At 37.9% G+C, this 144,179-nt stretch overlaps 12 protein-coding genes across 13 annotated transcripts in view; 5 read left to right on the forward strand and 7 right to left on the reverse strand.

The window, feature by feature from the left end:
• Nucleotides 1-2,670: 2,670 nt before the first annotated feature.
• On the reverse strand, nt 2,671-4,619 carry LOC139708059 (muscarinic acetylcholine receptor M2-like). Its single transcript, XM_071620045.1, has 2 exons — nt 3,720-4,619; nt 2,671-2,946 (listed from the first exon to the last, which is right to left on the reverse strand). Exons 1-2 carry the CDS (start codon nt 4,617-4,619, stop codon nt 2,671-2,673), a joined length of 1,176 nt encoding a protein of 391 aa, XP_071476146.1.
• A 12,308-nt stretch (nt 4,620-16,927) lies between these two features.
• Nucleotides 16,928-18,914, reverse strand: LOC139708069 (muscarinic acetylcholine receptor M2-like). The gene is made up of 2 exons (XM_071620056.1): nt 18,018-18,914; nt 16,928-17,203 (listed from the first exon to the last, which is right to left on the reverse strand). Exons 1-2 carry the CDS (start codon nt 18,912-18,914, stop codon nt 16,928-16,930), a joined length of 1,173 nt encoding a protein of 390 aa, XP_071476157.1.
• Nucleotides 18,915-24,193: 5,279 nt separating this feature from the next.
• Nucleotides 24,194-26,196, reverse strand: LOC139708080 (muscarinic acetylcholine receptor M2-like). The gene is made up of 2 exons (XM_071620066.1): nt 25,297-26,196; nt 24,194-24,469 (listed from the first exon to the last, which is right to left on the reverse strand). Exons 1-2 carry the CDS (start codon nt 26,194-26,196, stop codon nt 24,194-24,196), a joined length of 1,176 nt encoding a protein of 391 aa, XP_071476167.1.
• A 5,334-nt stretch (nt 26,197-31,530) lies between these two features.
• Nucleotides 31,531-33,535, reverse strand: LOC139708090 (muscarinic acetylcholine receptor M2-like). The gene is made up of 2 exons (XM_071620072.1): nt 32,630-33,535; nt 31,531-31,806 (listed from the first exon to the last, which is right to left on the reverse strand). Exons 1-2 carry the CDS (start codon nt 33,533-33,535, stop codon nt 31,531-31,533), a joined length of 1,182 nt encoding a protein of 393 aa, XP_071476173.1.
• An 8,205-nt stretch (nt 33,536-41,740) lies between these two features.
• LOC139708101 (beta-1,3-galactosyltransferase 1-like) lies at nt 41,741-47,144 on the forward strand. Its single transcript, XM_071620082.1, has 2 exons — nt 41,741-42,509; nt 46,969-47,144. The coding sequence occupies exons 1-2, from the start codon at nt 41,741-41,743 to the stop codon at nt 47,142-47,144; spliced, it is 945 nt and encodes a 314-aa protein (XP_071476183.1).
• A 3,305-nt stretch (nt 47,145-50,449) lies between these two features.
• Nucleotides 50,450-51,685, forward strand: LOC139708112 (beta-1,3-galactosyltransferase 1-like). The gene has a single exon (XM_071620093.1). The coding sequence runs from the start codon at nt 50,450-50,452 to the stop codon at nt 51,683-51,685; it is 1,236 nt and encodes a 411-aa protein (XP_071476194.1).
• Nucleotides 51,686-61,417: 9,732 nt separating this feature from the next.
• LOC139708122 (beta-1,3-galactosyltransferase 1-like) lies at nt 61,418-62,506 on the forward strand. Its single transcript, XM_071620103.1, has one exon. The coding sequence runs from the start codon at nt 61,418-61,420 to the stop codon at nt 62,504-62,506; it is 1,089 nt and encodes a 362-aa protein (XP_071476204.1).
• Nucleotides 62,507-68,687: 6,181 nt separating this feature from the next.
• On the forward strand, nt 68,688-80,915 carry LOC139745033 (maleylacetoacetate isomerase-like). Of its 2 annotated transcripts, none has more exons than XM_071655445.1 (8): nt 68,688-68,867; nt 69,523-69,574; nt 70,294-70,355; nt 71,757-71,837; nt 72,830-72,907; nt 74,539-74,592; nt 76,845-77,026; nt 79,320-80,915. In XM_071655445.1, exons 1-8 carry the CDS (start codon nt 68,853-68,855, stop codon nt 79,444-79,446), a joined length of 651 nt encoding a protein of 216 aa, XP_071511546.1. In that variant the 5' UTR covers nt 68,688-68,852; the 3' UTR covers nt 79,447-80,915. The 2 variants fall into 2 exon arrangements, with proteins under 2 accessions (XP_071511546.1, XP_071511552.1); XM_071655451.1 differs by having other exon boundaries at nt 74,539-74,586.
• A 4,823-nt stretch (nt 80,916-85,738) lies between these two features.
• LOC139745043 (uncharacterized) lies at nt 85,739-93,465 on the reverse strand. Its single transcript, XM_071655462.1, has 2 exons — nt 92,376-93,465; nt 85,739-86,806 (listed from the first exon to the last, which is right to left on the reverse strand). The coding sequence occupies exons 1-2, from the start codon at nt 93,049-93,051 to the stop codon at nt 86,157-86,159; spliced, it is 1,326 nt and encodes a 441-aa protein (XP_071511563.1). The 5' UTR covers nt 93,052-93,465; the 3' UTR covers nt 85,739-86,156.
• An 11,231-nt stretch (nt 93,466-104,696) lies between these two features.
• LOC139745054 (left-right determination factor 2-like) lies at nt 104,697-107,067 on the reverse strand. The gene is made up of 4 exons (XM_071655472.1): nt 106,800-107,067; nt 106,215-106,503; nt 105,566-105,799; nt 104,697-105,090 (listed from the first exon to the last, which is right to left on the reverse strand). Exons 1-4 carry the CDS (start codon nt 107,065-107,067, stop codon nt 104,697-104,699), a joined length of 1,185 nt encoding a protein of 394 aa, XP_071511573.1.
• Nucleotides 107,068-137,688: 30,621 nt separating this feature from the next.
• LOC139708132 (splicing regulator SDE2-like) lies at nt 137,689-142,382 on the reverse strand. The gene is made up of 7 exons (XM_071620112.1): nt 142,264-142,382; nt 141,406-141,523; nt 140,789-140,900; nt 140,254-140,423; nt 139,502-139,619; nt 138,596-138,917; nt 137,689-137,916 (listed from the first exon to the last, which is right to left on the reverse strand). The coding sequence occupies exons 1-7, from the start codon at nt 142,366-142,368 to the stop codon at nt 137,689-137,691; spliced, it is 1,173 nt and encodes a 390-aa protein (XP_071476213.1). The 5' UTR covers nt 142,369-142,382.
• An 825-nt stretch (nt 142,383-143,207) lies between these two features.
• Nucleotides 143,208-144,179, forward strand: part of LOC139745063 (uncharacterized) — a 20,752-nt gene continuing 19,780 nt past the window's right edge. Inside the window, exon 1 of the mRNA XM_071655480.1 lies at nt 143,208-143,412. Coding sequence (XP_071511581.1) covers nt 143,251-143,412 — 162 coding nt within the window. The 5' untranslated portion in view covers nt 143,208-143,250. The remainder of the gene's footprint in view (nt 143,413-144,179) is intronic.

The following is a 144,179-nucleotide window of genomic DNA, read 5'->3' on the forward strand; positions in this document are numbered from 1 at the left end:
TTTTTGAGAATATGTTTAATAAGAATAAAAATATTCATAAATACCCCACTCGTCAAACAGATGAATATCATTTGCCCCTTACCCGAACTCTATTTACAAAATCCACGTTTATCTACAGTGGCCCAAAATTTTGGAATTCCCTTGAGAAAAATATAAAAGATTCCATTAGTTTGAAATCATTCTCTAGTAATTTAAAGAAATATTTGATTAGCTCATATGTACCCCATGATTAGTTTGACTGTTTGGAATTGTTGTTCTTTTTCTTCACCCTGTATCGAGAATGTTGACCTGCCCTTCGCTCTCTCTACTCCCCCTCTCCCCCTTCCGCCCTCTCTTTCCCTACTCTCTTCTGTGTGTGCACAATGTATGTGGATGCATACATGTGTGTGTACGTGCGTGTGTGTGCGTATGTGTATGTGGGTACGTGTGTGTGCTTGTGTGTATGTGTATGTGTATGTGTGTGTGTATGTGTATGTGTATGTGTATGTCTATGTCTATGTCTATGTCTATGTCTATGTGTATGTGTATACATGTGAAAGCGTATACACTGTACTTCATGTAACCATCCGATTTGATTGAATGAAAACTGTATACTTTCAATGATTAGCTTGTACGGTACATGTATCGTTGTATTGTGTTATAAAGTCATATATAATTAATGTATTGTAGTAATGTAACGTAAGTGAGGGGACTGCAATCTACAAGTTCGCTTTTTAGCAGCCCCTCAATTTCCATTTCCATGAAGTTCTTTGAAGAACCAATATGTATTATTATGTTCCAATATATGTAATCATGTCAAAGTGTATTACCTGTGTTTGATTGGAAATGAAAATAAAAAAACATGCATGTGAACATGCATGTGTGAAATGAAATGAATGAATAATGAGGCTTCACATACAACGATTGCATGTATGTATGTGTGTAAGTGTTTGATTGTGAAATATGTTTAACCAGGGGCTTGAAATAAACGTTCAACATTAATACCGCATAGCCTTTGCTATTTCCCGCGTCAGGGGGAAATATTGAACAAATGATGACTAGGGAATTTTGATAAAACGAAATGAAGATTTCGCCCGACATTTCAAATAGGAGTTCTTCTACAATATTCATCTATTGTTCTATATGTCTTTATTTTGTCTTAAACTTATGTAAAAAACAAAAATCGACTTCATTTGAAAGTAATAATGTTTCTACATCATGATATATACGAGAAAAAAATTAAAAAGAAATAGCAAAAGCTATATTCCCTTTATGATAACAATAATGATAACAATAATAATAATAGTAATAATGATAATAATAATAATAACAATAGCATCAATGACAACATTTCGTCGATGAAGTGACTGATTTCGTAATGAAATAGGTCATGCCCACACTTGGAGCTCCATACAAATTGTCCATGGTTTAAACCATGGTTTCATTATACCACCTTCGTGAATTCGGGCAGTGAAATTGGACAACCTTAACTCATTTTAAACAACTGCCTAAACCCCTTAAACCAGTAAAATATGTTTCTCCTTAGTTCGGTTCCATTAGGTATAGACACTGGTTTTAATGTATTTACATAGATTCCTTCTGTATTTCTGCGTTTCTCGATTTGCTCGCATCACACATACACGGCTCTTCATAAATTTGATAGAAGGATAAAGCCTGAATATTTTATGATTATTGAAATGACGAAAATATTTGATCATAAGGAATAAAACGTTAGCTCTACCTGACCCGATCATCACTTAAAAAATCATATGATAAACAACTTTCCATAATGTCAGACAACTATGTGTTCTTAGTTTACCTTTTTGTGGATCGTCATCAGGATTTGTTTAATGTAACAACAACACTCTTTACACATTTCCCTCAACATCGAAATAGGACTTAAAACTCACGAGTGAGAGAGATGTGAAGATTCTTTTATTAGAAGTGTGTTTTACATAATTATCAAGCGCAGTTTTTTTTTTTTTTAACCATAGTCTTACAAAATGACATTTTAAGGCGAGGTTATTTTCAATACAAAATGTAAGTAAGGTGAAGGGTACTAGATTACCCTTCTGCATACTAGAGAAAGCGTTTCTACGATTTTGGAAAACTCACTGTGTGTTTCAAAGCACCTCATTTTATATTGTTGTTGACTTTAGGCAACAGGAACAATGTCTTCTTCACCTTACTATCAGATGCTGCTGAATCACCTCGTTGGACATTTGATTCAGGAAGCTGCATCCGGGATTAGGCCGTCGGAGAAAATGGAATATGTTAAGCCCCTGTCACACTTTGGAGGATAGGCCCAGGTAATTGTCATGTGGGTATGCCGTGGGTGTGCGTTCAATGTGCTGTACTTGGTCGTTCTAGCCGTTCCATATCTTGCACCGACGGACTTTACAGGAGGCCTGGCGGGTCGGAACGGGTGGAATACTACAAATTCCAGGAACGATACAGGAGAAAACGTGCAATAAGGACAAGGGTCGGATTGCGCTATCTGTTTTGATGTAAAACTTACAAACACTATTTTATATGTATTTACTTTTCATCTTTTATTTCGTGCACAACATCATGTTGATAGTGTGCAAGAGAGATAATGGGTTAAAGATGTGTGTTTATTTATTTATTTTATTTTTTTTTGGGGGGGGGGGAGGGTTGTTACACCTCGGAGAGAATTTTAATCACTGAAACTTATCTGCCACGGCAGGTTATCATATTTCTGAGTGTAGCCCGTAGCAATGGCTGGGTGATCGCATAGGAGATGGGGTTCAGGAGACTGTTGCAGAACGTCATCCAGCTGAAGAATAGCCTTACTGAACGGGGTAGGCCGGGTACGATGAGGACCGGTTCGATGGCATAGATGAGTCGGATGATGCTGTTTGGCATCCACGAAATCACAAAGGACAGGACAATGAAAAGAAGCGTACGTTGTGCCTTTCTCGTCTCGGCTGCCGATTCACTCTTCACCTATACGGTAATATGGAAGAGATAGAGCAAGAACGGTAATAATCTGTAAAAAATGTTATAAAGTTTTCATTTTACATGATTACGTGCCATTAAGAGAAATGATTATTTTTCCTTCATTGTGGTGACTCCATGATCATTGGTAAATTACTATTTTTCAACTATTATTTTTTATTATCGTGGATGCGGCAATAACATGTGCAGAAGGATGTGCGTGCAATTTTGCCGGAACCTCGACAACTTGTCCTCTAGAACCAGGGTAAGTGAGTTACGAGCACTGTTATTACTTGCATATATTATGTTTAAAAGTGCAATCATGACATGTGCATTACATGAAGCTATGCTGTTGATACATAGGTACTATAAAGATGGATTTTAATTGACGAAGGCTAGTAACGGGATGATTAAATTTATAGGTTATCATAATGTTGCTTTTGTGTTAGTTATCTGCGTCTTTACGTATTAGCATGTGGCACCCTATGCTTGTTTACACCATGACTTTTCAGAGATTTGTTTTGTAATGGATAAGCAGAAATGCAGATGCGTGTCTTCTTCACAAACATACAAATATGTCATTCCTTATTATGTAATTTCTTTCCCTGCATGTTTGCCATTTCACCTTTATCTTGGATCGAAAGATCAGGCCTCTTTTAACCAAAAAAGAAAAAATAGAAGAATAAAACGAATGGCTTTTACTCTTTTACTCCTTTATTTCTTACTGTTTTTGTGGGTGACGTGTTCAAATAGGAAGATTTTTATATTGTATGATATCTTACCGCATGTCCAGAGTCATTCAGAAATTTGCTGTGTCCGCGCATCTTTGGCAAGCTCATAGAAACATCGCGTTTCTTTTTGACAGACTCAACATGAATGTCATTTGGAGATGAAATTGACGAAGTCGAGAATTCTCTCATATTACCATTCATTGCTGAAGTATTCATAATTGTACTGGCGTGATCGTTTCCTTGAGATGTTTTCCTGACATTCTTGCCACCGACCGTCTTTTGAATCTTCCTAAAGATTCGAAGGTAAAGAACAACAACAAAAACTAATGGCAGGTAAAACAAGACAGTAATGTTGACGACGTATGCCCAAGGATTGTGAGTAAATCGACGAACGCAATGGCGTCCATTGTCGAAGTCGTCAATGAACTCCCAGACTGTGACAAACGGCATCCAAAAAGCAAGAGCAGCAATCCACGGCAGGGAGTTAACGAAAATTGCTTTACGTTTACTGCGAGTCATATAGTGGTTGATTGGGTCGTAGGTCGCACGATGACGGTCGGCGCAGATGATCACGACGACAAAATTAGAAGAACTGGTGACCGCCTGACCGAGTCCACCAAGGACCTTACAAAACACTTGGTTCAAAGGATAGTAGCCAAAGTAGGTATGGACAACGCCAGTGGTGAGACTTAGACCAACGAGGAGATCGAGAATAGACAGGTTGATGATAAAGTAGTTGTTGTAGGTGCGCAGTCGTTTTTCCATGCCAAATGCTGCAAGGGACAGACAGTTTGCGGCAATGATTAATGTTGTAAACAACATCGGCCAAAATAGTCCACTGATGTTAACAACTTTGGAAAGGACTACAGGAACGTCATTTTGTGTCTCGTTTCCAGTATTATTTTCAAATTCGATCTCAGGGGGTAACGTAAAAGACGGAGTCCATGCCATGGTCGACATACTGCACCCAGTGCTATCGTTGTCATTAATGAAATATTTTTTTTATAGTTCAGTTGTCTCGTTAGATGGGATATTTCTTGATCGTGCTCCTTGACGTGATGTTTTCGATATCTCTGAGCAAGTGGTTTATATATATATATATATATATATATATATATCAGTATACAGGTTTGTAGTCAAGCACTGTCAAGTGTATAAGAATTGTATAATACTTCGTACTGAGAATCTATATATCTAAGAATCTTTCCTCTATCGTTTATGATTAACATTGTTGAGAGTATGAATGTTGTCTTTCCTTTCTCTTTATTTTTCAAATTGTTTGCTGAAAAAGAGTTTTCAGAAACAAACTCTTTTGAGTGATTTGAGGAAGAGAGGAATTGATCAATGCAAGTGCCATTTTATCTTATTTGCCTGAACTAATTCATGAGTGGACTAAGTTCATAGTCTAAAGAATCTACACGAATCTTAGCACAATAGAACAGGAATCAATCGGATTTTCTTTTTTGGTTTATGTGTGTGTGTGTGTGTGTGTGTGTGTGTGTGAGTGGTCAGAAATGCAGGAACCTGGTTGGCTATCAAATATCAAACAAAATTTTCTTTTTGAACAAAATAACTTACGTATAGTGTTCAATCCTGACGAGAATTCTTAGCCCGCTCTTGAGTGCTCTTATTCAGGAAACCTCCGAATCACAAAGGATATGGATGCATAAGGATTTAACTGAGTGGAAATCAATAGTCAGCGAGTCACGATTCAATCTTTTCTGCCATTTCTGTTTGAAAGAACGTCCTTCAATAGAGAAAAATAGGGTTAAAAGATGATGGTATGGTATTTTGCAGACTATAATGTATATATTGCATTTTTCTGATAACCTCAAATCCCTGGGCCTGAATGGTTGAAGAATTCTATTCAGTGATAGAATCCTCTATTCCCACTTTACGTGAGAGATTTGTCCACGTGGAATAAGAGGTATTTCCCGTCCATATGGCATCAACAAACAAACCTGGGTGATAAGTTCGTTTATGCTCGTAAGGGATAAATGGTGAGAGGGTAAACTATAATGTTGCGTACTTCTTTGAATATTAACACAAAAATACGTACTAACTAAAGTACTGCATCCTCCCACGAGTGTTTGTTATGTATATGTGTGAAAAATAGTTGTATTATTTTTATTATTATCATTATCATTATCAGTATTATTATCATTATCAATGGATTACAAAAAGTGACGGTTGTCAATGTATTAACTCGTTCTAATATGTGGAGAGAGAAAAAAATCAGGGAAGTTGTATTCAAAACGACACTACATTTGAATAGGGATATGCGTGGTAGTAATAACCTGCTCACTTGAATGGTGCTTACTCGATTATCCCTTTATTTTGTCTGATTGTGTAAATGGGACCATTATTATCCTCGTCAAATGTTTTCTTAAGATAATGTCTTCTGCATTTCTATCATGTGTATTATATTTAGATAAGCACATTTTTTTATCTCTTAATCCACAGGTGCACAATATTCTTCAGCTTGAATATGCATATAATGACACCTGCATGTCTTAACATAAATTATCATGAAAATGTTGTACATTACATTTAATTATTTGCCTGTTTCCAAGTGTTTTCACTTATTCAAATATTACTTAATAACTTTGTATAATGACCTTTGTGCTACATTGTATATTACAAAATGCGTGGAAAAATTGAAAAAGGAGAAAAACGAATGGAAAAACTATTTAAAAAAAAAACAACAACCATATGGATTCCACCTGTACCTTTACGTTTCTGGATTTGGGCGTATTAGACACTAACTAGATCCCCCTGAATGATTTGAACAAATAGAATGATTACGCTAAGATTCATCGCAATTTTTGTTTAATATTATAGTAAAATGATACATGGAACGAGCCTGGACATTTTAGAAACGTAAAATGTAATTGATACGCTTATTACTTGTAATAATCACGGGCAAATCTCCCGTAAACCCAAAGACGAATCATGTTCAAAGTCAATCTTTTCACGAAACGTCATTATATTATTATTTCAAACTATAGCACGACTTACACTAGTGAGAGATAGAGGGAAATGTGTAAAGATGATTTCGTAAGTTTCCCAAGTTTAAATAGACATAAAACCCAGACAATCCGGTATAGGTCCGGATAAACGTGGGCCTGACCGATGGCGTAGAGGAGTAGGACGATGATTTGAAGTAGCCAGGCGATCACAAACCGGGCAAAGAGACTTGTATACATGTACGGAGGAGATAAACTTGACTATGATTGTTTCAGATTGCGTTTATAAATGAAACATACTTTTCGTTCCTATTTTGATCTCAATTTGTACGTCTAATTTCAACGATTCATATTGAATCACACATAATGAGCTTAAGCAAAGTTTGAAAATGATTGACATATTTCGAGAGTAATGAAAATTAATCAAAAGTAATGTGTCATTGATAGATTAAAGTGCAATGAATAACAATAAAATAAATATGTATACAGTGCGTATCAAAAAAAAAGTTAATGAAATTTTGGAGGGCTACTTTTTTATAATTGTCAGCTATGGAGAGCGCAATATTAGTTGTGAGGAAAGGGGAACTCTTCCTCTTTCCATTGATACCTAATTATGTTGACAATTGTCATACGTGACTGAGCACATAGACTTTAAAGACAACAATGACAAATTGCACTTTTTCCAAGTTTGTGTGCTATTGTAAATGTCTCACTGCATGGATGAGATCTGTCAATGAAAGTGGTCAAATCATCAGGCCAGCCTGCATGACTGCAAATTCATGTTTAGGAGTTCTTCTTAAGCCTTATGGTTCATAACCTTCAACATGACCGCGTTGTCTATAGCTTGGTCCTTCCCATTAAGGCAAAACCATTATCCATTTTACTCTCTTCATATTCAAGACATGGTTTGTCACTGGGATTTATATGTTGAATATGAACACAGAAAAATGGACTGTGTAGGTTTGTCTCTGTGGGAGCTACCAAATTATCAAACAAAAGGCCACATGTTAAAGGTTATGGACCATTCAATGCTAGGAGAATACCTAAGCACAATCCCTACACACAAGCCTGCATTTGTACAGGCTGGCCTATTTGGCCACTTTCGTTGACAGATCTCATCCATGTAGTGAGACATGCATTGTTCCTTCACAATAACATGCAAACTTGGAAAAAGTGCAATTTGTCATTGTTGTCTTTAAAGTCCATGTGCTCAGTCAGTATGACAATTGTCGACATAATTAGGTATCAATGGAAAGAGGAAGCCCCTTTCCTCACAACCAACATTGTGCTGTTCATAGCTAACCATTATAAAATGGTAGCCCTCCAAAGTTGGATTACATTTTTTTTATACGCTCTGTATTGAACAATGGAAGGACCATCTCGATCTCTTGTATTAGATTACATTTCAAAAGGGTCTGAAAGTCAAGAACTTTGACCAATCAGTAACGTTGACGCGCAACAAACTTTATTTCATCCCAATCACGTGCTATTTCTACAAACCTTTAGTGGTGCCATTGCCTGTTGTACCGCCTCTCAAGAGATTGGTAACACACTGCCAGACGTTACTTTCATCTGCTGATGTCGCTCGCTTAATATCATTGCCTTACTTACAACGTCGGAGGAAATAAAATATTTTACGTTATTACACTATCATTTTTTTTCAGCACATCGTTGGAATAAAGATATCCATGTGTTTTACGGTCATGGTGTAGTTTAACGGGAAAGCAGTAAACATTTATTTTGAAAAGACAGTCTGGCTCTCACAGGGTTTATGAAGAAAAGAACAAAACTGAATCTGAAAAAAAATATGAATACAAAACAAAATATTAAAAGTGTGACGTTTAGAAAATCTAGACTTAGAAACGCTATTTCATGTTACATTTCATCTGTGATTTCATTTTATCATCGAGCGGTGTTTGTCACCACGCATCGCAGATGTTGAGGAATAAAGGGTAGAAGGCACTGGACACTGGCTGACCAATCCAGCATGGAATTCAGAGGAAAACTGGCGATAGGGATATGGACTAACATTCCGGTAAGACACAAACGACGAGGAGATAAAAAAGTTAATGATATAGAAGGTGAATGCTCGAAGTCGTTTTTTTTTCAAAAATAAGCGATAGGGTTTAAGGTCTAATTCATTAGTACGTGCATGCAGTAGGTGGTAAATGAGAAGATATTAACTGATGCGGGTTTTGATCAAGCCCATGACGAGATGAAAACATTGCAAAGAGTCCTGGAGATCTAGATTTGGCAAGTTAAGGTGTAATTCGAACTCGTTTGTTACATGAAACGCTGTCAGAGTCATAAGATTGCACAAGGGTTGGCGATCTTGGAACACAGCCGGCCAAAAAAGCCTCAAATATTGCTATGATATGAGGAGATCGGTTATGAAGGAAGTGTTCATGTATATCTAATGACATTCAAAATAAAATCATAACAAGTTTCTGTTGATCATTTATCAACTACATTTCTTATTCAACCGTATTTCCATAACATTTTATTCTTACAAAATACGTTGTGGCTTGACATTTCTGGTACTAGTAATCTTATGCAGATAACAATCAGACTTAATCTTCTGTAATACATGTAAAGATTGTGTGAGTTTACACTATAAGCAGCAAGCTTTAGCAATTTTGAGAAGCTTTTAGCAATCATTTTACTATATGTACGTCAACTTGCACACTCAATAAAGCAAAGTATGATGACTGTTTGGAATTTCTAATCACTGGCGTTATTTTATGGTTCAATTATACTGTGGTCTTGAGTGTGTAGCACGCTTTTGTCATCCTATCATCATTTTGCCATATTCCTATTCGCTTAGTTTCGCTTAGCTCATAACATTACTTTGCTGAACGAAAGTCGCTATATTACTGTGCAGCGTCCCAAAAGTAGTGATTACGTAAAGTCTGTTACATGTTCTTACATGTACACACCTTTCAAATAGGGAAATGGAAAGGTCAAAAATATGATCTCAATGAATTAATCAATCAAACCTACAAATAAAGTAAAAAAGAATAGAAGATAAACATAAATAAAACTTTTCTAACCTTTGTGCATTCGTGCGCAACAGGATCAAAATAGTGTACAAGAGTGATAATGGGTTATATATATATATATATATATATATATATATATATAGGTTACAACACAGAGAGAATTTTAATCACTGAAGCCTATCTGCCACGGCAGGTCATCATATTTCTGAGTGTAGCCCGTAGCAGTGGCTGGGTGATAGCGTAGGAGATGGGGTTCAGGAGACTGTTGCAGAACGTCATCCAGCTGAAGAATAGCGTTACTGAACGGGGCAGGCCGGGTACGATGAGGACCGGTTCGATGGCATAGATGAGTCGGATGATGCTGTTTGGCATCCATGAAATCACAAAAGACAGGACAATGAAGAGAAGCGTACGTTGTGCCTTTCTCGTCTCGGCTGCCGATTCACTCTTCACCTATATGTAATATGGAAGAGATAGAGCAAGAACGGTAATAATCTATCAGCGTGGCCTCCTTGTTCTTCCTGAAGAAGCGGCTATTGGTAGAAGTAAAATGTTATTAAGTTTTCATTTTACATGATTACGTGCCATTAAGAGAAATGATTATTTTTCCTTCATTCTGGTGACTCCATGATCATTGTTAAATCACTATTTTTCAACTATTATTTTTTATTATCGTGGATACGGCAATAATATGTGCAGAAGGATGTGCGTGCAATTTTGCCGGAACCTCGACAACTTGTCCTCTAGAACCAGGGTAAGTGAGTTACGAGCACTGCTATTACTTGCATATAAATTATTATGTTTAAAAGTGCAATCATGACATGTGCATTGTATGAAGCTATGCTGTTGATACATAGTCACTATAAAGATGGATTTTAATTGACGAAGGCGAGTACCGCAATGATTAAATTATAAGTTATCATAATGTTGCTTTTGTGTTAGTTATCTGCGTCTTGACGTATTGGCATGTGGCACCCTACGCTTGTTTACACCTTGACTTTTCAGAGATTTGTTTTGTTAATGGATAAACAGAAATGCAGATGCGTGTCTTCTTCACAAACATACAAATATGTCATTCTTTATTATGTAATTTCTTTCCCTGCATGTTTGCCATTTCGCCTCTAACTATCTTGGATCGAAAGATCAGGCCTCTTTTGACCAAAAAAGAACAAAAAATAGAAAAATAAAACGAATGGCTTTTACTCTTTTACTCCTTTATTTCTTACTGTTTTTGTGGGTGACGTGTTCTAATAGGAAGATTTTTATATTGTATGATATCTTACCGCATGTCCAGAGTCATTCAGAAATTTGCTGTGTCCGCGCATCTTTGGCAAGCTCATAGAAACATCGCGTTTCTTTTTGACAGACTCAACATGAATGTCATTTGGAGATGTAATTGACGAAGTCGAGAATTCTCTCATATTACCACCCATTGCTGAAGTATTCATAATTGTACTGGCGTGATCGTTTCCTTGAGATGTTTTCCTGACATTCTTGCCACCGACCGTCTTTTGAATCTTCCTAAAGATTCGAAGGTAAAGAACAACAACCAAAACTAATGGCAGGTAAAACAAGACAGTAATGTTGACGACGTATGCCCAAGGATTGTGAGTAAATCGACGAACGCAATGGCGTCCATTGTCGAAGTCGTCAATGAACTCCCAGACTGTAACAAACGGCATCCAAAAAGCAAGAGCAGCGATCCACGGCAGGGAGTTGACGAAAAGTGCTTTACGTTTACTGTGAGTCATATAGTGGTTGATTGGGTCGTAGGTCGCACGATGGCGGTCGGCGCAGATGATCACGACGACAAAATTAGAAGAACTGGTGACCGCCTGACCGAGTCCACCAAGGATCTTACAAAATACTTGGTTCAAAGGATAGTAGCCAAAGTAGGTATGGACAACGCCAGTGGTGAGAATTAGACCAACGAGGAGATCGAGAATAGACAGGTTGATGATAAAGTAGTTGTTGTAGATGCGCAGTCGTTTTTCCACGCCAAATGCTGCAAGGGACAGACAGTTTGCGGCAATGATTACAACTTTGGAAAGGACTACAGGAACGTCATTTTGTGTCTCGTTTCCAGTATTATTTTCAAATTCGATCTCAGGGGGTAACGTAAAAGACGGAGTCCATGCCATGGTCGACATACTGTACCCTATGCTATCGTCGTCATTAATGAAATATTTTTTATAGTTCAGTTGTCTCGTTAGATGGGATATTTCTTGATCGTGCTCCTTGACGTGATGTTTTCGATATCTCTGAGCAAGTGGTTTATATATATATATGTATATATACAATATATACATATATGTATATATATATATATATATATATATATATATATATATTATTTCAGTATACAGGTTTGTAGTCAAGCACTGTCAAGCGTATAAGAATTGTATGATATAATACTTCGTACTGACAATCTATATATCTAAGAATCTTTCCTCTATCGTTTATGGTTAACATTGTTGAGAGTATGAATGTTGTCTTTCCTTTCTCTTTATTTTTCAAATTGTTTGCTGGAAAAGAATTTTCAGAAACAAACTCTTTTGAGTGATTTGAGGAAAAGAGGAATTGATCAATACAAGTGCCACTTTATGTTATTTGCCTGAATTAATTCATCAGTGGACTAAGTTCATAGTCTAAAGAATCTACACGAATCTTAGCACAATAGAACAGGAATCAATCGGATTTTCTTTTTTGGTTTATGTGTGTGTGTGTGTGTGTGTGTGTGTGTGTGTATGTGTGAGTGGTCAGAAATGCAGGAACCTGATTGGTTATCAAATATCAAACAAAATTTTCTTTTTGAACAAAATAACTTACGTATAGTGTTCAATCCTGAAAAGAATTTCTTTGCCCGCTCTTGAGTGCTCTTATTCAGGAAACCTCCGAATCAGAAAGGATATGGATGCATAAGGATTACTGAGTGGAAATCAATAGTCACCGAGTCACGATTCAATCTTTTCTGCCATTTCTGTTTGAAAGAACGTCCTTCAATAGAGAAAAATAGGGTTAAAAAGATGATGGTATGGTATTTTGCAGACTATAATGTATATATTGCATTTTTCTGATAACTTCAAATCCCTGGGCCTGAATGGTTGAAGAATTCTATTCAGTGATAGAATCCTCTATTCCCACTTTAGGTGAGAGATTTGTCCACGTGGAATAAGCGGTATTTCCCGTCCATATGGCAACAACAAACAAACCTGGGTGATAAGTTCGTTTATGCTCGTAAGGGATAAATGGTGAGAGTGTAAACTATAATGTTGCGTACTTTTGGAATACTAACACAAAAATACGTACAAACTAAAGTACTGCATGCTCGCACGAGTGTTTGTGCATGTTTATGTGTGAAAAATAGTTTTATTATTATTATTACTATCATTATTATCATCATTATTGTTGTTATTATTATTATTATCAATGGATTACAAAAAGTGACGGTTGTCAATGTATTAACTCGTACTAATATGTGGAGAGAGAAAAAAAATCAGGGAAGTTGCATTCAAAACGACACTACATTTGAATAGGGATATGCGTGGTAGTAATAACCTGCTCACTTATATGGTGCCTACTCGATTATCCCTTTATTTTGTCTGATTGTGTAAATGGGACCATCATTATCCTCGTCAAATGTTTTCTTATGATAGTGTCTCCTGCATTTCTATCATGTCTATTATATTTAGATTAACACATTTTTTCTCTTAATCCACAGGTACACAATATTCTCTAGCTTGAATATGCATGTAAAGACACCTGCATGTCTTAACATAAATTATCATGAAAATGTTGTACATTACATTTAATTATTTGCCTTTTTCCAAGTGTTTTCACTTATTCAAATTTTACTCAATAACTTTGTATAATGACCTTTGTGCTACATTGTATATTAAAAAAAGCGTGGAAAATTGAAAAAGGAGAAAAACGAATGGAAAAACTAAAACAACAACAACAACAACAACCATATGGATTCCACCTGTACCTTTGCGTTTCAGGATTTGGGCGTATTAGACACTAACTAGATCCCCCTGAATAATTTGAACAAATAGAATTATTACGCTAAAATTCATCATAACTTTTGTTTTATACTATAGTAAAATGATACCTTGAACGAGCCTGGAAATTTTAGAAACGTAAAATGTACTTGATACGCTTATTACTTGAAATAATCACGCGCAAATCTCCCGTCAACCCAAAGACGTATCATGTTCAAAGTCAATCTTTTCACGAAACGTCATTATATTATTATTTCAAACTATAGCACGACTTACACTAGTGAGAGATAGAGGGAAATGTGTAAAGATGATTTCGTAAGTTTCCCAAGTTTAAATAGACATAAAACCCAGACAATCCGGTATAGGTCCGGATAAACGTGGGCCTGATCGATGGCGTAGAGGAGTAGGACGATGATTTGAAGTAGCCAGGCGATCACGAACCGGGCAAAGAGACTTGTATACATGTACGGAGGAGATAAACTTGACTGATTGTTTCAGATTGTGTTAATAAATAAAGCATACTTTTCGTTCTTATTTTGATCTAATTTGTACGTCTGTAAATCACACATAATGAGCTGAAGCAAAGTTTGAAAATGATTGACATATTTTGAGCGTAATGAAAATTAATTAAAAGGAATGTGTCATCGATAGATTAAAATGCAATGAATAACAATAAAATAAATATGTATACAGTGCGTATCAAAAAAAAAAGTTAATGAAATTTTGGAGGGCTACTTTTTTATAATTGTCAGCTATGGAGAGCGCAATATTGGTTGTGAGGAAAGGGGAACTCCTCCTCTTTCCATTGATACCTAATTATGTTGACAAATGTCATACGTGACTGAGCACATAGACTTTAAAGACAACAATGACAAATTGCACTTTTTCCAAGTTTGGGTGCTATTGTAAATGTCTCACTGCATGGATGAGATCTGTCAATGAAAGTGGTCAAATCATCAGGCCAGCCTGTATGACTGCAGATTCGTGTTTAGGGGTTTTTCTTAAGCTTTATGGTTCATAACCTTCAACATGACCGCGTTGTCGATAGCTTGGTCCTTCCCATTAAGGCAAAACCATTATCCATTTTACTCTCTTCATATTCAAGACATGGTTTGTCACTGGGATATATGTGTTGAATATGAACACAGAAGATGGACTGTGTACGTTGGCCTCTGTGGGAGCTACCAAATTGTCAAACAAAAGGCCACATGTTAAAGGTTATGGACCATTCAATGCTAGGAGAATACCTAAGCACAAACCCTACACACAAACCTGCATTTGCACAGGCTGGCCTATTTTGCAACTTTCATTGACAGATCTCATCCATGGAGTGAGACATGCATTGTTCCTTTACAATAACACCCAAACTTGTCATTGTTGTCTTTATCATGTTTATAGTTCATGTGCTCAGTCATACATGACAATTGTCGCCATAATTAGGTATCAATGGAAAGAGAAAGCCCCTTTCCTCACAACCAACATTGTGCTCTTCATAGCTAACAATCATAAAATGGTAGCCCTCCAAAGTTGGATTACTTTTTTTACGCTCTGCATGTATTGAACAATGGAAGGACCATCTCGATCTCTTGTATTAGATTACATTTCAAAAGGGTCTGAAAGTCAAGAACTTTGACCAATCAGTTGACGCGCAGTAAACTTTATCATCCCAATCACGTGCTATTTCAATCAAACCTTTAGTGATACCATTGCCTGTTGTACCGCCTCTCAAGAGATTGGTAACACACTGCCAGACGTTACTTTCATCTGCTGATGTCGCTCGCTTACTATCATTGCCTTACTTACAACGTCGGAGGAAATAAAATATCTTAAGTTATTACACTATCATTCTTTTTCAGCACCGCGTTGGAATAAAGATATTCATGTGTGTTACGGTCATGGTGTAGTTTAACGGAAAAAGCATTAAACATTTATTTTGAAAAGACAGTCTGGCTCTCACAGGGTTTATGAAGAAAAGAACAAAATTGAATCTGAAAAAAAGATATGAATACAAAACAAAATATTCAAAGTGTGACGTTTAGAAAATCTAAACTTAGAAACGCTATTTCATGTCACATTTCATCTTTTATTTCATTTTATCATTGAGCGGTGTTTGTCATCGCAGATGTTGAGGAATAAAGGGTAGAAGGCACTGGTAACTGGCTGACCAATCCAGCATGAAATTCAGAGGAAAACTGGCGATAGGGATATGGACTAACATTCCGGTAAGACACAACCGACGAGGAGATAAAAAAGTTAATGATATACAAATGTAGAAGGTGAATGCTCGAAGTCGGGTTTTTTTTTTCAAAACTAAGCGATAGGGTTTAAGGTCTAATTCTTTAGTACGTTGCAGTAGGTGGTGAATGAGAAGATATTAACTGATGCGGGTTTTGATCACTCCCATGACGAGATGCAAACATTGCAAAGAGTCCTGGAGATCTAGATTTGGCAAGTTAAGGTGTAATTCGAACTCGTTTGTTACATCAAACGCTGTCAGAGTCATAAGATTGCACAAAGGTTGACGATCTTGGAACACAGCCGGCCAAAAACGCCTCAATTAATTGCTATGATATGAGGAGATCGGTTATGAAGGAAGTGTTCATGTTATCTAATGACATTTAAAATAAAATCATAACAAGTTTCTGTTGATCATTTATCAACTACATTTCTTATTCAACCGTATTTCCATAACATTTTATTTTTACAAAATACGTTGTGGCTTGACATTTCTGGTACTAGTAATCTTATGCAGATAACAATCAGACTTAATCTTCTGTAATACATGTAAAGATTGTGTGAGTTTATACACTATAAGCAGGAAGCTTTAGCAATTTTGAGGAGCTTTTAGCAATCATTATCACTGGCGTTATTTTATAGTTCAATTATACTGTGGTCTTGAGTGTGTAGCACACTTTTGTCATCCTATCATCATTTTGCCATATTCCTATTCGCTTAGCTTTTCATATAACTCATACCATATACTTTGCTGAACGAAAGTCGCTATATTACTGTGCAGCGTCCAAAAAGTAGTGATTACGTAAAGTATGTTACATGTTCTTACATGTACACACCTTTCAAATAGGGAAATGGAAAGGTCAAAAATATGATCTCAATGAATTAATCAATCAAAACTACAAATAAAGTTCTAAGTAAAAATGAAATAGCAGATAAACATAAATAAAATTTTTCTAACCTTGATGCATTCGTGCGCAACAGGATCAAAATAGTGTATAGTGATAATGGGTTATTTTATATATATGTTACAACACAGAGAGAATTTTAATCACTGAAACCTATCTGCCACGGCAGCTCATCATATTTCTGAGTGTAGCCCTTAACAGTGGCTGGGTGATCGCGTAGGAGATGGGGTTCAGGAGGCTGTTGCCGAACGCCATCCAGTTGAAGAATAGCCATGCTGAACGGGGTAGGCCGGGTACGATGAGGACCGGTTCGATGGCATAGATGAGTTGGATGATGCTGTATGGCATCCACGAAATCACGAAAGACAGGACAATGAAGAGAAGCGTACGTTGTGCCTTTCTCGTCTCGGCTGCCGACTCACGCTTCACCTACATGTATGGAAAAGATAGAGCATGGACGGCAATTATCTGGAGCTGTCCGCTAGACCTCGTGGTTCTTCCCGAAGAAATGGCTATTGGTAGAAATAAAATGTTATAAAATTTTCATTTTACATGATTACGTGCCATAAAGAGAAATGATTTCGTTTTCCTTCATTCTAATGACTCCATGATCACTGGTAAATTGTTTATTTCTTTTCCAACCATTATTTAATGGAAATCATGGATATGGGAATGATATGTGCAATCTTACAGGGACTTCGACAACTTGCCCTCTAGAACCAAGGTAGGTCAGTTACGAACACTGCTATTGCTTGCATGTTCGTGTTTACAAGTACAATCATGACATGTGCATTGTATAAAGCTACGATTTTGTTACATAGGTACTAAGATAGATTTTAATTGACGAAGGCTAGTAACGCAATGATTACAATAATTATAGGTTATTATAATGTTGCTTTTGTGTTGATTATCTGTGTCTTGACGTATCGGCATAATTATGATGTGGCACCCTACGCTAGTTTAGACCTTGAATTTTCAGAGATTTGTTTGTTTAATGGATAAACAGACGCACACACACACACACACAAAATGTCATTCCTTATTATGTGATTGCTTCTCTACATGTCTGTCATTTTGCCTCTGACGAAGACTCTGCTATAGGATCGAAAGCTCAGGCGTCTTTTGACTAAAAGAAGAAGAAGAAGAAACAGATGAAAATGGGCTTTACATTTAATCCTGTCTTTTTTACGTATTTGTGGGTGATGTGTTTAAATAGGAAGAAAATAATTGCATGATATCTTACCGCATGTCGAAAGTCTTTCAGAAATTTGTTGTGTCCGTGCATCTTAGACAAGCTCATTGAATCACGTTTCATTTTGACAGACTCAGCATGAATATCATTTGGAGCTGCAATTGACGAAGTCGAGAATTCTCTCATATTACCACCCATTGCTGAATTAGTTCCAATTGTACTGGCAGCATCGTTTCCTTGAGATGTTTTCCTGACATTCTTGGCACCAACCGTCTTTTGAATCTTCCTGAAGATTCGAAAATTAAGCACAAAAATTAGAACTAACGGCAGGTAAAATATGACAGTAATGTTGACGACGTATGCCCAAGGATTGTGAGTAAATCGACGAACGCAATGACGTCCATTGTCGAAGTCGTCAATGAACTCCCAGACTGTAACAAACGGCATCCAAAAAGCAAGAGCAGCGATCCACGCCAGGGAGTTGACGAAAATTGCTTTACGTTTGTTGCGAGTCATATAGTGGTTGATTGGGTCGTAGGTCGCACGATGACGGTCGGCGCAGATGATCACGACGACAAAATTAGAAGAACTGGTGACCGCCTGACCGAGTCCACCAAGGATCTTACAAAACACTTGGTTCAAAGGATAGTAGCCGATGTGGGTATGGACAACGCTGATGATGAGATTTAGACCAACGAGGAGATCGAGAATCGAGAGGTTGATGATGAAGTAGTTGTTGTAGGTGCGAAGTCGTTTTTCCACACCAAATGCTGCAAGGGACAGGCAGTTTGCGGCAATGATTAATGCTGTGAACAACACCGGCCAAACTAGTCCATTGATGTTCACGAATTTGGAAAGGACTACAGGAATGTCAGTTTGTGTCTCGTTTCCAGTATTATTTTCAAATTCGATCGCAGGGGGTAACGTAAAAGACGGAGTCCATGCCATGGTCGACATACTGCACCCAGTGCTATCGTTGTCATTAATGAAATATTTTTGATATTGTTGTCGTGCTCCTTGACGCGATGTTTTCGATATCTCTGAGCAAGTGGTCTATATATATATATATATATATATATATATATATATATATACAGGTTTAAAAAAATGATTTGTCGTATGCTCAGGTGCTCAAGCATATAAGAATTCTATGATATAATACTTCGCTCTGAGAATCTATATACCTAAGAATCTTTCCTCTATCGTTTATGGTTAACATTGTTAAGAGTATGAATGTTGTCTTTCCTTTCTCTTTATTTTTCAAATTGTTTGCTGGAAAAGAATTTTCAGAAACAAACTCTTTTGAGTGATTTGAGGAAGAGAGGAATTGATCAATACAAGTGCCACTTTTTTGCCTGAACTAATTCATGAGTGGACTAAGTTCATAGTCTAAAGAATCTACACGAATCTTAGCACAATAGAACAGGAATCAATCGGATTTTCTTTTTTGGTTTATGTGTGTGTGTGTGTGTGTGTGTGTGTGTATGTGTGAGTGGTCAGAAATGCAAGAACCTGATTGGCTATCAAATATCAAACAAAATTTTCTTTTTGAACAAAATAACTTACGTATAGTGTTCAATCCTGAAAAGAATTCTTTGCCCTCTCTTGAGTGCTCTTATTCAGGAAACCTCCGAATCAGAAAGGATATGGATGCATAAGGATTTAACTGAGTGGAAATCAATAGTCAGCGAGTCACGATTCAATCTTTTCTGCCATTTCTGTTTGAAAGAACGTCCTTCAATAGAGAAAAATAGGGTTAAAAGATGATGGTATGGTATTTTGCAGACTATAACGTATAAATTGCATTTTTCTGATAACTTCAAATCCCTGGGTCTGAATGGTTGAAGAATTCTATTCAGTAATAGAATCCTCTATTCCCACTTTACGTGAGAGATTTGTCCACGTGAAATAAGAAGTATTTCCCGTCCATATGGCATCAACAAACAAACCTGGGTGATAAGTTCGTTTATGCTCGTAAGGGATAAATGGTGAGAGGGTAAACTATAATGTTGCGTACTTCTTTGAATATTAACACAAAAATACGTACTAACTAAAGTGCCGCTGCATCCTCCCACGAGTGTTTGTTATGTATATGTGTGAAAAATAGTTGTATTATTTTTATTATTATTATTATCATTATCAGTATTATTATCATTATCAATGGATTACAAAAAGTGACGGTTGTCAATGTATTAACTCGTTCTAATATGTGGAGAGAGAAAAAAATCAGGGAAGTTGCATTCAAAACGACACTACATTTGAATAGGGATATGCGTGGTAGTAATAACCTGCTCGCTTGAATGGTGCTTACTCGATTATCCCTTTATTTTGTCTGATTGTGTAAATGGGACCATTATTATCCTCGTCAAATGTTTTCTTAAGATAATGTCTTCTGCATTTCTATCATGTGTATTATGTTTAGATAAGCACATTTTTTTTCTCTTAATCCACAGGTGCACAATATTCTTCAGCTTGAATATGCATATAATGACACCTGCATGTCTTAACATAAATTATCATGAAAATGTTGTACATTACATTTAATTATTTGCCTGTTTCCAAGTGTTTTCACTTATTCAAATATTACTCAATAACTTTGTATAATGACCTTTGTGCTACATTGTATATTACAAAAAGCGTGGAAAAATTGAAAAAGGAGAAAAACGAATGGAAAAACTATATAAAAAAAACAACAACCATATGGATTCCACCTGTACCTTTACGTTTCTGGATTTGGGCGTATTAGACACCAACTAGATCCCCCTGAATGATTTGAACAAATAGAATGATTACGCTAAGATTCATCGCAATTTTTGTTTAATATTATAGTAAAATGATACATGGAACGAGCCTGGAAATTTTAGAAACGTAAAATGTACTTGATACGCTTATTACTTGTAATAATCACGCGCAAATCTCCCGTAAACCCAAAGACGTATCATGTTCGAAGTCAATCTTTTCACGAAACGTCATTATATTACTACATTGTATTTCAAACTATAGCACGACTTACACTAGTGAGAGATAGAGGGAAATGTGTAAAGATGATTTCGTAAGAAGTTGTGAATTGCTCTTTGACAATATTCTTGTGTCCCCGTAATCTTACAAAATACTGAATGAGATATACAATAGCAAAAAAAAACAACAACAACAACAAGTTTAAATAGACATAAAACCCAGACAATCCGGTATAGGTCCGGATTGACGTGGTCCTGATCGATGGCGTAGAGGAGTAGGACGATGATTTGAAGTAGCCAGGCGATCACAAACCGGGCAAAGAGACTTGTATACATGTACGGAGGAGATAAACTTGACTATGATTGTTTCAGATTGTGTTTAAAAATAAAACATACTTTTCGTTCCTATTTTGATCTCAATTTGTACGTCTAATTTCAACGATTCATATTGAATCACACATAATGAGCTTAAGCAAAGTTTGAAAATGATTGACATATTTCGAGAGTAATGAAAATTAATCAAAAGTAATGTGTCATTGATAGATTAAAGTGCAATGAATAACAATAAAATAAATATGTATACAGTGCGTATCAAAAAAAAAAAGTTAATGAAATTTTGGAGGGCTACTTTTTTATAATTGTCAGCTATGGAGAGCGCAATATTAGTTGTGAGGAAAGGGGAACTCTTCCTCTTTCCATTGATACCTAATTATGTTGACAATTGTCATACGTGACTGAGCACATGGACTTTAAAGACAACAATGACAAATTGCACTTTTTCCAAGTTTGTGTGCTATTGTAAATGTCTCACTGCATGGATGAGATCTGTCAATGAAAGTGGTCAAATCATCAGGCCACCCTGCATGACTGCAGATTCATGTTTAGGAGTTCTTCTTAAGCCTTATGGTTCATAACCTTCAACATGACCGCGTTGTCTATAGCTTGGTCCTTCCCATTAAGGCAAAACCATTATCCATTTTACTCTCTTCATATTCAAGACATGGTTTGTCACTGGGATTTATATGTTGAATATGAACACAGAAAAATGGACTGTGTAGGTTTGTCTCTGTGGGAGCTACCAAATTATCAAACAAAAGGCCACATGTTAAAGGTTATGGACCATTCAATGCTAGGAGAATACCTAAGCACAATCCCTACACACAAGCCTGCATTTGTACAGGCTGGCCTATTTGGCCACTTTCGTTGACAGATCTCATCCATGTAGTGAGACATGCATTGTTCCTTCACAATAACATGCAAACTTGGAAAAAGTGCAATTTGTCATTGTTGTCTTTAAAGTCCATGTGCTCAGTCAGTATGACAATTGTCGACATAATTAGGTATCAATGGAAAGAGGAAGCCCCTTTCCTCACAACCAACATTGTGCTGTTCATAGCTAACCATTATAAAATGGTAGCCCTCCAAAGTTGGATTACATTTTTTTTACGCTCTGTATTGAACAATGGAAGGACCATCTCGATCTCTTGTATTAGATTACATTTCAAAAGGGTCTGAAAGTCAAGAACTTTGACCAATCAGTAACGTTGACGCGCAACAAACTTTATTTCATCCCAATCACGTGCTTTTTCTACAAACCTTTAGTGGTGCCATTGCCTGTTGTACCGCCTCTCAAGAGATTGGTAACACACTGCCAGACGTTACTTTCATCTGCTGATGTCGCTCGCTTAATATCATTGCCTTACTTACAACGTCGGAGGAAATAAAATATTTTACGTTATTACACTATCATTTTTTTCAGCACATCGTTGGAATAAAGATATCCATGTGTTTTACGGTCATGGTGTAGTTTAACGGGAAAAGCAGTAAACATTTATTTTGAAAAGACAGTCTGGCTCTCACAGGGTTTATGAAGAAAAGAACAAAACTGAATCTGAAAAAAAAAATATGAATACAAAACAAAATATTAAAAGTGTGACGTTTAGAAAATCTAGACTTAGAAACGCTATTTCATGTTACATTTCATCTGTGATTTCATTTTATCATCGAGCGGTGTTTGTCACCACGCATCGCAGATGTTGAGGAATAAAGGGTAGAAGGCACTGGTCACTGGCTGACCAATCCAGCATGGAATTCAGAGGAAAACTGGCGATAGGGATATGGACTAACATTCCGGTAAGACACAACCAACGAGGAGATAAAAAAAGTTAATGATATAGAAGGTGAATGTTCGAAGTCGTTTTTTTTTTTCAAAAATAAGCGATAGGGTTTAAGGTCTAATTCATTAGTACGTTGCAGTAGGTGGTAAATGAGAAGATATTAACTGATGCGGGTTTTGATCACGCCCATGACGAGATGAAAACATTGCAAAGAGTCCTGGAGATCTAGATTTGGCAAGTTAAGGTGTAATTCGAACTCGTTTGTTACATGAAACGCTGTCAGAGTCATAAGATTGCACAAGGGTTGGCGATCTTGGAACACAGCCGGCCAAAAACGCCTCAAATATTGCTATGATATGAGGAGATCGGTTATGAAGGAAGTGTTCATGTATATCTAATGACATTCAAAATAAAATCATAACAAGTTTCTGTTGATCATTTATCAACTACATTTCTTATTCAACCGTATTTCCATAACATTTTATTCTTACAAAATACGTTATGGCTTGACATTTCTGGTACTAGTAATCTTATGCAGATAACAATCAGACTTAATCTTCTGTAATACATGTAAAGATTGTGTGAGTTTACACTATAAGCAGCAAGCTTTAGCAATTTTGAGAAGCTTTTAGCAATCATTTTACTATATGTACGTCAACTTGCACACTCAATAAAGCAAAGTATGATGACTGTTTGGAATTTCTAATCAATGGCGTTATTTTATGGTTCAATTATACTGTGGTCTTGAGTGTGTAGCACGCTTTTGTCATCCTATCATCATTTTGCCATATTCCTATTCGCTTAGTTTCGCTTAGCTCATAACATTACTTTGCTGAACGAAAGTCGCTATATTACTGTGCAGCGTCCCAAAAGTAGTGATTACGTAAAGTCTGTTACATGTTGTTACATGTACACACCTTTCAAATAGGGAAATGGAAAGGTCAAAAATATGATCTCAATGAATTAATCAATCAAACCTACAAATAAAGTTTAAAAAAATAGAAGATAAACATAAATAAAACTTTTCTAACCTTTGTGCATTCGTGCGCAACAGGATCAAAATAGTGTACAAGAGTGATAATGGGTTATATATATATATATATATATATATATATATAGGTTACAACACAGAGAGAATTTTAATCACTGAAGCCTATCTGCCACGGCAGGTCATCATATTTCTGAGTGTAGCCCGTAGCAGTGGCTGGGTGATAGCGTAGGAGATGGGGTTCAGGAGACTGTTGCAGAACGTCATCCAGCTGAAGAATAGCGTTACTGAACGGGGCAGGCCGGGTACGATGAGGACCGGTTCGATGGCATAGATGAGTCGGATGATGCTGTTTGGCATCCATGAAATCACAAAAGACAAGACAATGAAGAGAAGCGTACGTTGTGCCTTTCTCGTCTCGGCTGCCGATTCACTCTTCACCTATATGTAATATGGAAGAGATAGAGCAAGAACGGCAATAATCTATCAGCGTGGCCTCCTTGTTCTTCCTGAAGAAGCGGCTATTGGTAGAAGTAAAATGTTATTAAGTTTTAATTTTACATGATTACGTGCCATTAAGAGAAATGATTATTTTTCCTTCATTCTGGTGACTCCATGATCATTGTTAAATCACTATTTTTCAACTATTATTTTTTATTATCGTGGATACGGCAATATGTGCAGAAGGATGTGCGTGCAATTTTGCCGGAACCTCGACAACTTGTCCTCTAGAACCAGGGTAAGTGAGTTACGAGCACTGCTATTACTTGCATATAAATTATTATGTTTAAAAGTGCAATCATGACATGTGCATTGTATGAAGCTATGCTGTTGATACATAGTTACTATAAAGATGGATTTTAATTGACGAAGGCGAGTACCGCAATGATTAAATTATAAGTTATCATAATGTTGCTTTTGTGTTAGTTATCTGCGTCTTGACGTATTGGCATGTGGCACCCTACGCTTGTTTACACCTTGACTTTTCAGAGATTTGTTTTGTTAATGGATAAACAGAAATGCAGATGCGTGTCTTCTTCACAAACATACAAATATGTCATTCTTTATTATGTAATTTCTTTCCCTGCATGTTTGCCATTTCGCCTCTAACTATCTTGGATCGAAAGATCAGGCCTCTTTTGACCAAAAAAGAACAAAAAATAGAAGAATAAAACGAATGGCTTTTACTCTTTTACTCCTTTATTTCTTACTGTTTTTGTGGGTGACGTGTTCTAATAGGAAGATTTTTATATTGTATGATATCTTACCGCATGTCCAGAGTCATTCAGAAATTTGCTGTGTCCGCGCATCTTTGGCAAGCTCATAGAAACATCGCGTTTCTTTTTGACAGACTCAACATGAATGTCATTTGGAGATGTAATTGACGAAGTCGAGAATTCTCTCATATTACCACCCATTGCTGAAGTATTCATAATTGTACTGGCGTGATCGTTTCCTTGAGATGTTTTCCTGACATTCTTGCCACCGACCGTCTTTTGAATCTTCCTAAAGATTCGAAGGTAAAGAACAACAACCAAAACTAATGGCAGGTAAAACAAGACAGTAATGTTGACGACGTATGCCCAAGGATTGTGAGTAAATCGACGAACGCAATGGCGTCCATTGTCGAAGTCGTCAATGAACTCCCAGACTGTAACAAACGGCATCCAAAAAGCAAGAGCAGCGATCCACGGCAGGGAGTTAACGAAAAGTGCTTTACGTTTACTGCGAGTCATATAGTGGTTGATCGGGTCGTAGGTAGCACGATGACGGTCGGCGCAGATGATCACGACGACAAAATTAGAAGAACTGGTGACCGCCTGACCGAGTCCACCAAGGATCTTACAAAACACTTGGTTCAAAGGATAGTAGCCAAAGTAGGTATGGACAACGCCAGTGGTGAGACTTAGACCAACGAGGAGATCGAGAATAGACAGGTTGATGATAAAGTAGTTGTTGTAGGTGCGCAGTCGTTTTTCCACGCCAAATGCTGCAAGGGACAGACAGTTTGCGGCAATGATTAATGTTGTAAACAACATCGGCCAAAATAGTCCATTGATGTTAACAACTTTAGAAAGGACTACAGGAACGTCATTTTGTGTCTCGTTTCCAGTATTATTTTCAAATTCGATCTCAGGGGGTAACGTAAAAGACGAAGTCCATGCCATGGTCGACATACTGTACCCTATGCTATCGTTGTCATTAATGAAATATTTTTTATAGTTCAGTTGTCTCGTTAGATGGGATATTTCTTGATCGTGCTCCTTGACGTGATGTTTTCGATATCTCTGAGCAAGTGGTTTATATATATATGTATATATACAATATATACATACATATATATATATATATATATATATATATATATATATTATATCAGTATACAGGTTTGTAGTCAAGCACTGTCAAGCGTATAAGAATTGTATGATAAATAACACTTCGTACTGAGAATCTATATATCTAAGAATCTTTCCTCTATCGTTTATGATTAACATTGTTGAGAGTATGAATGTTGTCTTTCCTTTCTCTTTATTTTTCAAATTGTTTGCTGGAAAAGAGTTTTCAGAAACAAACTCTTTTGAGTGATTTGAGGAAAAGAGGAATTGATCGATGCAAGTGCCACTTTATGTTATTTACCTGAACTAATTCATCAGTGGACTAAGTTCATAGTCTAAAGAATCTACACGAATCTTAGCACAATAGAACAGGAATCAATAGGATTTTCTTTTTTGGTTTATGTGTGTGTGTGTGTGTGTGTGTGTGTGTGTGTGTGTGTGTATGTGTGAGTGGTCAGAAATGCAGGAACCTGATTGGCTATCAAATATCAAACAAAATTTTCTTTTTGAACAAAATAACTTACGTATAGTGTTCAATCCTGAAAAGAATTCTTTGCCCGCTCTTGAGTGCTCTTATTCAGGAAACCTCCGAATCAGAAAGGATATGGATGCATAAGGATTACTGAGTGGAAATCAATAGTCAGCGAGTCACGATTCAATCTTTTCTGCCATTTCTGTTTGAAAGAACGTCCTTCAATAGAGAAAAATAGGGTTAAAAAAGATGATGGTATGGTATTTTGCAGACTATAATGTATATATTGCATTTTTCTGATAACTTCAAATCCCTGGGCCTGAATGGTTGAAGAATTCTATTCAGTGATAGAATCCTCTATTCCCACTTTAGGTGAGAGATTTGTCCACGTGGAATAAGCGGTATTTCCCGTCCATATGGCATCAACAAACAAACCTGGGTGATAAGTTCGTTTATGCTCGTAAGGGATAAATGGTGAGAGGGTAAACTATAATGTTGCGTACTTTTGGAATACTAACACAAAAATACGTACAAACTAAAGTACTTCATGCTCGCACGAGTGTTTGTGTATGTTTATGTGTAAAAAATAGTTTTATTATTATTATTGTTTTCATTATTATTATGATTATTGTTGTTATTATTATTATTATCAATGGATTACAAAAAGTGACGGTTGTCAATGTATTAACTCGTTCTAATATGTGGAGAGAGAAAAAAAAATCAGGGAAGTTGCATTCAAAACGACACTACATTTGAATAGGGATATGCGTGGTAGTAATAACCTGCTCACTTATATGGTGCTTACTCGATTATCCCTTTATTTTGTCTGATTGTATAAATGGGACCATCATTATCCTCGTCAAATGTTTTCTTATGATAATGTCTCCTGCATTTCTATCATGTCTATTATATTTAGATTAGCACATTTTTTCTCTTAATCCACAGGTACACAATATTCTTCAGCTTGAATATGCATGTAAAGACACCTGCATGTCTTAACATAAATTATCATGAAAATGTTGTACATTACATTTAATTATTTGCCTTTTTCCAAGTGTTTTCACTTATTCAAATTTTACTCAATAACTTTGTATAATGACCTTTGTGCTACATTGTATATTACAAAAAGCGTGGAAATTGAAAAAGGAGAAAAACGAATGGAAAAACTAAAGAAACAACAACAACCATATGGATTCCACCTGTACCTTTGCGTTTCTGGATTTGGGCGTATTAGACACTAACTAGATCCCCCTGAATGATTTGAACAAATAGAATGATTACGCTAAGATTCATCGCAATTTTTGTTTTATATTATAGTAAAATGATACATGGAACGAGCCTGGAAATTTTAGAAACGTAAAATGTACTTGATACGCTTATTACTTGTAATAATCACGCGCAAATCTCCCGTAAACCCAAGGACGTATCATGTTCAAAGTCAATCTTTTCACGAAACGTCATTATATTATTATTTCAAACTATAGCACGACTTACACTAGTGAGAGATAGAGGGAAATGTGTAAAGATGATTTCGTGAGAAGTTGTGAATTGCTCTTTGACAATATTCTTGTGTCCCCGTAGTCTTACAAAATACTGAATGAGATATACAATAGCAAAAAAAAAAAAAAACAACAACAACAACAACAAGTTTAAATAGACATAAAACCCAGACAATCCGGCATAGGTCCGGATTAACGTGGTCCTGATCGATGGCGTAGAGGAGTAGGACGATGATTTGAAGTAGCCAGGCGATCACAAACCGGGCAAAGAGACTTGTATACATGTACGGAGGAGATAAACTTGACTATGATTGTTTCAGATTGTGTTTATAAATAAAGCATACTTTTCGTTCCTATTTTGATCTCAATTTGTACGTCTAATTTCAACGATTCACATTAAATCACATATAATGAGCTTAAGCAAAGTTTGAAAATGATTGACATATTTCGAGAGTAATGAAAATTAATCAAAAGTAATGTGTCATTGATAGATTAAAGTGCAATGAATAACAATAAAATAAATATGTATACAGTGCGTATCAAAAAAAAAAGTTAATGAAATTTTGGAGGGCTACTTTTTTATAATTGTCAGCTATGGAGAGCGCAATATTGGTTGTGAGGAAAGGGGAACTCTTCCTCTTTCCATTGATACCTAATTATGTTGACAATTGTCATACTTGACTGAGCACATGGACTTTAAAGACAACAATGACAAATTGCACTTTCTCCAAGTTTGTGTGCTATTGTAAATGTCTCACTGCATGGATGAGATCTGTCAATGAAAGTGGTCAAATCATCAGGCCAGCCTGCATGACTGCAGATTCGTGTTTAGGGGTTCTTCTTAAGCTTTATGGTTCATAACCTTCAACATGACCGCGTTGTCGATAGCTTGGTCCTTCCCATTAAGGCAAAACCATTATCCATTTTACTCTCTTCATATTCAAGACATGGTTTGTCACTGGGATATATGTGTTGAATATGAACACAGAAAATGGACTGTGTAGGTTGGCCTCTGTGGGAGCTACCAAATTATCAAACAAAAGGCCACATGTTAAAGGTTATGGACCATTCAATGCTAGGAGAATACCTAAGCACAAACCCTACACACAAACCTGCATTTGTACAGGCTGGCCTATTTGGCAACATTTTATTGACAGATCTCATCCATGGAGTGAGACAAGCATTGTTCCTTCACAATAACACCCAAACTTGTCATTGTTGTCTTTATCATGTTTATAGTTCATGTGCTCAGTCATACATGACAATTGTCGACATTATTAGGTATCAATGGAAAGAGGAAGTCCCTTTCCTCACAACCAACATTGTGCTCTTCATAGCTAACAATTATAAAATGGTGGCCCTCCAAAGTTGGATTACTTTTTTTTTTACGCTCTGTATTGAACAATGGAAGGACCATCTCGATCTCTTGTATTAGATTACATTTCAAAAGGGGCTGAAAGTCAAGAACTTTGACCAATCAGTTGACGCGCAGCAAACTTTATTTCATCCCAATCACGTGCTATTTCAATCAAACCTTTAGTGATACCATCGCCTGTTGTACCGCCTCTCAAGAGATTGGTAACACACTGCCAGACGTTACTTTCATCTGCTGATCTCGCTCGCTTACTATCATTGCCTTATTTACAACGTCGGAGGAAATAAAATATTTTAAGTTATTACACTATCATTTTTCAGCACATCGTTGGAATAAAGATATCCATGTGTTTTACGGTCATGGTGTAGTTTAACGGGAAAAGCATTGAACATTTATTTTGAAAAGACAATCTGGCTCTCACAGGATTTATGAAGAAAAGAACAAAATTGAATCTAAAAAAAATGAATACAAAACAAAATATTCAAAGTGTGACGTTTGGAAAATCTTAACTTAGAAACGCTATTTCATGTTACATTTCATCTTTGATTTCATTTTATCATTGAGCGGTCTTTGTCATCGCAGATGTTGAGGAATAAAGGGTAGTTCGAAGGCACTGCTATGGACACTGGCTGACCAATCCAGCATGGAATTCAGAGGAAAACTGGCGATAGGGATATGGACTAACATTCCGGTAAGACACAACCAACGAGGAGATAAAAACATTTAATGATAAAGAAGCTGAATGCTCGAAGTCGGTTTTTTTTTTCAAAACTAAGCGATAGGGTTTAAGGTCTAATTCATTAGTACGTTGCAGTAGGTGGGGAATGAGAAGACATTAAGTGATGCGGGTTTTGATCACGCCCATGACGAGATGCAAACATTGCAAAGAGTCCTGGAGATCTAGATTTGGCAAGTTAAGGTGTAATTCGAACTCGTTTGTTACATGAAACGCTGTCAGAGCCATAAGATTGCACAAGGGTTGGCGATCTTGGAACACAGCCGGCCAAAAACGCCTCAAATATTGCTATGATATTGGGAGATCGGTTATGAAGGAAGTGTTCATGTTATCTAATGACATTCAAAATAAAATCACAACAAGTTTCTGTTCATCATTTATCAACTACACTTCTTATTCAACCGTATTTCCATAATATTTTATTTTTACAAAATTCTTTGCGGCTTGACATTACTTGTAACCTTATGCAGATAACAATCAGACTTAATCTTCTGTAATACATGTAAAGATTGTATGAGTTTACACTATTAGCAGCAAGCTTTAGCAATTTTGAGGAGCTTTTAGCAATTATTTTACTATATGTACGTCAACTTGCACACTCAATAAAGCAAAGTCTGATGACTGTTTGGTATTTCTAATCACTGGCGTTATTTTATAGTTCAATTATACTGTAGTCTTGAGTGTGTAGCACACTTTTGTCATCATATCATCATTTTGCCATATTCCTATTCGCGTAGCTTTTCATATAACTCAAAACATTACTTTACTGGACGAAAGTCGCTATATTGCTGTGCAGCGTCCAATCAACACTGGCAGAAAGTAGCGATTTTGTCTATAACATGTTCTTACAAGTACACACCTTTCAAATAGGGAAAAGGACAAGTCAAAAATATGATCTCAATGCATTAATCAATCAAACCTACAAATAAAGATCTAAGTTAAAAAAAGATGAACAGAAATAAAAATGTTGTAACGTTGGTGCATTCGAGCGCAACAGGATTAAGATAGTGTACAAGAGTGATAATAGGTTATACATAGGGGTTTTTTTTCGGTTATACCACAGAGAAAATTTGATCACTGAAATCTATCTGCAACGGCGGCTCATCATATTTCTGAGAGTAGTCCTCAGAAGTGGTTGGGTGATCGCGTAGGAGATGGGATTCAGGAGGCTGTTGCCGAACGTCATCCAGCTGAAGAATAGTCGTGCTGAACGGGGCAGGCCGGGCACGATGAGGACCGGTTCGATGGCGTAGATGAGTCGGATGATGCTGTGAGGTAACCACGAAATCACAAAAGACAGGACAATGAAGAGAAGCGTACGTTGTGCCTTTCTCGTCTCGGCTGCCGACTCACGCTTCACCTATATGTAATATGCAAGAGATAGAGATACAGCTTGACCTCATTGTTCTTCCTGAAGAAGCGGCTATTGGTAGAAGTAAAATGTTATAAGATTTTCAATTTACATGAATACGTGCCATAAAGAGAAATTGTTTAGTTTTCCTTCATTCTAATGACTCCATGATCACAGGTAAATTGTTATTTCTTTTCCAACCATTATTTTATGGAAATCATGAATATGGGAGTGATATTTGTAGAAGGGTGTGCTTGCAATTTTGTCGGGACCTCGACAGCTTGCCCTCTAGAACCAATGTAGGTCAGTTACGAGCACTGCTATTGCTTGCATGTTCATGTCTACAAGAGTACAATCATGACATGTGCATTGTATAAAGCTACGATTTTGTTAAATAGGTACTAAGATAGATTTTAATTGACGAAAGCTAGTAACGCAATGATTACAATATTTATAAGTTGTTATTATTATGTTGCTTTTTTGTTAATTATCTGTGTCTTGACGTATCGGCATATAATGTGGCGCCCTACGCTAGTTTAGACCTTGAATTTTCAGAGATTTGTTTGTTTAATGGAAAAACAGACAGACACACACACACACACACACACACACAAGATGTCATTCCTTATCATGTGATTGCTTTCTCTACATGTCTGTCATTTTGCCTCTGACGAAGACTCTGCTATAGGATCGAAAGCTCAGGCGTCTTTTGACTAAAAGAAGAAGAAGAAGAAACATATGAAAATGGGCTTTACACATTTAATCCTGTCTTTTTTACATATTTGTGGGTGATGTGTTCAAATAGGAAGAAAATAATCGTATGATATCTTACCGCATGTTCAAAGTCTTTCAGAAATTTGTTGTGTCCGTGCATCTTAGACAAGCTCATTGAAACACGTTTCATTTTGACAGAGTCAACATGAATATCATTTGGAGCTGTAATTGACGAAGTCGAGAACTCTCTCATATTACCACCCATTGCTGAAGTATTCCCAATTGTATTGGCAACATCGTTTCCTTGAAATGTTTTCCTGACATTCTTGCCACCAACCGTCTTTTGAATCTTCCTGAAGATTCGAAGATTAAGCACAAAAATTAGAACTAATGGCAGGTAAAACATGACAGTAATGTTGACGACGTATGCCCAAGGATTGTGGGTAAATCGACGAACGCAATGACGTCCATTGTCGAAGTGGTCAATGAATTCCCAGACTGTAACAAACGGCATCCAAAAAGCAAGAGCAGCGATCCACGCCAGGGAGTTGACGAAAATGGCTTTACGTTTGCTGCGAGTCATATAGTGGTTGATTGGGTCGTAAGTCGCACGATGACGGTCGGCGCAAATGATCACGACGACAAAATTAGAAGAACTGGTGACGGCCTGACCGAGTCCACCAAGGATCTTACAAAACACTTGGCTCAAAGGATAGTAGCCGATGTGTGTATGGACAACGCTGATAATGAGATTTAGACCAACGAGGAAATCGAGGATCGACAGGTTGATGATAAAGTAGTTGTTGTAGGTGCGCAGTCGTTTTTCCATGCCAAATGCTGCAAGGGACAGACAGTTTGTGACAATGATTAATGTTGTAAACAACGTCGGCCAAAATAGTCGATTGATGTTAACAACTTTAGAAAGGACTACAGGAATGTCAGTTTGGGTCTCGTTTTCAGTGTTATTTTCAAATTCGATCGCAGGGGGTAACGTAAAAGACGGAGTCCATGCTACTGTCGACATACTGCACTCAGTGCTATCGTTGTCATTAATGAAATAGTTTTGATAGTTCATGTTGTCCCGTTAGATGGGATATTTCTTAATCGTGCTTCTTGACGTGATGTTTTCGAAATCTCTGAGCAAGTGGTCTATATATGTATATCCATATAAGTATACAGGTTTAAAAAAAAATGATTTGTCGTGCTCAGGTGCTGAAGCATATAAGAATTCTATGATATAATACGCCGTATTGAGAATCTATATACCTAAGAATCTTTCCTCCTATCGTTTTTGATTAACGTTATTATGAGTATGAATGTTGTCTTTCATTTCTCTTTATTTTTCAAATTGTTGGCTGAAAACGAGTTTTCAGAAACAAACTTTTTGAGTGATGTGAGGAAGAGAGGAATTGATCAATACAAGTGCCACTTTTTTTATTTGCCTGAACTAATTCGTCAGTGGGCTAACTTCATAGTCTAAAGAATCTACACGAATCTTAGCACAATAGAACAGGAATCAATCGGATTTTCTTTTTTGGTTTATGTGTGTGTGTGTGTGTGTGTGTGTGTGTGTGTGTGTGTATGTGTGAGTGGTCAGAAATGCAGGAACCTGATTGGCTATCAAATATCAAACAAAATTTTCTTTTTGAACAAAATAACTTACGTATAGTGTTCAATGCTGAAAAGAATTCTTTGCCCGCTCTTGAGTGCTCTTATTCAGGAAACCTCCGAATCAGAAAGGATATGGATGCATAAGGATTACTGAGTGGAAATCAATAGTCAGCGAGTCACGAGTCAATTTTTTCTATCATTTATCTTTGAAAGAACGTCTGTCAATAAAGAAAAAATATGATAAAAAAGATCATTGTATCGATCTATTTTGCACACGAAAATGTATATATTGCATTTTTCTGATAATTTCAATTCCCTGGGCCTGAATGGTTGAAGAATATTCCATTCAGTGATAGATTCCTCTATTCCCACTTAAGGTGAGAGATTTGTTCACGTGGAATAAGAGGTATTTCCCGTCCATACGGCATCAACAAACAAACCTGGATGAATAGTTCTTTTATGCACGTAAAAGATAAATGGTGAGAGGGTAAAATAAAATGCTGCGTATCTTTAAATACACAAAAATATGTACTTACTAAAAGTACTGCGTGCGCGAGAGAGCGTTTGTGTGTGTATTTGTGTGTAAAATAATTTTATTCGAATGGATGAAAAAGAAGTGACGGTTGTCAAATGTATTAACTCGTTCTAATATGTGGAGAGAGAAAAAAAATCAGGGAAGTTGCATTCAAAACGGCAGTAGATTTGAATACTGATATGCGAGGTAGTTAACCTACTCACGTATGGTGGCAGGTTAAAGCAATGAATCCAGTTAATTTGAATGTTTGCTGTTCTATAACTGAACCATCAACTTGATTTTCTTTTTTATCTTTGCTACTAAGGATTTCACAGGTAGAACTGACGTATGTAACATAGATGAGATATATGATATATATATATATATATATATGTATATATATATATATATATATATATATATATATATACATATATATATAATTATATTGATAGATCCTGAGGAAGGCCTAATGACGGGCCGAAAGCTTGACAAATAAAAGGGAGACTAAGATCGAGAGCAACGTCCCGCCTCAGTCCAATTTCTTTCAACATATATAACTATATATATATGATAAACATACACCAAATTGAGCTGAAAATACAAAGGCGCAGGCTGGAGTACGCGTTACGTATTTTCCTCCTTTGTAAAAAAAAAAGTGAATGTCACCAGACAAGTAGCTATTTTTAAGACGCATGGAGCCAAAGTGGATCACAACATACAAGCTTGCTTTTTTTTGGACCTCCCAATTCTTTTTTTTTTCTCAACTGAAGCATAACTTCATATTTTTGCCAGCATACGTTCTTTTGTTTATCTTTATTATTTATCCTTTGCAAAGTCGAATGCATTATGTTTATGATACAACTCCTTATTTATTCTATGTAATGTTTTGTTGGAAAAAGAAGAATGAAAATAAATGAATGGAATTGAATTGAATTGAATTGAATTGAATTGAATTGAATTGAATAGAATTGAAAAGTCACATAGACTTATGTTTGCCTCAAGTCCACACGGATTAGTTATACCTTATGTCACGAGATCCTGGTCAATAAATTCGGAATGAATCATGCAGACGGTATCATGATACGACTGTGAGTATATATGTGCTGTTCCTTGTTTACTTTGTGTGAATTTATGACACTGTCGATAAACGCTAGAGTCGTGTCAATGTTTGCATTCGATTTGTGGCACTGATGGGATAGTTAATAAAAGTATCTATACGAATGAAAATTTGCCAGAACCGGGCACTCGATTGCTGCTCATGCTATCAGCTTGTCTCTGCAGCTTTTCACCTTTTGTTGTCATCCACACTACCGACATTAATTCTTTGAATAAGAATCGCAACGTGCCTTCACATGTATGAAATGATTTTCATTTCATTTCGCTTTGAATTATTGTATGAAGTGCTGTCTAAATGTGTCTGCCATTATTCGTCATCATTCAAAATCAGCATAGGCGTCATTTTGTCACCACTGTAAAGGGAAATTTGCACAATCTCCCTCCCCTGAGTACAGACGACACAATCTCACATATACAAGACGCATATCTACACCGGTGCACTGAGGTTTACCTTGTGAAAGAAAAAAAAATGAAATTTTGATTTTGTACAGAGTTACAAATTCTGTAGCTGAGCCTCTTGCCCTCATATTTAATCTGTCGCAAAGCTCTGCTATCGTTCTAGACATGATGGAAATTGCAAAAGTTATACCCGATTTCAGAAGCGCCACCCTGAAGAATTAAAATCACAGACCAGTCTCTCTTCTCCCTACATTCTCAAAAAAAAAATGGAAAAGGTGGTTAATTCTCGTGTTGCTTTTCATTTTTATGATATGTGTATCTCAGTTTGGCTTTCGAAAGAAACATACAACTTCCCATGTCATTCAAAGTCGCTGAACACGATAGCTCAATCCACAGATAAATTTCCTCTTACAGCTGGGGTGTTTTTAAAGGATTTTTCAAAAACCTCCGATACTGTTAATCATGATATTTTATTATAATAAGTTATCTCAATTCGGAATAAGACGCAAATTATTAGATTAGTCCAGTAATTATTTGCATAAGAGGAGACATTTGATCGTTGTTAATGGCCACAAATCTTACCTAAAGTCTATCACGTGTGTTGTACCTCAGGGGTCACCCCTTGGTACACTGTTGTTCTTGCTGTTTGTAAATGATTTTTCCAGGATCGAGTAATTTGCTTTCCTTTACTCTTTTTGCTGATGACACAAGTGTATCTTATTCTGACCCGACCTTTACTGCACTTTTGAATACTTTGAATTCTGATTTGACAAAATAAATGTTCTGAAATGAGTAAAAGTAAACAAAATGTCACTAAATATTTCCAAGTGTGATTATATGTCTTTCAGTAAATGCGGCATCAATCTACCTTCTCCTGGAAGTATTGATGGGACTGAACTAACCATGGTTGATTCTACCAAATTTCGTGGAATAATCATTGATAAGAATTTGTCCTGGAAGACACACACACATATCTTGGCAAAGTTATTATCCAGGAACGCTGGTATTATTCATAAATTGAAGTCTTTCATGCCATCCAATATCTTATTTTTGCTTTATGATACGTTGATAATGTTACATTTAAATAATTATCATTATTATTATCAAGGCATCTGTCACTTTTTCTTACACGTATGTGTCTTCACTTTGTATCAGGTATATGGAGCTGCATTAGTGCTCACCGGAAATGACATAATGACGGCAGTGCATAAAGTGGATAACAAAATGCGAGCAATGTAATAAACACGAAGAACAAAAAAAAACCCAAAACAAACAAACAAACAAAATGGCCACCTATCCAATATCTTGGTCTCTCGCACAAAGGCCAACCCACATAGTCCATTTTTCTGTTCATATTCGACACATAGCTCGCAGCGACAAACCGTGTCTTGAATATGAACAGAGAAAATGAATAATGGTTACCCTTTGTGGGAGTGACCAAGTTATTATCAACGTGCGTGGCCATGTTGAAGGTTATAAGGACCATAAAAGATTAGAAGAAATCCTAAAGACACAAGCCTGCCGTCGTGCAGGCTGGCCTGTTCATTTGACCACTTTCATTGACAGATCTCATCATTCAGTGAGACAGTTATCGTTCCTTGACCTTCACGATAACACTCAAACTTGGAAAAAGTGCAAATTGTCATTCTTTTCTTTAAAGTTCACGTGCACCTCAGTCATGCATGACATTTATCAACATAATATTAGGTATCAATGGAAAGAGAACGTTTCCCTTTCCTCAGAACCAATATTGCACTCTCCCTAGCTAACAATTATGAAATAATAGCCCCCCAAAGTTGGATTAGCTGTTTAGTTTAGTTTACTTTTGTTTTGTTTTTTGCACACTGCATGCGGTATTGCCTCTCGACTGATCTGTAGCCAAGTGTGAGACGTTGATAGATAACGCTGACGTAACACTCGATAGCTTTATCACGTTTTGCCTAATTGGAACTTGGTAATCAGCATCAGAGGAAGGATGAATATGTTCTGGGATAACCCCGTATTTTCACACTATGCATGCTTTAATAGAAAGAGGTTATATTCGGTAACGGTGTATTTTCACTCTCAAAGTACATGTATTTGACGTTTATGGTGAAAAAAAAATCCTGTTTATTCTCTCAAGATTTATGACTAAATGAAAACAAAACTGCGAAGAATGCAAAAAGAAAAAAATCTCGACACAAAAACCCAACTAAAAGTGTTACGTTTGAAACTTGGGAAACGCCAATGCCATGTCACATTTAATCTCGAATTTCATCAGAAGATATAGAACAATGTTGGTCATCGCAGATACTGAGGAAAACGAAGTCAACTGCCTGACCAATGCAACATAGGATTATCAACAGGACTAAAAACAACGACAAACAAACAAACAAAAACAAACAAACAAGAAGTATGAATTACTCCCGCAGCCTCGTCCAGTATGAATCGGAAGTAATCCAATTAACACGGAAATTGAAGTGGGTTTGTGCGGAGCCCAGCTTTCTGGCTCAAATTCGTTCTAGTGCATCTCTTGGATTTGAGGTCACTGTTTACACGTTTACATTAGTGAGACATGGATGACTCATTAGAGACAAAAGTGTGCAGTTATCGTGCAGGGAAACTTTCTAGAACTTGTATCTAACATGGTGAAGGTAACAACGTATGTTTGCTTGGGATCTTCCATGTTTTGGATTAGTTGTCTTTTTAGCGTTGTAATGTGTCCTTTAAGATATAATTATACTAAATTACTATGGAGAGGGCCAATCTGCAGGGATATACTGTATTGGTGGGGAAAGGTTAGGAAAGGCTTCTAAGGGGCCTTTAATGATTACATTGTGAAGTTTTCCTATCCCACTTCTTGACATCTTCGATGACATCGAGTTTTATTTCTGAAAAGTGAGAATTTATGATGATTATCCAATTTCAATTTGAAAACAACAGCTTGCATTAATCTATCTTTTCTGTCGAAGAGGTCACAAATAATCAATATTATATATTGTAATGATAACTGAAACGAGGATGACGCTATTGCAAGAGTCACAGCTACATACTGTGCAATATTTTTGTCCCCTGTGCCCGTTGTTAAAACTGCTGATGGTACGATATGTGTTTATCAAGTATGCATATAATATAAATGTCATACTGACAAGCGTTAGGGTTTCGAGGAGAGCACTGTGAAGTTCGTAATGTCAGTAAAAAACCGGTTTCTTACAAAATTGATTATATGAGCGGGACTACTTAGTGAATCTGAAATGAAATTAACACTTAATGCATGACTATTTCAGAAGTAAAATGCTACAAATCCCTATATTTGGCTGTTCCAAGTCTCTAGAGCTCTCTACCAATGAAGTTTCGAAATTGTAACAACCTTGATACCTTAACATTTTATCTAAATACCTATCTTTTCCAGCAATTCTGTGAATAATGTGTGACATAATATTGTTTATAGTCTTTGAATGTTTTGACAGATAAATGGCGCCATGTAACTGCTGTTCATCATCATCATCAGAGTTGCCAAGCATTATCCATTATATTGATCAGTCATTACACTAGCAACAAAATTAGTTCGGAAAGAATCCCAAGGCTCCATGTAGTTGTGGATCACAATGATTCAATACACAGATTAAAGAACAGGTAACAGCTATGAAAGTGCTATTTAACATTAACATCATCATCATAACTGCCAAACATTATCCATTATTTCGGTCAGTCATTACAATGGCAACAAAATTAGTTCGGAAAGAATTGCAAGGTTCCACGAAGTTGTGGATCACAATGATTCAATAGAAAAATAAAGATTGAAACACAGGTAACAGCTATGCAAGAGTGCTACTCATCATTATCACCATTATAACTAACAAAACATTATCCATCACTTTGGTCAGTCATTACACTGGCAATAAGATTTGTTCGGAAAGAATCGTAAGGTTCCATGAAGTTGTGGATCACAATGATTCAATGGAAAATTAAAGATTGAACCAAAGGTAACACTATACCGTGGCTCCTATCCAAGCAAAGTATAATATACGTACCTTAAAGAAATAAAATGCTCAGGAAACTCACAAAATAATATACGAGGGCCAACTTTTTTGTTTTGCAGCATTGCTTGGATGAACGCCAACGTACATGACATCGTTAAATCAGATACATGTAGATATTATGTTTAAACATTCACAGACATATATGAACAAATGCATATACGGTATACAAACAACCAAATACACGCACACACTAGTGATATTAATAACAACGGTAGCCCGGTGGCCCAGAGCCACTAAAAATTTATGTCAGGCCCCCAAATTTCCAAAAATTTCATTCACTGTTTCTGTTTATTTCGGGCCGCCATAATTTCAAATTCAAAGATTTTAGAAGCCCATTAATCGGCGGTCAACCAGACCAAAAAAAAAAAAAAAAGAAGAAGTTAGTGTCGAGTCTGTTTCAATATAAATAAATAAATAAATAAATATATATATATATATATATATATATATATATATATATAATATATATGTGTGTGTGTGTGTGTGTGTGTGTGTGTAAATATACGTATATATTACATATATATATATATGTATGTAAATATAATGTAATATATAATATACATACATATATATGTGTGTGTGTGTGTGTGTGAGTAAGTGGGTGAATTTCGAATGCTACGTGTAGGCCACATTGATGGCAGTGCGCACAGGTGGCAACACTACTTTAACACCAACTGTGGTACATATTGTAATATCTACAACTGTAGACGTACATCTGAGTACCTGAATATAAGAACGACCCAAGTCCAAATTTGGCTATCGCGTTTGAAAGCCATTTAGATAGTCATGCAAATACAGATAATCATTCAAGTGACTGTTTTATATTCAAATTTGAATTAATAACACCCCAATAACCGAAAACACTTAAGGGAGTAGGGAATTTTTTATTAATTTCCATTTTTCCTAAATTTTCTCTAATGGACTTGGGTCGTTCTTATATTCATATACTCATTTGTCTCAAAAGTCACTTCGTCAGGTAGATATCAATGGACGGAAGATTACAGAAACAATATCACTTCCGATTACGAAATGACCACCTCGAACAGCCAGATACCCATGGCATTATTCGTAAATGGAATCTTGACGGATACAAGCAACTCCCTCTGCGTTTGCAAATAATAAGGATGAGTCATCTGTCAATTTCATACGCAGGAAGCAGCGGTGATGACTGAGACAACGATGCCTCATAGTCATGTTTGTATTGGCTCAGGAAAGTGCTTTTCAACTCACTCTTCGACCTCTGTTGTTCAACGAGATGTGTATATCTGAGAGTTCCACGCTGGGATTTACACACACTGCTGGTTGACTGCCCTCGTATTCTTTCCTCGTTGAATGTCGCCTCGAAGGTCTCCTCTCGAGACCAGGGCCCACCTCCGGTCAAATCATGCATAGCATGGTATGCTTTCGGCGGACCCTCTGTTTCTTGATTGTGGGACTATGCGCAGTCTACTGCCTGATCACCTGGAGAGTAGTGGGAAAGAGTCGTTTTTCTGCGACCGGAAAGTTTCGTTCAGATGAAATCACATTAAATCAACCAGTGACTCAGAAGGTGAGGCCTACACCAATGCAAGATGAGATTATACCAAGAAACGTTTCAACAACCAAAAACGTTCCAGGGTATCTTCTGGAGCCCGTTGATATCCAGGAGGTGGCTTACATTCACAACCCAGTAGACGCATGCAACAATCGACGAGATAACAAGAGTGAAGTTTTCATGATTATGTTCGTCATATCTTCTCCGCATAACTTTAAGCGTCGGGAACTTATTCGCAATTCGTACGGAAATGCGAATGTGTGGAAGTCAGCAGCGTCCAGGGAAACGGAAGTGAAAACAGTTTTCATGTTGGGATCGACTGCCAACGCTTCTGTGCAATCCATGATTGATCGCGAATCTGTTTTACACCAAGATATCGTCCAAGAAGATATGATCGACGATTACAAAAAACTAACACGGAAGACGATAATGGGTCTGAAGTGGGTGACGAATTACTGTCCACAAGCAAAATTCACCATGAAATTGGACGACGATGTAGTTGTTAACGTTGAACGAATTCTCAACATGTTATGGAAAGCGCCAAGGCAGAATTTTACTGCCGGGCAAGCTCTATTTGCCTCCCCAGTGGTTCGGGACAAAAACAGTGAGTTCGGGAAATTTTACCTTCCCGCAGAGTACTATCCGGAATCGATCTACCCACCTTACCTTACGGGTCAGGCATACATCATGTCTAAAGACCTGGTAGAGGCAACCTATAGGACCGCTTTGACCACCCCGCTCTTTCCTTGGGAAGATGTCTTCATTGGTATCTGCCTACAGAAGCTTGGGGTGAAACTAAGTAGAGACGCGTATTTTGTGTGTTTACATGGAAAGAACAACGTGTGCAATGATAAGAAAGAAAACTGGAAATCTTACGGGGTATTCTATGATTTGTCTGAAGAACATATGACAAACGTGTGGTCTGTGTTTAATACGGTTGCACAGGGGTGACACCCTGATTTAGGGATTTCCCCAGACGCGATGAGTCATGAGGCCCGAATAACCGTGGAGCTAAAGTTTACGTAGCTCCGTGGATAACCATGCCGCCTCAAGCACTTTTGTGTGAACTGGTAGGTCAAAATAATCAAAGCTTGCTATGCAAATTCGCATGTGTGTTGCAATTATGATGGTAACATTCCATTCTCACCTACCTTGATGATTATAACCTCCGAACTTACTGAAATTAGTGATCTAGCACACAAAGTGAGTATCAAAAGTGTTGGCAATCATTCTGTTGATACAGTTACGTACATATAGCAGGTTTATGTCACGTCCTTTCGTTATTTTAGATATATAGGCCTATCCCGGCAAGGAAATGTAAAATTACCCAACCATCCTGATCCAACAGTCATGCAAAAGAAGAATGATTCGGTATGCATTCGTTCAAGTGTATAAAGACTTGTTTGTAAGATGAACGCTACATGGGAGCATTTCAGGTTGTGGTAACATTTCAAATGATGGACTACGATATTCATTTCTGACATTGCAAAGTAATGTAGGTCTATATTACAGCAATCTTGACATACTCTATTGTAACAGCCATTCTATATCTTTTCTTAAAGACCTCAGATTTGCATTTCCAATCTTCAAATACTTTGATAATGATATATATATTGCTTCACTCGAATTAACCAATAGTCTGCTTGTACACATTTATGTTCCCTTCAAATACAATAACTATCTGATTGGCCACATAAGATGTAGTCACCGACGTTTCTCTTTCATTTCAATGTCGTCATATGGGGCTGCCGTTATTTTAGCCTCAACCTTTAATGAAGACACAAGAATTCTGAGGAATAGAAGCGCCTGCCTGCAGTAATTTCTTTTTCCTGGCTGGGCAAGTAGAGCGGAAGGGGAAGGTCATGGGATTAATGACTAAGTACGGCATTTTATTCACTGAAGGAGGAAAGCCTTCGTTGATCACGGATTTATTGTATTCATTTTCACGTGTACACGTACAAAACTGCGTTTATACCTGTGCGCTCTTATTCTATGTATGTATGTATGTATACAGTATGTAATGGTGTATGTATATTATGTATGTATGTAATCAGCATAATCTCTATCAACACACGTCCTCTATCCACACACGACACCCAACCACGTACTCAGTCAAACCAACCACACGCCACCGGAGGGCGTAATGACCAACACACAACTCATCATCAACATGTATGTATAACTTTTTGTATTCTTATAAAGCCTAGGCGATTTTCAATGGTCAATCCAGTTGGAAATAAGAGAGAAGTAGAACAAGCCGTAATGTCCAGAAGTCGTTATCCAACTCAGGCGAACTACTTATCGAAAACGGTATACACCACCTGTATACTTTAAGCTTTGCCAGGAATACTTATGTATATAAAGTTATAACTACTAGACATAATCATAATGCATAACATACATAATCACAATGCATATTAGTAACAAGTTCTCTCTTGTTTATATTTCCATGTGAAATGCTTCTATTTTGTCATACTAATTTCTGTCACGCAAGTTGATGAATAAAAACAAACTGAAAGTGAAAGTGATCTGTACTCATCCGATTATATCACGTTTCTAACAACTCCGCGTGATGTATTCATTTATTATGATTGTATCACGTGTATATACCATGGATGTATTACTGATACCCTGTATACATTCATTGCTGTGTCTCTGTAGTGGTACACTTCATTTACATCGAAGTCCTCGGGACCGGCGGATTTCTTTCGTTATATCGAAATTTCGTGAAAGCCGAACAGTAGAAGTGTACGAAGATTTTTGGTTGTAGGTTGGGATCTGAATCACTGCTTCGTTGGAACGAGAATTTCGTTATAACCGTGTTCGTTATAACGGGAGTGCACTGTACAGACAATGTTATTGTCACCAGGGTACTTGTTCTGCGTTTTATCAATCCTGATGATGGCCTTATGTAAGGCCGAAAGCTCGAATTAAAAGAAAAAAAAAGAAAAAAAAGAAAGGAGAAGCTAAGTCGTGGTAGAAAATTATTTGTTATATGCCTATATGTATATATTATATATATGTGTGTGTTTTGTGTGTGTGTGTGTGTGTGTGTGTGTGTGTGTGTGTGTGTGTGTTGAGTAAGTTGTCCACGTGTTGGCGTAATAATATCATCAAAAACGAAATCGCTCGAAACTTTGTGTGCCGAAATAACCTGTTGGTGAATACAGCATGAACTTTGATTCAGATTTGTTTTTGGTAATATGTATGTCTATATATATATATATATATATACAGGGCTCCACATTAACTTTTTTTTTGGTGGCCCGATGGGGCCACCAAAATTTTTTTTTTTTTTTTTCAAATTTTTGGTGGCCCGAGAGAAAAATTTGGTGGCCCGAAAAAAAAAGATAAAATAAAGTCCTTTTTTTTTAAATGAGTCAAATATTTAAGTTTTATCATAGTAAGAATTGGAAGCTGGACATAGTATCTACTCATAAATAAACCTCAACAAACTCGCAACACTCATTCTCAGGCATTCATTCAGTCCTTTTCATCCATCATTTAAATAGATTTAACTGCTAATTTCCGGCGCAAAAAGTTACGAATTTATTGACATACTTTTCAAACATTTTTGGTGGCCCGAGGCGGGCCACCAAATTTGCCCTTTTTTGAAATTTGGTGGCCCGACTTTCATTTTTGGTGGCCCCGGGCCACCGGGCCACCGTTAGTGTCGAGCCCTGATATATATATATATATATATATATATATATATATATATATATTATCACAGTGTTTGTGTGTCTGTGTTTGCTATATGCATTTACGCATGCACACTACAGCTTTGATCAATCAAAGGGTACCAAATATCCAACACAAAAATCGGCATAAATAATCACTTGACATTACAATCAATATGAGGCTATTAATGTGCAGCAATACGAGGGAATTAAACGAAATGGGAATGAAAGTATCAATCTAATGACAAAGATATCACGATGAATAATCATGAGCAATGTTACGAGACAAGACAGCACTTTACAAAACTCACAATACTTGACAAATTGGAGAGGAGGCTATGACGCGAACACCTCACAGCGCTTTCGCTGGAGGGTTTAGAAATGATTATAAGTTAACCCACATTTTCATCACCTGTCCATGGATTTGTGTGTGAGATTCGTGCACATTTCACTCATTGGCACAGAAAAGGTTAAGATACATTTTCTTGATTAGGGATCAACTAAACGTACAATTCTTTTCCTTTTCTATCTCTCATTATCATCTTGGCATATTCTGACAAGAAAGAAAAATTGATTTAATAAGATTTTATTTCTATTAGAAATGGCCGGTCCATGGGAGACTTGTTACGACAGTAAATCATCACCCCCCCCCCCCCCCCCCCATTGATTTCCATGTGGGCATTTCCACAGTAAAAGGGTACTTTTCAGATATGTCTCTGTTTCCAATGTCCACTTCTCCCCTCCCAATGCATTCTGATCATCTAGAACAATTTAATGAGATAAGTTTGCCCCAGAATTGCTTCAGACAAGCAACCTATCAAAATTTATGCCAAAATGAAAAAAAAAAAAATTGAGTGAACGCGTGTAACGCTGGACACAAATCTAGGGGCCTACATAGCAAGCATAAAGTCAAATTATGAATGCTCATTGAAACATTGTTTATTTTTTCAATTAAATGGCTTAATTTTGATGGGAGAAGATATTTACAGCTGCAAAAGTATATTGAACATTGTGTTCTTTACCATTTCCAGACCAACTTGTCACATTTTGGTCTGTCCATGTTATGAGCGTTCACCATTTAGTCTATAAAAAAATGCATATTACGCTGTTACGAAAATGATCTTTCAAGAGGTTGACCATGACTAATATTTTGTTTTTATACCTACTGTGACAGCCTATTCCTTGCATGCACCTGTCTTCTGTCCTGTTGTATAATTAGTTGCGTAAGCAGACATTGGGTTCACGCCTCTCTGTGCCACTATTATAGAGCTATTTATGATGCATAGTAGTTATTTTCGTACGGAAACCCATACAAGAGGCGCGAAGGCAGCATCCTGTGAAAGTCCTCCGAGGTGCCTCATTTAATGCAAGGAAACCCTGTTATCAGTCATTCACACTTCGCTTGGTCATGACCCTTTTCAACAAACAAGCTGAAAACCGAATGCATGGCGTACGTGTAATAACCCATCCTACATAATTTCAATGTTGCTGGTTGTGCCCTTGGAGAAGGCTCTGTCTTGATACAGTCTCCGGGATCACACCCCGATTCTCGTGATTCTCGGCTGCTCCTATTTATAGGAGCCAGGTTAAACCATCAACCACGGACATCCTCCCATGTCATCACAGCGTGCGGGCAGACGTTCACAGAGGGCTCAAGGGTTCGTATACGCGCCTTCATAGAGGGCGGTATAGCTCGCAAACCGAAGACATTTTCACATCACTACTCCAAATCAGGAGATCGATGGGCCCTGTGAACTATTGACAGCTGAGAATGAGCAGCAACAGCACCTGAATCCATGCAGCAAATGTTACTCAATAGAGGGTTTTATAGCAGCAGCGCCTGACGCACTGCTGCCAACGTTCGTTCAAGACACTTGCTCTTGTTCTGTGTGGTGTAATGTTATTGCGAGGCTCTGCACACTAAATAGTGAAAGCACTGTTACATATGCACGACTATGGAACTCACCATATAAAACGTCGGCGCCTAGGTATACCTCTAAAGGTAAGCGACAATATTCCATTCGATCTTATAGGCAAAAAATTCATACAAATTAATTGGTATGGAAACTGATTTTGTTTATATGTACGAAAACTTAAGTTGTGTATCAATATTCATTTTCATTGTTATTGTTTAATGAACGTAATGCAGACTTAAACGAGATCAAAACACAAACATAAATGTGTATTGACTGAAAGTGGCAATAAAGATAGAAAAATAATCTATTCAAAAGTTTCGGTGCTGTGATATTCATAACGTCGCCGTATAAAGCAAATATAGATAAAACTCAAAGTATTTCTACTCTTCTAGCGAAATAAAAGAGCACTTCACTTACCTCTTTCAGAAAGCAGGTGCATAGAATAATGCTACCCTAAATACAGTAATACGTCGATAAGAATTTTGTGGAATTTTCATGTTTTCTTGATGATTGTTTGTCACTAATGACGTCATGAACTACAGTCTTATTATCAAGCGACAACGGCACAACTTTAAAATCCATCATTTTTTAATCGATTGTCCGATTTTCTTCAAATTTCCACAAATTGGTAACATTCATATTGCTGCTTTCAGTCAATCCACTTCTAAATTTTTCGGTTTTGACTTCCTATCAACGTGTAGTGTGGTTAAATGATAATATCAGAACTCTTAAAGAACTTAATTAATGTGATTTTGCTTTATGATAATTGGAAGAGCTACTTTATGTCAGTATATGCCGTTTATGATGCCTCAGAGTTTTCACACGTGATAGCTGCTTTACCCTTGCAAAAATGAATTCAGACAAATTTGTGCACTTCTGGGTAAAATTGGGGAAGCAAAATATTTCTCTAATACAGCGTTGAAATATTCGTTTTCCACCTGATTTTCAATTAGATAGTCGATGACTTGTGGAATCGACTCCGCATTCAACAAATAAACAAAACATTTTGGTGTGCCATTGTTTGATATTTAACATATCATTAAATAGTTGTGGGTTCCTTAATCAGTTGGGGAAAAATCAGTTGAAAAAAAGATTAACTTTCACCATATACACGTGTGATTTTTCTCTCACGGCCGTTTATTTTTGCTCTTCAATACCCATAGATGGCAATCAAGTCTCACCTGGACTGTTATTTCCTTTTACCTTGTCATGTTACATTTCCAATTCATTCGCGTCTTGCAAGCGTTAAATAGTTGGATGCTTATATTTTCCACGGTTTTTGTATCACGATTCGTAACCAAAAGACTTGTAAAAAAAGCAACAACTTCTGGGATCACTCTCTAGAGAGAGATAGTTATTCGGTGTCAAAACGACGGATTTTAAGGCCTAATTGAATTCACCAGTACTTGAGCCAGAAATCGTCGATGTCAAGTGAGGTATAAACAATGATGTTTATCTGGCACTATTTCCACGAAAGTCAGCCTTGATTATATCACACGTGAGGCTCAGCCATACCCTGGACACAATCCAGAAAAGCATCTCATTGAGGAAAGATTCATCACATTCGTACTGCATGTATAAAATAATACAAAGGAGATGCATGTGAATGGCGATTCTTTTTTTCAATTTTATTAGTCCCACGTAGTGCATACATTTTTGATAATATTTTTCTTCATCAAATGGAATGAAGAGGTTATCTTATCACATCTGATTTGAAGAAGCCTTTCATATTGATATACTTAATGACATGATATTTTATTATCATTTTTAAAGGAGAAGCGTAGAATATTGTTTTAATCGAATTTAACTACATGAATCGTATATTATTATCATTATTATTATCATCATCATTATCATCAGCATCATCATACATCATCGTTATTGTTATCATTTTTACTATATTATCATCATTACATTTACCAGAATATCTATCTATCTAGTAACAAAAAGGCCTTTCAAGCACCCATTCTTGGTAAAAATGTGAGATTTGAAATGCGCCTTCTTGATACGACTAATACGGCAACATTTTCATTCGTCATCATGCTGAGAAAGCTGCATTGAAAACATCACTTCCGCCGTACCAGTCAAGATAGCTTTCCACATAAACCGACCTGCTTTATTAGTCACTCAGCAGTGGACGCGTAGTCACCAATACATGTAATAGAAAGGACTGCAAAGCCTTGGTTTAGTGTTCTTTGTGGTCACCAACACGCTCATGACATCATGTTATGTTCAATCTAGCTCATCTCCTGCCTACATTATCCATCCAGATATTTTCCTCGGAAATGAACAATCAGTACGTGATCATTATGAGCGTCCCAATTCTGACCCGGCGAGGTGCCTGTGCAACGATGAACAGGGCAATTAGTATGCAAATAAATAGGAGGCATAGGAGGGAAAAACAAAAGAATTACTTTGATACGCAATATATGTTTCATTTCACTTTTTGTATGTCGACAATGTTCATGAATTCATTTCTGCTAACAACTCACCATATCTCCTCTCTTTTCTCTTGTCGTCATAAGAAGTTTGTTGTACTTTCTTCGACAAAATTACTAATCGTATTTGCTGTGAAGTTGATTGAAATGGAGAGATAGGCTGTGTTTCTTTTTTGACATTACAGAAATTTATAATCCTTTTCAATTTCCATTTCAGATCGTCGGCTCCCCATCTTTTATGGAGGATTCGTTCCATCCAGACAATCGGAGTAGGTAGCCAGCGTTGGCGAAGACTGTATCGGATTACTACTCTAAAGATCTTAGAAAAGGCATCACCAAACTGATCGTCATCCAACTGGGATTGCAAAAACAACAGAATGAAATTTACTCAACTTCCGTCGTATTCTCTCCTTCTTTATTGACTGCAAATTAACACTCTTGATAAGCACGAGACGAATCTCAAAGTAAGACGTCAGGTTTCCGCCGCGGTTGACGCTTTACAATATCTTTATACATTTTGAGTCCTGCAAGCATCGACTTCCAAGAGTGTTATCAACATGGCGCTTTTGATGTGCAGTCAAATTGTACATCACTATGCTTTGGAGGTCATGGAATGATGCATTATTCCCTGGAAATTCATAGCCGGCAGGGTAAAATGATAGCTTGTTCTTTTCATCGTGCAACGGCTGAACCAAGTGAGCAGAGATGAGACTACGACTAAGGCTGAGAAAATGGAAGCCCAAAACATCGCAAGTCGCCTTTATCTCCCTCTTCACTTGCATTGTATTGTATGGGTCGACGAGAGTGCGAGAAGTAGCTCAATCAAAGCGGACTCAATCCGACCCGCTAAGCCGGCGGGTTAGCCGTTACCTCATCCTGTCTTCCGACTCACAAGGAACTCAAAGCGAACTCCACAGGAATTCGTATAATGGTCGTGTGCACGAAAGGAAGGACCGCACAGACAACTTCTTTCTGAAATACACAAAATCAGTTAAGACAGTAAGGGGCAATGGCTCTCAAAAGCGTAAAGGCAAATACCTTTCGGAACGAATAGATCCACATGAATATACATATCTGAATAGCCCGTCAAATGTATGCAGTGATGAGTTAGGGAATGCAATCCATGTGCAATTACTGATATTTGTGATATCATCCCCAGATCACTTGAAACGGCGAGATTACATTCGTGTGACGTATGGAAATGCCGAGACGTGGGAATTTGGCAACCGTAGTATAGCACGGACGGTGTTCATGCTTGGAGCCACCTCGGACCCACTGCTACAGGCAAAGATTGATGACGAGGCCCGCATGTACAAAGACATCGTTCAAGAGAGTTTTGTTGATTCTTACCTAAATCTTACACGGAAAACTGTGATGGGGTTAAAATGGGTGAGCACATATTGTCGACATGCTCGTTTCACCATCAAAGTTGATGACGATTCCATGATCAACAAAGCTCGCATCTTAGATTTCATATTCAATGCTCCTTCAACCGACTTCATGGTCGGAAACGTCAATATAAACATGCCCGTAATGAGAAAGAAGAGTGGCGAGTTTGCAAAGTACTACTTGTCTGAGGATTTTTACCCTGAAGCAATTTATCCGCCCTACATCTCGGGCAACGCATACATGATGTCCACTGATTTGGCGGAAGCTATCTACCGCACGGCGCTCGTCACCCCGCTCTTCCCGTGGGAGGACGTGTTTGTCGGCATGTGTCTTCAAAAGATGGGAACCAGACTAGTGCATGATGAATACTTCCTGTGTTCGCTCCTAGGGCCAAGGCCTGCCGGTTGCTCCGACAACCAGTGGATCAGATATGCAGTGTTCATGGACCTAGACACTGATCACATGATGCGAGTTTGGGTGGAGAGCAGTATCTACGCAGACAAACTATTAACTTCACTGCCTGCCTTAGAAAACTTAGAAAACATCTATTAGCCAGTGAACAGTGAAAAGCACCTTTTGATATCTATGGTCCTACATATCCGCACTGATAAACTGATGTCACCTCAAGTTCATTGCTTGTTTGTCTGTTTTGTTTTGCTTTGTTTTGTTTTGTTTTTATAAAGTGAATGAATTTGCAAGTACCAGTTTACTGCCTGGGAAGGGCAATGATCAGATTCCGCAAATGAGCCATAATGAATTATTCCTTCTTTTTGGCACGGTGGTGGGTGGTGAAGTCAGTAATATGTGACAGGGAAGCATAAAGTTAGTCGTCTTGTTCCCGATTTAGGAGACGTTGATGACTAATCCTGAAGCGAATTCCCACGGCGTCTATAAATGGCGAGTCGGGAGCATGACGTGTACTGTCAAACTGGTGACTAGGAAATCGCTGGGGATAAATCCAGGGCGACGGAAAATCCTGATTTTTGTGCGATTTCGGTCAATCATACACTGTAAGAAGACTGGTTCAATTTTGCACCTTTACGTGCGGCACCTATTGTAGCAACTCTCTACGGGTGCAATTTTGCATCTTTCAAACCAGACAGTGTGCGATGCTAGTATACACTATTCTGACCAGAAAGGTGTAAAGTTGCACCTTTAGAGGTGCTCAATGTTTTAAAAGGTGCCAAGTTACACCCGAAAAGGTGCTACAATTGTGTCACACGTGAATGTGCAAAGTTGAACATATTTTCTTAGAGCGTAATATCATTAAGGTTAAGAGTTAAGCCGCTCTAAGTCGAGCTTCTACGGTGTATGGACCAATTTTCATTGTTGCCTCTGCTTTGTCTTTTCTTTTTCAGTTCGAACTTCGTGTAAAATTATACATTACTGTGTATGAATGAGTACCATACAACTTGCTGCAATTTTCCTTTAACTACTGAAATACGCCATGCTTAAGTATATATTTTGGAATAGTCTACATGTATCATGTAAAGTTTGTGGTAATTTCCACGCAACATACGCAATATTTTGTAATAAACTGATTGCAGTTTTATAGCAAAATGTTTCTGACATTTAACCTTGTTTTCCTTTGTTCTCTATCTTTTTATCTCATGCTTCATTATGTCCATAACTTTTTCAAGTTGCATTGCTTTTGTTTTGAGTGTTTTATTGTACCAGTCAGATCATATCTCTTTGGGTATCATTGCTTCAATGTTGTTCAATGTTGCAGATTACTCGTAAACTCGTGGAATGGCTCCTATGAAATCAAGAGTAAATTTTGTATATCATTGTGAATGTTCGTCAAAGGAAAGGAAAGAACTGTGGTAAGGCCAGAGGTTACTTTCTGCAACCCATCAAAGTCGTGCTGCAAGCTTCATCATCAAAATGATTGCAGCTTTTAAAACAAATCTCTTCAGAGAGACGAAGTAACAGGAAAATTTCAACTGAAACGGGTAGCAAATGGTTGATATAACTTAATTTTGCCGCTAATCTGCCTCCAAAAAAAAATCACCTTTGGTCTTGACATTCGTTGATTTGATTTTTTTTTTATAAATGATGTAACTTGAGATTCAAATAAATAGGGAATATTTCAATTGATAGCAATTTTTCATTGATACTAATATCAACACAATTTTTAGCAGGTAAAAAAATACCAGTGCATATAAATCATTGGCATCTATACACGTGAATAAGATAAAAAAGAACTCTTTTTTTTTGGGGGGGGGGGAGCAAAGCATTTCATTACAAACCATTGTGAGCATGATTATATTACTTGAATGTTACAAGTCGTATGGATGACTTTGCCAATTTTGAGCTTTCCTTTTACTGGATTATATACGGTTATATATGATCACATTGAGTATTTCTGATTGGCATGGAATAAGGATAAACATTTTGCTAACAGTAACAACAAAACAGATAAACGAACACAAGCACTGACAAGGTAGGCGGTTTTTGTTTTTCTTTTCTCTCGTGTAAATTAGCAATTTTCGAATATGTTTCCCCAAATTTACATTTCGAAACGCAGACCTTCTCATGTTACCCTCATCTTCAGGGATAGGATAAAAATGGCAATGACAAAACACAATGGCACTACAAATATGCACCTACGACCAACTGACGAACTTGCCGTCATGACAAATAAAAGAAAGATAAAGCCGGTGCTCATATCAAAGCCATGTAAACGTTACGAATGCCCAACGGAAAGAATCACATCGCAGTACAACATTAAGAAGTTTGGGTAACTCTTCGTCGTTGATTTCTGCACAGAGTATAAGTACGCCCAGTCATTTCCCCTTACTTCCACTATTGCAGTAGCATGCACAAACAAGCTTGCACAGTGCGGCGCAATAGCTACAACGTTCTCAGAATGCGTATCGGCATCTTTCTTGACAACGCTAGACATCATGACATCTAAATTCTCTTGGGTCTGCACATTTATCATTGGCAAAGATAGCATCACGGAACAAGTAGACAGGAAAGAGGATAATTGCAATGCGGGTGCGATGACTTTTATTTTTTAACCCCGTGCACCGGAAATACTGCAACATTTTGATACAGTTCTGAATTCGAGAGGGGCTAGTAGCTCGCCGTGAAGTAGGGATGTGTCTCAAGTTTCTGAAAGTGTTCCCATAGCAACCGAGGAAGTACGCACGCGATAGCCAATTTTCTCATGACAGTTCGCACCAGCAGTTTGAAAAAGAATTATGTATATGAAGACAGTACTAGCATTTAGGATCCGAATGAGGTGTTTGAAACTCTGTTCAAATTAAAACAGACACACAGAGCTTGAAAATAGCAAAAACAAAATGGCTTTCGAATGTTTTTCGGTAAAAGCCAGATATTTAAAAAGTATCACCAGTTTTCAGACATATTATTGTACTGAAGTTTTCAGATTTTGAATCAAATATTGTAAACTTTTATCAAGTGGGAACCTTTCAGGATACCTGGCAAGTGGAAGCCTATTAACTAACCACATCCATAGTTTGCAAACTGCAATCTGTCATGGTAGATCTGAGTTTATAGCAAGTGTTAAGGTATTCATTGTAGCTTATTCTTCTCCTTGATATTATCAGTATTAACTTGTAATTATTTTAGAAATCAGCATATATGAATACCGATGATAAAATAATCAACAACAGTTTACAGTTTGTATAGCATATCATGATTCAATATAATGTCATTTATGCAAGTTATGATAGTATCTAAACATTCATACAATCTTCACCTCATGTGCAAATGATGACGTAGCATTCAATTCATTTCGATTTACTGATTCATCGTAAATTACGAAAGAAAAAGGTGCACATACATACAGAGAGCATGCAGGGTAAAGAATGAACCAGAGAAGTGTTAGAGACAGCAAGGAAATACAAGAGAAGCAGTGTCTACATAGTAAGATTTTTGACGCTTCTCTGCAGACGGCAGAGGGATAGCTGACTGCTGCCTCTAGCGAAGACTGTCATCAACCAGCGGATGTGGCGGGGAGGGTCTCTTGCTCATGCCGACGTGACAGCGAGTAAACCACTGCGCGTGACACTGAACTTGAGCTTGTGGTCTCGAATTATCATTGCTGGATTATTCCAGGGTATACATTACAAGCTTCGCCCCTGCGCTCATGGAAACCGCGTTACTATTGGGTGAGGAATTTTGATATCATGATTGTGAATCATGTTATCTGATTAACGGTCTTGATCTAAAGGGCTTTTTACACTTGTGTTTCTTAACCCCGGACTTTCTCTGACCCAGGACTATCGTTAGTCCCGTACCAATTTTTTCAGCTTTTTACACTCGCCAATTAGTCCCGTACTATCTCTTGTCCGGGGCTAAGGAGAAGACTGACCTTTTTACACTCGTATTTCTTAGCCCAGGACTTTCCAAACCACATGAATATTCATAATTACGCTGTGTACTGTACACGTACACGCACGCACCGGCAGCACTTCCCATGATGACCTCGTTTCTGATTGGTCAGTGAGGGTCGGACTTCGTCTCCGTCGCTTAGCCCAGGATTATTTTTTCGTTCTGTTTACACTCACTTGCTTGGCACCGCAATTGCGGTGCTAGCACCGCAATTGCGGTGCTAACCCCTGCTATTTTGCAGGGCCAGATAGTACCGTACTATCGGTGGGGCTAGCCCACTTTGGCAAAAACGAGTGTAAACAGAAAGTGGGCTAAGGATAGTCCCGTACCAACGGTGGGGCTAAGGCCCCCCCTTAGCCCCACCGTTGGTCCGGGGCTAAGCAAAATTTTACAAGTGTAAAAAGCCCTTTAGTGGTCCTTTTACACTTCTCCCATTTCGATCCCGAAAATAGAGTTCATGAGGTACATTTCTCAAAACTGCCCATTACTGATGAATGTCGGCAGCTTTCAGGGTCTGTTTAATGAATATGTTGATGACGTAATCTCAGAGCACTTGTCGGCTAATACGATGCTTATTTCCCTGGCTACATAGTGCGGTTCCATGACATCTGATCCGTCAACAAATGCTCCGCCGATAATTACTCCGAAAATTGCGATAAATGCTCCATCGACAATACCCTATTGCTCCGCCGACAATTGACGGAGCATTTTGTCAGCAAAGCATAATATTGTGTCAGCGGCTAAAGCACTATATGCCTATGAAATATGAAACAATTTATTTACATAGTGAGTCAGCTTTACAATGTTAGCACAGAACTTTACCATAAGCTTTCATACGAAAATAACACATTGGCATTAAGATTACAAATCGAATTGAATTCCATCGTAGATTCTATAATCAAGCAAATAATTAAACTCCAGTGAAGAAATAGAAATCAAGGGTGTTGATGGTGGGTGGGGGAGAATAGTTCGTCACAGAAAATGAACCTGTGGGATCTGCGTTGATTGTGATTACAGACTCTTACGTAGATTTTTCACTAACAAAATGTAAGATTACTTAAAGACAAAGCCGAAACCCTGTCGTGGTCAGCACTTTGAAAGAAAATGAAAAAGGAAAATAGATATTTCAGTGTATCTAATGAGCAGGGTGCAGTATTTTGAAAGCAAATTCTGAAACCCCTATAGTTATATCCAATGTCCGTGTACAGAGATTTCCATGGTTAGAAGCGGGCTTAAATGGTATAGTACAGTCCCTTGTATTACATCACATTCTCTTGACGAGGAGAATAGGAACGAGCTCACGTAGATATCATGGAGTCCCTGAGTCCCAGAGTCCCGCAGTCCCGCAGTCCTGTATGGAGTCCGGAAAATGTTTAGGCTTGTTCAACTTGACAGTTTGCTGACACGATATTAAGGTGGAATCATCTAGGCCGGATTTTTCTAGCCTATCTTTCAAGTCATTTTCATTGCAATCGTAAATTAAAGACCATATTTTGCCATCGACAAAGAATTTGTAAAATTCCAGTTCATAATACATTCTCACCGGTTTCGGCTCTGAAATTATACAAGTACATATATCGGTATTCATACCAATGTGTCTGTCCAATTTTTCTGAATGAGTCGAGCATACATTATTACCCACATTACAATATCATGTTACAGTTTTACCATTGATGGATTGTCACCATGCACGTGTTACTACTGTATGGATTATCATTCCAAGCAGCACATAACAAAACATCTTTCACACCCACTCCACCCCATCACAAGTTGTAAAAATAGGTTCCCTTATCTACAGATTAAATGAATACAAAATGAGCTGCTAATGAAAAGTCAAATATTCATGACAACAGGTGACTCCTGGATTTGAATTTGTTATAAGATTTACGTAATGCCGATCCACGCTTTTCTTTAAATCTTCAAATCAATATTTTTTCTAGATTACATGCAAAATTATTTAAATCATTTCTTTTATCACGTGCCTGTTGTACATAAGAGCAAGTTGACTTTCGTAGAACCTGTTGCTGAGTAGTGCAAGCCTTCTACGAAGCTTTATTTCTTCTTCAGTTGGCAAAAAAAAATGACGAAAAAAAATCTGTGCTTAGCAAACAAAATAAAAAAAATCCTGGATTTCGAACCACCGAAACAGTCACATTTTGAGACAATACTTCTTCATTAGAACTTTGAAATTTGAAATGCTAAAGCTTTTTACCATAGGAGGGGGAAGGAATACCCCCCTTCTCCACACCCTCTCTCTACGTCGATCCCTCGGGCAGCAGCGGCGCTAAGGTGCCTCGAAATCTCTGCCCTTGGCATCTCTGAGTTGTCCGGGTATTGCAATGACATGAAGAGGTCATACAGTACTTGAAGAGTAGAATAACTCTGCTGCAGTGGACGTAGAGGTCGCTGCTACAACACGGCATAACTGATGAATTGGATGATAGTTTTTGTTTTTGCGAATTCCGCTTGTTAACTTATATTCACGAGATTGGCCGCTTGTGAAAATGTTGCCGCCGATATGGCAGAAGTAAAATATTCATTGTCTTCAACTCAGGAAAGCACTGACTTTTCTCTTGAACAAAGGATAATAAAATTAATTCAACCACTCTCAAAATCGTTTTACACGGGTCGCAAAATATTATGTAATGTGCGCAGTATGAGAGTGTCCCTCTAGTCCTGATTATGTTGCATATAGGCTTAATGCCACCAGGGAGGTGAATCACCTCCCTACTGCCACGTAAAATAGCAGAGGTTATTAAGCCAAAGTTGTTTGACACTTGTGCCTGCACGACAGGTTAGTTATTTTGATAGACCAGTAGGGGTAGTTATGGTTTGTCTTGTTTCCATGTGGTTATCAAAATATTGTTAATTACTATATTCAAAAAGTTGCATAGCATTGCTTCGTAGTACAGTTTAGGGCATATCAGTCTCGTGAAATAACTTGCAGATGAAAAATACGAAGGGGGTGGGACGGATACTGTCTGCGCGGACACGCTACTAGAGAGTTGCCATGCAGGGAGCTTGGACTGGTCGTCGGGTTGTCAGCTAGCTGTAAAAGGAGGTCAACAACGCTACCGACGAGGGCTAAAGCTATATGGCGCTATAGTAATAGTCGCGAGGACGGTGGGCCTATAGTCAGGTGGCGCGGTCACGATGGAAACGTTACAAGCAGCTTAGCAGCCGAGCTGGGCGATGGTTTTAGCGGGTACAACCAGCTATACTCAGGGGGTCAGGGGACTGGTCTCACCTCCCTGCTTAAACCAGGCGCCAAGTGTATTGCAGGCCTTATTTTGTTATTTGTGTCTAAACTACATTTACGGGTTAGTGGATATATAATGGTCAAGACTTAGTTTAGGCCCTTACTGGCCTTGCATTGGCATATATTACTCGATGAGGAATTTGTCATCACACCTGAGTACAGCAATACTCTAAACACAAATGCTCAGACGATATTCTATGTTCATGCCCTTTATAATGTCTCGGAGTTCCTTATACAATGGTTAAAAAAATATCAACGCCACATAGATTTTATCGTATCAACGCCACATAGATTTTATCGTGAGACATATACATAGTTAGGTAACAGGTGCATTGATGACGTGTGTTGATAAAAGCGTTCATCAGAAACCAAGTTTTGCGTAGACTGAGATGATAGCAAAAGTAAGCACAAGCATAACAGACATTAGGAAACGTGATGTAGTAGTTCAGAATTGGATGAGCCAGTTGTCGAAACGATCTTTCATTTCTTTCTGTTTCTATGAATTTTACCTATTTATAGAAGACCAGAGAAGATTTTAAAAAAAAAATGTTGTTTTTTTTTATTTTCATAAAAATAGATAACTTAATTAATGACAAGCATTTTTTAGATTATTAAGAGTTTGAGTTTTAAGACAAATTTGTATAGAATTTTAAGTTCTTACTCATGCCTTGGTGACCTTTCCAGATAACTGAATGTAAACATTGTCTTGTTTTGTTTCTCTCCCTTTCTTTGTCATGCCTAGCTTTAGTTTTATTTTCTGTCTGTTCCGGGAGGTTATTTCCTGATTATTTCGCCTGACATCAGGATATCACACTTTTCATGCTTGGAGTCCTTGACAGATCTTGAGATGCCCTCACCTTCTAAAGTAATTCACAAATTTTACTAGCTATATAATACAGTAGTATGCTTTTCTTATGAATTCCTCTTTTCCATAGAGTTACAAATTAAGATTGTATTGCTTACTTGTTTATTTATCCAAACCAAAGTTGATATCATTATAATATTGTATTCACGTTTCGTTGAAACTTACGTGATTCAAAGTTCCTTTGAATATTATGTACTCATGTAGATATTATGTATATTACTTTGTATTACTTTATATGGAAATAAAATCATTTTGAATTGAATTTTGAATTGAAGGCAATTATTTTGGAATGGAAATTCTGGTAAAGATGATTTTTATTCATTGGTGTATTCATCTATATAGTCATCTATCCATTCGGGGGGGGGGGTTAAACTAGAAATGAAATAAGACGCAAGACTAACTCAAACCAATGGAATAGTACAACCGACGTGCTTGAATGCTTCACTACATTTCCGGATAAAGAATCCTAGACATCCATTGTAGGCCTATTCAATCTTGTATAGATGTCTATCTTTCATTCTCCACTGAATTGCTATTTTGTCTGTCTGAACCAGGCTAAGAAGCTTACTAGGCCTACTATAATGAAAGACAAGATTGAAACCAATATGATATACACACAAGGAGAACACCACTATTATGATTATAACGAAAAAGCATGGGGGAGCGGGATGGGATGGCGCAATCAAGCAGTTCGATATATTGGTAGTGGGCACAGGGCCCGAGACGATCTGCGAGCTAGTAAGATTATATCGCAATTCAAAAAATTGAGCACACAGTGTACATAGGCCTACACCGAGACGATGGACTAGCGGTGCTATAAGGATGGCATGTTACTAGCAGCACGAAAAACACGAACAAAGCGGGAGAGATATTCTTCTATTTAATACATGATATATTAATGAAACATGCAAATCTCTGGTCGTTCTTATCGAAAGTCCTATATCATCTGATGACTTTGTAATCATTTTTTTTTTTGTGGTAATCTTTTCTGCTAGGATGTGTAGGGTATTGGTAAAGATTTAATAGGTCTACATAGAGTTAGACTGTCCATCCGATGCTACCCCAGAAGGTAATCTCATGTTAGTTAAAACTTGCTGTAGAGCAGAAAACCAAGGTCTCCTTCTCCACAAACTTCTTTTGTATATCGAGAGATGCGAGAGAATTGATTGAACTTCCACAATGATAATATATTATGACCAGCAGAAATGCATGAATGATATACCTATAGTTTAGAACAGCTCAGTTGAGGAAGGAACTCAGTTAATCGGCCTTGATGCACTGTAAGTTTTGTTTTTGTTTTGTTTTGGTTTTTTTTTGGGGGGGGGGGGGCTGTTTGTTTTGTTTTGTTTTGTTTTGTTTTGTTTTGTTTTGTTTTGTTTTTTGCCAATGTTCATACAATGCGGGGGGGGGGGAAGGGGAGAAAGTAGGAGGACAAACAGCAAACATTCCAACCACAAAATCACAAGCTTTAATGCATTATTTGGTAGGAAATATAATGCTGCAGTTACAATAGAGCTGGTAGGATTGTCCCTGAAAGAAAAATACGTAATGTTTGCGTTTCTATAACCGATCAGTGTGAGAATGTTTTTTGTTAGATGACGGAAACTTTTGATTGGTTGCGGTGTATCTACGTGGGTAAATGTGTGTGTAAAATCACTTTCCGCACTGGTGAGGATTACGTTGTGTTATATTTACGTTAGTTTAGTTTTAGGTATTCATCTAATTAACTCAATTGTGCAACTACAGTCAACACCATAATCCTGGATAACAAAATCTACCAATATACACTCGTTTGAACATGCATGCACGCAAGCCGAGATGTTGGCGTCTAGTCTTCTTGATCATTGTTGGAATATGCATCGTTTCCTTTCTACTGAAAAGCCAGAAACGAACACAGAGGTATACTTCCTCCTTAATCAGTCCTCTTCATCTCAAATCGTCGACGGTGGCCACTGGAGGACGGTCTAATGTCTCGTCAGCCACGAGAGAGCAAGCGGATAAGAACGTCTCGAAGCCATTACCCAAGTATATGCTAGAGCCGATCGACAGTCACGATTTCCTATACTTACACAATCCAAGAAATCTGTGTAGCACAAGTGATCATCGTGGAGAGCATCAAAGGGTGGATATTGTTATTTTCGTGTCATCTGCTCCTGCCAATTTCAATCGACGATATATCATACGAACTACTTTTGGACATGAAAAACAATGGTTGTCATTTAAGAAGACCGTAGTACGAACAGTGTTCATGTTGGGCATGACATCTGACGATGCTGTGCAATCGAAAATTGACCAGGAATATGAGTTGTACAGGGATATTGTGCAGGAGGACATGATCGACAGCTACCAGAACCTGACACGAAAGACGATCATGGGTTTGAAGTGGGTGACGAACCATTGTCGACAGGCCAAATTCGCAATTAGAATTGATGACGATGTAATATTGAATGTACCCCGGATTGTCGACATGCTCTCTAAAGCTCCATTACACAACTATACCGCTGGAAACGCTCTTTTCACGTCTCCCGCCATTCGAGACAAGAACAGCAAATTTTACATTTCAAAAGAGTTCTATCCGGAATCGATCTACCCGCCTTACCTGACAGGGCAGGCTTATATTATGTCTACAGACCTCGTAGAGGCAACTTACAGGACCGCTCTGACCACCCGGCTCTTTCCTTGGGAAGATGTCTTCGTTGGTCTGTGCTTTCAGAAGATGGGAATTAAGATCACGAGAGATGACTATTTCGTGTGTTTTCACGCAGCCAAAAACTTCTGCAATGCCGCCAAAGACAAATGGAAATTATATGCCGTATATTTTGATCTGTCCGAAAATCTCATGCGTCAGGCGTGGCAAAGTCTGTCGCCATACATGTTCACCAAGTAGATAAATGTTGCTATAAAAGTTTGCTCCATGTGAATATTGAAATGTATGTTTGTGGTATCATTGTACATTGTGTTATATGGGTGATTTTTTTAATGAATTTACAGGGGAAATTGTTATAGTTCGTTCTGCTGAAGTTCTTAATCCAAATATGAAATGAGGTTCGTTATTCCGAAGGTTCATTAATTTGACAATCTAAAGAAAAAGTTCGTGATTCCGAAGGTTCATTAATTTGAAAATTTAAAAAAAAAAGTTCATCAATTCCAAACGTTCGCTATTGTGAATAGAAACAAGGTTCGCAATTCCGAAGATTCAATACGTACATTTTTTTTTCATTTTATTCAATATGTACTTCGATTTTAAAGCCCTCTCAGCAGACATTGAGAAGAAGAATACGAGCAAATCGCCAATTACCTCCAAAATACAAAAGCTAGCTAAGATCGTGTTTATTTGTTTATTCATTTGTTGATCCATATATTTAACACGTAATTCTCCCTCATTCAATAGTCTTGCTGTTTAAACATTCGTCAATAGTTACATTGAATTTTAGTTGTTCAATTGTCTATCTATACAGTCCTTGTATTTGATATTTCATTGTGTTCAGTACAAATTACACCTCTCATCCAATAGAATCAGAACAACACTCAACACCGCATCAAAACAGTCACAAGATTCATCTCCTGAAAGAAGTAATGCATGGGATGGATGGGTTTATAATGATTGATTTCAGGTAATAGACGAAGACGCATTCTAGGGCATGGTCCAATCATGCACCAGGCACCTACTTTATGACCTCACATATAATTATGTTGAACATAGGTAGGTTAGATAGGTTATGACGTCATGCAGCACTCTCGAAACCTCCCGTAGGAGGTAAGTCAAGTGCTCTTTCGATTGCCTTGAGAATAAAATTTTGATCATCTGTTCCACATAGTATATTGAAAGTGTTTGAGGGCATTTCCTGTAGTTATTGTAAATTCACCTTTTTCGACCTCTATTTTGAGTTTCCGGTGTTGACCTACATAAATAAAGGCTACCAGCTGCGACAAGAATGATTACAGAAATGTTTGATTAATATTTTGCATAGTGATTTATATTTAGATATAATCGTATCAAATATATTTAGATATTTTTTCTATTGTGATGGTTTGGCAACGAATTTCATTCTTTTCTTTTTTCGTCAGTGACTTCTTCCTACCAGTGCCCATGTGTATTGGTGTTGAGCTGAAGCTTGCTTCAGAGAATACGGCACTACTGTATTTATGCTGTGCTGTAGTCATTATACATGATGAAGTGAGCTGCGGCAAAAAGAAATTTGGACGTGTAACACGTATCAGTGGCACTTGCATTGTTCAACCTTTGACCTTATAAAAACTTTTCATGTGAATGTAATTTTCCATGACTACAGTATCAGGGTCCAGATTGGTTGCTGAAAGATACAGGAGTACAGACGGCCATGGAAAATTGTCGAAGGTAATTTTCTTGCGGTAGATTACTTTGTCCTTACAGCGTGCTCTGTGTGACAAACAAGCGTTCTTTTTAAGGCGTGCTTCATTCGCTTCAAATGACAGTAATCCATGCGGTGTTCATTCAAGCCCATCGCAATGTTCACATTGTCCCTAGCACAGGAAGGCCATCCACTTCTTGCCTATAGGAAAGAGTAAAATGTATGTGTCAGATATTATATAGAATATATTATATATATGTATATATATATATATATATATACATATGTATGTATATGTATATGTAATATGTATATGTATATGTATATGATATGTATATGTATATGTATATGTATATGTATATGTATATGTATATGTATATGTATATGTGTATGTATGTTTGTGTATATGTATAAGATAACCGACTGGACACGTCTAGTCAGTGTTAACCGACAATAGCTTAAAATGAAAATTAATCACCTGGTTTGGGGTTTGTTTTAGAGAAGACTAGGAAAAAGAAGGAATGTTAAAAAATGATTCTCTATATTTCCTTTACGAAAAAAAAAGTGTCTTTGTCATCTGGCCTTGTTGTAGTACATATTTCAATTTAGCCAAAATCAATACAAATGCAAAGGAATTTTAGCATCAAATGTAACTCAAACGCTATAACTGAAGACATACTGTAGAAACGTTAATTAAAGCAAACAAGTAAACAAGCATGCAATGCAACGACGATAATATAATGTACGTGCAACACGATAGAACAAAAATGTAACACAATCTGCATCGCAATTACAGAACAACGCAACATTATCTGCAACGCGATAAAGCAACGCAACAATATCTACAACGCGGCAAGTGTTAATGGCCATCTTGATTATTATACAAAGATAGAGAAGGGATCAAGATAATAGTGTAAGACACGCAGAAAAGATAGAGAAAATAGAAAAAAAAAACCTGGAGTACTACTTGAGAGTGTCTGTAAATCACTGTGATCACGGTTCCCGTGTGATCGTTTTTAATCCAAAGGCACTAAATGCGCCCAACATAGGAGGTCCATGCAGTCAGGACCTGATGGTTCCAGGTATCGGTGAGTAATTGCCTGTTTTTGTTTTTGTTTCTGTTTTTTTTTTTCATTTTAGATTTTCGTAGATCGCGATTCCCTTTTCTCATCCCAATTTGCGTCTTTCGACGATATTGTTTTCTTTGTTGGTTAGGATACTATGTTTTCTTTTGCTCTTTCTCTCCCATTTCTCTTATTCGTATTCTGATGTGTCTTCGTTTGTTCTTTTATTCCGCCGTCCTTCGTTCCAACTCAATGACCTCGATTTATCTATGATCTCTGTATAAATCTGCAACTTTCTCTTTCGCGACTTTTGACAAATCTGTAGTGTGTTTTCTTGCCCACTGTCAGTTGATTGTCTCCGGTATGCCGAGGAAGGATACTAGTAAGCAGTGAGTATTGTCTAGGGTCATAAAATGCCTGTTGTACAGGTGGATGATCTCTTAATTCCTCCTCTCCAGCTTTCAGGACGAGATAGCATATCATTCGATGATCTTTTCAATATTTTTTTTTCTAAATCTAATCACGCAGCTCTCTTGTCGTTCGATCACAAAACCAACAAATAGTTGCCAGACATGCAGACGTAGACTTTAAGCTTTAAAATTATGTATGATTCAATTCAAATGGACTCTTCTAACCTGTCTTAATACTGAAAAGAAAGCAGTGCACTCCAGAAAGTGTACAGGGTTTGTTCAAGAGCTTTTGCCACGCTGTGCTAGCTGTGCGATTAAGGGAATAAAAAACAGGATCTAAACCATCGGAGCAACAACAATGAAGGGATTATCATATTAAGCTGAAATTAAACTGCTGAATCAACACATTCTATAGATTATAAATGCCCACTTTCAAAGCAGTAGTATCATCCTTTCCAAAGTTTTTATAGAGTTGAAAGTGAAGTGTGCGGACGGGGTTTTTAAGAAATGAAAAGAGGACGCTATAAGACACACCTAATCACACTATTCAACCAAGAAGTGTTCAAGAAAAACTGTTAAAAGGCAAATTTCCTGTTCGTTTTATGCTACTTCAAACTTCAGTGTAATGCAGAAGACCTGCTTTTTCAGGAAATATGAAAAAGTCAAAATTGGCTGGGCTGACCAATTTGACCTTATTTTCAGCCCAAACACAAAATCAGTGCTTGCGACTTTCTGTTGGTTTTGTGATGCACGGTCACAATTAATGTCTCATACAATATTTCAAGTTCACTCCTTGCAGCTTCTTTCACTTAAATCCCGAAAGTACGCTAGGAACACATTGTTTGTGCTCACCTCCGTAGCCATCAGGTCGACCAAAGACTTCGTTGATGGTCGGTGGCGGCTTCTCCCTCGTGGGAGGCGCCAGTTGGTAGAAATTACTAGAGTACGGTACTCTAGAAATGACAAACGCACGAACAAACCCTTTTCAGTAGAGATTTGTGTCAATTTGTGATGACATAAGACTTCAATTCCATGCGACTTAGAATAAAAGTTGGATATTAATGTATATAATTATATATATATATATATATATATATATATATATAATCACACATATACATGTACAGTGTATACATAAATATATATATATATATATATATATACATATATATATATATATATATATGTGTGTGTGTGTGTGTGATAATATCATCAAAAATAAAACTGAAACGAAGTTCATGCTGTATTCACCAACAGTTTATTTCGGCACACAAATTTTCGAGCGATTCGCTCTTTCTCAAGTGTTGATCCTAAGAGAACAAGAGGTTCCAGGTATCTTTTGAACTATGAAACTATTCCTCGAACACCCAATAAATCTGTTGTGAGTGTTTAGGTTTACTTAAGGCATAATTTACCATTTACAAAAGAAACAAAAGCCCAGCTGTAGTGCTTTGAAATAGTTTTAAAATATGAGTTAGGGATAGAAACAACCAATGTAAAAAATTTTAATCAGTATAATAATGTTTAGTGTTGTTTAATATACAAAATGTAAACAATAGTTATAATAAAAATGAAGAGTTTGTTTGCAAAAACCGATAAGTCCATTTTGGAAGATTTTGAAGTACAGTATCTGTCATAAAGTAAAAAAAATACCTTTTAAATGATATATTGGTCACTACACAGAAATGTACATTTTTGAAGTTATGGTCAAAAGAAGCAAAAAAATATTCTTTTCATTCTTCTTGACCTTCAATCGCAAATATCTCCATTTGACAAATATGGACTTATCGCTTTTTGCAAACAAACTCTTCAAATGTTTCTTGACTAAACAGTTATGATCTACTGAGAAGGATAGTGATATCTCCCTATGTTTTAGGCTTTATTGCAAAATTTTTACATGGTAGGATGTTCTGTGATTCAACTGACCTACATATCTGCATCATGTGTTTTATGTCTCAAACATTTTATAATCACTGCTCCTAAAGGTAAACTATACCTTTAATTTGTGCTCAGTGGTGCAAATGTCATTGACAAAATAAGGAGTTCAATATGAAAATACACAAATCTAAAAAAAAATATACCAAGGCAGCGTATTGCCACCGTCAACATATTATCATTAGGAGTTTACCTAATATTTCAAAATACATTCAAGTCATATAAAACTAGATAGGAAAGTAGCTTTTAACATAAATTAAATTGTTATACATAGGCCTAGATTACATTATTGAAATATAGGCCTCCAATCAGGAAAACATTTCGTCTTTTTTATAAACTTTTTTTAATCTTCGAAAATAATGGGCAACAAAGCAATTGATCTGTCTGTAATTTTCAAAGCATCTTTTGATTATCGTTCTTTTTATATGACTGTAACCAATTTGGCTACTTTATTTTGTTCAAGTTACCTTTAATTGAGACAAAGACTTATTAAAGACATCACACACTGATCACCCATGGTATACTATGCAGTCTAAAATAATCACAGGAAAAAAAATATCGTCAGAGGCAGGTGACTTTAAAGGTTTTAAGGCTCAATGCTGAAAGAAAATCTTTTATCTACTGAATATACGTTTGTCTGAATAATAAAAATTGATACTCTGACCCAAAGGTGCATTATTGTGTTGATTTTGCATAACGATATGCCAAACATAATTCTGCTGAATCAAGTCATGTAATGGTACAAGTCAGGGTGTAAACGCGAATTATTTACATTATTTCTGGGAAGTTTGTGAACCTGTATCTCACTTTTTTCTTTTTGTTCTTGTTCTTCTTCTTATTCGTCTCTTTCTTCTTCTCCTTCCTCTTCTCCTTTCTTTTTGCGTGTCATTTTCTGGTGAGGGCTATTATTCAAACTTACTTCTTATGTAAGGGCATCCCTACACAAATTCAAAACAATTTCCTGGGGTACGTTCTTCATCAGATCACTGTTTGTAAATCATCACATATGACCTAATCTGTGTAAATGTTTTCCAGTAGTTTGACAGATCCGACTGGAATAAATCCAGATCCGATTGCTTAGATTCCAACGGCGTAATATTACGAAAACACCACTCGCAAGCGAGGAAGAACACCCGTTTGCAAGATGTCGAAGGAGTACTTGAGTACGTGGTGTGACTGCAAGCGGTCGAAAGAGGGCACTCTTTCACAAATCCACAGTGAAGAGATGAATTGGGGAAAATCTCTTTGGTGGTACATGTACTATATCACACACGTGTGGTACGGAAGTTCAGTTTCCCAGGCATCACCATTATTGCACAGGGGCCAGCTAAATCTTGTTGAAGCAGCACAGTCGCCCGATTATAAACGACACAGCAACTGTACAAAAAAAAAAAACCGGGAACCGTTCAACGGCCTTTACTGTACGCTAGAAACAAATATTTCTTACCTGCCTTCAGTAACAGCAACTCAAGAGGATATCAACGTCAGCAGCCATGGCTTCGTCAAAGGTTAGTAAATCTTCGATCCATAAAAACACACGTAAGAATGTATGCAGCCTCTTCTCTTGATCTTGTTCGGTGGCGTATTGTGAGTCAATGTGACTGCCTACGTATTTACTCACTGTACAAATGTACTACAATTCACTGATCATGCTGAGCGAGCTAAGTCTTAGACTTAAGTTCGACCATATCTTGTCTGATGACAGTGATGTAACTTACTCTTAGTTTCTACTATTCTTGTCTGGAACTGTACCGGTACCAAGGCCAAGGGGTTGATATTCTTACACGGTGTGGCCCGGGGGCTCGGGGCGTCAGTCATTTCTGTTGAAATGTTGAATGTTGAAATGTTGAATTCTAACTTACTAGAACATAGACCTAGTTCGCAGAGTTTGGCAAGTCTTTTTCACTCAGTGTATAACTAGTATCATTCTTATTTGCTAGTAAGTTGAAAATTCACACTTTCTTTGCCACTTCATATTTTCTCTGGTCCCCCAATCGCGAATTTAACTACTCGCGAAAATGTGTGACAGCGACAATTCGCGAAAATTTATGTACCCGGTACGCGAAAATTATACTAGCGTATACAGTACAAAACCTATCCTAGGTAAAATAGGATCAGAAGTGTCTGACTCAACTCTTTGTCTTCACTCATTGATATTTGCAGCCCATCCTTCACTCGTACTTCAGGAGTTCTTGCTCATGGAGAGTTCGTGCAGGTGAGGTGAAGTAATATGGCCGCTATGGGTGATGAAGGTGTCTGTGTGTCATGTCTGTGACTGTGTCCCCTCTTCTTTTGGTAAAGTACCGTCCATCAGCATCATGGGTTGTGCAGCAGACTACTTGTACTACAACTGTCTCTGGTATTAAATGGTACAGTGATGTGAGGTGCAGGCATGTACAGCTAGTAGAACTGTATGCCGAATTATTTGCGAGATTTTTATTTTCACAAGTCAGATGCTATTTCATTTGCAAATTTAAAAAGACATGAAAATATTAACTCTGATTCCGACGTGAATGTGATGTATGTGCATGCACTTCTCTGTTCAGTACTGTCCTCCATAATCGTGAATCTAATTGCGAATCTTACTGCTCACAAAATTGTCGGGAAGTCCCCATTCGCGAAAAATTAGACTCGCTAAATATATGGCATACTAGTACAGTACTTTAAAACAGCTGTGAGGGTGTAAGTATGTAAAGTGCTAATTAAAACATGAGCACATCAGAGGAAAGCCAGAGGTGCACTTGATGGTCTGGTCAGATAGGCTGTTCCATCTTATAAAATTCCTTTTTTTTATCTTTGGAGGCAAACTTAATGTATATTCTTTATTTATCTTTATTTCAAAGTGAACAATGAAGACAGTGCATCTACATAATTTGATTTAATTAATTGATTCATCAAAATAATCTCAATCAGTCTCTTTCTTTCCCTCTCCAGCTCTTGCTTTAAAAGGCATCGACTATGAGTATCGAGCCGTCAACTTGCTGAAGACTGATCAGGTTTGTAATGTGGACCCAAAGGTCATGTGTAGGATGTAAAAGAAAGCTAAATTCCAGCTCCAATAATGGGAATATACATTTTGCTTTAGATTTTACCAGGGCAGGCTAATCGGTGGAATTATTCTAACCATTCCCTCATTGTAAAGCATAGCTGTGCCAATCAATCACAGACTTTGTGAGGACTCTCTATCTCCATTGGAAAGTGCTGCATACACTACAGTGCACTCCTGTGTGTTATAATGAACATGGTTATGATGAAATGCTCGATGTAAGACTTCAGGTCAAAATATTGTCATGTATATACATTTGTGTACTTTACTCTTAGACTGTAACAAAATTTCCTTTAACCTGTTGAGGACGGTTTGATTTTGCTACAACACGCATTTCCCATAGACACTTGCCCGAGTATACTCGGCCCGAGTATACTGAGGACTCGTCCTCAACAGGGTAACAAAAGAAAACTGCCAGTCCTTTACATAGGACATTGTTATGATGGAAGTGCACTATGTTACCTAGCCTTTTGTCAAGGCCCTCTCGCTGTATGGTGAAAAGAGCCCAGCTGAGTGGGGTTGCGCGAGGGCCTTTTGAGATCTGCTTCGCATCCTTTTGTTAGCCCTATGAATTACCGACTTTTGCTCCCCGATTTCGGGAGTAAAAGTCGACCAATCAGCGTGTCTGTCTGCTCGAACCCGATTTGAATGGATCGAATGCACGCCACTGACCTCACATAACTCTACACACAGAGTGTGTAGAGTTCTGTGGCAGACCTACACTGACCGGGTGGTCAGTGATGCATGCGAACAGGCATGACAACACACCAAGACTGGCGATTCGGGGAGCGCGCCATTCCATTGGTTGACTGGAACTGTTAAAATGAGTATTCAGGAGGGTTCACGTTCACATTACAGCGAGAGGGCCCTGACAAAAGGCTATATATTACCAAGCTTGTAGTTGTACGTCCATAGGAGCTGCATAGGTGTATTTATGCAACAAGTCATTAGGTCTACACTTGAATGGTTATAGGCTGGTCCACTGTTTATTGCTGACTATACCACATAATATGGAAATATTATTCCCAGGCTTGTTTGCCTGTAATTTCAAGTGATAAAAACTGTAAGATGATTAGCTTATGTAAGATATACAAGTAACTCCTGGTATAACAAAGTCCTAGGGATCAGTAGTTTTCTTTTCTCATATCAAAATCTTGATACTGAATAACTGAAAGAAAAAAAAAAACCATAAAGATATGTACCATGTACTGTAGATGATTTGGAGACCTGAATGTTTTCATTGTTGTAATAAAATTTCATTATGGGGGTGTATTTTTCTGTTTTCAGGTACATGTAATGGGATATCATTTTCTTCCAGTAATATTTCATTACTATGTTTCATCCTAAATAGCTGTCAGATGCTTACACAGCCCTAAATCCACAAGGACAAGTTCCATCTCTGCAGATAGATGGCGTGTTGATGACCCAATCAGTAAGTATATCTTATTTACTCAAATAATGCCACGCTGCCATTCCGTTTAATTTCTAGAAAAACAAGAATAAAATAGATTTTACAATACCCAAGTTTTCATCAGTAGCAGAGTATCAAATCTGGAGTGAGTTTGTAAATGAAAATAGCAAGATTTATACTCAAATCATTATTCTTTTTCATATTCAACTTTTTTTGTGTGTATCTTTCTTGTTGGGGATATTATGATTTGTGACTTGTAAGCAAATTTTTACATTGTATATTTCCTGTAGTTCATAATGACTCAAATTGTGATGCAAGTGACAGCTTTGTGATTTTGAAAATATGTTGCTTCTTGAAGATTGGTATGTTAGGATGTAGTCAGATTTCCATGATTTTTTTGTTTGTTTGTTTGTTTTTTTTTTTTTAATTCAGAGAATTAATTGAATATTGAGTCACAGTGTCATGGCACTACTCTGTTATCCACAGAAAAAAAAAAAGTTATATTGGGATGTTAGGTTTTGCTTTTTATGCATCAACCCCCCCCCCCCCCCCAAAAAAAAAAAAGACAACAGAGAACAAACACACACCAAAATCATCATTACGAATTTGTTACACCTGAAACTAATGGAGCATCAAAGTAGTGCTTGGGGTCACCTTTGGTATTATCCCAGCTAGAGTACAAACACTGATGTTTTCTTTTTTGCTTTTTGTCTGTTTGTTATTGTTTTTCAGTGAGTGATTACTGTATTTCTTCTAAATGGCCAGATATGTTGAACAACTACATAGAAAACATGGCTCATTTTTCAAGCCTGGTCCACATGATTTTCTGTGGAAGTAGTGTGTGAAAACTACTATCTCCACAGATTTGATTTGCTTGAATTGAAACTGTACCAATATTAGAGTCATGATTAAAATACTATAGCCATTATTACTGATGATTTTGATTCTATTTTAATGAAAATGATATGCTTGTTATTATTGTCATTATTTTGTCAATGAAATACCTCTTTCAGCTGCCCATCATTGAATACCTTGATGAAACTCGAGATGGCGTCAGTATACTACCAAAGGACCCCCTTCAGAGGTATTCGGTATGTTGACTTTCTTCCTTCTCCAATTTCTTGTCTCTGTGTTTCTGCATTCGTTGAAGTCATTTTCATGATCTGTTGTTGGCACATGGTGCATGTGCTCTCTTCAACACATATTCCTTCTGATGAACAAGTGTACAACACTGATTTGAAATGAACTGATACAAACATTATTGATTTCTGAGAATGTGTACAGTGTAGACAAAGACATTAATCCCATAGTAAATGCATGACACCTTATGCTCTGGAACAAATCCACCATGGACTTGGTGCAGTACTTCATTACTGGAGATTTAATTTCTTCTTTTTTTTTTCATTGTGAAACTAAGGCTGTGACCAGATGTTAGAGGTGATGAAGTGGGAGATAGGGGTTTGAAATGTGTGTTTTATGTGTTTTACAGTGTAAACTGTGTGCAATTAATGCACAAAAACCCTCATCAATAATGCTGAGCATTCAGGAAATTTTTTGTTATGAATTGAACATAAAAAGATGAACACTAGGAGAAATTTATAGTATGATACTTAGGTATATTAAAGGATATGCAGGACTTTGCTAAAAGAACCCAATTATGTTTATGTTGACATTTAATAGTTTGGGCATGTTTTTATGCCTCCGCAACGAAGTGGCCGGAGGCATTATGTTTTCGGGTCGTCCGTCCGTCCGTCCGTCCGTCCCGTTTTGTTTTTGTCGATATCTCAAGAACCGTGTGGTGGTTTTACATCAAACTTGGTATGAGGGTATATCCTTGGGGGATAATACTTTGTGTGGATTTTGGGGTCACAGGGTCAAAGGTCAAAGGTCACAGATTATTTTGTGAAAAAAAATTGAAATTTCATGTTTTTCTCCATCTATATCTCGCAAATGGTTCAAGGTATCTTCATGGAACGTAGTATATATGCTTGTACCGATGGGCAGTGATTATCTAGGGAAGTTGGGGGTCATGGGTCAAAGGTCAGGGGTCAAAGGTCAAGGTCAACTCCTCAAAATATCACTACTTTCCTTGTATTTATGCAATGAATGAAGGTTTGTTTTTTTTTTAACTTGATGTATACATGTATTACCCAATATATATTCTGTGGGAAGTTTCTTGCCAAAAGGTCAAAGGTCAAAAGGTCAAAGGTCAAGTGAAAGTGCTGAATTGCACTTTTTCCTCCATATCTCAAAAGTAACTCAAGGTATCATCATGAAACTTACATATTTATGCATGTTCCACCTAACAGTGATTCTCTTTGGAACTGTGAGGTCAAAGGTCAAAGGCCAGGTTTAGATAATGCTATTTTCCCATGTGATACTGAAATTATACTTTTTCTCAATACCTTGAAATATTACTCAATGCATAAACTTATAAAAGGGTCAAAAGTCAAGTAAAAATCATCAGTTCCCCAAATACCTGCACTCTGACATTTTAATCATTCATCCAATTGAACCTAGTTCTAGGAAAGTGAACATTCAGCACATTTGTGTCAAACCTGTCATTTTAATATTTTGCCAATTGTTTGAAACTGTCATCACACATTGTCAAGACATTGTACTATAGACCTATTAGGAGAACCATGCATTATGGCGGAGGCATATCAGTCGCCGTAGCGATATATCTAGTTATCATTTTTGTCTTATTTGTTTCATATTGCAGACTCGCAGGTTGGCTGAAATCATAAATGCAGGAATCCAGCCCCTTCAGGTACAGGTACACCATTAAATGTGTGCAGTGTAGGTTTCTCCAATTAGAACACCATAAGCTCCGCTGCAACGCTTTGCTAATCACAGTGTGATCAACATTCATGGATGCTTATGCATGCTAACAATATCATGTTCAAGACCTTTCTACCATTGCTTGTGACGCTCATCAACTGTTGAGTAAACATTAATGATTTGTTTAGTAATCAGTTATGAATTTCACTTTGGCACATTTCCGTATCAAAAGCTGCTTATTTGCATGTTTAGTGCATGCTATCTCAAAGTTTTGCCATTTGCTATGCAAGATATTGTCTGAATTTGTGATCAACTTAACCATATCTCTTTGCTTTCATTTATTGGGTTTGTACTGTTTTTGTTTTTTGTTTTTGTTTTTTTTTTTTTTTTATGGCTCATTTATAGTTTATCAGTCACTCAATTTGTGATGGGTCAAAAGAAAAAAGTTGCATGCTTGAAAACTGGTATTCAGGATTTTTTCAGCAATAGGAAAAACAACACATCACGATTATTTTTGAACAGAGAATTGTTTTTGTCATTTGCGTTAAGACTACATTGTGAATGTAAGATGTGTTTCTCTGCCATACAAAATAATGTGCCCCTACAGTCATCAAGAGGGGGCCACTGTTTTCTTTTAGGAAACACTTCAGGTCTAGTCAAATTAGAAGGTACAGAAGAGTACCTTCAAGAAAATAATTTGTGAGCATTACCCATACCTCAACCTGACCACGTCCCCTTGGACAATTTTAACTATCTCAAACAAGTGATCACTTATTCAAACGTACGGACCTTATTAACCCGTTGAGCAGGCGCGCCGGAAGCAGTTTTGGATTGGGGGGGGCAAATATTGGAGGGGGCTCACGATAGACCATACTTATGTTACACAATACACACATACACACACACACACACACACACACATATATACATATATATATATATGTATGTACAGTGGCGTACCGTGAGTCGAGACATTGGGGGGGGCACCTTGTGGAAAAGTAATTTTTATGCTTGTGCGTGTGTGCGTGCGCTGTCAGTCTGCAAACTTAATGGGACTACAATACATTACGGAATGTGATACATTCAACAACGCAGTCATGAGCAACATTGTAAGTTTTCCTTACATGGATTATGGAATGACGGTGTGAAACGACAAGTTACTGTCAGCAACATCTCAACTCAACTGCTGGCAATTACTGGCAGCAACATTAGGAGAATGGCATAACGATTAAATGCGAGCGAGCAAAGCGAGCGAGCTTGAAAATTTTGACAGTTTAAAGTCCCCAAACTGCCGTTTGTAGCTATTTTTTTATTTTTTTTCCGCTTTGGAAATTAAGGGGGGGGGCAGCCCAGGCGCAACTGCTGGCAATTACTGGCAGTAACATTCTCTTTTACAATGGCATAACGATTAAATGCGAGAGAGCTTGAAAATTTTGACATTTTACAGTCCAAAAACTGCCGTTTGTGGCTTTATTTTTTCGCTTTGGAAATTAAGAAGGGGGGTGGTGTGGGCGGGGGCTAAAACTATTTTCTGGGAGCGCTACCTACGTCAGGTGTCACGTAAGTAATAACGACTAGCGGTGGAAGAGGGACGTATGGAAGAATTTTTTTTTTTCTCAGGGGGGGGCACACGTATAAAAATTACATAACAAAGAAGAATTTTTTAAAAAGTTGCTTCAAAAGGAGGGTTGGCATGGGCCAGTTGTGCCCGCCTCTAAATCCGCCAGTGCTTAAAGCTAACATTTTGATATTTACACGATTTTCCATAGCCAAAGGCCTCTAAAAACTGCAACGGTTACCGTTGAATGTGGTTGAGATAATCTGCTCACACGCAACGAAAAATGAATGTCTAAACATTTATGAGAGTTAGAATTACTAGTCTTAGCTAATAAATTTCCCTATTTGTATTTTATATATATATATATATATATATATATATATATATATATATATAATTTTATTTATTTTTATTTATTTATTTATTTATTCATTTATTTATTTTCTTTTTGGGGGGGGGGGGGGGGCAAAAATGCGTTTTGCCCTCACCCACTTCCGACGGTTTGATTTTGCTACAACATGCATTTCCCATAAACACCTGCCCGAGTATACTCGGGACTCGTCCTCAACGGGTTAATGTCTAACAGGAGAGCCAGTACTGGCAACTATTCTTAGAGATGCGAGTTGCATTTTGAGAGACCTGTTACATACAGGAGAGGAAAATGGTTCATCTTTTTCTCATCCTTGCAGAATCTCAGCATGCTCAAGTTTGTTGGGCCAGAGAGAAAGATGGAGTTGGGCAACTCAGTCATCACCAAAGGCTTCAAAGCCTTGGAGAAGATCCTGGAGACGACTTCTGGCAAGTACTGTGTGGGAGACGAGGTGACCCTTGCAGACCTCTTCCTTGTCCCTCAAGTCTACAATGCCAACAGGTGGGCGTCGGCTTTGGATCAATATAGTAATGATGGTGATAATGATGATGATTACCTCTGCCAAGGGAGGAGGTTATGTTTTCATTACCATTGGTTTGTTTGTAAATAGTTAGATAGTTAGTATGCCGTTTGCAAAATAACTCAAAAAGTTGAGCACGGATTTAGATGAAACTTGCAGGGAAGGTTGAGAATGACACAAGGAACAGATGATTAAATTTTGGTAGTGATCCAGAAATTTTTATGGGTTTTTTGAAGGATTTTCAATATTTGGGCAGGTAGGGTCAATGAACTTTGGAGTTCAAGCTGCTCATTTTTTAGGTTTTCATATGCGCACTATAGTGCATGCTCTAGTTTCTGCTAGGAAGAGGCGCGCCACGCAGCAGAGGGTTTATGCCGTAACAAAGGCTTCTATATTGGGAAATCAGGCGATTTTCAGCATGCATACGTATTGTTGGAAATCACTGATCTCTATGGAAGAGCAAGATCATCGGTGGAAAGTAGCTGCTTGGCAGAGGTCTGCACTCTCAGAGTGCTTTTCTAGTTCAAGTTGTGACTGTGATTACAACAATATATAACAGTTGACCTTGCCTAAGTGCACCTCGCATAATTCATCAAATTGGCTTAGTCAAAGAAGAAATCTAACCCAAATGGATATGTAAACATATTTATGCCTCCGCCACGAAGTGGTGCCGGAGGCATTATGTTTTCGGGTTGTCCGTCCGTCCGTCCGTCCGTCCGTCCGTCCGTCCGTCCTTCCGTCCGTCCGTCCGTCCGTCCGTCCTTCCGTCCTTCCGTCCTTCCGTCCGTCCGTAATAAATTTTGTGGACAGGGTAACTATCAAAACCTTTTAAGGTATCCCAATGAAACTTGGCATGTATGTGTACTAGGGGGTGAAGTTGTGCCTATCAACTTTTGGGTGCACATGGTCAAGGTCAAAGGTCAAAAGGTCAAGGTCAAATACGTAAAATTTCACTATTTCCTCCATATCTATGCAATGCCTGAAGATATTTTCTTGAAACTTAGTGTATGCATGTATTACCCGATTAAGATTCTCTGGTGAAAGTTTTGGGTCATGAGGTCAAAGGTCAAAGGTCAAAAGGTCAAGTTAAAATATTAAAACTTCGCTTTTTTCTCCGTACCTTGGAAATTGTTCAAGGTCTCTTCATGGAACATAGTATACATGCATGTACTGACTGGCAGTTATTATCTAGAGAATCTAGGGTTCATAGGGTCAAAGGTCAGGGGTCAAAGGTCAAGTGCAACACTTCAAATTTTTACTATTTCCCTCATACATGTATTTATGTAATGCCAGCAATCTTTTTTTTTTTTTACACTTGGTGTATGCATGTATAACCTAGATTATCTGGAAATTTTCTTTTTCTCTTTTTTTTTTTTTTTTTTGGGGGGGGGGGGGGGGGGCGGGGGTTTGCCTCAAAGGTCAAAAGGTCAAAGATCAAGGGAAAGTGCTGAACTAACTTTTTCCTCCATATCTCAGAAGTGGCTCAAGTTATCTTGAAACTTAATACATATTTATGCATGTTCTGCCCGACAGTGATTATCCGATGAATTTTAGAATCACAGGCCAAAAGAAAATGGTAACAGTGTACTTTTCAATACAGAAATTACACTTTTTCTCCATACCTTGAAAATTACAGTATTCATACACTTATGAATGGGTCAAAGTCAAGTTAAAGTCCTTGAATCCCCAAATACATGCTCTCCTATTCATCTAGTTAAACCTAGGTAAAGGAAGGTGAACATTCAACACATTTGTGACAAACATGTAATTTCAATATTTTGCCAATATTGTGAAAATGTAATTATACATTGTCCACATGTACTATAGACCTATTAGGAGAATCATGCATTATGGCGGAGGCATAGCAGTCGCCCTTAGCGACATTTCTACATGTAGTTTTATTCTATTATGTAAGTCAACATTCACTTTTTAATAAGTGGAAGGATTTTCTCCCATTCTTTTGGATTTGACAGAGGCTAGGTTGACTGTACCATCATTTTTATGTAAATCTGTAACTAAGCACTATCAAATCATAATTACTCTAGTGGGGTACAAAAGCCACTCATTCTTGATGTCATAAGACTATCAGTATTTATATATATGCTTTTGCACTTGATTCAAGGTTGTTGGTGATATCGAATTTCTTATATGTATTAATATAGGTAAGTTTTTGTATATTTGGCATGCTGCCTATGCAAATAACATTAAAGCAATCATTACCCATAGAAGATGGCCCTGCACTGACATGGTGGTTGCCTCCTTTTTGCATAGCAGGTTTAACGTGGACATGAAGGAGTTCCCCACCATTTCAAGAGTCAACGATGCCTTGAGCACCCTGGAAGCCTTCAAGGTCAGTCATCCACACGTCCAGCCTGACTGCCCCGAAGATTTGAGACAGTAGGAAGACAGCACAGTGCAGTGTGACAATGTCAAACAGGATTCCTGCCTTATCTAGGAAGACGACACCCGTCGTGGTACAGACCAGTTCCATGGTGATGCTGAATGGTGTGCTAATCAGGACCATGTGACTGAAATACCTGTAGAGGCGACATCTGCGAGTGATCTCTTTATTCCTACCTTTTCTTTCTTTTCTTTTTTTTATACAGTGAAAACTCACTGTGAAGAAAAATTACAAATTCTTGACATAACAAAATCTTCTTCAGTCAAGATGAAACGTATTTACATTATTTTAATTGATTTTCATAGCAGATGATATGACGAAGTAGCTGATATAATGAACAGAAGTTACCAGTCTCGAGAACCTTTTGGTATTGAGTTTTCCACTGTATCACGATGTGATACTGAAATTGACTGATGCTGCTGAAACTGACTTGTGCTGCATACAGTTCTTCCAGAATCTATACAATTTTGAGGCAATCATTTGTTTGTGTCAGGAGGACATGTACCATATAGATAAAATAATGTCATGACTTTTCACAACAGTAAGAGCACAAGGTATGCATACCTTAATAAACATGGCAACTGACGAGGATATTGATATCTCTTTTAATGACATAAACTCATCCTCTATAATTTTGGAAGGTACGGGTCGAGGACAAATCAATATATCAGCACAAGCCCCTGTTGAAAGGGTTCATCATCACTCCCTTAATTGATGTGATGATTCCGTCTTTTACCATCCAGTGTATACATCATCCATCATTTTCAAATTGATTGTCTTCAACTCATTTACGTGGGGATCAGTTATTAATTCACTTTAGTATTTCTGGGGTCTATCTCATTTTCAGCTTAGCTCTAGGAGAAATTACAATTCAATTATGAATAAATCATGTCAACTAAATCTTGCTTGAGAAATTAGAGCTTGTGTATTATCCATAAACTACCAATTCTACCAATCATGCAAACAAGGTTCTCATTCCTTTCACAAGATGTTCAATTTGACATAGATAAAGAGTAAATTGGACAAACAGAACTAGAACTATCACTCCATGGGATTAGTGATCCCACCTAAAACTGAGGGAGTTAGCTAAACCAACAATAATTTTGTATGCTTTTTATTAAAGAAAAAAACGAACAAACAAGATGTTCTAACCATGACAATGCATTGTTCAACGTTGAATAAAGATGTGTCTTACTCATTTAAGAATCATAGTAGTCACATGTGACATATCTCAAGCCAAATGCTCAAATACTGAGTGAATTAGGTAAATAAATTGGTAATTGCTTTGATTTTCATTCAAAAAATGTTGTTACCATGGCAACACGTTTTACATTAACAAAAATTGAAGTTTGCACATGTGGATACGTGTGTCAAATTTCAAGTCAAATGTTCAAAAGCTGAGGAATCCATAATATTTTGTATGATTTTCATAAAAAATATGCTCTTACTATGGCAACATATCGTTTGATAAAGACCAAAAATAAAGTTTGCACATTCACATACTATACGATTCACATGTGCCAAAATCCAAGTCAAATACAGTGTATTCAAAACTAAGGTTGTTGGCTTAATCCACAATATTTTTGTGTGAGTTTCATGCAAACTGTGCTGTTACCATGGAAATGCATTGTGAAACAATAACGAAAGATGAAGTTTGCATATCTATATGCAATAGCAGTCACATGTGCCAAATTTCTAATGAATGCTCAAAAACTGAAGAAGTTAGCTGAACCATGAGAGAGATATGTAATGCAATGACTGAAAGTCAATCTTTGGTCCACTATATTCATATTGAAAAGCAGTGTAAGCCACCAGCTGGGTAACTTTCCAATTAAACTCCTCAAAAAAGTCCTGCAATTCCTATTTGATGTGTCATATTTCTCTTCAAACTACATTATTTCATTAAAATGTGACTTCATAAGAAAGCCTGATTAATTTTCTTTACGATGATAACTCACTTGTTTACATTAGGCATTCCTGGAATGCACAGTATGACTGAGTAGGAGGAAAGGTCAAATGTGAAATGTTGCAAAATAGAGCAAACGTGTTATGTCAAGCAGTATGATTCACATTTGCTTTGTTGTTTCAGGGAAGGAATTTGCTTGAAAAGAATGCATTGTGATATTATTAGATTCCAGTCTTCATCCATGAATTAAAAACTGCAGTAGTATTAGCAGATTAAGATTAAACATGAAGATTGACCAAACAGTCATCTAATGTCTAGGAAATTGGAGTTTTTGAAAGTGCTCTCATTTCAGCATTGCTTATTCCAGTGGCCTTTTTTCATCAAAACTGTACATTATCAATCGCAGAATTGTTGCGACTTCTCACTTTTGATCTGTCCCCATACTCAGCTGTTTTGCACATTCCAAGAACACCCAATCATAGCAAGTGAGGTGTTATTTTAAAGATAATTAAGGAAAGGGGGAAGGGGATTTGCCAGTTTAAAACCTGTATAATGACCTACTTTTATTGATGCACTGTACTTTCTGCAAGTCTCAAAGCCCCCCATAGAGACACATTCTGTATTCATCATCTCACCATCTCATTGCACTTTAAGCTAATTAAGGTTTGCTGAATTTATGCTTCATTCGAAAATGTGTCATATGAGGCCATATATTGTATTTACAGTCTTCATCTTTTGGTCCCAGTATTTATTGCAAAATATGATTACACTGAATTCATAACATGTGAAGAACCTTTAACATTTTGCCATTGTTTTTGCCTTTAGCTGACACCAAATTCAGTGATTAGTGCCCTGTACAGTACTATGTCTTGATTGTTTTCCTGTAATGGTAGGAATTTGGGGATTAAAGTGTATTACTTTACGTTGTCTGCAGCAAAATTTTTAAATGAAGTTAGCGTCAGTTTTGAATGGTTTGTTGTGATCATCAAACCCCCTTTGCGTGTGTCCTTTCATATACCCTAGAGCCAAGATTGTTGGCAAAGCCCATATATTATGTTAGATATTAATGGTTAGCCTAGTTTGGTAAAAAAAAAAAATGTCACTACGGTACCATTGTAATTTTGGACTAATTGCATACATGTATGTTGATTTATGTATGTAATTTGAAGTACATGTATTGTTTTTAGCTTCTTTATGCCTTGACAACACAGGGTGCCATAGGTTGTGTATTTTAGGAGTGGGATTGTGTATACATGTACATTGTATTTCCCTTCCATGTAAAGAGGCATATCTGCTTGAATTTATTCAATTTTGTACATGATAAAAGTAATATGTTAGACAGGGCTAACTCACAGGTGAAAAGCTGCTTAATTTTACTTTGAATCTTTTATTTGGTTTAATGTCACTGAAAGTTGAACTTGACAAACTTCAAGCAAGGTATTTCCAGCTGTGCTGTATACATGTGTGTTAATGTTAACCACTTCTCTCAAGATGTAAATGTGTGCTTGTTATAATGAATTCCACTTCATTATCATTTACATTAGTACAAGTGATGATGTGATTTTCCAAGAAGGAAAGATGTGTTGAAAGAATAACTTTTAAAAGAGGTGCAGGTTACTGATTGTCATTCAAAGGAACTAAATGTGCTTGTTACTGTCATTGTAATTGTTACTGTCTATATGACAATAAAGTCTAGATGAAATATGTGCTATGCAGTGTCAAACTTTTCTTAATGTATTGTATTTTGAACATAGTCCCATATACTTTCTGCTTCAGCATAGAAAGCATTGTCAAGTGGATAAGTTTTTGACATTTCAACATATGTGTATTCTGTTCGAGAGGGAACTCAAGACCTTTTTATTTCAGTAACTGTGCTCCTTTCAATTTCTTTCAATTTCCCGAATGAAGCAATGTGAGAGGATTGAGGTCTTACCTTTCTGCGCCAGGAGTGCCACTGTGCGACAGACATGGCGCATTACAAGACTCCATTATTATTATTATTATCATTATTATAAATTACCACCAGCCTTTCTTAAATCCTTGTCCACTGGAACATTCTAAAAATCAAAAACTTATTGAATAGCTTACTCAAACTACTGAAGAAGAAAATCTGTTTGTGTGTGTGTGTGTGTGTGTGTGTGTGTGTGTTTGTTTGTTTGATGATTTTAGTACATACATGCAGGTCGACCATTAAAGAGCCAGAACCAAGTATGTTTCTGACCTCAAGATTAAGCAGATCAGATCTAAATTTTTGCATTTCGAACATAATGAAGATAAAACACTCACACCAATACGCTGAAGAAATTGATTATGTGTCACAGTCCTATTTTTAATCAAATGAAAGAATGAAAGGCTGTTGGAAGGAACATCTGATAGTATTTTCTTTTCTTTTTTTCTTTGAGAAACAAGGAAAAGTAAAGACATGTTTCACATATGAAAACACAGAATCATCTAAATCACTGATAATTGTCATTCGTGCATGTCTAGATCACTAATTGTACCATTTCTTTTTAAAGTACTGCTCACAATAACATTACAGTCTAATCACGATTTCAAACAAAGCGAACTGAATGAAAGTGAAATTATAACTACCTCTTCCACCCAAACGAATTCTACATAACATTTGCCAAAAGAAAGTAACTTCAAACTCGAATAAAGAAAATGAAAAAGTGTTTGTGCCTTATTCAAACTAACGCACGGCTTTGAGTTGGTCTTAGAACTGAGTGAATTTTTGAGAACGGGACCACAAGTATATACTTCAGTAACGCGAGTGTTCAACTCGGCATGTAATTAAACTTTCACAGACATAAAAAAAAAAAAAAAAAAAAAATGAAGAGAAAGAAATGAGTATCTCGAGTGTGGTTGTATACATCATGCTTTCCAAAGAATATAAAAATATATGGCAATCATGAGCCCAACAGCCTCGTACACAGAATAAGCAATATTTCAGACCAACTCGTACAAGCAGTAATATTTGTGTACTTTGTATGCAAATTTATGGTGACTGTCGACTTTGGTCAATTTTGCGAGCTGACACAATACCTTGTCATCTCTTTTCACCTAGATGGTCCACTTATCACAAACCGAGAAAAAATAACAATCTGACATTTGCATCACAATCTCTTGCCCTTACATACATTGTTTTAACGCAAGATAGTACTTGAAATTAACTGAAGTGTAACAACCACAAGAACACTGGAACATAACGATTTCGAGCTGAAACTTAGCAACTCTAAACAATTCAGCAATCCTGTGCATGACAATTATAGGAGATCGCGTATGCTGATACTTTCGTTTACCGAAATACCAGATATCATTTGTGACAGTGACAACTTTATAATCATACCTTGACTTTTATCTGAAATGTATACTTCACTTTTTCCAAAACTACCCTTTCAGTTTGGAGAAGTGTGAATGCTGTAATTCCCTCAATTTCACCTGATAAGAATAGCTCAACCACCCGTCGTCCGGCAAGGAGGGGTGCTGTCAAGTTAATGTCGGGTCTGACATCATACAATGCATTATACACGGAACACCTTTCGAACGAGACATGATATGCTTACAGCTCTGCAAGGGAAGGGAATTTACACCTTCCTTGTCATAAAGATATGCCGTGTATATTATACGTATCCGATTCACATAAATGAACTAGACACCTGGCTCTGATAAGGACGCTTCTTTTCACGGGACACTAATTGCGCCGACTTACTTCAAGCCATGGGTTCGTCTTCTTTTCACCTTCTAGCATTGCTAAATCTGGACTGCAGTCTCAAAAAAGAACAACTAAATTTCAGAAATGGGATATCGTGTCCAAAATGGGATATCGAGGAGTGTATTTGAACAGTGCAAAGTCACATCACCGATAATATGTAACATAGCACAAGATCCTGAATATTTTGTTTCACATAAATTCAGCTGAATTCAGTTGACTAGCAACGAGACAACAAATGAACAAATTCAATCAAAGACAATGTTGTATTCTCCAACAACTCTGCACAGATCTTATTACGGTTTTGCAGGACCAGTTTGATTGTCGCTGATTTAAATCAAAAAGTATGTACGATTTATTCATGGAAATTTTAGTTTTGAGACAAATTTGTGTTTAAGTTTTGCTTGCAGATTTCTTTGTTTGTTTGGCTTTCTTCAACCTCCTTGCTTGGATTCCTCAGACCCTTCACCTGGCTTGAAGTAAAAACAAAACGTTTTGTCAATCTCTTTGGAGACAATTAACTAGCAAACAATGGCAACAATTTGGGCAAATGAATACAGGGACGTAAGCTGCATGGCTGAGATTTTCAACCCTTATTACAAATAGTAAAACTCAACACAAAAAAAAAAAATATTCAGCTAAAAGCACAACGAAAAGAACTGCCTTATATCCTGCTATAAATTTACGGTACACTTATTGTAGATATGAATCACGTTGAATGCGTATCACCCTACAGTTCACGTATACATTTGTGTGTCTGTAATCATGTATCGTGCTGTTGATTTCCATACCATTCAGTAATTCTTTGCAAAGTAAAGTCTTTATCAAAGCTCACTTATCTCGACTTTGCATTGTAATTTGCTTACATACCAGATGGCAAGGCCTCATACGACAAAACAAAAGTTACAAGGTATTTCCGTTTGATTCTTATTTGTCATCAAATCCATGTCAAACATGTAATATGTCCCTCAATGTTATGCGTCTGTCATTTAATTCTCGTTACGCCTACAATCTTGTGAAGAGGCTTCGTAGTATGAGTTGCTATGCAAACGTGTGTCATATTTTTTGAATGGCGGTTTCCCTACCCCAAGGTGGTCACAACAAGACTTGATCATTTGGAGGGGCGCCATTTATGAAAATGTCGCCTCCATCAGCATGCCGTGACCAATAATCTTTCTGTTTTTCGGCGACCTGCTGGTACCGTGCCAACATCCGCATCCTCGCGCGGTGCTCTAGCTCACTCATTTCCATCAGTCGCTGCATCCTTGCGACTTTGCTCTTCTCGTAGTCCAGTTGCGCTTGGATGAGCTCCATCCGTTTGGTGTGCTCCTCTTCATCTCGTAGCTGCCGCGCTTCCTCAATTTGACTCCTTATAGATATTGCGTCCACATCTACAGCAGTCAAGGGAGCAACAGGACTCGCGCGCCGGTGAGCACGGTTCTGATTGACTCCCTCGCGGGGTTTGTTGCTTTTCCGGAACGCAGAAGAAGCCGACAGACGAGACGATATGGACTCGGCGGCATCACCAACGGAAGATGATACCGAAGGAGCACGCTGTGTGGCAGTTAGAGTGACGTCACTGGCAGGCGGCGGCGTGCGAGTAGTGTGTAGTGATGACGTCCCTCCAGGAGAACGAGCGGGCGAAGAGGTCGAGGCGCCATTCCACAGAGTCATATGACTCTCCTGCTCAACGGGTCGCACCGCTTCGAGCATATCTGCCTTCATGTGAAGCCCTTCACGGTCATCTGCATAATTATGAAAAGCATAATCACGAGAATAATACTAATAATGATAATAAGTACCCTACTCACATTGCTAGTATTTTGTTTATGTCGCTAATTTAGCAGAAATCTCGATAACTGACAACTCATTGTATCATGTGGAGACATATTATATGGTTGTTAAAATCGGATGTTAGAAAGTCTTTATCAGTGCCTATCGGGCAATAGTCACGATGATGCATTTCATAACGTACTAAATGTATATCACACTACGCAATGTACATATTATTTTTTTTTTTGATATTTTTGATATTTGATATTTGAGAAAAAAGTTGCATGATATACATACATATATATATATATATATATATATATATATATATATATATACATGTATATATATATATATACATACATATATATACATGTATACATGTTTGCCAAGTTATGTGCACAATTTTTCAAACACTAGAATGTTATGTCTTTTCATTGGTCACGCAAAATAATGATTACTTCTCAATATCATTAGGGAAATTTCTTCGCCCTGCTGATTTCATTTTATTTACTTTTCTATTTTTTGGTAAAACTCTGCCTAGGGTATATAATGGACAAAATCACATCAAAGGAGAACTCCTGATGATTTTCAGACTTTTATATCTGAATAACTATAAATTGGTTAAACTGGGTTCAGAGTTTCAGAATTTATAGTGAGTGAGATGAGGACTAAGAAAGTTTTCAAAATTTATCAACAACTCACAATGAACAAGGATGGTGACTTAGCAGCTTTACCTCAAGAATACATGCGTGGGGCTCAAGGAACCAGAATGAAAGAGGAAAGAATGCATAAATTCTACACAGGTGACCTTGTTAGCCAAGCGGTATTGTAATTGAATGACATTGTTACCTTTCTGAAATATGTGAGCCTCCGACTCGTGCATGCTTATGGTGAGCCCCTATCCATGCATTCTTATGGTGAAGCTGCCATGTCATCATCTTTGTTTAGTGTCGTTTGTTATGGGTTTTTCTGAGTATTGGTTTCTCCGCTCAAGGACCATAATTACTTTCACAGATCTATTTTATGAAATAAAGTTTTGAGTTCGATGTGAAAACGTGCACGTTTTCCCTTTAACTATACAAAGAGGTCAGAGTCCTCAACCCAGACGTAACGAAATTATTGCTTACACACATCATACTTTCTGTCGTTTTAGTTGCAAATGGTTCTTTTCACACAATATGAAGTTTGTATACTCCATCTTCTTCACCATATATCTTGTGAAATGAAGTTTTGCGTTAGATCTGAAAAGGCCATTCTTCCCCCTTTCATTAGATAGAGGTCAGAGTCTTTAACCTAAATGTGACGAAATTATTCCTTACATATACAATATTTTCATTCGTTTTGGTTGTATTTTTTTTCACACGATATGACGTTTGCATATTCCATCATCTATATCTTGTGAAATGAAGTTTTGCGTTCGATGTAAAAAGATGAACGTTTCCCCTTTAACTAGAAAGAGGTCAGAGTTTTCAACCCGATTGTGACTAAATTATTCCTTACACATACAATAAAACTTATTTTTATTCGTTTTGGTTGTAGATGGTTTTTCACACGATATGACGTTTGTATATTCCATCATCTATTCCATTTATCTTGTGAAATGAAGTTTTGCCTTCGATCTGAAAAGGTAAACGTTTCTCCTTTAACTAGAAAGAGATCAGAGCTAGCCTTCAACCCAAATGTGGCAAAATTATTCCTTTTACATACAAAATTTTCATTCGTTTTGGTTGCTAAGATTTTTCACACGATAAGTTTGCAGTGATTATATTCTATCTTCTATATCACATGTGAAATGAAGTTTTGCGTTCGATCTGAAAAGGTAAACTTTTTGTGCTTCCATTTCTACACCGGTAATCAGACATCGAAATCATTGAAAATAAAACAATTCGAAACAAACTGAAACAAAGCGAAATGTGCCATGTATCTCCGACATCGTCATTACACTATAGTTCATGGCAGTATTGAGAAGAACGACGAAGGAGACAGGTCCTAATTTCGAGTTCGTCTATTGTCCTGTGCATATTTCGTTATCACTTTCAGGCACTTCTACGTTTTACAAGATTGCACGATTGGTTGACAAAGAATGCGATATTGACCATGCCATATTCCACCAATTGCCCGCATGGTTAGTGCTTGCGTGTAAACTGTTGACGCGCACTGAAATGAGGCTGGTAAAAGAATGACCCTCGTGCTCTGCCCTTTATGTCATATCCAGTATGGATGTAAAACTAAAAGGTGTATAGTCTATATCCTCTGTATAGGCGATATTGGCGTATCTTTACTGTCCGAGAGGGTCATTTTGAAGCGACTTTGAATGCCTCAACAACTGCATGCTCTCAGATGGCCTCTACACATTCTCACTTTTACGTCCGATTTTGCTCGAGTCTTTGCTAAATTTACTCTGCTTCACCACTTTAATTGGAATTGCTACCATATTTAGTTTTGATGCGCCAAAAGTTATCATAAGAGAGAACACATTTCGCAACTTTCATGGCCTCTGCCACAAAACCTGACCACAAAATGTATGACAGAGTAAATACTTATGACTAATCTAATTTCGTGAATGCAGATATTTCTTTCCACTGAAAGTACATTTCTCAATTTTCACCAGTAGTCCCCTTTGTTTTATTCTTGATAATCTTCTCCTTGGGTTAGATCTCATGTTTTCAACTAACTGCACTGCATATATCTCTATGACATCAATAAAGAATAAATTTGTCTCAACAGCAGAATTACCACCTGCAGCTTCATATTCAAGGTTTAGAGTTCATATGATTATAAGAAATATGATGTATGTATGGATACATACATGCAGCATGGTCAAATATAAACTATGGAATTTTCGTGCAAAGAGCGCTGATAAACCGATTACTGAGTACCCGATATTTGGTTCCTGTCGATCCAAGTCCCAATTCTCTCTTTTTTTTACTACCATTATCATTATTCTTGCGTTTGGCTACTGACACAAAATCACTTAAATGAGTAATAAAGACATTTTCTGGTGCAATATTCATCTTTACTTTGAGTTCCAATGATACATGCAGGTCCTATTATTAATTTACTTGACTTGCGACGCCGTTTTCTATTATACAACTTCACAAATCTAATGCAATAAGCCAGTACGGGGTTCCAGCTTGCGCATTATGATCAGAAAAAAAAGGTCATTTGTACCGAGAGACAGGTTTTTAAATTCACATAAGTCTGAGATGCAATGATTAGTCATGTAATCCTTATCAATGGTGCCTGCCAGTACACATCCACCTGACAGCAAGCCTGGTATTTGGCAATGTTAACAGAACAAGTTTGTCAATGCATTCAATACAGCTATAAATGAAATGACTGCTTCCCAAAGTGTTGATTGATCAGACGAAGCATTCCGGTCACTTGATCTACGCTGATTCATTCTTGTTTGAATACGAATTCCATAAAACGCGATGTTGGGCAAGCCGACGCATTATGTCGCTTTGAATAGAGTGAAGTTCCTATATAACTAACAGAGAAAAATGAAAGGTCATTATAATTTGTACCCATCATTTGCACATGCAGTATGAGCTATCTCCGAACTGGCTTATTGTTCAATCTAAATGTTATACGACGACTTAAAGCCGCATTCTATCAAGATGTGTGAAACGAACTGGAAGATGCATCCCTGTACAAAAACGTCAAGGGAAAAAAAACCCCGAAGGACCATGTTAAAACAATTTGTGCCAGAAAGTGGTGAATGTATTTGGATTCTTCAGTATATGTACGTTGCTCCCGAGATGTTTAAACTCCACGCATGCTTCAGTGCAGCGGTGTGACTCAAACTACTAATTGATGTCAAATCTTTAACCATAAAACTATAACAACCAATATAAGGCGTCGATTCAGTAAACGAGGCGGACGTTTTGAAAGGGCACAGATGACAACTAAGATCAAAATTACAAGGTAGGTCGTAGTATGAGATACAGAAAAAGGAACACAAGAAAAGTGTATATATATATGAAGACTGCGTGGTTTAAAATCTTTAATAAAGACGTTTCTTTATGTATCAGTATCACCCCACTAGAAAGTCAGTAAAAGAAAAAACCGTATTAACAAATCGAAGTACAAATACCATCAAGAACAATCATTAACGATAGTGTTCTTTGGGTCTTTGCCGAACGCCAGATAACTCGCAGTTAATTGGCGCGTTATCTATTACATCATTAAGGCAATTAAAAAAAAACCAATACCCCCCCCAAAAAAAAAAAACAAAACAAAACAAAACAAAACAAAACAAAACAAAACAAAAACACTCATGTCAGGAAGTGAAAATACCGACTTCATCGTAAGTGATTCTTCGAGAGTTCTATTTGTTTCTTTATTTCCTTTTCCAATTGATGACACAATCGTTTTTAAGAGAAATGCATGTATAGACAACGAATCTCCAATATCACGTCAGGAGTATCCTCTATATAGATCGAAGCAGGATCTTCCCACCTCCCTGATCGAAGGATGCAGTACCGTTTACTATACGTCGGTGAGATAGATGTCTTCCATAGGCTATATTGACTTATTCATGATTATTACAGCAAACACAATCGACTCAACTCGAAACTGGAAACCTTGTCCAAACGCCAGGAGAGTTGACAAGTGTGTTTCGTAAGGAGTCCATCAATGCTCTCAAATCATTGGAAGGCAAGCGAGTGAAATACAAGGCGGGACATTCTCATGCATGTACCACTGTAATAAGCCACGCACCCAACGTCAATGGCTCCTATGGCAACGACAACCCCCGCTTCATTATTAATACATCGCTCGCGAATGGAAAGAGCTCTTGGAAGAAAAGCTCGCTGGGGGCGATTGCCACTATCCACGCGATATCTATCACATGAGTTGGGGAAGTCCCGCATCTTCGCATACATGTATGGACAAAATATAGACCTATTTAACGACACGATAGGCTCCCTCCATGTAATGTGCGAATGTTATAGACATTATCATGCTTATATAATTATCACATCATGTCATATAACATCATAAAATCTGAAAGATATCGCAGGCAAGATAACACACTGGACCCGCCTGCCTTCTCATCAAACTCATAGCATCGCTTCAGATCTATACTATAAAGGCATGCATTTATCGTACAGATGTATACGTTCACGGTCGCTGAGAGTCAACTCTATTGATGCATCGCATTCGTGTCAAGAGACTGATTATGTACCACATCGTCGAAATTTTGGTGAACAGCCAATATCCTCTCAACCAACCGTAGCAGCGCTTTTGTGTGATACTTCTTTAAAATTGTAAGTGAGGTGTACCGGAGGTCCGTGTTTATGTTACGATCTCATCCGAGATCGGATGGGATGTCATTTAATAAAAATAGGAAGGGTGTGCGGAATCACATTTCACATAATGATATACAACCCCCCCCCCTTTTTTTTTAACTTCTTCTCTGCTCTGTGATGGAGCAGTACAAATCAGAATTAATTAAAAAGACTACCCCTTGCTTGATTTGATATCATGCCTATATAGAAAACAATTTTTACGCAGAAGTACAAGCTATAGCCTTACCATTTTCTCCCGGAGGATCTTCCGCCATCCAGGCATCGGCGACGAAACTTCCTATGAGCTCATCATCAGGCGGGTGGTTTACGTGGTAGCCGTCGGGAGGGTGGGGCTCTCGAGGGGGTCTCCTGAAAGATCCACTCGCCCTTGATGAAGAACTCGCAGCGTCATCAATAACGATTGGCTCCGTTCCCATGGGAGCGACAACCTCTTCTTCCTCATCGTCATACTCCACCTCTTCGTTATAAATGTCATCACCCTCGTCATGCTCATCCACGAAATCGCCACTCCCGATGAGCAGCGGGCGACGGGTATTCCCCACCGTCACCGGTTGGGGAACGTCGACGTCAAACCCCGCCTCCTTTGCTTCGCGACGCGCACGCCATTTCATGTTTTCCCAGCATTTTCGCAGTTGTTTTGCATTCCTTATTCTTTTGTCAACCGACTGAGTATTGAATTTCTGTGTTATTATCCGCCAAGCTCGATTCTTTTCATCCAACATATTTTGATTGACGGCCTTCTGTTCCACGATTCCGATATATTTGTTGACAAGATTTTGCAAGAGTGTTCGATCACTTGCTTCAAATTTATACCGCGGAAGCCTCTTTTGACGGGGCTGAGGTTTAAGAGTGTACCTCTGGGTCATTTTAATCATTGTCGGTGCTTCTTTGTACAGGTCCATGGGGTAAAGATTGTCTTTGCCCACTTTGGTGGCACATTCACGAGAAAGAAAACAAACAAAAGAGGAAGCTTGATTAAAACTTTCTCCGAAAATGTGTCCTTGAAGGAGCAACCACTTACGCGGGTACCTGCAATAAGCGCTCAAGCTAATACGAGTCGCGGTTTGAGACAGCCAACCTTTAATAGGACTTTCTGGTTTGGACACGCTAAAGGAAGTCAGTGTACACGGAGCGCTTTTGAGCCAGGGCACGCGATCAAAGGTTGATCGTCTCGTAGCGAGGAGTCATGCCAATGTACACGATGATACACACGCAGTTCGTGCATACACACATTGTCTGGCGCGGACAATAAGGAAAGCAGCAGCTGAAGGGCAACTACAGCCGAATGCATCTATCCAGCGGTGCGAGAGTCTTGCTCATCAGCATTGGAGTTGAGGGGGGAAGGCCACCACTGCTGTTGTGCAGGTGATTACCGCAGTTACGTACGTGTTGAGTTGAATGGGCCGAGAGCTGCAGTTGGTAATCGTGCAATGAGCTCCCTGTGTACTTGGACTCTCCTTGACAACTAGTCCATATGATATTCTGCAAAATAAGATACATAGAAATGAAAACGGCTGATTATTTTGCGGCAATACGGCATTACGATACCACCATCTGGGGTAAGGGGTCGAAACACTCGGAAATGTGGGCATTGTTACATCAGCTGATGATGTGAAATAAGGATGATACTAGTATACTCCTGAAATTATTTTTGAACACCAATTCTAATAAGTACCTGTTAAAAACAAACGCAGCACTGACATGCAGAACTACTTGAATATGATCATCATTCCCTGCTAGAACACACGAATCAATAGACGCGGTTACAGGAACTGGTGCAAAATGTTCACAGACTGCTCACTGTGACAGGAAAACCGTGGAGATATTAATACGCACTGCTTCACAGACGCACCTCCCCTTTACGCAGGACAAGCAGGTCTAGGAGAGCACGCGAAGCGAAGTCAGCTTCCCTTACAGCCCCCTTAACCAAACTACGTCACTCACTCCTTACAATCAGCAAGGATCCACGCTAAGTCCTGCCCACAAGCTGAGAGCCCTCGCGCGAGTGGATAAGAATGACCTTTGTCGTACCCTAGTACCCAGCCGTGCAGTGGGAAATTCTAATCATTTTCCGGAGCTCTTGAGTCGCTCACGGAGTGAACGCTTGATAGATTAGACATGTGTGTCGCTTCTGCGTGAGGATCCACAGTCGCGCACACATCGTTGTTGAACTACTGCCATGGTACACTCACTCGCTGCGCGTACAAGATAGGGTTTCGAGGAGGTCTGTGTGTTTGTGTGTTCAGTCACTCACTGCACACAGAGGCGCACTGGGTATCTCAACGGACGACTAGGAGTTTGCGGCGCAAAGAGCTGGAGCCGTCGTTTCAAGAGGTCATTGAGGGAGTGGCTTCGGGCTTGAAGCTTGCCAAGTGTGGCATATGTGCGAAACATGTCTGGTGTTCCCGCATAAATTAAACCGCAGCTAGAGTGGTTTTTGGGTGGAAGTCGAAAGGAAGAAACCTACAGAGAACGCTGTCGAGGCCATGAAGGTGTTACTCAAGTTTTCGCATGTATTTTCAGTGGTGTGCTTTTCTATAGCTAGCCACCTTTTCTCACATCAACAGTATGACAGCATGTATAGTTTGAATACCCATTTAAGTAGAAAATTTTCATGAAAATGCCCTGAAATGGCGGATCGATCATTATGACCTTAATGGTTCAGGATGAGCAACTTTTGGAGTTACATATCAGGACAAATGCCCAAGTTATTATCAAGTCAAAAGGGGAAAAAACATGAGATGACCAACATGAAATGAAATGAAATCCGATACAAACTATTGCAGAAATTGGGATAGATGCTTCATTGGTGAACATGTATGAAGGAGTGTACATTTCATATGTTATAATGATATACGTGCAATTAAAATCCCGATCTGTGTGTGCGTGTGCTTGTGTGTGTGTGCGTGTGCTTGTGTGTGTGTGTGTGTGTGTCTGTGTGTGTAGTGGCGGATCCAGAGGGGGGCGCAACCGACACACGCCCCCCTTATTTTTCGTTAAAAACAAAAGAAATAAAAAGAGAAACAATGAAATGAAACCCGGAAGTGACACCAGAAAATGTTAGTTGAACCCCCCCCCCCCCCTTTTTTTTAACAGAATTCCTGGATCCGCCCCTGGTGGGTGTGCGTGCGGGTGGGTGTGCGTGCGTGTGTGTGTGTGTGTGTGTGTGTGTGCCGGCCTGCGTGAAAGGAGATTAGTACATAGAGCTTTCTTGTAATTAGGTCCTATACTACACCGAAAGTTTATCAATCTCTCGATTTTGTTGAGTATATGTCCATGTCAGACATGTGTATGTCTGACCACTATAATCCGGAGCACTTGGGCACCTGCTATTGATGGGGCAATTAATCAAAATCACGTACACAACTTCTGCATGACATACACCTCAACGTGACAATCACAAAACGCCAGTAAGGCTGTACCATCAGTTGTAGTCGTGTCGACTGCAAGTTCAGTTTCACTACTGACTGAAGGGGAGGAATTCCATAATACAGCTAACAGTATTATCTGTGTCCACACACACGATTATATACTCAGTACACACACGCGCACAATTCTGATGGGTGTGTAATGTATGGGGAGTGCTTTTCCTCATCCATTTTCTGCAATTTTCTTTCCCTGGTCAGCTCGCTTTGTGAAAAGTGTTTTTGGTTAGGGCACCAAGTGATAAGCTAACCTTTCGAATTCCATATCAAACCGACATCAATTATTTGTGTGTATGTGTGTGTGTGTGTGTGTGTGTGTGTGTGTGTGTGTGTGTGTGTGTGTGTAAAACGGCTGTAAAGAGTGATAATGATCAAAACACTGCATTGAAATATCAAATCAACAGTGAAAACTACAAGAATAAGTTCGTCTGCGTACCCGTAGCATGTGATTCAGTCCGAGGCACAGAGGAAATTCATCTTCTTTGGAATACTACAACCACTGCATGATGCAATCAGTATAGTTAAGTTTGGTGCGATCCCATGAGAAAAAAAAAATGCCCAGTTATAATATCAGATCTACACCGTACTCTAGATGCATGGTCACTATACACCTATCAGTTTAGATTATCATAAGTATCATTTTCATGTTATTTCTATGCATCAGTAGGCCTACATGGAGAAGGAGGTAGAGGGAGTGCACAAGAGCGGGACAGCGAAAATATACAATGTCCAACATGTCTTTTGTATAGTGGATATCAAGTGGAATCCCTTCGCTCTTCTATTGGATGGACCTGGGCCCTCTTTTACGAAGAGTTGTATTAGTGGGGTGGCTTAGTGACAAATATACTGATAATCGTGACACGCCGGACAAAAGTGTCATTTTTTCCTCAGACATTTGTATATATATGAGGATCAAAATTAGGGGGTGCTCCAAGAAATCCGCCAACAGAAAAAATGAGAAAATACCCTTAATTTGTACATAACAATAATGTCTGAATTTATAGACTATACACAGGGCGTTCGCCAGGTTTCTGTACAATGCAATGCAATGTACATGGTTGCTAGTCTCAAAATTCAGACCCTCAATACGACATATTATGTGCATGTTTACAATAATACACCGTTTTTACTGGTTTTCCTATAGCAACAGGTGGTTTAGTCTGTGTTGCAGACCTGAGGGAGGTGTGTTGGAACAGTCCAGTTTTCTTAAGCACCTTTTCATTAAATGATTTGATATTATTTCTGGTAAAGGATTTTTTTAGTACTGTCTACCTCCTGTAGAGAAATGGCGAAGAGTGAAGTGTGACTCTGGCTCAGATACTTTAAATCTTGGGCAATGACTGAACCAGGTGTAGGACGTATGTCACAGCTCATTTTTTCTCCCAGTACCACTACTTTACCAGTAGAAGAGCTGCATATTCCATTGAGAACTGAAGGTTTTGGGTATTGCCCTACATATTTCCAAACAAATTTAACCCGTTTCCTCCAAGATTGTGTGAATTCCATATTAGCGCAGGGATTACCGGTTCCCGCAAGCAATTTCTATAGTCCGCACTTCCCCTCTCTATATGTTTCTTATTTCTTATGGGGGTTATTCAAATGTTCAAAAAGGGTAAAAGTTTGTTTTCACAGATGAAGTTGAATTTAGACAATTTGAATATCTTTAAATATATATTTATATTTGTAATTTCACTCATAAAGACTTAAAGCGGTTTGAATATTTTTGGTGTGATAGCTATGTATAGACATGTTATTCAAAAGTAAAAGCAATGTTTGATTGGTTCACATTATCCAAAGGGGGTGGGATGTAGTTGGCTTGTGAACAAAGTCTATGGGGAAGTTTACAAAGTTGATAAAAATAAAACAAAATCGGCATAGAGCAGAATCTAAATCACAATATAATATGACAAAATTCCCGACCCCAAAGGCGGTTGATTCTATGATGCTTTGTGTCAAAGTACAATGTACATTCCACCCAAAATACATGTGATTGATAGGAGGAAAAAGTATGGTACATTAAAGAGAACAATAGTTCAACTAACCCCTAATAGTCCAGCAGCATATATGATTGTTAAGTTTTATCGCCTTGTCAATTGAAGATGATGTTACATAATGACAATTATCAAAGTCAGCTAGATCTACTTGTATATATCAAGAAACCAAAAAGAAGGGCTGGGATGGGGTGGGGAGAGAATAATGAAGTAAGTTATCGGTATCCGTAGTTTTGGTTTTCAGTATATTCATTTTAATTTCCTTAATTCCCGTTAGGTCACCATGGATTGGAAAGTTTGTGTACTAGTACTCTGCCAGGAACAAACACAAGAAAAACTTAAAGGTCCTATGTATACTTTTGGGAGAGTGACTTGAAAAATTTTTTCAGGATATCACATTTGATGCATAATATGTGTAGGTCTGGGGGCATTTCATGAAGCATTTTGTCCGACGAGTTGTCAGACAAATTTGCTCTCTGCCAATCAGATGCAAGGATTTCTGTAGCTTGTAACAGTTTGTCAGAAAAATATCCGACCAAACTGCTTCATGAAATGCCCCCCTGTTGTATCACAAGACATCCTACCATACAGTTTTTGCAATCAAAGCAAACATATAAGGAGATATCAGTATTTTTCTCATTAAAGTATAAATTTCGGACGGTTTAGTCTGGAAACATTTTATTATAAAAATATTGTACACATTTTGTGTTATTAACAATACTTAACATTGATGTTTATACAGATTCATTTTTTTTTAACAGAGGTTCTTTATATCCGTAACTCACACTTAAGAATAATATTATTTTCAAGCACTAATTCTGGGTTTTTGCCTTTAATTGTCCACAAAAAGGAGGACTCAATGCATAAAAGGTGTATGCTTTGTTTTTGGAAAAATGTTGAGGAGATCAGGAAAATTACGTATATTGATGTAGATTTTGGACCTGAAGGAGCAGTTGAAGCATTTTTACGAAACAATGCCTTGTGGCATCGTTCTTATCATCAAAAATTAATAATGAATAACTCAAATGAAAATTTGAGGGGGGAAGAAAAGACGAACATAATGACATGAGACAGCTTCGTAAAGATTAAACGCTAAAATAGACAATGCAGCCTCTTTTCTTAGTTCATACTTATCCAGAGTGTGTGCTTTCTTTCCAGTACCGGTATTATTATTCAGATAGGTTAGGGGAATCCATTTGAATTGAGTGATACATCATTTTAAAACTTAGAGTCTGCTCTTTCAGAAGCTGTCCTTCAAGGACAAGTCCACCTTCATGCGCACGTGGATTGAGTGAATACAACAATATTAGTAGGACACATCACAGAAAGCTTGGAAAAATCGTACAATCCGTTCAAAAGTTATGATTTTTTAAAATGTCTGCACAGTCGCGGCTGGATGAAAAGACTACCACAGTGTATGATGTCACATGCGCACATTGTAAGGAAAATAAAAAGAGAATTTCACAAAACCATACTTTTTTAGTAAAGTTCACATTTCTTTGACTTGCTACTGACGTATGTTAAGGGTAATATTATTCCCCCTGCCTTCTGAAAGAGAAGTCGAGTATCCTTTTGTAAGTGAAAACATGTTGAATTTTCTTTATTCATTCTTTATATCGTTGTACACATGTGACGTTACAAGGTACAGTAGTCTTCTCATCCAGCCTCGACTGAGCAGAAACTTCAAAAATTCATAACTTTAGAACGGATTGTCCAATTTTCCTTAAAACTCTCTTTGATGTGTTCTACTATTGTTGCTGCATTCACTCAACCCACATGCTATGAAGGTGAAAAATCTTTGTCTGGCGACTTTTTGTTGATCAATTATACCAACCCTGATGGAAATCTCTTCAAATTCATGGACGTTCTAAAGTCTCCTTTAAGTTTAACCAAAATCTATATATGTAGTTGCCATGGCAACGTACCACTGAACACTAATCAAAAGTATTTCAAACCTCTATACATCCCGTCGATCAGTTGTACCTATTCAAATGGAATCTCTTCCAAATTGAAAAATAGCCTCCTATATAGTATAACTAACTTCAACTAAAAATCCTAGTTTTGGGTTGCCATGGCAACATACAAATCAACAATTATATTTGACCCCTGCTTTATACTCTTGGTACCTTCTATATAACGTTCATATCAAATTTTGTGAAAATTGAATCTTCCTACCTGGAGAAATAAACAAAAACATGATTTTTAGAAAAAGTTCATTGACCTTTGACCTTTGACCTTTGGAAAATTCACTCCAAATTCAATCAAAATATTTTACTTGTTCTCAATATTCTTCCTGCCAAGTTTTATCCAGATTGGATATTCCTGACCTGAGAAATAGCCAAAAAACCTATTTCACAAATAAAGGTCATTGACCTTTGACCTCTGACCTCCTTCCCAGCATCAATATTTTTGGAGCACCCTATTTTTTGAGAAGGTACATCATGAAGTACCTTTGGTGAAAAAATCATGCTTTTGTCCGCCGTGTCACGATAATTTCACTAAGCTACCCCACTATATCGGTTATGATTATAGTAGTTTTTATGGCAAGTCTATGGCAGCCTGTGTGGTAAGGAAATTTATAATCAATTGTATCTCTTGATAAAACGGGGCCATACAGTATGAAAGTGAAGCCTAAATCGTTGAACACCCTCCATTTTTTTAATAAAACTCTTATTGTAGGCCTATGTTGGAAAACATAATTGTAATAAGTTCGTGTGACTTACTGTTTATGATTTTTAGATGAATAAATATAATTAAATGACATACCCTTTGATAATTGATTAAATTTTGGTCCTTATAACGCTCTCTTCAATATAATCTACCCCTCGCGTCTAAAAACAAAGGGTGCACATAACGGAAATTAATTCTTTGGGAATATTTGCCGTGAAATATTGTTCAAGATTTTCATCAGATTGCCCTCCCCCCCCCCCCCCCAAAAAAAAAGAAATAAATAAATGAAAATAAAAATGAATAAATAAATAAAAGCATTCATTCTTTATGGTAAAAGCATATCGGCGTACTACATGATGACAGGTAAATGCTTTGAAAGTGACTTCAAGTTTTGTCGGTAGTTCGATACACATAAGGCAAATTGCATCGAATTCTTGTATTTATCAACATCTATTCATCCTCATGATTCGAATCCATTGAAGACCTCAGTGGCGGACCCGGTGGGGGGGGGGGGGGGGGGGCACCGGGAGTGCGCCCCCTCCGTATTAAGTTGTTAAAACAAAAGACATGAAAAGAAACAAATGAGATGAAACCCGGAAGTAGCCTCAGAAATATTGTTTGTGCCGCCCCCCCCCCCTTTTTTTTTTTAACGGAATTTCTGGATCCGCCCCTAGACCTGTATGTTGTCCCGATACTTCACCTATTTCCTGTACGGTACAACTGTGTGAACAATACTGCGGTGATCGAGCACAATAGGGAAGACGGGCTTCAGACAAGGTGCGTATACCTGCTTAGTATCATGAATGACCTTCGTGACAGAAGTAGGATGTGCAGAAGATTAAATACATTAGGGAAGTAGTCTCCTCTCAGCATAAAGACGTATACATAAAAAGAAAAGGATGAGGGCATTTGTGTGTGTGTGTGTGTGTGTGTGTGTGTGTGTGTGTGTGTCTTCTCCAAAACAAGTTTTCCCTGATGATAACAGATGATAATTATATACTACGAGACTTCCATGATCTATGTGCCCCGCGCCATATTTTCATAAAAGCATATGGCAGAGCCGTGTGTAGGCCTTGCATGCACAAGGTTCAACAGCAAAAATCAATCAAGTTTCGTCTATTTATCGTAAAAGAAAAAAAATAGAAATTGATGCGGCGGAAAAAAACAAACAATGCGAGCGGGGACACGATATATATATATATATATATATATATATATATATATATATATATATATATACATTTGGGAATTACGGGGCAGTAGAAGCTTAAACGAGGAACATATTTAATACCTTAAAACTCGGGACTTGTGTGTCGATGCAAGTCAGCTTAATGCATAAGGAGTTCGTCTGTCCCTCTTTTAATCTGCGTACGCATATGTACTTCTTTTCTCTTTATCTTGCAAATATCAAAGGTTTATATTTCCATAAATCCACTCAAACTTCCGGGCAGGCAGACTATGTGTTGTTGTTTTTTAATCACTTAAATATGTAATTGAATTGCTTTTGCTAATTCTATACCAAAACAAATACGATTTCTCTAAAGTTCGAAGACAGCGTGCCTGGCCTCCGAATGAGTATCTGAAAGGAATTAACCATCGCAAACTATATCTATAGTTTGGCATTGCTTATTTTTTTTTTCTCTCAAAGAGACACCCCACCCCCTACACACACACACATACACACATACAAACAAACACTCAATTTGATCTCTGTACGGTAAACTGACAAGAACCCGAAAGTCGATGGCACTCGATGTGGTAAGAAGTCTACTGCCCTCTATACTTCTTGAATCGTCTCCTCTCTCCCTCTCTCTCTCTTCCATTACCGTGTAGCTCTAGGCCTTATGTTATTGTTTCTATTGGTTCCTATTCGTTCTTGAATATCTGTATAAAAACCATTGTTTCCGGGATGCACGAACATTTTATTCTATACTTGTCAGCAGATTCACAAGCACGATAGCAACACAGACACACATGTGCGCTCATAGGCGTTATCAGTATATACAACACACACATACATACACAAACATCGTTTTTATCAATGTAATCCCAAGATCTACACACGTTATGAAAGTTGTGAATTTTTCAATGATTTGCAGAAAATTAGTGATTATCTTTGATTCTTTAGCAAGACACACCGCATCACTGTTTCTCTGATAATCAGCTCGCTGTAAGGGCATAGTTTATAAACATATAAACACGAATACATGAATATATAAATGTATAAAGATATAAAATGAATATATTTATATCTTGTAAATATACAAATATATAGATATATAACTATATACTAACGTCAATTTGCATGGCACAGAACCAATGTATTCTACTGCCCTGCAAAAGGTCCCAATTATCCAGGCAATTTATTATTAGATGAAAAAAAAAAAAAAGGTGTTTTGAGCCTTAGTTTGAAAGTTTGAAACTTGTGACACACGCACACACCAACACACACAATATTCTCTTAAATTGTTCGTTTTGGTTTTGTCTCGTGTAAGCAGATGTACTGTTAACGTACATTGTTCTTGTTGCTAATTATACTGTAATCCCTTACTTAACTAATAATAATAGCATTATACTCATAATATATTATTTGTTTTATATGATATTATCTAATTTTTTACAAGGGGTTCGGCATCAAGAGGTCAATGGCCTATATTGCTATTACCTTCTACGATCATTCTGGGTCATGATCATACACGTTTTAAATGTTTGTGAATGAACACTATTATTGTCAATTGTATTGTGCTGTTCATGCTATTTTGATATCTGACATGAATTCTATATCTTCATTAGAAGTGGAATATATATATAATACAAATGCAATTTCAAGTATATATATATCCGTGGTTCCATTAATCACAGTAGTGAAATGAAATACAGCTACAGATAATATTCGTGCACCAACATAACTAAAACTCACACGCCATACATACCCAAGAAATAATCCGTCGTGTACCGTTACACCTTCTACCACCCATCACACACCGACATAGTTTTCTCAGTTATGAATCTTGATATATCGTAGCGTAATGGTAAACAGTTACTGCAGCTTTCATGTTGCCAAATATGTGTATTAATACACTACATATACATCTGTTGCGTTTCTAATTATTGTTTACTATGCCGACAGTATACGGGTCTTGTTTTCCCGTTCGACAGGCAGCCATTCTAATTAACCTCGGTCAATCGCATTCTTTTTCGAGATCGGGAGCTATGTCTGGGGCGCGAAAGGCGCATGGCTATTATCTTTGAAAATGGTCTCCTCTATTCAAACCCGTTCCGTCATTGTCCGCTACAGCCGCAATTGACGACGCGTCTCGCATCGCTAAGCCCCTTTCTCAAGCAGGTGCTATGTGTGTGGGACAGGATAAGACTGAAGAATACTAGGCTAGCCTCACTAATTACCCTACAATGGGAACTCCCACTCGTTTCTAGGTTTACGGTGATAGAAGTTGCGGCGATAACTCAGTGGGTCTGACATCGCTGTTGAGAAATTCGCCTTGCGAGTTAAGGGAGCAAAATTGCTACTTGAAGAATTACTCAGAAAAAAAAAAATGCATTGCAGTCGTTATGCAAAGGGACTATTTTGATGACTAACTCGAAAAAGTGATAGTTTGATACATCCGATGGTAAGACAATAGTTATTACATACATTACTTTTAGGGAAAATAATCGCTCTAAGTGTATGACAGTGCTCACCAGTAATGACATGTGTGTACAGCTGTATATTTGCGTATTGAGCAATTTCTTAACTTTGTTGTCATTTTGCGTGATCAAATTGTATTACTCAAATCCCCACACACGCACACACACACACACACAAACACACACACACACGAACACACATGATTATCGGTACTATAGTACATGATCATAATGAGTACACTTCACTTTTCCGTATTAAAGCAAAACTACGATGCCATACGTTTCTCTGAAATCAACAAACAAATAAATTCCTGTCCGCACACAGATACAGACAAAATCTCGCAAAAATAAACAAATAAATAATTGATAAATAAACCAGCTCACCCGCTCATCAAATCACATTAGTGCCAAAGCACAAACTCTTAAAGACAAGACATGCTTAGGAGGCTAGTGGGTTTACAGACTGAATTTCCACAACGAAAACAAGTTATCAGTTATATTGCAATTTATTAATGAATACATGAGCAATAAGTCTTATGTGATTAATAATATAGAAAATATAGATAATCTATGACAGTACTCTCTACGATGGCACTTTCGTTTGAATCTTACATTCAAATGGTTACAGACAGTTAAGCTGTACACAATAGCTTATTAATACGCACAAATATCGATGTCTTACAGACTATTTCAGCAAAGCTGATCTAAATTCAAGCAATTTGATTTGGAGTCTTATTCAGGTTCTCAATACACCATTGTATCAGAGAACAGATAATACGATTTCATGCTTGGTTTTGGAGAAAAGATATTCCAAATTCACGATGTGCATTGGCAGTCCTCAACGATCATGTTTGGTATCTCTTCAACTTTAAGCTCCACAGTACCACTCTCGGTCTCCGCGAGGTACATCATTGGTAGCGAAGACGACCTAGACACGCCACAGGTGCGGTGGCGGCTCCCGGGCCTGCCCCCAGTTCCGGCAGTCGACGAAGAAGACGGATAGTTGCCGAAGCTGGGTAACCGAAAAATGTCTCGAATGAAACGATGATGCGAATTAGGGCAGTGTCCCATACACTCGAAGGCTTCAAAACCGGCGGGTTCAATGATCCAGCGGCTGGTCCAAGTCAAGTCGCGGAAGTCGACGTACTTGCGACGGCGACAGCATCTCTCCGCTTCCTCTCCTTCGTACTGGCAGTTGTTGGGCTCCTCTCTATTATGGAAATGACAAGAAAAGGATTATAAGTACACTGTGTGGAATAACACAAAACAAAGTAAACTTTTAAACTTGGATAAAAGTTTTTATACTTCGTCAAACCTAAACACTTTGGGACATATGGGCCATACTCGATTTCGGGGAAGCGGTTAGCGATGTGATGTAACAGTTATTACCTTAGCTATTAAACGTTATTGCAGAAGTTGCGAAAACTAACAAAATGCATGTTGACCTTGCGATATGCCTAACAATATATTTCATACGTTCAATAAGCTTATTCTAAAATGTGAATAGAAAGCAACGTTTACTACAGTGGCTATAACCAAAGTAGTTGACTGCACCTCATAAATGACTTTGTAACCCAAAGCACGTCTCCCAATACAAACTGCAGTTAGAGCATTTCATTAGATACGACCAGTATGTTGCTCACGGAGGGTGTTTATATTGAAAATCACGTTTTAAAGATGCTTACCTTGGTGCAAACTTTGCTGTGTATATCACAAGGACTGGACTGCTGTTGGGCGAGCTCGGGTGAAACTGGGTGGCAAAAACTACGCTGTCAGCAACGTGTTCCGCATGATGTCCGCCCTCCAGTGGGTCGATGTGCAGTTCGATGCCGTGGTTGGCTTCGGGATCAGCTACCCAGGTCTGGATGGTGTTGGTGACATCGAAGACCTTCCAGCCCGAACTATTCATAGCAATCTCCCTGTAGACAAATAACAATAAAGGTGGAAACGGTTTATACCACATTATTAACTTGGTGTCTCTATACGTTCTTGGTTGAATTGTAACATTTTATGTGTAGAAGAATATCGTTTGCTGCACTTTTAGCATCGAATATCATATCTCTGACCCTAGCCTAGCGAAGAGATAGCATTCCTCTTAGAATGGTTTGTGCAGCCGGAATTTCACAGATACAAGCGAACATTCATTTTTTATAACATTCTGATCAAATGATTTGTAGACCCAAATACCTGTTCAGGTCGTTTGCTTGTTACAATCCAAGTAAACCCAGTGGACTAAAGAGGTAACACATAATCCTAGCAGTTGAAGTGTCCCATTGCATTCTTTAGAGACAGACATCTTTCACAGATTGGTAAATGTGTGAAATGCGTGCTCACCTCTGATCGACAACGGTGTTCATACTGTCGCCCAGTAGCGGGTTGTCGCTCGTAACTTGCTGGACGGAGACGAAAGCGTTGTGTTCGTGGTTGTGTTCATCCGCTAGAATCTCCTCCACATCGGAGTCGACGTGGTGATCTCGCCCGGGTTTGAAGATGGAGTGGTTTGGTCTCTCCTTGTAGACCTTGAGCTCAGCCATGATGACCTCACTGCCCTCAGGAATATGCGAGACGTCGAATGTGAATAACTGGCGGCTGCGGTCAGTGTACGACACCTGACCATGAATCTCTGTTGAACGAAAAAAAAGAGGGAAATGTTTGTTTATTCCTATGTTAATCACGGTGATTATTATTTTATTATGTATGATAAATTCTAACTCTCTGCCCTTCTGATTTCCGATTCTATCGTTTTAAGAAGTCACTTGAGTCTTAATTAACGTAGTGACACCCCCCCCCCAGCCCAATGGAAGGCGGTTCCCCCTTTAATTATGCCAGCGTTAAAAGACAACAATGTCTACTCTACTCGATAAATGGATGCAAGTTCACAAGTTCTTGAAGTAACTCTCGTTCCTGTATTTTCCTTACCTCCGTTCTTATGGATTCCCTTGGTGATATAGGCGCGTCGAACTCTGTGCTGACGATGTAGTGACTCGTATCGCTGGCGCAAATGTTCGGGAACAGATATCGTCTCCTTGTCCACAGACGGGAAAGACCAGGGATCCACGACACCAATCTTATCAAGAATGTCCATTTGCAAGTAATATTCCTCCTGGATGGGAAGGCTTGACGCCAACCCAATGAGTACGATAATCGCAGACGTAATCACTGGAACACTTTTCTGTGATAATTCCATATTGATGAGGTTCGAGTTATACGATAACGGGGCGATGTGACGGGATAATGTGATATATTCAGGTGTAGCTATCAGACGATGTTCCTTGGACGAGCTTTGCTGTGAAAGTGAGGGGAAAGGGGCAGATGCTGGCTCTTTAAACCTACCCGTCTCAGAAAGCGAGCCGAGACGATTATAATTAGCCTTGAATAGATTACGAGTATAGCGGTTGTCTGAAAAAGAAGGTATCCGCTAGGTGGTATTCGGTGCGGCTAATGCACGTAATTAAGCTGTCTCGAAAACACAATGGGAATGTAAATAGCGCATTCACTCGCATTGACTGCTCATGACACTGAGTGAATATGATAGAAGAAACCTCCTGTCAAGCGCTCGGGTTTCGGGAAAGCCCTCAAATGACGCTTACAAACACGCTTTTGTCAGAACCACAGCTGGCAACAAAAAGGATATGGGTACGTCTCGGATTCAGTTTTGGTCGGAATCTGCGACGTACTAATCACTGTCCACGTCGCAAGAATTCAAGCACCTTCGTACACACAGCAAGGCGTCGGGATTGTATAGTTGTCATGGTCTTCAAGTAAAGAAATACAATTTGACCAAATATTATGTAGTTTTGTATGGTCAACAGTGGCAGAAGACGAGAGCGTCATTTCCAAAAAGGCTCTTAGCAGTTAGAAAATGATACATTCCTATATCAAGTCGGAGGGTACGTGATATCTCTACAAAATCTGCTCTGAACCAGTGGTACATATGAGCTCTCTGTTGATATTGCCTCCAAAAATCAATAAATATGACGACTGTAAGATGTGGTAAAATAGCGCTTTATTAATCATAATGCCCACTTTCCCATAAGACACGATCTTGCGGCAAAGCGGTCCACAAACGGTTGGTTCGTCGTCATGATACTAAAATGCACTTCATGTTTGGAGCGGTAGCAAAGCAACCGTGACGAAATATGTCACGATGTTTCCACAAAGAAATGCAAGAAGCACAGAGTATGGCTGTTTATTACAAAGCCTTGCGATTTAACAGATTACCCTTGTTTTAATGAGACAAGAAGAATCATAACAAGTGATATTTTCTGACTGGCAAATATCTTGTAGTTTATATCTCGAAAAATTTAAGGATAAAATATTTTCACTACCGTGAACTTTCAAACAACTATCAATCATAAGCGACCGTGCACTTGCACATAAACCATCAACAGAGATGGTAAGTGGAGCAACCCACGTGTCGTACTCTTACAGAGAAACCATGTCAGCAGACGTGATTAAACCGTGATTGACGAATTTCACACCTCCGAGAACAGTGCTCTTCGTGAGAGTCAAGTACAAAGGGTGACCTACTAAGTAACCGGCTTACAGCAATTAGACGTAACAAAAGAAGAATGGTCTAGAACCCCAGACTAAATTCGGGTTGATATCACCGGGTCAGACGAACTTGCAGACTAAACCTCTATCACTCATAATACCACTGGCTGCATGTGTACTATAGCTATTTGACTTTTACGTCTAAATAGGCCTACATGTAGTTGTCAAGAGACAAAAATAAAAGGTACTTACAAAGGCTATCAAAAACATGGTCAATCACTTGCCAAGAACGGAAAAGAGAGGTGCATCATGTAACCTATGTTTTCAATTAAGGATATAAGATGTTAAAACAACAAACACACATACACGTACATACACACACACATGCTAAAGAGTCTTGGTTTCGATTCGTACACTTGATGTGTCGTGAATATCGGCTTTAGAATTATATCTTTGATGGTTCACCTAACCCTGTTCAGTCATTGATTCGTAAGGCACGAAACTCATTTTTTTTTTCCGTTTCATGCTGGTGCCCCCATACACCTGACAAGGAAAATTTATTACTCCCTCAAATCGTAAAGAGTTTCCTTAGTCAATACCAAAGCAGAGACATACTTCATACAACTGTACCATGGCGTCCCTCCCGAATTCGAAGCGAAATACTGCTACCCCCCGTCTCTCTCTCTCTCTCTCTTTCTCTCTCTCAACCAGTCACACAACATTATGTTTGATAAACAATGTTTACGCCTCACACATTTTATACTGAACATCAGTTTTAAAAGCATGTATGGTGCAGATTAAACTTTCTGAGATACGAGTTTCAGCATGAATTATGGAGATGTGGAGAACGTGGAATTGTATGATGTGACACGAGATTATATACAGTGTACCCTGGTTTGATCGATCTGCATGCATTTCAGAGCAAGGCTGTTTACAAGCCTGAAGAAAATTGGTTATCGCAAAATAGGCAATAATTATAAAGTTATAGACAAAACTTGTCAAAAGCATTAGTATCTGTGACATAGACTTTTTATGTATTTTCTATGTATGTTCATTCTCATTTTGAAAAGTGTGTTTCACAAATGCAGTTAGTACAAATTATTACGTTATCTTCCATACCTAATCAAATATGTCGTCTCCGTGAAACAGATCAATTTCTTTAGACGAGGGTTTGGAAGACCCGCTATTCAAATTAGAGATGCGCCTCTGATGGCAGGAGTGTCTGGTTGGTGTCTGAGCGGTCGCTTGTTTGCTCCAGTTTGTCACCGGCGTGTTGAATGCAGGAACAATTTGTTCGCCTGATCCTTCCGAAGAGAATGAAAAAGAATAGAGGTTCGAGGCACAGCTGTGGGACAAGCAAGTGTCAATTCCAAGCTCCCGTATTTTATATTATCTTATCACACAGGTGAGAAAGATAAAGGTGTAAACAAATTCCTTCATTGAGCAAATTAAACTACCTTTACTCTTAATTCGATTGCCTGTACATATCACCGATGTCACCTCGAGGTGTCACCTCATTATTCTTTTCTTCAACGGTTACTCGCCGTCTCTCATTCTTACCGTAAATGAGCACATTGTTGTACAAGTTTACATGAATTGAGTTCACGATCAGAAGAAAAGAACGCAGAAATTACCTGGAAGTGCAACCGATGCTTCAGGATTAACAGCTACTGGGGCTCGCCCGGTAACTGGGGTGCAGGGTACGCCACGGACTACGTGAATTAAAGATGGACCAATGTAGATAATTCAGCAAAAATAAAACGATGAAACAACACAACAAAAATATAATACGTGGATTCAATTTTAGCCGAAGATATACCACGAAAACTAACACACGTTAAGATGACAAAATACGTAAATTCTCCATGAGAGCGAATATGGAATTCACAGATGCCCAGTGGTATCACAGTTCTATTTAAACCTTGGTCACGAACCCTCATACATGGACAGTCCCCGTGAGATATAACCTCAACACAACTCCTAAAGGCAGCTTAAATGTGGTCACAGGCTTATCTTGTCGTATTACCACTCGTAAGAGCAGCACATATCTGACCTTGTAAAGTATTATACAGGTATGTAGCTTTCTGGGCAGCTCATAGTTCATTTTGAGCTCTGCTACTTAGAATACGATGCAGGGCCGGCGTAGTGTTTTCAAAAGTGTGAGGGCCCACTTCCGGGTTTCATGAGCTAACAAGCAAAAAAAAAAAAAAAAAAAAAAAGGTCCTCAGCTCATCTCTCCACGTCCACTTCCTCGTTTCTTCAGCTGACAAGCAAAAAAAAAAAAAAAAAGGTCCTCAGCTCATCTCCGCTCATCTCTCCCCGTCCACTTCCGGGTTTCTTCAGCTGACAAGCAAAAAAAAAAAAAAAGAAAAAAAAAAGGTCCGCCATACTTCAAGATCTCTATCTATTTCTATTTTAGTGCCACTTACGTACTTCCGGGTTGAAAAAAGTGTGGGGCCCCAAAGTGATGACACCTTATGTATTCCTTTGTATGGTGCACAAAAAGTGTGGGGGCCCAAGCCCCCACGGCCCCACGGCTGCGCCGGCCCTGCGATGTACTGTCCAGAAGTATTAAACAGTTGGAGAATACTAGCGAATCTTCACAATAGTATTGTAAGGAATGTCAGTAGAATGTAAGTTTGTTTGGTGCACTGTTATCCATGATAAAGAGCGAAACAAAACTTGCAATAAATAGTATCCTTTAAAAAATGGCTCTAGACGCCGGACTCATTTCAATACTATATATATATTTGATAATTGGACTCAGTTTTGAAGTGACGTGCATTTCTTTTTAAGTACAGATGATTAATACAAGCGAGATTCTACAAACATTCGTCCATGAATTCGTCCATGAATACGGGTGCATTTTCAAAGTTATTTGATACTAATGATCATCCATTTCGTCATATTCTCCTAAAAAACACCTAACATTTTACCTGTCTTCGGTATATTTCGACCCAACGAAATGGAAATACTCGTCAGCACACAAACAGAAATAAGCATTAATGATTAATGAGAAATGTATGAAAATCAGCAGTAATGTAGGTCCATTTCAGCTCAAACTTGCCCGAGCCATTTGGATATGGGCTGTCAACTTCACTGCAATTCGGAAGTGATGGGACGGGTGAATTCACGTGAAAATCTTTAATGATGAAAGGGGAACATGGCACAAGTTGCGAGGGAGACTGTGACACTTCCGTCATCTTAGAAGCTGCAAGACAACAACAACAACAACAACGCTCATGAGTTCTAGTTGATCAGCAATTGTAAAATGTGCTGGAGTGGAATAAGATATAAAGTGGAAACTGTCGTACAGAAACTGAAAGCGTCACTGAATGTGGTAATAATATCAATAATTTTTTTCAGTGTTTGTCCTTCGCAGTCATACGTTTTTAGATGAGGTAATCAGGTATATCACTCGACTCGAAGTGTCCTCGAATAAATGATTACCTCCGGCAAATACAAGTTAACTCTCAGATATCCACGTAGTTGGGTGAAATACCTTGGATTATGAGAAATGATAGCGATATTAAACCAATAAAGCAAGAAACAAACATGAATACCATTTCACATAGACCACTGTCGGGGTATGTATGAATTTGTAAAATGGACATGCTTTCAACATAATGTCAAACAATGATATTATGTTTATTAGTTTATTGGAATCTTAGAGCTCTACAGGGATTTTGAAGTCTCGGAGTCGAACACGCCTTGGTTTATGTGATCACTTGATCAGAATCCACAGTAGGCCTAGCTATTTTACAGAATAATCTATGATAGTATGAAAGCAAAAGAGCTCACCGAGTGACCTCTAGCAACCTGGATCTAACACTCCCATCCAGTAGCATAGCTATTACTAGCACTAGTAAGTAGTAGCAGTTTAATTATGTGCATCTAGGCAACGTGAACCCTTTTAATAATAATAATAATAATAATAATAGTGAGACTCTTATAAAGCGCACATTTCTACCTAAAAAAGATACTCCAGGCGCTATAGAACAGAGTACATATTGTGTCACGTTACAACAGTATCACAGAAAATAATAAGACAATAAAACAACAAACAATAGTCCTATATACGTACACATACTATACATACAGGTATACAATATTTTCAATTCAAATTACAAAGTGTAAAAATATATGTCTTGAGATTCTTTTTGAAACTATCAATGGAAGATGCTTCTCTAAGAGATTTTGGTCGGCCATTCCATAGTTTTGGGCCCATATATGAAAAAGCCCGATCCCCCCAATTATGCTTGATTCGAGGTACCTGTAATTTTAGCGAGTTTGATGAACGGAGATTACGTGGTGGTTGGTGAAGATGAAGAGTATTTTGAAGGTAGACAGGGGCAAATTTACGCAATGTACGGCAAACAAGAAGAAGAATCTTGAAGTTAATACGTTTTTCTACAGGAAGCCAGTGTAGGGAACGAAGTATTGGGGTAGTATGCACAGTTTTCTTCTTGAAAGTAAGTAATCTAGCGGCACAATTCTGAAGACGTTGCAGTTTACTGAGTTCTTTTTGTGGAAGGCTGCAAAACAGAGAATTGCAGAAATCTAGACGAGACGAAATAAGAGCATGCATCAGTTTTTCTGCTGCTGATCTAGTTAAACATCTCCGAATTGAGCCCAGGTTACGCAAATGAAATCTTACAGATTGGGATACAATAATGTCAGATTTGCATCATAAACAACACCAAGATTATGAACTTTGTTCGAAGGCTTGATATTACTATTGCCAATTCTAACAAAACATGTATCAGAATTCACTTTAGACAACATCTGTTTGGATCCTATCAGAATAAATTATGACTTACTGTCATTAAATTTGAGACCATTTCTTTCCATCCATGCCTTAAAGGGTGTGTACAGTTCTGGGCGAGGCGAGAATTTAGCTTTTTACGTTTTGCGAGATATTCAGAAACCACTCTATGAGATGTCAAAGAGCATGCGATTCTAATGGGAATCAAAAGTTTATTTGATGAAAATCGGTTTTGAAATGGCTGAGTTATCCATAAACAAGGTGAAACAAAGATGTCCTAATAAAGTTGGGGCATGTCGCCTTTTAATATTATCACTTTTGGGGATATCTCAGCCATTTCAAAACCGACTTTCATCAAATAAACGTTGAATCCTTCTTAAAATTACATGCTCTTTCATATTTCACATGAGGTTTCTCATTATCTCACTTAAGAATGTTCAAAACATGAACCCCCACCTCAATCATTACTGTACAGTCCCTTTAACATCATCAATACATAATTCCAATCGTTTTACAGCTTCAGTGAGTTCAGTCCTGGTTGGTGAAAAGGATACAAATATTTGTATATCATCTGCATAACAGTGATACAGTACTGAATGTCGTGTCTTTCAAAAATGTGTCTAATCCTTGAAAGATATAATGAAAATAGAAGTGGTCCACCTACAGACCCTTGCGGGACTCCGCAAGTAAGTGCAGCCGGATCAGAGTTACTGTCATTGATCTTAACATATTGTGAACGGCTGGCAAGGTAAGATTGAAACCACTCTAATGCAAGTCCTGTGACACCAACAGATCTGAGAGTCTGGGTGAGAATGGAATGGTCAACAGTATCAAAAGCTGCCGACATATCAAGTAAAACAAATGCAGTGATATTCCCAGCATCCATTTGTCTCAAACATTGATCAGTTAGGTCAGTAAGTAATGTCTCTACACTATGATCAGGGCGATACGCTGATTGGTGGCTATCAAGAAAATCATTCTCCTGCAAGTAGTCTCTTACTAAATGACAAGTCTACAACGTAGGCCTACAATGTACGTCGCAAAGACTTTTTACAACTACGTCTAACTGTTGAGTGTTAGAGGGGTCTAGATACTAACGTTAGTTGTGTAACTCGTTAGATTTACATTATTTGGGTAGATTTCCAACTAAAACTGATCTTTGTTGCGGTGTGAAACGTGGTTTTGCGCTAACCCAATCCAAAAAGGTGTTTACTTAAAGTTAAACGTTAAAACGTTGATTCGTTTTACTTTAGCGTTAGAACGCAGATATCGTAACCGGTTAGAAGTTCTAGGATCTAACATTAGAGTTAGGGCCTAGACGGTCTAGAGAATTTAGGTAGGGTTTCAATCCTTCCTAGGAACTTACATGGAGTTCTGAATCTGTTAGAGGGCAAACGTTAGCTTAGACTGTATAAAACGTTAGAGAGCTTCTTGCTGTCTTGCAGTTTTAGAGCCAAGGGCTCCGCGCTACCGAACAGCAGACGCCGTGGCCCGCCCGTGCGTATAAAAAGTACGAAGCACGGCGGCGACGCTTAGTGAAGGCCTATACTATAGTTACAGCAAAGAGTATAGAAGCTCTGATTTTGGGTGTTGCATGTGACTAATGGTAGATTTTTGTCAATCTTAAATTCTTATTTCTTTGTGTCCCCTCCCCGTCTATTACATTTAATGTGGATATTATTATAAGCGTTTATATCTCAATAAGTTACCGTTTGTAGACCTCCGTGCGTTGTAACGAGTTCATGGATCTACATCTCACGTAAGAATTTTTTTTTTAATAATTTAGTTTATGTATGGTAAGCAATGCAATTTAGAAATGGGAAAACGATTCTTACACGCGTTATTTATACCCTGCCCTGTAAGCCCTGGAACACCATTCAAACTGAGTCAGAATCACCTTCAGCCAGCTCTTCGGTATTCACCACAGGCACAACGTCGAACTCAACTTCATGTTGAAACGTAAACTCTGTCGAAAAGATCGGGATATGGATCGGAAGCGAAGATGAATCAAAGATCCTATAAACCATGAAGCAGATCCCTTAGTATAGGCCCTGGCTATGGATATACTGTAGCGCGCCAGTGCGACGCTACGCACGATTATCTAAAGTACATGTACGTCGTACGACGAAAAAAGACAATCACTCGACAGCGGTCAAGTTTACAAGAGTATTATACATCCGGGGGGTGTTTCATCAACGCTTGTCAGCGCCGACAACTGTCGGCACTGACCAATTTCAGCAAAATCCTTGGTTTTGATTGGCTGAGATGCTCCGGTCACTGACTGTTACTATAATGATTCAAGCTGTCAGCGCCGACAAACGTTGATGAAACACCCCAGAGCTTATAAAAAAAAAAGCTTTTAGGATTTCATCTAAGCTATTAGTGTTATGGTCCATCAGGGGGGTGTTTCATCAACGTTAGTCAGCGCTGACAAACGTTGATGAAACACCCCCAGTAACCAATTGTTGATAACTTGGTCACTCCCACAAAGGTTTTGTAACCCATTATCCATTTCACTCCTTTCATAATATTCAGGACATGATTTGTCGCTGCAAGCTATAAATTATGTTCAATATCAACAAATAAAAATGGACTTTGTGGGTTGCCCTTTGTGGGAGTGACCACGTTATCAGACAGGTATAATTACCATGGATCGAGGTTATTGGAGCATAAAATGTTAGAAGAAACCCAAACGCAAACCCTAAACACAAACCTGCAGCGTGCAAGCTGGCAATTTCGTCACTTTCATTGACAGATCCCATCCATTCAGTGAGACATTCATTGTTCCTTGTATATAATTAGTGTGACACTCAAACTTGGAAAAGTGCAATCTGTCATTCTTGTCTTTAAAGTTCATGTGCACAACCATCATGACAGGTAGTTTGTCAACATAATTAGGTATCAATAGAAAGAGGAAGGGTTCCCCTTTCCTCACAGCCAGCACTGCGTTCTCCGTTTTGGTGACAATATTGGAAAATAGTAGCCCTCCAAAGTTTAATTACACTGTACCTTCTCTTTAGTATCTAGATAGAAATGTCATGCACTGGTATCGCGTATACGTACTTGCGACGATCATCATCATCAGCTACGAGCAAAGATCATGATACACTATGGTGTTTATTACTTTGCTACGAGTACTGTATATTGACCGATTCTGTGACGCGCTATGTGTATTTTTGGCATGGGCAGCGCCATACTGGGTGTATCATCCGACCCCCCCTCCGCACTCCCCCACCCCTCTCCCTACATTAGCACGCGCGCAGAATGAAAAACTGCGTTAGCCAATGGGCGTCTCGTACTGAGTGCGCGAATGCTTGCTAGTGCGCGAACCTTTGTTACAAGTGCGTGATAAACATGTTGCCCGGGGGTGGGGGAGAGCAAGGGGGGTCGGCTGATACACACCGATACACCCACTATGGCTGCGCCCTGTGCCGTAAAATGTCTGCTGCCCTCAACGAACCCGAATCGGTCAATACTCTCTAAAAAAATCGAGTGAAAATATTCACTCTTAAAAGAGTGAATACAAAAAAGAGTGAATTTCGAGTGAAATCGGAGTGAATTTTGAGTGAAAATGTTCATTTTCACTCATTTTGAAATGACGTCAGGGATCACTCGAAGATTTTGGAGTGATCCCTGAGGTCACTCTAAAACGAGTGAAAATGAGCATTTTCACTCAAAATTCACTCCAATTTCACTCGAAATTCACTCTTTTTTGTATTCACTCTTTTGAGAGTGAATATTTTCACTCGATTTTTTTTTTAGAGTGAATATTTTCACTCGATTTTTTTTTAGAGAGTAAGTCTACTACTGTAAAAAAGGAAATTTTCGCGGTGTTGAAATTTTCGCCCATTTCGCCCAACCAGAAGCTAGCGCGAAAATAAAAACACGCGAAAATTTACTCATCTACCACCTTTAGATCGACCATCCTCGCGCAATGTCTTTCTCGCGTGTAAAATCAAAAGTCGGAAGGGGCGCAGTAATGCACCGTAGAATATTCGAACCCTAATACAAATCAAGAGAATGAGGAGGGAACAGGTCAATAACTTGGGGAGGAAAAGGAATTGGAAAAAAAAAGTATGTTAACGCGTCATTTTACTAATAGTCCATGGGCCAAGACCCGAAAAATGGGTTGTTGGTACCATCTGAGGTGGCACAACCTGTTTGGTGTCAGTTTGTTTGTCGGGCATAGATATGCTTATCAAGCTATGATAGCATTTCCAAATGAGTAGCTTAGTCATAATAAATGAATTTTTAACCAATTTGGTCTCGTTTTTATATCCCTAAACTTCTGAATCGAAACTAAACCGCTATACAAAGAAGAGCACTGCCTTCTGTATGTCAACAGGTGTTCTGTTGTAAACGCGGTGCGCTAAGTCTTTATTCAAGGCAGCGAAGGGAATATCCAAAGGGTTATGATGTCCACAGCTGTCACGCGGTGCGCTTAGTCTTTATCTAGACCAATGTACCGTTCATATCTAAAGTTCCTCATAAAAGGGATTATCTATACTGTTTTTATACTACCCTATCAACAAATACATCAGTTTTAAACAAAAATCACTCTGTTCATTTACAATATTATTCATTATAATGTATCGTATAGTGTACCGGTAGGGCCCTACATTGTTTTTGCATTATCGTATATTGTTGGAGGGAAATAAAGCGACATTGGCGTGGTATCAGCGTTTTCACCGTAGCGTTTTCGCCGGAAAATGATAAATAATTGAAAGATACGGAAAATTCACGAGGAATTGCTTTTGTTGTTGTTGTTTTTAGATAAAAGGATATACACTGTATCATACGCTTTGGATATTCCCTTCGCCGTCTAGAATAAAGACTAAGCGCCGTGGACATCATAATCTTTGGATATTCCCTTCGCTGCCTTGAATAAAGACTAAGTGCACCGCGTTTACAATAGAACACCTGTGAACATACCATAGAGCTGCATTTTACAGCTCTAAGGAACATACAGAAGACAGTGTTCTTCTTTGCTGTGGTATAGCGGTTAGTTCCGATTCAGAAGTATAGGGATATAAAAACGAGACCAAATTGGTTAAAAATTCATTTACTACGACTAAGCTACTCATTTGGAAATGCTATCATAGCTTGATAAGCATATCTATGCCCGACAAACAAAATGACACCAAAAAGGTTTTGCCACCTCAGATGGTACCAATATCTGGCCTGGCCCATGGACTAAAGGCTTTTCTAGATTTATGTGCTTTGACAATGCAGAATAGACGATCGACTAAAATGATGAGCTTGCACCGGCGTGAGTCACTTGCGTTTGTCGCCGAGAATTCTGCGTCAACAAAGTTGGCAGAAAATGCCGCAGATTCCAATCCCGACTCAGGTTTAACCTGAGCCGGGATAGGAATCTGCGGTATTTTCTGCCTTGTGTGAACCTGAAATTAAAGTGAAACTGACGGATATTTTCTAACATACAGAGTATATTTTTTATTTTTTTTAAAAAAGTGGTCGTGAGAAGTACCCAACCATACATGTATATTTGACATTAATGCAGGATGGTTGAATGATTAGCCAAGCTGTAATGATTCTTATGGATACATTATCTTAACAACTTTCCTAACATTATTCTAGTACACTTTGTAAATGTATTTCGTTTAGATTAAGAGATGTAAAGAAAATTTTTTAAAAATAGGTCATGGCAATCCTCTTGTAAATATATGAAATTTGAAATGACTTTTCCACACTCTAAAAACATACGGGTCAGAACTGACCCGGAAAAGACATTAGTGTCCGTTGGGGTCATACTCCATTCCAGGTAAAAAATGACTTTAGATTTTGGTCATGAAGACCCGGAATGGGGTAACCGTGACCCAATTCATGACTCTGAATGGGTCATAATATATCTGACCCCATTCCTTGTCATTTCTGACCCGGAACTGAGTGTGGTCCCAGCAGACCCTTTTCCGGGTGAGACTGACCAGGATGTTTTTAGAGTGCATACCAGGTCCTATGCACATCCTTTGTATAGTGTGTAGTATTACCTATGTGTATCATGCATTTTGTGAATAAATCAAAGTCACTATAGTAAAACAATTAAAAAGCCTATAGAGAGGGAGAAACGAACCCTGCGCATCAGGGTAACAGGTGGTTTTAGCATATTGTTTTCAGCCATTTTCCGTCGTCACAACTATTGAGTAAGGCATGATAGCTCGTGTGCAGGGCAAAGAGTGATTCAATGTTTATGGAATTCGAGTCTCGGATTGAATAAACCTGTTCGTAATTCAAAATTTAATGACCTTTCTTTTTTCTCAGTTGGTTAGGCACTTCACTCGTTTTCAAAGCGGCATAATGCATAAGCTTGCCCGACGTAACAATTCTGTGTAATTCATGTTCAAACAAAGAATGAGCTTGCGTTTATAGAGCAGGACTGATCATACTCCATCAGTTGACAATTTGCAGGCATCCATTTCATTGTTTTGTATATTGAATGCAATAAAAGCCTATAGATTTCCTTTCATATTGCGAAATACCATTCTCGCTGTCAGGTGGAGAATCACATGAATAATCATCGCATCACAGATGCTTATCTCAGTGAATTTACAAACCAAAGTGCCTGTTGGTAAAGGGGATAGAGAGTGTGGGGTTATAGGGCGGTTGAACAAAATACCAGGTCAGATTATTTTTATAGGACCTATCTGGAACATCTAGCCTCTATTTCGATTACGTTGCTGAAGATTTTGAATTGGTAAAGTAACACAGTAGAGCTATACCGGGACCGGGAAACTTGTTTGTTTGTTTGTTTGTTTGTTTGTTTATTTATCTATTTATTTTTAGTGTGGGGGTCGCCGGCCGGGGGGGGGGGGGATCCGTGTATTGTCCGAGGTTGGGACTGTAAGCGTTTGGTACCCCCCCCCCCTTCGATGGGAATAATTTCTGGACGGAACTGCCGAAAAGTCATGGGTTTTGCTGTGATCCCCCCCCCCCCCATTCCCATTCCCATTCCCCCTCCTTTTTTCCTTTTTGACGAGCAAAAAGTTAGAGTGTGATGTGTGAGGGGGGGGGGGGGGTGGGGGAGAAGATTCTCCGGTTCGAAGGCCCTCTATATAAAAATAGAACTCGGTATATAGGACCGAGACCTAAAACAGGCCTATGTTCCATGTTTCATAGTAGCCGAATAGCTTTTTGATTGCTCTTAATTCCTGCTTGTGTTGACAAATTTCGCGCAGTAGCTCAGTAGCTCCATAGAAATTAATATCATTGATCATAAAGATTCTAACGTTAGTAGTTCTATTACCCTCAGTTCTGTATCGATTTTTTTTAAATGCACGTCTGATCGTGAAAAAGAATTTTACTGTAGGTCTCTATTCATCCGGTTGCTTCAGTTTTCGAGCCAACCAGGCAAAAATCGCTCTGGTACAATAATCATCTTGCAGGCATTTGAGTTTTCAGGTGATTGTATGATGAAACACCTGTAACTGTTAAACTTCTATGCATGGGGCTTGCTACTGCGCGAAATTTGTCAACACAAGCAGTAGAACCTCTTTGACTTTACTGTAATATACAAGTAATGCTGGCCGTCGTGGACACAGCTTAGCTCGTTGGCTGGCGCCGCGCGCGCACGCCACTACGGAGCATGCACACAGCCAGCGCAGCATGCGGATCAGTGAAATGCAGTGATCTGTTGGGCGCGTAGTGGCGCTAGCTAGCTGTGTGTGTGCCTTCTGAAGGCTCTATGGTGTGTGTGTGTGTGGTGTACGCGTACGTGCTAGGATCATGCAAGATCGATCAGGAGCGCGTTAGCGAGCGAGGAGCGAGCTAAAAGTAGACGAGACGCCGACGATCGTCGTCTGTAGGCATGTATAATGTAGCAAGCAGCTGATCGCAATTTCTGGAGCCTTAACTTGTTAGAATGTTCTTATTTTCATTGTTTTATCGACATCATCGTATGTATTCTGCATCAGTAATACTCGTACGTAGGCAAGGCAAGCTCGTCAAACCTTAATTAGGTAAGCGTGAGTGCAAGTGTTTTCATTTTCATGTTAGACTCTAACTTCTAACAACGTCTAACGTTAAAGCACTAATAACAGAAGTATTTTTACAAGTGAAACATCATTAAAAAGTTAGTTACAGACTTCTCTAGAGCAAATAATGACTAACGTTAGGCCTATAGGTATGTTACAGTATGTAATGTGATCAGAAAGGACAGTTTAGTCCAGCAAATTGCCTGGCCCTGACCTGGGACTGATTGGGTAATGTGGTAGCCGAATGGTTACAACCAATGGCAATTGTCAGAAAAACATTGTAGGATGTCTGGAATGTGGCCCTGTGATAAATGAATTGTACTAACGTTTAACAGGCCCTAACATCAATACTACACGCAGGTTCATCATTCTGTAAAAATAATAACGAGATACATAAGTAGGAAGTACCAATAAGCATGTTGTTGGCATATTGCTAACCGGTAGTAACACTGTTCAAACAGCTGGAACAAATACAACCCCTAACGTTACAAGTTAGGATCTGACACCTGCTTGATATCATGTTTGTCTTGACATAGGCTACCTAACGTTAGAGGTTTCTAGATTCTAACGCTCGACTTAGATCTAACTTAGTTACAAGATCACAACTGAAAGTTCATCCAACAGGCCCCTGCCCAGGTACACCGATGCCCATGGGCCATACCCATGGCATGGCATCTGTCTCTTCACGGTGGGCTTCTTATGTATACATAGTGATGTAGCAAGAAAGTTGCAGACTTGAAATTGATGGTATAATAGATCATAGATGATGTCCCATTAAGTATCTAACAAGACTTAGACATCTAGAGCATCTAGATTTTGACTTTTGACTTGTTGTTATAGACATTGTACACGTAGAAAAACTTTGAACATAAAGTACACTGTATAAACCCTAACTTAAGAATCTTGCTAGATATGGTCCTTATTCATTAAATGGTTTCTACGTATGCATAAAACTCTACAGGTTACTACTGTTCACAAGTGATAGTGAGTACAGCCCTTCCTGAAGGAAGCAGAATTTGAAATCTGGCATCTAAACTAAAGAAGCAATTGAAATACGTACTAGATCTATAGTACGAGATCTTAGCTTCTACTATTATCTAAAAAAACAAATTTTTGTGTGCTTTTATTCATGATTTCTTGCAAGGAGCAAAGATTCACAAATGTAAATTGGATGCCAAAGATTTTGTTTACACAATGGATTGAATGCCAATGGCAGTTCACAAAGGTTTTATGCTGCAAAAAAGGTTGTCAGCTGCAATTTGTGAAAGTTTCATGCCATGAATGTTTCTGGTTCTATGATGTATCGTACTTCCAGCTTTTTTTCAAACCGAGGTGTAATGATGGTGTCACAATTACTTTTTTTCGGAAGCTACCAGTAGTATCCTTATTAATCTGACAATTGTTTTAAAGCGATTTAAAAAAAAAATAGTACCTATGCTTATCAATCAGGTAGTTTGTCAGTCTGCTTGCATGAAGGCAAGTATGTGGAACCATCTAGATGGCAAAAGATTCTAGATGCTTTGAAATGTGTCATGTTTCTGATGCAAATTTTTCACATAGGATCGATCATGCAGTGCTATAATGAAAACTTCCTGCAGATATTTAATATACCAACACTAGTACTAATGTTGTAGCAGTGTAGTTGCTGTCAAAACCTGGGTCAGCTTTGGTTGTGTCTGTTTCCCCAAGATTCTTTTTTTTTTCTTTCCCTCAGGGATGTTCCAAGGAAGGAAACCAAACTAAAAATGCCCCGAGTCATCAATACGTACTCAAAATCAAGACCTACATTTAGGACGAGGGAGAATGATGTATTTGATGAGCTGCATCAAATTGACGCCAGGCAGGCAAATGGTATGTGCTTAATAATCTTCTGTACTCACTGATAATTTTGCATACTCACATGTATTTTTGAAACTTGCAGTTGATCAGACATTCTCTTAAGTTGCCAGTTTTGTGCCTCTTAATGATTGCAAAACAAAAAACAAAAAGCGAAAACTGAATAGATAGATAACATCAACGGAAGAAAATGTGACTTCTCACACAAATAGTTTTGTTAACACATTGCATGATATGTATCTCCCAGAAAGCAGTACTAGTATTCCAAGGATTTGAGCAGGGGCCCATTAGCGAGTGGCATTCAGCTTCAACCATTTGCATATACAATGTATGTGCAAAATGCCAGGCTTGACTTGCCATAGTCTAGGTTAGACTTGCCATGTTCACTGTTACTTATTTGCAAGGCAAATTTTTCGCTATATTTTTGTTCATATTTTCACAAGTTATTCTCGCTATCGCGAGCCTATTTTGAGAGTAAAACCACAGGGAATATGTCAGTATTCTAGATATACAGTATTTGATTCAACATTTTTTGTGTAATATACCGGGTATCTCTTCAGGCATTTTTTAGAGTTTGTCTTGTCTATATGATATAGTGCATGTGATGGATATAATGATATGTTGTAGAAATATGTATATTTGAGCCAAGTTTATTTTTTCCTGAGATACTTATTTTCATTTTTAAAAGAGGGGAGGGAGATAGAGAACAGCAAATGAGCAGGTTGGTCAAGCAGTGTATTACTTTGCTAGCAACAGCTATTTTTGTACCAAGTGTTTGTTCACTCAATCATTATGCTTTTTATGCTTTGTTTTGTTGGAACAGCCCTTGACACAATCACAGAAGCTGACAGCTCACCTGGGGCTGATGTAGCTGTTCCATCCACAAAACCATTCTCCAGGTGGCCAAAGTATGTTGAGTAATCTGGTATTCATTCACGTACAGTACACGTACAGAATTCCACTGTTTGTAAAACTAAGTGCAGTGGACTCCTGTTATAGCGGAGTCCTCGGGACCAGCAGTTTTCTTTTGTTATATCTAAATTTTGTTATAACCGAACAAATAAACAATAAAAATACATAGAGTGGATAATGTTCTGGCATTCATATTTATTTTGTTGTAACCGGAATGACGTAATTACTGTGTTCGTTATAAGGAGTGCATTGTATTGTAAATGATAGTACAAGTATTTGTAGACTTGATTTGAACAGTTTTATACAGATTTGATTACCTGGAAAACACTGTACACACCCGATTGTGAAATTGTGCCCATGCTGAAGGTGTCAGTCTGCTGCCTTATGTGCTCACAAATTTGACATGACTTTTTTTAAATAGGTCCAGCAGAGTCAGAAGAAAGCCTGCAACAACCAGATCACAATCCCTGAAGAATAAAGCACCAAGTTGGGTGAGTGCTCTAAAGCATATGAATTAAAAGTGTACAAGATTTGGCATAATATACAGTGTACCTTCATTTACAAGATACTGCAGAGAAAGTCAACTAACATCAACCAGTTTCCTTGCACAGTTGGCTCTGTTCTAATAATGCTTTAGACAAATAAATCAGTTTCTTTGAATCCAATTCCATCTTTCCTTTTTTTTTTCAAGATGATTTTATGTTCTCATCTTGCTCTTCTGAAAGTGAAGACATGTCTATTTACTTGGCAATCATTGCAATGTTTGTTGAAATGTGAGTGAAATAATGAAACCTTGTTTTGCTTCATTTTATTTTATCAGGCTCCATTTCAATTTCCATTGAAAAGCCAAAGGACAGAGAAAGCCAAGTTCTCACCCATTGTTGCTTCAATGCAATCTTCAGAAATGGAAGATGATTCTGTCATCCTTATGTCAGGTAAAAACTGCAACTCCTGTTACATAATGATAAGATAATGTCTACAAAATACTGCTCAAAACAATCCCGTATCTTGTAGACCCATTTTGCTACCTGCTTTGATCATGTAAGAACTGTGAATATGTCAAGAAATATATCAATATCCACTCATAGTTGCACAGCTTGCACTCAATAATTGTGTTTTTCTTAGCAGATATCTACTGAGTAAAGATAAAAAAATTAAGTTACACAGAAATGCCGTGTGAAGCTTCAATATGACCCCCCCCCCCCCCCCCCCCCGTTTTTGCCATGTTTATTAATGGATTCAGCTTTTGATGATATTGTCTTGCAGACTTCTCTGAAGAGAGCTCAACTCTTTGCAGTGATGATCCAGTGATTACACAGACAGAAACTTGCAATGACTCCTGTGATGACTATTCAGATATAGAGGTTCCAAGAGACCTTCCTGGTAAAAATCTCTTCATACTGCTGTACACGTAAAGTTTGATATTTAAATTTGCACATAGTTTTTGCTTGCTAGCTCTCTTTTTTTTCTTTAATTTGTATCCATTCATAGGCTTGATTCATATGAACAAGTTCTGTTACTTTCATCAAATGTTGTTGATGTAAAGTTAATGCTTCATACCTTTTACCTTGCACCATTGACTATTATTAGACTACCTTTCTCACATAAACTTTATACTGTGTTTGTTTGTGAAGGTATTTGTCAATTAAAGGCCACACTTAACCACTGTGATGCAATGTATTTAAGTGTAATTATTCTTTCTTTCTTTCTTTCATCTAGTTGAAAAGGGGAATTCCAGAACCTCTTCAAACAGGATTTTGAAGTTGTCGCAGGTCTCAAATGTGAAGACTGCTCAAAAACCCAAAGGAAAAAAAGGTGAACATCTTCATTGTTAGGCCCAATGGCTTTGAGAGTTTTCATATTGGAGAATGATCCATGTCAGTATACTAGGAACACATTCAAAGTGAGAGCAGGAAGTTATCACACACTGTGTGTGATAACGTATAAGTGAGAGCAAATCTATTAATAAGAGCATTGTAAAACATCAATGTAGCTCAGACTTTGTCTGAATGTGTCATAATAAGCTGACTGATTTATAGATTGTTGTCTGTGATTCAGTATAATTATGTGACATTCAGTTTGAAGATATTACAGCACATTACTGTCCAAACAGATAACTGGTATCTGTGTAACTGTGGAAAGTAGTTAATGTTAAGTTATGTTTGTTATGTTATCAAGACATGTACCCAATTTCAGGGTTCAAGAAATAGAAAGGCACAGATACTATCAGCATTTCATGATTTCAGCACCCTCTGATTGCCATCTTGCAACATGCACAACAATTGCAGAAGAGTGTATTACTAGGGAAAGCAGAGGAATGACAGAAGATAGGCTCTTATCTCAGATGTTTGTAAAATTATATGTCAGAATCTATGTCACGCCATAACATTTTCACATCAGAAGAAGATAGCATCTCTTACAAAATTGCAAAACATAATCAGAAACATGAATTTATCCAACTTTTCAGTCCAGATTCATGCAATGCAGTTTAAATTCATTTCAGTCTCGGGATGGATTTACGAAGTTGTGTAGATCTCATAAAGTTCAAAGTGGATGAATCAAGGTCAAAGTCAAGGTCAGCTTTGCAGAAACATCAGCAGAAAAATATGCCAAAATTTTTAACCAGTCTTTGTAAACAGATAAGGTAGGTGATAAGCAAACTAAGGCTGACATGCAAGGTTGGGATGAAGCACATGGCAGATTCTGTGATCAGTAGCAAGGGTCATATGGGGAGAGTAAACACAGGAATCTGTGAGTAGATTAGACCCGCACTATGACATATTCTATTACAAGAATGTGACAGGTAGAAGCACTTGTCGATTTATGTTTTCTGCCTCACCGACATTAGTTTTTTGTTGTTTTTTTAATTTCTTCTTCTGCTTCTTGATGCATTCTTTTCTTTTTTTTACTTTTCAAAGGGAAAAGGACATCACGGAAACCTCCACACTCAACTCTCTTGGAGGGAAAGTTATCTGCTCTTGACTTAGACCAGTACGAAATCTCAGAAATACCAGGTAAATAGACGTTGACAAGCCTTTTCATGTGATTTTGTCTTCCATCAAGAATACAATCTGACAATGTGCCAACCGACCTTGACGAATGATTTGAGTTCAAACAACTGAGCTTTTATGTTGTAGCAAGAAAGTTGCAGACTTGAAATTGATGGTATATGTTAGATGATGTCCCATGTGAATGTTCATAAACTTAGTAGTGCTTATATTCCCTTTGATATAGACACACAGGCTATGTTTCAGGGTCTTTGATGTTGTAGTAACTGATTCTAACTTAGCATGTGAATCAGTTGTCAGAACTTTGATGAACGTCAACTTGTATCATCAGGCAATGGTGCTGAAATTCAAGTCAGTGGATCTTCCTCTTCAATGTTTCTGGATGACATTCCATGCAGTGATGACCAGAGAAAACCTGGAAATTCATCCAGACTTGTATCAGGTAATTGCTTCAACATTTAAGTTTTGTTGAGTTATATAAGCATCTTTTGAAGATACCAGCACATGTGCCATGTCTCATGTTACCATAATTCTTTTTCAAGGAATTCACTGAAAGCAACTGATGACAAATAGGTAAATGTTCAAGACAGAGCAAAACAGGCTTTTTAAGAGTTTTCTTGCTTTCTTAACATTAGTGTAGAGCAGTGTAAATATCCACAATCATTGTCTATATAAGGAACAATAACTCTAGCAGTGCATTATGAATGCATATTTTTGTTCGCTTGATTTTCATGTGCAATATGAGAGCATATCCAATGAACACTCGGGCCTAACTCATGCCTAACAATTGGCATACTTTATATCGCTTCTAGTGAAAAAGCCAAGGAAAAGCAAGCAGCCAGTGAACAAGTCCAAAGAACAGACTATCCCCACACGGTCTGTTTATAGCCTTTGTAGTAGTGAGAGTGACACAAGTCTAGAGAGCAAAGCTTCCAAGGCACCAGGTACAGAATTTTCCTTTAAACTAAAAATACCCCTTATGAAGACGATTGGTCTTTAAATGCAGTTCTGTTGTCTCTATGGCAACAACAAATGATGGACACCAGACATGTTTCTCATGCTATGGATGTAAATGTTTGCCACTTTTTAATATCTATCATCTATCTTATTTGTGCAGACAACATGCATACTGAAACTTCTTTGCAGGAATCATATTCTTGGTGAGAAAAGTTGATTATTATTATTTGTCATGATTATTATCTGTTTTTCCTTGCCACTATCATTGTATTTGCTATTGTTAGCAGAGTGATTTGATTTAGTAGTATGAATACAAACTGCATATATGCATATATGCATATGCAGGCAGAAAAAAAAAAGTGTTATTTCCAATGTTCGGTCATGTTTTGTGTTTTATTTTATTCTGTTTTCTTCCTGGGTCAGAGCAAATACTGAGCATAATTGGGCAAAAGGCATCAATACAACCAAGGAATTCAAGGAAATTGCAGTTGCAACACTCTGGTGTGAAAAATTTCTCTGCAAAGGTATGGATATGCAAAGATATGGATATTTGCCCGCCATATTGTAATGCTTCGTAAATGGGCAAGACTTAAACATCACCATGTCTGCACAACTCCTGTACAGTAGCCAGGTTTCAGTACTAGTTTTCTTTCTTTCACAATGCCCTTAAAATAAAATATAATGCATGACATATATTCAATGTCCCCTGCAATTCAAATTTGATTACTGACTGCCAACTGCAGAAAGTCAACGTTTTGCTGTCATGTCTACTTCAAGTAATGAAACCTAGTTTGCACTGTATTTGTAACTACAGCAGAGCTGCCTTGAACAGCAGGTCTGTAGGCCTATGCCTCAGACTAAGACTACCCTTATAGGTAACATGAACGAATAGATAACAAAATTAATAACTGAAAAGGTATGATCTGTGGATATATGTGTAAGATTTTTCTTTGACATGAAGTAACATGGTCTTTGTCATTGTTTTTTTGCATTTAGTAAAATGCAATTTCTGTTTGTGTTTGTGTTTGTGTTTTTGTTTGTGTTGCTGTGACTAGAATGCCAAGAAACAAGTATCCTTCTTACTGGGACCAAAACCAGATGTGATTGACCCAACAAACCCTGCCACAGACATCCCACCTCACAATTATTTACCTCATTTCTCACCTTCAGCAAGTATTCTCAGAAAGGTAAGGATTATAGCAAAAGTTCAGTAGATGTCAGAGGTGTGAATTCCACAAAGAATCAATGAAAATCAATTTTTCATATAAAGTACACATTCCGTCAAATTACATATGTTAAGTGTAATATTATTCCCCCTGCTCTCAGAAAGAAGTAATCAAAGTGCTCCTTCATTATGCTAGAAAAGTGAAAGTGTATGTTGAAATTTCTGTATATTTTCTTTATACATTATAATTGTCAAAAATGATGTCAATAGTCTCCTTATCCAGCAATGACAGCACTGAAACTTTACAACTTCATAATTTTTGAATCGATTGTCTGATTTTCCAAAAACTTTCACTGATGTGTTCTACTAATATTGCTGCTTTTACTCAATCCACATTTATATTTGGGGTTTGGTTTCCTTTAAATCCATGCAGAGCCAACGAGAAGACAAGCAGCTTGGACAGGATGTGAAAACGTCAAGAGCAACTAGTACACCTCAAAAGCCTTCAAGACATTCTAGAAGAATGCGTAGCTGCCATATTATGGACCTTTCTGTGAGTTGCTATCAGCATCAACCATGAAGTATGCAGAGTCCATTCATAAGCAGATAATTATTGTTATGTACTGAAGTGTTAATTTAACATTTCGAGCCTCTCTGATAAAGTTTTCCTGTATTTCTGTCACTGACAATTAGCAAGGGTTTTGGTGAAAGTGTATGTAAACAGCTAAGTGTCAATGGATAATGCATGCTGACTTAAATGAATCAAAGACAATGGAGCATAGACTGTGAGAATATTATTTTGTGCAATGAAATGCAGTGCAGCAACAGTCACCAGGAGATAGAGTTAAAACTGTAATAATCAATTGAACATTGTTATTACAAGCCAACAACCAAAGATTCTACAGTACACTGTAACTGCTGCATGACTTATAGATGATGTGCATAATGTTGTTTAAGTGAGGTATTCTAATGCAACGTCATATTCAGTTGGTAGAAGGTTCAATAGATGCAGACAGTTTTACAGTCTTAAGAAATATTGTTTAAACTAACATTTGTAATTCACTGTTTTCATCCAGTTTGATATCTCAGCTGTATCCTTGCCATCCGACAGTGATCTTGTCATTCCTCCATGTTTTGAGAACAAGGAAAACGGTACCAAAGTACAAGTGCCAGTTCAGGGAAGTGGTACTGATATTGGTGAAACAACTGAACAGTTATTGGATTTTGAGGTAGGTTATATTTCCTCTGTGTTTATTGCATCATTGCTAAAGAGGAATTTTCTGCATTGGAATCTTGATTTCAGTAAAATCAGGAAAAAATAGTCACTTAAGTAGTAAACTGTTCATGATGATCATTTGCCTGGAGTGAAGGTGTTGCATGACTTTAAATATCACTGAGTCAGTACAGCTGAAAATATTGCGTACCCATGATATATAAGAAGCATTACTTTACCAGCTTTTTAGAGCTAGTAGCACTCTTGCATGCTGTGCAGCTTCACTGAGCATTACCCTTTGCTTTCTCCAAGGGTTGCACAAAAACTTTTGGATTTAAGGTATTGTAGATTTTTACTTTTGTCAAATGACTTCCTTATCATATATACAGCTGAACATTAACTTCAAATGCATTGTAGAAGACAGCAACATCTTGAGTTAAATGCTCCTCTCGATTGGACATGTGATATTACAGAATTGTTTGAGAAACTCAACATTCCAAGAGTGTCATTACATGAACTAAGCATATTAAGTATTGCTTTTCCTGATATCAGTCACATGTTTAGACCAGGCCATGATCATAATGTAACATAACTGGCATGTAATTGCTTGTATATGTTGACATATATGCCAGTGAGTAAATGGCATGGTGATTTTCAGGAACACTGTGCTTTCCTTCTAGCCCCTGTGCCTCGAAGCATCTACACACATTGGCACACTGACAGAGCAAAGCCCAGGAAAGGGTGATAGCTGTGGCCTTAAGCGAGGTGAGATGACCCCTACCTCACAGGTCAAGAGGAGCAGCCCTGACGCAGAGACACCATCCAAACGACTTCAAAAGAAATCAAGAATCATTGTAAGTCAAGACAAGTCACATGTTTAGATAGCATTATCTCTTCCTTCCCTTCCCTTTCCTATCCCAAATCATATGGGCATTCAGTAATCGTGACAGCTGTTAAAGGAATGCAGTCAAAGTTCGTCTGATGAATACTGTAATTGTTACATCATACACATGCCACAGATGTCACATCACTGATACTGGTATTTAACCCAAGAGAAAAGGGGTATATGTAAGCTTGTTCTCTTTATTTCGAGGGCAACAGCCCAATCCAGGTGGGGAATAAAGTAAATTTTGGCCCATTAAAGGACAAGATGACCTTAATATACACACGTACATGTGGATTGAGAGAATGCAGCAATATTAGTAGAACACATCAGTGAAAATTTGAGGGAATAGAACAATTCGTTTACAATTTATGAATTTTTGAAGTCTCAGTGCCATTATCACTGGATGAAAAGACTACTACAATTTGTGATGTCACATGCGTAAAACGACATAAAGAAAATATCCTTTGTTTTGACGTAGTGAGTGCGTGGCCTCATACAAATCCTGCTGTCAAGTATGTCCTTGTTCATTTCCTTGTATGTTAGAACCAGGATGCCAAGGTGAGTACACACGAACACAGCAGGAAGTGTCTGCAGTACCAACAGGTCCTGCCAAGTAATCCCATCCCAGAGTGTGTCATTACCATGCTGCCATTCAGTGGATACAAGCAGTCTACTGCCAGACACAGTCAGCCAGTGGCAGTGGCAGCTGCCAAGACAGGTGAACCTTTGGATACTGCCATGCTGGAGAGCTACCCACAAGGCAAAGATTTGTTACATACAATATACTCTGTGATCTGAATGACTATATAGGTGCCAGCCGCATTTCATGAAAATCAACTGACTTTCAGTACATGTACCCGTAAATGGATTAAACAACAGAGAGAGTAATTTTCTTCTTACATAGGACATTTGTGTGTGTGTGTGTGTGTGCATGTGTGAAAGCAATGCAGCAGACAATCAGAAATATGAGCAAAGATAAGATGGGGGGCTACGGTGTTTAAATGTCAGTAAATCAATTGCAGCTTCCTATTGCAACCTTAACATGGCTGTTACGGTTATGTGACCATCTATGCAAACAAGAAAATAAAAAGATTACATTTTGGTGGATTGTGGTAAGTGAATGGCAATTACTACAAAATCTGATGTCATCATCTCTTTATCACAGCCAAATTATGGGATTTCTTGTTAACTAGCATTTCCATCCAGTCAAGCTTTTTAACAATGTCTGATTAAGTTTAAATTTTCAGTAATCAGTTCCTTGAAATTCACTTCTGTCTTTGGCATTTTCAATTAAGATAATATGATTTTTTGTGATGAGTTTTCTGCATCATTATGTGTTGTACTCATGACAGATATCTACATTGTCTTTCTGTCCTGTGTTTACACATTCTGTATACTTGTAGATGTGCTGGAGACTATTCCTGAGACAGTCTTTGTGCCGCCTTCGTCCTCTGTTGGATGTCCAAGCTAGATTCCTGCCAACACAGCTTAAAGGGAACCATCTTGCTAATGAAGACTTAATTATTTATTTTTGCTTAGTTAGCACATGCCAGTAAAATATCTATAGCATGGCTATGATTTCTCTGAAGAGAAAAACCAAAGAAATAATTCATGTCGTTTACATATTTATCAAGTACATGTACATAATGTCTGTGCATGACCACTGTCTATTCATGTAGTTTAATGATCCAGTATGTTCAGTGCTTACTGCTTCTTAATCATCTGGTCCACTATGTTGATAGAAAGAAAGCATCAGCCATCTGCACGTACATGTATGTAGAGTGGGCATAGACTAGATAGAGTAGCTGTGTTATCACACACACGGTGATTGCGACTGGGTGCATGCAGGGGCCATCCAGGAATGTATCTCTTTATGCACATCCATTGCATCAAATAATCTATCGTATAGAATATCAGCCCAGCAATAGATTACCCAAATGTCTTCTTTTAGAGGAGTCGATCAGTAGGAAGTTTTGAGATAAGAATAGTGAAACCGTGTGTTTATGAGTCACGTGTATATGTCACATAGCAAACACAAAGTCCATGCCCAGTGGTACCCTTTAACTTGTAATGATCACTAACCTGAGCAATGAACAACTCGTCTATTTCTTGTATACATTGTTTACTGTAAATTGAGATCCCTCTTGATGTGAATGCCCAAGGGCATGGTGAAGAAGGTGTGTTAGAGCCTAAAGACGTGAATAATCTTATTTCACATAACATGCATAAGGGCTTACTAAACAATTCATTCACAACTTTATGGTACACCTTGCAATTTGAAATTTAAAAAAAAAAACCTAAACACCCTGCCCACCACATGCTCACACACACGTACCCTCACAAGGAATTACATGAAAATGACAATAAGCTGAGATATATTACAGTGGTTCTATTTGTCTTTTGCATGGTGCCACTATATTATGAGTACCATTGAATGGTGTGATTACAGGGTGTTTGACTTGGTTTTCTGCTGACCAATGAGTTCACTCCTTGCCATCCGTAGCCTACTTGTACAAAATGGAGTGTCGGGTCTCTGTAATTATGCAGACATCAACCCTAATACAGTGTCAAAATGAGTAAAAGTGAGTTCAGGTATTATTTGTGTAAATATTGTTCATTGAATATTACATGTAGATATCTTATCCTGAGTATATATAATATTCCATTTTTGTAAGTTGAAGTTATATCTACTATTGATGCAGTGGCAGGGTCTGTTAAAAGATATACATTGTACGATGTATGTTCATTCACTTTGTATTTTCACTTTGATTTTGAATATGAGATATGAAAAATATGTTTGTACTCTGTACTAATACATATGTACATGTACTTCACTACAAATATGCAATTTGTATTAATTTGCTCATTCAGTTGACTGAATGAAGAGCAACCATCCTTTATGAACAGCACATTTAACATTCCAGAGGAATATTTGAATTATACATGGAACTGTACAATGTAAAATGAATGTCTGTTGCCAGATTGATAAGATTTGTGCAATCACAGATATGCCTTATGGTGTTCAGTTATGGACACAAACTCACAATCTTTGAGAGACTTCTTTTACATTCCCAGCAATTACATTGTATTGGGGCAAGTGAAATTCATTGCTTTTCAGTCTGCTTCTTCAGTATCTACGGGTATGTATTAATTACATATGATATGAGACATAAGTTATTGCAACTCAATCCCAAAGGTTATCGAAAGTGTGATTTTGTACGATTCATGCATCATTGGAAATAAATACAGAAATAGATCTATATATGAGATTATTTATATAAGGAAAGAAAGTTCATTATAGAATTTGCATTTGTATTTTTCTTCATTGTACTCTTATTTGCAATATTTGTGTTGGTTTTGTTGTTCTTTTTTCATTCAACGAAAAAAATTGATTTAAAAAAATGCCATTTCTAGAGGAATACAAAATAAACTAGCTTATAGTTTGTACAAAGTAGTGAATGTGCGGAATCGTACATATAGCAATAAGACATTGAATGAAGTAAGTCTATTTTCCTTCATTTGACCACGTTTAGTTTTATTCCTTTGAATGTGGTACACATAATTGATTTCCTCTGAATGAATTCTGTAACTTGTATGACTGGAATATTTGATGGAGGAGGTACAGGTGTACATATGATGTATATTATACTGTAGTACAGGACCAAAGACACTGCAAATTGATGTTATTCTCATACTGTACTTGTATCTGTTAGAGTGACACTACATGTACGTGATTATTAAATACAACATACAGATTGCATAATGATACATGCTGCTGCGGTTGCACAAAGCAATAAATACCATGCTTCCAGAAACTTATCAAACATACAACTATGTTGCATTATATTCACTGCGGTGGTGGTGTGACTTGATTCTTTCCTATCGAGAAGAAATGTACTGAGCACTACTAACAGGTTGCAGCTGGCAGTTTGGAAACTTGTGATTCTGATTCATTTTCTTTCCATTGTTTGGCATTCATAATACATGTATAGATTCTGGAATGTTCACAAACATTATGTTGCATTTCCCCATCCCCATCCTCAGAGTAACTGGATTTTTCACGCAACTTCAACTTCCCGTCTAATGAGCCTGAAATGTCAAATTCCTACATTTCTGTATGTAATTCTGAAAGTGTGTGTAATTGTTTCTGGCTTGAGAGAACTGATTGTAAGGACATGGAGGTACTGTATACGCTATATATTTCGCGGGGGTTTTATTTTCGCGAATTTCGCGAGTCGGGAGCTATTCGCGAAATTAACAACACGCGAAAATATTACCTTCCAAAATGACTCCCTTGCCTTGATGATACGAACATTTCAGTACTAGTATACCATGCCATGGCTTACCGAACAGACCATGCTGGCTATGAGCTTGTTTACGTACATATACTTAGTAGCACATCCACGTCTACTTACGAATACTGTAGAGAGCCAATCCATCATCGCAAGGGGACCACTCGTCAGAAATCTAGCGCGATGGACGTGACCACTTCAAAAATGTTGAATTCTAACTTACTAGTTCGCAGAGTTTGGTAAGTTTTTTTCATGCAGTGTATAACTAGTATCATTCTTATTTGCTAGTAAGTTGAAAATTTACACTTTCTTTGCCACTTCATATTTTCTCTGGTCCTCCAATCGCGAATTTAACCCCTCGCGAAAATGTGTGACAGCGGCAATTCGCGAAAATTTATGTACGCGAAAATTATAGCGTATACAGTAGTCTGATATAACCAGAGCTTGTCTGTCATACATTTCCATCATTACTCTACAGAGTCTTTAACCATCTGTATTACAAACATACAACAAATATCTGGAAGTAGTTTTTTAATATGTCAACCTATATACACCATGGAAAGAAAAAAACATATTACATGACAAAACATAAAGCTCACACATAAATTGAGATATCCAAAGTAACAGGTCAACACTTTACAAACCCCTGGTGCACATATGGTGAAGGTGCTACAGTATGAACATCACAAATTTTTACAGGAAATGGTGGGGGGTTTTTTTTTGTGTGTGTGTGTTTTCAAACTGAAGTTTTCTTTGGGGGTTGACGATTCCTTCTCCCCCAACCATATTCACTATTGTTGATGTATTGCAACATCATCTCCCTTCATTGACTGACAGATTATGGTTAATTGCACGTTATTCTCAACTGTATAATACATCAAGAGCATTTATGTGTCATTTGCATGTCTGCTGAACAGTTACATTGTAAGTTTCTAATGACTCAGACTGGCCATTTGTAATTTGCTTGGTTGGCAAAATAAACATCTGGCAATAGACAAACTAGAGTCTTTTATTTAACTACTGTGTACCGCGGAGGTTCCAATCATTTGTTACAGAGCATTGGCCAAATTAAGGTTTTAGTGCTTCTACAAAGATGCGACACAGAAGAACACATTTTTAAAAAAATGAAACGGGCAATAAATACTGTATCAAAATAAGAAACGGCACTTGGATGTAGCTTCCTTACGATAGCATTTACAGTGTCTACAAAAAAAAAAGTTTTGTGAAAATACAGCTTTGGTACTGCACTACCAGGTGTCGACTTCTCAGTTCGTATCAGCCAATGGCAGATTGTTTAGAAATAGAAATGTGTTCTTTTTAGACTCCCTTTTATATAATTGAATGTTACAGGGATCCTTCTGGTGAAGTAGAGACTAAAAGACTCAAATGCATGTGACAAACGTGAAATTGTGACCTTGAAATGAGTCATTATTACCTCTTTGTCATTTAGAGTTGCAGGCAGAACATGTTCGCACAAGAATGCCTTGTTTTGCACACATAAGGCCATGATCAACAATAATGTCCTTGGCTTTAAAAATGTCATCTGCATAACCAAAATTGTCCACCTTTAAACATGCACAAGATTTCAAAATAAACACTTTGGGGTATGGGACACTTTCACATGCAGCTTGGAGTCACCTAAAGTAGTCTGCTAAACCATCATTTTCTGTCATCTACGTTTTTTGAGTAGACTGATCTGATCATTCTTGCATGAGTGTGACACCCCCCCCCCCCCCCAATTATGTAATAACACAAAGATGGCAAATCTTATCCAGGCAGCAATTGAATCCTACCTATATGATGCTAAATGAAATAATTTACCAATGTTCAAATTGTTATGATATTTTGTGAGATTTTGACCAAAGGGTTAAAAGAACAAAGGGTTGTCTAGCTGAATTTATCTACAAAAGACCACTATAACTGTCTTTGAGTAAACTACCAGCTAAACATATTTACATATGGCCTGAAATCCATGTCAGGCATTTTTTCCTTCAAACTTTGACAGTTACAGCTGTATTCTCAATTACCTGGTATCCAAATTCATTTGGGTAAATTTTCAAAGAAGTGAGCCAAAAGTGACATCTCTGCGAACATAGGATGAGTTGTAACCAGTAAAATGTGCAATAGTCAAATTTCTGTAAAATGTATCAATTAATTTATGATGGTAAAAAACTACATTCTGCTTCATCCAAATCTTACAAATTAGCTCATAAAAATACTTCAGTTTACATTCTACACAGACCCTGGCAGGCAGGACAGTTTCTTTAGCATTACACGATCCCTCCAGAGGACCTACTTCTTCCCCTTCTTCCCTTTCTTTCCCGGCTTGGCAAGCAATGATGGATCAATGTGGGAGGGATCAAGTCCTTTCACAGAGAAGAGCCTCTGGGCCCGTTCCTGCAGCGTTCCACCACACTTCATTCCTTTCTCCATCAGCATGTTTTTCAGGCGATCCAACCCAAGCTCTTCAAGCTCAGCCACCGACGAGACGCTCTCCAGGTCTACTGGTCCAGAACTCCGCTATAGAGAGAAAGAAAAAAAAAGATTGATCACAACATGGGGGCCTACAATTTTTCATAATCTGGTCTCGATGCGCACCATCAAACAAACTATGGATTTGAATATTAGCATGTGGTATTTAAAGTAAATTTCAAGGTAATCCACAAGCAGCAGCAATGCTCATAAATGCATAATGCACAGATACCATGTAAAATGTACAAACCATTAGATCATGTAAAATAACGTAAAAGTATAACTCGTTGAATTAAGGTTTTATACTGGGCCAATTTCAGTGAACTTTGCTACCTTACGATTTTGTGGATGACAGTCTCTACATATACAAAAATTGATATTTCCAAATTGTTCTAAACTATGCCATATTGCTATCATTTTGCAAGAGTTAATCAAGCACAAACACTTAGATATCCCATGTTTCCTGTAACCTGGCTGATCTAGCAAACCACACAAATGCACAAACATCTCCAATACAAACACAACACACTAAACTAAAAAACAATGTTTCTCCCTTTCATTTCAAAATAACATCTATTGCATACAGTTTTAATTTTTCCTAAGTTTGTTCTGAAGCAATGATTTTGTTCAAAGAACTACACTTGTACTTGAGCATTTTATCCCTGAATCAGGGAATGAATAGTCAAGTCTGCTTTTGAAAGGCATAACATACCAATATGCTACTTACTGGTATGTTGCATGTTCCTGGTTCAGTGGTAACTGATGAAGATGAATTTTGTGCAGCATCATTTTCAGAAGGGGTTGAGCAGTGCCCTTTTGTGACCTCCTCCACAGATGACACCTCCGGAGAAGTTTCACTGCTTGTTTGCTCCTCTGGTCTGGATTCTGATGTTACAGGCGATGATGAAGATGATGATTCCTCCATGGCTTCTTTCTTTGATTCTCCTCCTTCCCTTGGTTCTATTGCTCCTTCTGTTCTCACATCATCATTATCATCATCATCATCTTCATTGTCACTACCATCTTCATCAATGCCTTCAACACCAAGCCTATGAATGAAGTACACAAAGTAACCAAAAGTGTCAAATTCTGTGTGGGGTATGGACTTATCTACTGGTAGAACACATCAGAAGTTGTGTGGGGTAGACATCCAGTTTGTTAACTACATTGCACAAGCACATTCAACAAATACAGTGTAAATTAATACGGTAGGCTTAGAGTATGACCAACATATGCAGTCGACTCAGTGTAGGCTAATGGTGCCTACAGTATGTCAAATAATCGGCTAAGCTGATGAAACTTTGTAGTAAGTCCCAATAAGTATTCATACCCTAATGTGTATTATTCCTCTGTACACGCAGAACTCAAATATTGCCTAAGTCAACACATTTTCCTCAGTCCTGTCAAGATTGACTTATGCAGAGTTCAATGTATAATACTTTCCATGAGTAGACAACTGTATGACACTTATTCCACTAGATAAATTCACAACAAAAATACAAAGAGTACAATAAAGAGAACACTATCAAGATGTCAGAAATCATTCAGTCAAGTAATTAGTGCGATCAAATGGTACATTTTTTCCTTCAGTACTAATGTTGTGAACACACACAGAAAATAAACAAGTCCTTACCACATGCACTGCTTCTTGATGGTGACATCCTCAACATCATCATCTGAATCTGAATCTTCTGGTACAGCTCTTTTCACTCCTGAAGCTGATGCACCACTGGATCCAGCTGCCTCAATACCTGAGCCATAAAACAGATTCTGTTTTAATGTGAGCCGTAGTGTACAACATTCATAAAAACATACAAACAGGAGAGAATGAAGTGCATGTAAACTTGCTGAAATTAAGAAATCAAACTTGTATTCACCTGTAACAGTCAAACAAATGATCTGTGTCTCCAGTGATGTGACAATTACATCATGTACACATGGCTGAGACTTGCATCTTATTGCAATTGTGTCTGTCTAACACAGGAAGAGGTACACGTTACAAGGGAGATGATCTTAAATCGGGTGACAGCTCCTGCTTTAAAGATTTTAAATGACAAGGAGCAGGCAGGATGTGTACAGTGTACGACACATAAAACTCTTTAGGCATATTAAAACTTTAAAAAGCTGAATGGTGAAACAAGTGTTCAAGGGAGGCTACAAACATATGTATGAATACAAATTTGCCTCACTGTTAATAAGAATTTTTGAACAAGAAGCTACATGTTTTGTTTGGTTTTGTTTGAAATCAGCAGGGTGGATAACAACTGTGACAGAAATGTCTGCCAATGTGGTGAATGATAAGAGAGGTACAAAATGACTGGAAAGAGGATCATTCTCTACTTCTTTTTGCAAGCAACAGTAAGCAAACAATGGGAATCACATTACCTTTAGAGACTGCCTCCTCCAGGCTTTCTGTTACAGCTTCTTTCTGTTTGTCGTAGCTTGGATCAACAAAGAAATGTTTTGGTCGAGATCGCATCCTCTCCAGTTTTTCTCTCCTCTTCCTTTCACGCTCTTCCTCTTGCTGCTTTTTCTTCTCGATCCATGACTGAAGACTATTGGAACAACAAACAGTGATAATTAAAATCAATTTTAAACAGGAAAATCAGAGTTGTAATGATAGTCATCAATTAGGGCTCTGCATAGTGTCTATCAGAGTTCAAATGTTGTCACTTAGTAGTAATTTCCCCTTAGTGACTGAAATTCACGTCCTTTCTTCATATTGTATATTCACACACATCAGAAAGTATCATCTAAACCCTTCCCATATTTCACAAGACAATCATGCAGGCTGTCTGGAGAAGGAAAAAAAAAATGGTGATAACCTTCCTGGCATGAATTCCTTGTTAAGATGCTATTAGCACAGACTGACAGATCATCAAGATCAGAAAGAGCATTAATTACAAAATTCACTACCTACTTCTTTTCATTGTTGACGTCTCTCATTCTTCTTCCACTTAAATCACGACAGGCTTCTCTGTTTGTTGTCTTCTCAATCTGGGCACCAATCATTCGAAGCATAGCACCAAATCCTGAAATATCAATGGAAGAAGATATAGCAAACCGATGGCTAAATGCATCCCAGCTTCAAAAATTTAGTGAAAAAAAAGGAGGGTAAAATAGGACTTTTCTGCAGTTTTGAAATGATATGTTAAACTCAATATTTACAGGAGATGTCTGTGTATCACTAATTATGACAACACACATTGTAGCCATCTTATTTGCTGAACTACAACAAAAAAAAAAGCTGTTTTCAAACAAAGGACACATTGAAATGCATACAAATTTGGGCTTAAAAAGAATGAAAGCAAGCTGTTGTTGTGCAATGCATTAGTGATCACCAGATACAAACTTAGGTTGGTACCACACAAGTCAAAGCCTTTCCTTTGTTTAAAGCAGTGGATCCTAAGGTGGATTCCTACATTTAAGATGCACAAAATCATATCAAGCAAAAATGTAAAGTTTTTATAAATTAGTTCTGAGTCAACAAAATAAAAGGTTATGCAGGCACCTGATGTGTAGGGAAAGATGACTTACCTCCTTTTCCTCCCTTCAGTCCCAGGATGACTTGATACGTGGCATCCGGCTCAAGCCTCTCACCATCCTGCAGTGGCTTGCCATTACGCAGCACATGAATGTCTTCAGATGGCAAGTGCTAAAAATAGGAGAAAACAAAAACAGATGATTAGGTACAATATTCACTGGGTATCAAAATAATGATTTGAAATCAAGCACAACACAATGTTTATCTACAATATCAATCTGACACAATTGTATCTAGAACTATGTATTTCACTATTTCCCACTATTTGTATTGCAGTGTCAAGCGCAAGCTACACTTGTGACAACAGTGTTGACTGTTGGATATAAAAAGAGGAACAAGTGCAGCCCAAAAGGTCTTGCAAACACATTTTGTCTGACATTGTTGTAATGTAAGAAGGGAAAAACTGTTCATGAGGCTGATCCTGTCATACAATTAGACAGATAAATCTGCCTCTTGTTTGGTGTCTCCTTGTTAACTACACTGTACAGCCGTAATTTATAACAGTCGGGCCCTCACAACACTCAACAGAGATATCTTTTCACTCTGTCTGCTGTGCGGCATCGCCATTAGGCAAGCAGGAAACGAGGTAGAAAATGCCCCTTTTTCCATTATAATATATCACAAAACTTGGCATGCATAGTCTATCTATCTTTATACAGTATCATGAAAGTACTCCTCCTCCTCTTCTTTTTCTCTTCTTCTTCTTCTTCTTCTTCTCCTCCTCCTTCTTCACAGTGCACAGCACACAGGCCACAAAAATAATCACAATCGCACTAACACAAAAATCTATATGTGGGACATAGCTTATTGAGGGCAATCACGATATCTTCTCACTCATTTTATGAACCTACCTTTTCATGACAAATGAACGCTCGAAGGTCGGTCGAACTGTAGCTAAACAATTCAAGAGGACAACAAAAATGAGTCCCATCGAATATTTTCACAAACACTGACATTTTGACTAGCAATGCATACGTCGAAACAACGCTGAATAACTGCTTGAAAGCTAGAAAATTAGAATTACTCCCTCTGCGGCAAGCTGACGATCGATAGTTGGGCTGCTAGGTACGGGGGTCTGTTATATTCATTAGCTGGATATAGACAGATGACATTTTTGTTTTAATTTAGCATATTTATCTGTAATATTTCAACTTTTGAGGTAAAAATTTCTACTTCCCTATTCAAGAATATAGTGATTATGATTTAAAATACTTTACTATAGCAGTAAAAAGAACTACTGTGTAAATCCAGAAGATTTCTTATTTCTAAACAAAGTATAGCACATAATAATAGTGGCCCCTGGAAACACCTGGGACACTAAAGACGCCAAAACCTGCACACAAACTCGTGCTGCCCCCGCCGGGCCGGCCCCGCAGTATCACCGGGCGCGGGCCGGCGCGAGGCAGACCGATACCGATGAAACGCGGAATTCTGTAACTGCAGGCTGAGGCTTCATGTTTCACGGGCCACAGGCGAGCGGGATCGGATGATTAGAGCATAGTGTGCCGAGGAGGGTCGAGGGAGATCTGTCTACCCAGCGCATATGCATATCCCAACAAAAGTAGTAAAACTACGCCTACGGCACAGCTCGTGAGCTCGGTGGATCATCCGCAGATCCGTGGACCGTGGATGGACGATGTCGATGCGAGATGGCGGAAACCGCATCATCCCAGCATGGTCATTCATATTGGGAGTCATTGAGAAAGTGTCATTGTAGTGACTAGTGTACTGTACTGTAGAAAAGTCCAACTAGAATTTTCTAAATGTGTTTAATACACTAAGATTTAATAAGAAACAGTACCCAATTATCTATAACGTTAGAGCACAAATAAGCAGCCATGGATGACGCTGATTTAGAGAAACTGTCCGTCAAACCTGGGTCCCTCAACCCCAAATTCAACAGGAATACGACAGAGTATCATGTTACAGTTGCGAGCGATGTCACCAAACTGACATTGAACTGCCTCACCAGTGACAGTAACGCCTGCTATCAAATTGTGGTAAGAAATTTTATGTATGGGTACCGGTACATGTAGATCCTCGACCTCATCAACATGTTAAACTTCCAAAGTTTAACTGCTCAAAAATAAAGTATATCTTTATGTGAAAATCATACATGTTTTACCTCATTAGATATTGAGAAACCTGTCATGCACATCTTATGAAATTAGTGAAATAGATCCATGAAAAGATAAAGTCACTGTTTTTTCTCAATTTTTGGATGAAAAAAAAAAAGTCCTTCACTCCATGAACACGTCCGGAAAATAGAGATTTCCAGATAAAATGAGACCAGATAATCGAGGTCGAACTGTACTGTTCCATGTCGTGATTTTGACTTGACCAAAAGATTGGTCTGTATCTGGTTGTCAGGGATATATGTTCCACGGAGACTGCGTCTGGCTTCACAGATCGATCCCTCTGGAGGAGAGTGATAGCATCAAAAAGATAAAAGTCTCCTCCGGACAGATGGATCTTTCTGTCGAGGTTTTGACCAGCTAGTACTACCTTGTGTTCGTCACTTCCGAGGGTCTTCTAGGGACTATTGGGACTAAATTACAATAATTACCATGATTACTGACGTCATCCAGTCAGTGGTCCAAAAAAGAGAATATGTATGAAGTTGTTCTTGTCTTCACATTTGTTCAGTGATAGAGATTGAGCTCTCAAGGTGCACTGCTATAGTGAAATTGTGCAATGGTGATCTAAACAATAATGGCAATGCCCTGCAAATTTGATTGTAGAGTACAATTACAAACTCTGCATATGA

Source organism: Diadema antillarum, unplaced genomic scaffold, assembly GCF_040938485.1.
Source record: "Diadema antillarum isolate AM-2024a unplaced genomic scaffold, OU_Dant_1.0 scf00000036, whole genome shotgun sequence".
In the NCBI taxonomy this organism is placed as follows: Eukaryota; Metazoa; Echinodermata; class Echinoidea; order Diadematoida; family Diadematidae; genus Diadema; species Diadema antillarum.

Coding starts and splice junctions, on each gene's coding strand:
- LOC139708112 (XM_071620093.1), top strand. CDS start 50,450: ATGAGACTACGACTAAGGCTGAGAAAATGGAAGCCCAAAACATCGCAA.
- LOC139708080 (XM_071620066.1), bottom strand. CDS start 26,196: ATGGCATGGACTTCGTCTTTTACGTTACCCCCTGAGATCGAATTTGAA. Junction 24,470..25,296: donor TGAATGACTCTGGACATGCG/GTAAGATATCAT, acceptor TATTACATATAG/GTGAAGAGTGAATCGGCAGC.
- LOC139708132 (XM_071620112.1), bottom strand. CDS start 142,368: ATGTCAGTGTTTGTGAAAATATTCGATGGGACTCATTTTTGTTGTCCT. Junction 141,524..142,263: donor CGTTCATTTGTCATGAAAAG/GTAGGTTCATAA, acceptor TCCTATTTTTAG/CACTTGCCATCTGAAGACAT. Junction 137,917..138,595: donor CAGGAACATGCAACATACCA/GTAAGTAGCATA, acceptor TTCTCTCTATAG/CGGAGTTCTGGACCAGTAGA.
- LOC139745054 (XM_071655472.1), bottom strand. CDS start 107,067: ATGGAATTATCACAGAAAAGTGTTCCAGTGATTACGTCTGCGATTATC. Junction 106,504..106,799: donor GGGAATCCATAAGAACGGAG/GTAAGGAAAATA, acceptor TTCGTTCAACAG/AGATTCATGGTCAGGTGTCG. Junction 105,091..105,565: donor ACAGCAAAGTTTGCACCAAG/GTAAGCATCTTT, acceptor TTTCCATAATAG/AGAGGAGCCCAACAACTGCC.
- LOC139708101 (XM_071620082.1), top strand. CDS start 41,741: ATGCAAGATGAGATTATACCAAGAAACGTTTCAACAACCAAAAACGTT. Junction 42,510..46,968: donor GAAGCTTGGGGTGAAACTAA/GTAGAGACGCGT, acceptor TCCTATTTATAG/GAGCCAGGTTAAACCATCAA.
- LOC139745043 (XM_071655462.1), bottom strand. CDS start 93,051: ATGGACCTGTACAAAGAAGCACCGACAATGATTAAAATGACCCAGAGG. Junction 86,807..92,375: donor AGATCCTCCGGGAGAAAATG/GTAAGGCTATAG, acceptor ATAATTATGCAG/ATGACCGTGAAGGGCTTCAC.
- LOC139708090 (XM_071620072.1), bottom strand. CDS start 33,535: ATGTCGACAGTAGCATGGACTCCGTCTTTTACGTTACCCCCTGCGATC. Junction 31,807..32,629: donor TGAAAGACTTTGAACATGCG/GTAAGATATCAT, acceptor TATTACATATAG/GTGAAGCGTGAGTCGGCAGC.
- LOC139708069 (XM_071620056.1), bottom strand. CDS start 18,914: ATGGCATGGACTCCGTCTTTTACGTTACCCCCTGCGATCGAATTTGAA. Junction 17,204..18,017: donor TGAAAGACTTTCGACATGCG/GTAAGATATCAT, acceptor CCATACATGTAG/GTGAAGCGTGAGTCGGCAGC.
- LOC139708122 (XM_071620103.1), top strand. CDS start 61,418: ATGCATGCACGCAAGCCGAGATGTTGGCGTCTAGTCTTCTTGATCATT.
- LOC139708059 (XM_071620045.1), bottom strand. CDS start 4,619: ATGGCATGGACTCCGTCTTTTACGTTACCCCCTGAGATCGAATTTGAA. Junction 2,947..3,719: donor TGAATGACTCTGGACATGCG/GTAAGATATCAT, acceptor ATTACCGTATAG/GTGAAGAGTGAATCGGCAGC.
- LOC139745033 (XM_071655445.1), top strand. Junction 71,838..72,829: donor GCGTGTTGATGACCCAATCA/GTAAGTATATCT, acceptor TACCTCTTTCAG/CTGCCCATCATTGAATACCT. Junction 77,027..79,319: donor CAAGTCTACAATGCCAACAG/GTGGGCGTCGGC, acceptor TTTGCATAGCAG/GTTTAACGTGGACATGAAGG.